This window comes from Malania oleifera, chromosome 12, assembly GCF_029873635.1.
Source record: "Malania oleifera isolate guangnan ecotype guangnan chromosome 12, ASM2987363v1, whole genome shotgun sequence".
Taxonomy (NCBI): Eukaryota; Viridiplantae; Streptophyta; class Magnoliopsida; order Santalales; family Ximeniaceae; genus Malania; species Malania oleifera.
The window spans coordinates 14,683,541-14,827,719 of record NC_080428.1 but is presented as its reverse complement, the minus strand read 5'-3'; the positions used below and the strand labels follow the sequence as shown (position 1 = coordinate 14,827,719).

Here is a 144,179-nt window from a genome sequence, read left to right as displayed (position 1 = left end):
ATTCTAAAACCATAATTTCCTGTATTATCCATGTTATTCCTAAAAATAACTATAAAAATGTCTTTCCTATAAATCTGACTTAACATAATACAATATACATGAAATAATATTCATGCCACACATATTTAATGAAATCATGAATTCTATTTCGAAATCACATTTCCTGACATTTTTACACTAAAAACATATTCCTGTGTAACAACAGTATTTTCCCAAATATACTCATACATAATACATGTTTCTTGAAAATTAATCTGCTATCAAATAATAATAATTTTCATGGAAGATTACTACTTTAGTTTACTCCCTTACCTGACTACTAGAAAGCCCCTAAAACGTCTAGTCCTGCACTTGCAAGGTTCCCCGCTCAACACCCTGAAAACAACATTGCCCCAAAGAAAACTTCAGTATTTCTCCAAATGCTACCTTTTCTATGATTGTAGGAATACCAAATACTCAATAAAAAGTCTTACCCTGAACTTGGGATGGAGTCCAAGTTAGTCCCACCAACGATCTACTCCAGCAGACTTGAAGAGAACTTCCCTAGGAGTAGCGTGGTGACTTCAAATCGTCGATCCGGCAAAGAACGGACCCAAAATCTTAGAGAGAAGGAAGAAGAACTGAAGAGAAGAGAGAGAGAGAGAGAGAGAGAGAGAGAGAGAGAGAGAGAGAGAGAGATGTTCTTTGCGTGAATTATGCGGTTAAAATTGAGTTTAGACTATTTATACACTTGCACTCATCGACGAGAGAGAGAGAGGTTCTTTGCGTGAATTATGCGGTTAAAATTGAGTTTAGACTATTTATACACTTGCACTCATCGACGAGACATGTCACCTCGTCAACGAGGCCATGAAGGGAGTTCATCGACGAAAATCAGAGCTGAAAATAGCTCCTCAGAAACTTCTCGTCAATGAGACGCGTGTCCACGTTGACGATCCCATCAAGTGTGTTTGTCAACGAATGCGCTGAGTTTGTCGACGAGACCCTGTTGAATTCCAATTTACAATTTCCTTTTCTCTCCTCCTCCTAGTATTTAATTAATATAATTCACCAGGTCTCTACAAGATATATCATTCTATCTATCTGGGAAAAGCATATTTTTCTAAAAAATATTATTAGATCTATTCTAGGGTTTTCTTAGTTCAACATTAGTATTCCCCCAAACTATACTAATCATATATATAAATTTATAAATTAAATAATATATATTCAATAATAAAATTTTGAAAATATCTGACTTAGTCTATCTTCTTACTTGATTTCTAAGAAGCCCGTTAAAATCCTAAACCACACTTATAGCGTCTAGAACTCCAAACCCTTAAATCGCATCAACCCCAATTTAATCAACTCAAACCTCAGTATATTGCCATCTAACACATTTCCTAGGTTCACATATCCCAAATAACCACAAAAATCCTAAAATAACTTACTTACCCTGATTTTAGGATGGTGCTCAAGAACCCCAATTCAACAATCCGCTCCAGCTATCTTGCAGAGAATCACCCGAGGATCATCATGGTAACTTATGATAATCCAAACGTGGTAAAACAGAGCCAAATTTGAAGAGAGAAGGAGGAAGGGCCGAAGGTAGAGAGAGAAAAAGAGAGAGGAAATGAAATTCTTGCTAAAAATCTGATTTTCAGCCATATATAGGCAGTTGTCCATGTGACTTTGTCGATGAGACACGTGAACTCGTCGTCGAACTGAAGAAGGAAGTTTGTTGATGAATGTTTTAGGGTCTAAAATATTTACCCTCTCGATATCCTTGTCTACGAGACACGTGTACTTCGTCGATGAGACTTAGAAGGATATTCGTCGACGAAGACGCTGGGTTTGTCGACAAATTCCTGCTGATGCCCCTTTTATAATTCTTTTTCTTTCTTTTCTTTATCTTTCTTTTCTTTTATTACTTCCATAAATTAAATTTTTCCAGGTCTCTACATCCTTCCCTCATAAAAATTTTAACGTTGAAATTTGCTATTTATATCATATATCAATCTCAGAGGAAAACCCACTGTAGTTTTATTAATTACCATTACTTATGGTGGAGGAATACCATGGTTACTTTTACGGTTCTGAGAGATTACAATAACCAAACAAAACTCTCCCAAAACCATGTAAAACTAAAAACTATACATACAATTGATTAACCTGCACATAAATTTACTTATTTATATGATTTCTTACTTGAACATTTCCTTCTTTTGACTGATGCTGAATTCCACTAAAACGGATGTGGGTACTTCTTACGCATTTCTTCCTCTAATTCCCATGACGTTTCCTCAACAGCGTGATTTCTCAAGAGCACTTTCACTAGTGGGATTTTCTTGGTGCCCAATTCCTGCTCTTTATAATCTAAGACCTGAATTGGTATCTCTTTATAAGATATGGTCTCACCAATCTCCTGTGTTTCATAATATATTATATGATATGAATCTGAGATGTATTTCTTCAACATGGACACGTGAAATACATTGTGAATTCTGGATAACACTAGGGGTAACGCTAACCTGTAAGCAACTCGGCCAACTCTTTCTAGTATCTCAAACGGCCAGATGTACCTAAGGCTAAGCTTACCCTTCTTCTTGAATCTCATTACTCCCTTCATCGAAACAATCTTTAAGAATACATTATCACCCATTTCAAATTCTAGCACGTTTCAACAGATATCTGCATAGCTTTTTTGTTGGCTCTGAGTTGTCTTAATCCTCTCCTAGATATGCTTTATTTTCTCAGAAGCCTGATGTACCATTTCTAGCCCCAATATAACAGAGATCGACACCTCCGTCCTTACAATGCCTCATATGGGGCCATCCCAATACTAGCCTGATAGCTGTTGTTGTAAGCAAATTCCATTAATGACAAGTATTGAATCTAGTTGCCTCCAAAATCTAGCACACAGACACGCAGCATATCCTCCAATATCTGAATAGTCCTCTTAGTTTGTCCATCAATCTAAGGATGAAAGGTCATGCTAAAAGCTAACTGGGACCCCAAAGCTCTTTGTAAACATTTTCAGAACTATGACATGAAATGTGGATCCTGGTAAAAAACGATGGACATAGGCACTCCATGCAGTTTGACTATCTCTTGTACATACAATTCTGCTAATCTACCCATGGAGTAATTAACTCGGATGGGAAGAAAATGGGCTGTCTTTGTCAGTCTATCAACGACCACCCAGATGGCATCTTGTCCATACTGTGCCGGCGGTAGCTCTAATACAAAATCCATAGAAATATGCTCCCACTTCCATTCAAGAATGTGAAGTGGTTGTGAAGGCCCTATTGATTTTTGATGCTCAGCTTTAACCTACTAGCATGTCAAACACTGTCCTGCATATTTTGCAATCTCTCTTTTCATATTACTCCACCAAAAGGATAACGTCAAATCCCTATACATTTTCATACTCCTTGGATGTACTGTATACTGGGAACGGTGTGCCACTTCCAGAATGGTTCTTTAAATTTTAGTATTTGCAGGAACACAGAGTCTAGTACGGGATCTCAAGGCTTCGTCATCTAAAATACTGAACTCTGCTTCCTGACCACTTTGCACTTCATCCACAATCTTCATTAACTCCACATCTTGAACCTGAGCAACTTTAATTCTCTCCAGCAATGTGGGCAACACCACCAGATTGGTGATAAACTCCTGATGATTACCATCTACAAGCTTTACCCCGAGTCTTTCCAAATCCATTTTGATCTGATGTGCAATTTTTATTGCTGATACAAACGTGCTCCTTAATTTACGGCTCAACGCATTAGCTACTCCATTAGCCTTTCCTAGATGGTAACTGATGATGCAATCATAGTCTTTAATCAGCTCAAGCCACCTCCTCTATCTCATATTCAATTTCTTCTATGTGAAGAAGTACTTTAAACTTTTATGATCAGAAAATATTTCGCATCTCCCTCCACACAGATAATGCCTCCAAATTTTCAATGCATAAACCACCGCTGCTAACTCCAGATCATGAGTAGGGTAATTCTTTTCATATTCTTTCAACCATCTAAAGGCATACACAACAACTCTCCCCTACTGCATTAGAAAACATTCGAGCCTTTTTAGAGACGCATCACTATAGATTAGATATTCACCCTCTCCAGATGGAATAGTCAATACTGGTGCAGTGACGAGGCGCTGCTTCAATTCTCGAAAGCTCTTCTCACAATCATCATTCCATTAAAACCTAGCATTTTCCTGATTAGTTATGTCAAAGGCCTTGACAGCCTTGAGAATCCCTCAACGAACCGACGGTAATATCCTGCTAGTTACCAAGAAACTTTGAATCTCTTAGATGTTTCTCGGCCTCGCCCAATTCACCACTACCTCTATCTTACTAGGATCTACTAAAATTCCATCCCTAGATATGACATGCCCTAGGAATGCATCTTTATCTAACAAGAATTCACACTTCTTGAATTTGGCATACAGTTTCCTTTCCCTAAGTATCTGAAGTACCAGCCTTAAATGTGTCTTATGCTCTTTGAAACTCCTTGAATAGACCAGTATATCATCAATGAAAACTACCACAAACTGGTCTAAGTACTGATGGAAAACTCTATTCATCAAGTCCATGAATACAGCAAGAGCATTCGTCAATCCGAATGGCATGACCAAAAACTCATAGTGGCCATACTGGGTTTGGAATGCTATCTTGGAGATATCCTCTACTTTGACCTTCACTTGATAGTACCTAGAGCGTAAATCAATCTTCACATAAACCCGTGTACCCTGGAGTTTATCAAACAAGTCATCTATATGGGGAAGAGGATACTTATTCTTAACAGTTACTTTACTTATTTCTTTATATTCTATACACATCCTCATCATCCCATCTTTCTTCTTCACGAATAGAACTAGAGCTCCCCATGGAGACACACTTGGTCTGATAAAACCTTTATCTAATAAATCATGAAAATGTTCTTTTAATTCTTTCAACTCTACTGGGGCCATTCTGTAAGGAGCTTTAGAAATTGGTGCCATCCCTAGAAGTAAATCAATGGCAAAATTAACCTCATGGTTGGGAGGCAATCTGAGTAGCTCCTCTAGAAAGACATATGAAAATTCCTTTACCACTAGGAAATGAGTAAACTTTAGTTCTTTCTCTAGCACTTCCTTTACATAGGCTATAAACCCCTAACTTCCGTCCATGAGTCGCCTCCTCGCTTGAATGGCTAACAATAACTGTGTCAAGGAATGCACACGTGACCCCACGAATTTGAACCCTGCTTCCCAGGAGGTCTGAATATCACCTCTTTCAGATGACAGTCAATGCTAGCATAATTAGTAACTAACCAATCCATTCCCAAAATCATATCGAATCTATGTATGTCTAACACTATTAGGTTAGTTGGTAATACTCTCCCCTGAATATCTACTAGATAGCCTCTGAGCATCCTTCGACACCTCACTACTGACCTTGTTGGTGTGGCTACTAACAACTCGATGTCTAATAGCTAAGTTTTAACCCCACATAATTTCATGCACCCCATGGACACAAACAAGTGTGTGGCCCCTGAGTCAAATAATACAATAAATTTAATTGAAAACATATTAATCGCACCTGTCACCACATTGCTAACTGTCTCAGCATCTCCCGACATCAATGTGTAAACTCGCACCTGCGCAATATTTCTCTATTGGCCTTCTTAGGGTGCCTGGATATTGCCCCAAAACTGTCTAGGAGCATGAGCAGTACTATACTGTGCACAACAGTCTTGTGCTAAATGTCTCGATATACCACAATGGTAACATACATTTCTCCCTGCTCGGCACTCTCCCATGTGTCTTTTACCACATGTCGGATAAATAAGATAGGTTTGCTCGCCCAAAACCTCACGACTCCTAGTCTCCTACCTCTGTCCCTTGTTATATCCACCTCTCCTCCATAGGCCCCAGCTAGAGCCCACTTGAAATCCCGGAGGTGTGGGTCTCTTCCTCTAGCCTTGCACCTCAACACCCCTCTGCCTACTCACCTCAGCCACAACTACCCTATCCACCTACTTGGCGAAATCTTGCACTTTCAACACTACCACTTTCTTGTAGATTTCTTGCCTCAAACCTCTCTCAAATTTTCTTGCGTTCTTTGCCTTATCCAGAACCATGTACGGGGTGAAGCGAGACAGTTCAATAAATTTTTCCGCATACTACTGAATTGTTTGTTGTCCCTGCGTCAGATTTAAGAACTCCTCCACTTTAGCTTCTTTGGTGGTGGCAGGGAAATATCTGTCAAAGAATATCTCTTTAAACTGGCTCCAAGTTAGAGCTACAGGGATCGACCTCTACTCCTCCAAAAGTCTCATAGCTGACCACCAATATTTAGCCTCCCCTGTTAATCTGAAGGTGGCAAATAAAACTCTCTGCTCATCAGTGCAGCATAGTACAATCTGTATCTTTTCCATTTTCTATACCCAATTCTCCACTGCAATTGGGTCCACACCCCCTAAAAATGTTGGAGGCTTCATTTTGGTGAACTATTCTATATTGCAACCTTGGCCTGCTAATGGGCCTCCTTGCTCCCTAGAGCTTCGTGCAATCTCAGCTATAACCTACTGAGCTACATTGCACAGAACTACATATGAATCACCACCGCCCATACTAGACGACCTTGCACAATCATCGCCACTAACGTGAGCACTGCTACCTCCAGGGTCCATCTTGAAAAAATAAAATAAACGTAATTTGAGGACCCTATCTTCATAACATACTAATATATTTTATCTAACTAAAATCTCATATCATCAATTATCCTCACATCCTTATTCTCAATTTAAGATTTAGTCCAGAAATTTAAAAACACAACCCGAAAATAGTTTACTACGGCTTTCCTGAAATTGTCACCCCAAGAAAGACACATAAACCACTACAGAATTCCTACTTCCAGACTGCAAAACGAAATCCTAAATTCTCATCTTAACTTCCCAATATTAACTCACTAAAATCTTGAAGATGTTCAAAAATACCAAGATGTTTGAAAACTTATCTCTTTAGAAAACATATTTGAGTTTAGGATTCATTTAACAAACTCTTTAAGTTTAACTTTGAAAGTCATGAAAGGTGAGTTTGTGTTTATGTCTTTAGTGCAATCCTATAAACTCATGTGTTCTAGTATGCTTATGCAATGGCTCAACTCTTACTCAGAAATCATTTAAGACACACACCACAAGAGTTACAATACGCACTTACTCGCACAACCCTTATTACAATTAATTTATACACAATAAAATTTCAAGATGTGCTTTGGTGCTTCCGAGTCAGCGTCATTCCGATCTTTTCTATTTGATGTCTACTCGATCCGATCTTTGCTTCTAATTTGGTACTTCTGTGTATCCGACACTTTGTACCTATACTAGATAAGATCTGTAAGGATGGAAAATACTAAGAATAACAAATAGGTTAATATCATCAAAACATATAAACCAAGATAATGTAGCTATCAGGGCTAACATTCTCCCCCTTTTTGATGATGTCTAACCTATTAAGAATCTACTTAATCTTTGCATTTGTATTTGTTCTTACTACGGCTTATTGTGCAAAGATAATCTTACTTAGAACCACTAATGGGTTGTTATCATCAAAACAAGACAATTAAACTTACGTAGCCTCTAAGGCTAACGTTCTCCCTCTTTTTGATGATGGCAAACCATTGGTGTTCTCTTATAGGGTGAAATTTAAAACTCCCCCTTAATTTATGCATATTCTAGAATGGTTCTAAAATATGGTCCCCCTTACTTTATGCATATAAGGTGTAAAAATATTTAACTATATTTTTCATATCTATTAGATCTTTAAACATGTCTGCCATAAAATAGAAAGTTCATGTAAGATAAAACAAGTAAGCAATTAGAACTTTTATATTATCTCTGAATTACCATATGCATATCCCACATGCATTTTACATGCATTTCACTTCTCCTCCACACATAACACCACACAACATTCTCTTAACAAACAGGACAGTAAAATATCTTCTCCCCCTTGATCATCATCAAAAAGAGAGAGGCACAATTTATTTTACCTAAAAATGATTTCTCCCCCTTAATCTAAGATTCCATGGTGGTGAGGTGAGTGTGTGCTAAACACATATACCAAAGTTTTGGGTGCTAAAACATAATATTAGAAAAGCCTAGATTGACTTCCTTCCAAACTCATGAATGATGATTCAGAAGTTAAACCATTTGTTGTAGATCAATCATTCAAGAATGGACATTTTCAAAATAAGCACAAAATATTCATGCTTGTAATTTAAGCATAGTAAATGTGTCCAAACAACTTGGTAAAGAGCATATGTATAATCTAGAGCATTCTAGAAAAATTCAAAGGATTATTGAAAATTTTGCATGTTTTTCAATATAGCATACAATGTTTGGGATTCAACATGCACCACTACCTATTCAATTATTCAGCATGCATTATAAAAAATTCATAAAGTTCAACTCACATGCAATGGATTTCAAGCCATGATCATTTAACATGCAAAGACTTATAATTACCAATGAATCTTCATGAAAATGATCTTTTTATCATGCATCATTTATAAATATGCATTAATGACAATGTGCATGAACCAGTCTAAGTGACCACTTAAGGTTAAAACACTAAGTTCAACTTGGTCACCATACTTATACTGCATAAGACTTTCAAAAGTATTTAGAATTTAAAAATAAGTCTTATGAAGTCATCATTTCAGTTGACTAGCTAGCATGTATGTCTAAAATAGATCAATGAATTCAATATGCAAGACCCTAGTCAACTACCAGCATGCAATGCACAAATCTGCATCAGCCAAGTAGATGACATTCAAATCAGGCACGCAGTTCAGTATATCCAATCATTATAAAATATTCATCAAATAATATAACATTTAGAAAGTAATGGATAGTAAGCATTCAGTTCACACGAAGCATCTAATATGAAAAAATAAGATATTTCTAAAATAAGCACAATACACTAAAGTATTTATTGAATGAACTTTAAATTTGATGCTTCCCCTCAATTATACAGCCCAAGCACAAAAATTTTATGATCTTTTGAATATATTAATCATTTAAGATTCAAGATGAGTTCAGGGCTATATGTGCAAAGTCTATAATTAATTCGCAAAAGCTCAATTTTGTATGATGGACAAAATATGCTATATTTTAAGATATTCATACAAAAACATATGTATATAGCATTTAAAAAATTATTTAACTAGTTAAGATCCTTTGTCCATTTAGGGGGTTTACTTAAGTATGCAATAACCAATACTATCATATAATAACCAATCATAATTATATATATATATATAAAGCGAAATAGATTGGATGTTTCACTAAAGTTCTCATATTGGCTTGATTTTCCTAAGGTTCTTAGTATAATAATAATGTATACTAAATTTTAAAATTTTAAGCACAAAACACTATTTAAGCATTTAAAACATTATTACCCTTATAACCTAACAAGAATCTTATGAGTAAAAAAAAAATTTCTTTTAAGATATCTCATAAGATAGCATGCAAATATAACCCATGATTTGTTAATGAATTTAACACAAGATGTAAATCATGAATTATGATATGAGATAAAGTAGGAGGAAGATATACCTTTCCAATTAACTTGCCTTTATTTGACAATGCTCTTAGAAAATAGGAGACATGTTCTCCTAATTTGCCACTAATGGGAAGGTATTCCTCAAACATATGATATCACAAACAAATGCTTCATTTTAGAATGTCACTTGTTGTTATGATTATTTTTACTAAAATTCAATTCATGAATGCTATGTTTAGATATTCTACTATGTATTCAAACAAGAGCATATATCATCAAAACAAATTATGTGACTAAGAAATACATCTCTTTTCCATAAGAGATAGATTTACCTATCATAGCATGCCTTTGAACTTAAATTCAAAACCTTAGTAACTTATATGAGAAAAACAAGGTATTTCCATTTAATAAGCTTAGAGTACATGTTATTTATCCCATAAACAATAGCTAGCATTTTCAAAAAGAAATCAATTGTTAATGACATACACAATTAAAGCATCACATTGTTTTTATAATTTGAACTCATCAATATTGACATGATTTTCAAAAGTTCCCAACAAAGTAATTTAAACAATTCAAAATTTGGGATTTTTCACTTTGAGCTCATCAAATACTTTTACCTAGGTGGGGTTTAAATCTACCTAAACCTAATCCCTAATCCTAGGTCTTAAGGAAACAATTCAAAGAGCTCATGTGTTTCGTTTCGGTACCCATTCCTCCTTGGGTCCCAAGGGGTTTGTTTTCTTTATAACCCATTCCATTTTTCTTTCTTTGCCTCTAGCTCCTCTAAATGGGCAAAAATATCTAATATGACCCTTTCTTTCACAATATAAACAAATCTTGTTTTCATGTGAGGGTCTTGACTTATTTGCATTATTTTTACTTGTTGAGGCATAACCTTGTGATTTATGAGAGGATTTTGAATTATTTTTTGAAACATTATTTTTCTTAACTCCCAAAGATTTCTTGGAGTTTTCTTTTCCTCTTATTACTTTTCCATAATCTTCATTTTTCTTTTTCAAGATAGTATTTTCCTTCAAAATATTTTCAATTTTATTTTTTAATTTTTTCACCTCAACTTGAAAAGATCCATGGTCTTTTTGAGCCTTTTCTATAAGTTCCTCATTTCCCCTTTTTAAAGAGCAATTTTCTTCTTTTAAGATAGAACAAAGACAAGGCTCCTTGTCTTTGGATTTTGACGATTTTCCTTCCAAATATTCTATATTTTTTTTAAAAGTTTCATGCTCTTTTTGAGAATTTAAAACAAATTCTTCATTTTTCCTTTTAAGGAATTCATTTTCTTCTTTCAAAAAAAATTCCATTTGTTTTGACAAAACAAGCTCTTTCTCAACATTTTTATTCTTCTTTTTAACTAAAAGTAATTCATCAAACAATTTAACACAACTATTCACAATTTCATCATACGAAAGTGCATAATCCTCCTCATCCGAACTTACTTCATCTTCTTGTTCGTTAGCCATGAAGCAATGATGTGCTTTTTTCTCATTTTCATTATCAATGGCTAATCCATCGATTTGATCCTAAGTAGCATCATTCATGGGATTATGATCTCCATTTAGACTATTTTCTTCATTTTTATTTAGGGGACAATTTATCATATCATGCCTAGAGTTAGTACAATCGCAACATTCAATGCATGACTCTTCTTTTTCTTTTTGTTGCATCCTTTTACTTAAAAGTTTCTTAACTTCTCTTGTGAAGAATGCAATATCATTATCTTCAATTATTTCTTGTTGATTAGCACAAGATGATTCTAAGACAAAACCATTTTCTATCTTAGGTTTTTCTAGATTTCTTACTTCTTCAATGGTCATAGATGACTTAGGTAAAGATTAGAGAATTTTTTGAATATAATTTTCTAATGAATAAATTCTACCAAATGCTTTCAAGTTGTTTATGAGGCGTGTTAATCGAGTGAGCATGGAAGAAATTTCTTCACCATCATTTAATTTAAATATTTCATAATCTCTAACTAGCATGCATATTTTTGATTGTTCATTTTGTGATGTGTTTCCATAGATGTTTTCAAGTACATCCTATATTTCTTTTGCGGTTTGACATTCACAAATAAGACTATATACATCATCATTTAAACCATAAAGAATAATATGTTTTGGTTTAAAATTTAGTTCAACTAACCTTTTTTCGCTTGGTGATTGTTCCAATAAAGTCTTTGGAATATCCTCATTTTTCTTTGTGATTGAGAAGTCTCCTTTGGAGATGATCTCCCATAAATCCAAGTCGTATGCTTGAATGAATACGGACATTTGATTTTTCCACACATGGTAGTTTGAACCATTGAATATCGGTGGTTGATAAATAGGTCGTCCATATGAAGAGCTGCTCACCGAATACTCCATTTGATCTTTTACACTCTGGATTTTACTCCGAAAATACAAGCGCCTCGCTCTGATACCACTTGTTGGAAGTCCCAGCTCAGAGTATATAGTCTAGAGGGGGGGTGAATAGACTCTTTTCGTGGAATACATATTTTTCTACAAAATAAAAACTCTTGGCAAGATACAAGAAATTATATCGCAATATAAATATAAATCATGCACAAGATATAAAATAAAGAGTATAAGGGAGAGAAAGAACAACACCGGTATTTTTACGTGGTTCGACACCAAGCCTACGTCCACGCCTTAGGACCAAGCCAAGGATTCCACAATCCACTAAAGATACTCCTTCACCGGCAGAGAAGCCTTACAACTTGAGAACAAATCCCTATACTCAGGAACAAATCCCTACCACGCTCACCAAGAGCCTTCACTTTGGTTCACAAAGAACCTTACAAGAGATTGGAAATACAATTTAATGCTCCTTAAATGAGCCAATATGAAATACAACCGAATCCTCAATCAATTCTCTGAAGGAATGAATCTTACAAGATAAGTGAGCAAGAGAGGATTGAGCACTTGTGAAGAATAACTAAAATGTAAAGTGTAAAGTGCTTAGATTTTGGATAAAATGATATTTTTCACAAATATGATCAACAATGCTCAAAACCATGTTAATACAAGTCTAATAGCTTGTATTTATAGCCCAAGAGCCTTAGGAACCATTAACTAGCCATTTGGGGGAAGAAAATATATTTTATTTGGTAAACTAGACATATTCCGCCCATTAGCGTCATTCTGCCCGTTGGACTCGTCGACTAGGCCCCTGCATTCGTCAACTAATCATATACTGCAACTCATCGACGAATCCCCTGTGTTCATTGATGAAGTCCCTGAATTAGAAAATGTCATCAACATGAAAGCTGTGGTATTTTGTCTTAACTTTCCAAAGACACAAAGATCATCCCATTTGGACTTTTCTAGCAAAAGTTATGCCCAAAATAACAAAAAGTGTTCAGGACTCAAGGTTGCACTATGGTAGTGACAATTGCTTTGTTTTTCTTTATCAAAAAGCGTTTAAATGACTCAAAACATTCTTGTACAAAAATATATGAAATATATTAAGTCTAATGAAGATTAAAACTTATCCAAATGAGTTTCCTTTGGAATATAAGATATCTTAATTAATAAAACACATTTGAAAACCCATTTTGATATCTTATATGCTTACTATGTCCTTGTATAAATATACTTGACTTTATTTAAACCTTTAGGACACAAGACTCATTTTAATAAAACCGGGACTAAGTATAAAAATGTTCAAAATACCAAGATGTTTGAAAACTTATCTCTTTAGAAAACATATTTGAGTTTAGGATTCATTTAACAAACTCTTTAAGTTTAACTTTGAAAGCCATGAAAGGTGAGTTTGTGTTTATGTCTTTAGTGCAATCCTATAAACTCATGTGTTCTAATATGCTTATGCAATGGCTCAACTCTTACTCAGACATCATGTAAGACATGCATCGCAAGAGTTAGAATACACACTCACTCATACAACCCTTATTACAATTAATTTATATACAATAAAAATTTCAGGATGTGCTTTGGTGCTTCCGAGTCAACGTCCTTCTGATCTTTTATATTTGATGTCTACTCGATCCGATCTTTGCTTCTGATTTGGTACCTCCGTGTATTTGACACTTTGTACTTGTACTAGATAAGATCTGCAAGGATGGAAAATACTAGGAACAAAAAATAGGTTAATATCATCAAAACATATAAACCAAGATAGTGTAGCTGTCAGGGCTAACACTAATAACTAAGGAAATTCTGAGCATAGCTTAACTTGCTTTTGACAAATCTGGTAAGACTGTTCCGCATAAAATATGAATAAATCATGTTTCAACATAATATACTGGGTCATACTAAATTTATATATATATATATATATATATATAAAACATCTGCTAAATTTCTATATATTATTGAGATTATACCCTAGATGGATAGCTAGCTGACGTCATGTATTACCCCCACCTGATTGGGTTGTGCGGCCCGTAGGCAAGACCTAGCAATGGTTGGCCTACCACGCTAAGCCAAAACTGATAAGTCTGTAAGTACGATTGGCCTGCCTAGCCTAGTATGGACTGCTCGAGGGGCACACTACTCTTCCCTGATGCTCAATTAACTATACAACTCCCATACTCTATCTAAGATGTGTGGTAGCACTACTTGAATTGATAGCTATGGTACCATGCTCGGAATCTAAATTAAGTCATCCGGGTTCTGCTATCATATAATATATACCATGATACAGTTATATAACTGTTTCATAATTTCGTATAACATCTATAATGATAATATTTCATGAATAACTATTTTAACATAAATATCACGGCATCTGCACTAGTTGAATATCACGGCATCTGCGCTGGCTGAATAATCATGGCATCTGCACTGGCTGAGTATCATAATATGCTAAAAATATACTTTATATACTGTTTATAGTTTTTTTTCTAAAATAATCTGTTATCAAATCCTACTTGTTCTATGGTATCATAAAATACTCTGATAAGCTATTAATGTTGTAAAATATATACTCATGCCACACAAGTGAGCGCTACTGTATATATCATGCTATATGTCTGGGAAAAGCATATTTTTCTAAAAAATATTATTAGATCTGTTATAGGGTTTTCTCAGTTCAACATCAGTATTCCTAAAAACTATACTAATCACATATATAAATTTCTAAATTAAATAATATATATTCAATAATAAATTTCTGAAAATATTTGACTTAGTCTATCCCCTTACTTGATTTCTAAGAAGCTTGTTAAAATCCTAAACCACGCTTACAGCGTCTAGAACTCCAAACCCTGAAATTGCATTAACCCAAGTTTAATCAACTCAAACCCTAATATATTACCATCTAACACATTTCCTGGGTTCACATATCCCAAATAACCACATAAACCCTAAGATAACTTACCCTGATTTTGGGATGGTGCCCAAGAACCCTAAATCAACAATCCGCTCCTGCTATCTTGTAGAGAATCACCACGGGATCATCGTTGTAACTTTCGATCATTGAAATGGGGTAAAATGGAGCCAGATTTAAAGAGAGAAGGAGGAAGGGCTGAACGTAGAGAGAGAAAAAGAGAGAGGAAATGAAATTCTCGCCAAAAATCTAATTATCAGCCATATATAGGCAACTGTCCACGTGGCTTCGTTGACGAGACACATGGAATCATCGACGAACTGAAGACGAAAGTTCGTTGACAAAACCAGTGAGTTTGTGAATGAACATTTTAGGGTCTAAAATTTTTCCCCTCTCGATATCTCCTCATCGACGAGACACATGTGCTTCATCGATGAGACTTAGAAGGACATTCATCGACGAAGGCTCTGGATTCATTAACGAATTCCTGTTGATGCCCCTTTTATAATTTTTTTCCTTCTTTTCTTTCTCTTTATTTTCTTTTATTACTTCTGTAAATTAAATTTTTTCTGTGTCTCTACAATTAGAATGAAACCTGCCTCTCGTATAAACACAAAGCTCAGAAGAGGGATTATTCTATAGCAATTCTCCCCCTGTTTGTGATTCCCTTATGCTTTGTACAAGCAGATTGAGACTTCTATTTTTTTCACTACTTAAAATTTTAGTTCCTTGAATGTTTTGTAGAGGGAAGTCAATGTCAAGGAAAACATTAGGCATTGGTATAGAAGTTTGCCAAACTAATCTTCACTATTCTCTTTCTCTCACTAAAGATAAGTTTGGTTAAAGTAAGACTGATTTTCAATAAAAATGACATCCATATTGATGTGAATTTTTTTGTTTTCAGAATCAAACATTTGTACCCTCTCTTATTGGGAGCATATCCAAGAAACACACATTTTTCAGCCCTAGGATCAAGTTTAGATATAAGATGAGCTGCAACATGAACAAAAAGTAGTGCATCCAAATACTGTTAGAGGCAAATAAGAAATTATCTTATTATTAGGAACGCATTTTTTTAGGCATGCCAAAGTAGTGATATACTGAAGCACATGTGTGGGCATTCTATTAATAAGGTAACAAGCAATTAGAATAGCATCCCCCCCACAAATATTTTGGAATATGCATTGAAAACATTATAGCCCATGCAACCTTAAGTAAATGACTTTTTTTCTTTCAACGATGTCATTTTGTTGTGGGGTGTCATGACAGGTGGATTGATGTTGAATCCCTCTTTCTTTCAAAATATTTCCCAAAACTTGGTTGAAATGTTTTGTACCATTATCCGTACGAAGTATGCTTATTTTTATGTGAAATTGATTTTCGATCATACTATAAAATTTTTTGAATAATATTTCAACTTTATATTTTCCATTCATCAAATATACCCAACAAATCCGAGTATGATCATCTATAAAAGTCACAAACCATTTTTTCAAATGTCACTATGAATCAAATAAAAAGGTTTTGATGCAAGGTAGCCTTTTGAATTATAAGGAGCTTTATGACTTTTTGATAAATGAAAATTTTCACAATGAAGAGAAGTACAATCCAAATTTTTAAACATAATAGGAAACAAATATTTTAATAAGAAAAACTAGGATGCCCTAATTTAAGATGCCACAACATTTTTTGATCGCACACAAGGATTGAACTAGTACTACCACTCAAGCCTTGAACTTGTTTATTGCTGAATAGGGTATCATCAAAATAATAAAGGTCATCGATCATCCTAGCACTGCTAATCATCACCCCCAAGTTTTGGTTCTAAAATTCACTGTGAGAATCAAAGAATATGATACGACAGTCAGAATCTAGGGATAATCTACTAATAGACAGAAGATGTTGACTTTTTAAGTCCGATCCCTATTTTGATGCTGACAAAGCACTAGTTTCTCGTGTGTGTGCCTAGTACTTGGACATGTTTATATTTTAGCTCCCACATAAGGACAAGGGAATGGAAGCTATATGGGACTTAAAGACCACCTCATTTTGGTGTATTCCATTGAAGATCAAATAGCAAAGAAAAAGACATGTTATTTTTATTTGTAATGCATTTAGTTATTTTATTTGGTATGTAATAATGCATGGCTTGCATGATATGATTAAAAACTTAAATGACCATAGACTAACCATAGGGGACCTAAACTTTTATCAAAAATCTTTTTCATAAAAGTTAAAATCAAACAAGGGTTTTTGAAATATCTTTAGGGTCAAAATCCAGGCTAATCTTAGGTGTTAAATGACCTTGGTCGACCGACCCTCACTAGTTAAAACTAGCTTAGTCGACCGACCATGCCTTAGGCCAAAAATCAAAGAAATACAAAGCTTGGTCTATCAACCAAATTAACACACGAAATCCCTAGTCAACTGACCAGTGTATCTTGGCCTGGTCTTGAACCCTCAGCCAACTAGCCATTTGAGTTCATAAAAGCCTTAGCCGACCGACACTCTTCACTCAGCTGACCGGTCATTTGGCCAGCCGGCTGAACCTACGAAGGGTGGAAAATCACCTAAGGTCAGCCGATCGTTGGTTCCCTTAATTGATCGAACCTTATTGACATTTTGAAAAATATAGCTTAGGTCAGCCGACCAACCCTCTCGGGTTGTCTAATTTTTCAGCACTAAAACGTGTTTAATTTTTAATCAAAAAAATTTTAAATGCCCTTCGTGTCCCCAAACGGTCATATTTTTAAAAAATCTATAAATACCCCTTTCATAACTCATTTTTAACCAATGCTTAGATTATAAATTCTCCTAAAAATACTTTTGTGCTTTAACTCTCATACTCTTATATTATTCCTTTGAAAAATCTTTTGAAAGAGCTGTTGATTTCTTATTTAACTACTTTCACTTGCTTTATCATTGCATTTGAGGGTTAATGAAAGAAGCTTTTATTTTGGGCATTTATTTCATTCAAAAGCTTTTACTCACTCATTTTAGTTTGAAAATCTCTCTTGAGAGTAAGCTTGAAAGTTTCTGCTATATATTTTCCTTGATAAATATTTTTGGGGAAACTTGTTGTAGCCTGTGAATCTTTGCACATCTATTGCAAAATTCCAAGAGCTCACTAATCTTTATTGCAAAAATCATTTTGAGCAAAAACCCTAGCTTCCTTTAAATATATTTTTTGAACATCTTTTTGGAAGAAATGATTTGTGGTTAATCTTTGAAACAAACAACGTATACATTTTATTCAAAGATTGCAAAAATTTATTGAGAAAATTTCCTTACTCTACTGAGCTTAAACTCATATCATATGAGAGTGCATTAAGCTTCATATTGTACGTCTTAGATTTTGTAGAAGAATTTTGTTTGTAGGAAATTGTATTGAATATCTTTGTATTTAAGGCATGGTTTGCAGAGGGAGACTTGCCTTATAAGGAGTCTCAATTTGGCTCGAACCCGGTTACATGAGCTAGGATTTACATCATCCTATAAAGTGTGCACAGTTTGGCTCAACCTGGTAATTGAGCTGAGCTGTCTCCACCTCGTAAGGAGAATTGGTTGTGACTCAACCCCGTAATTGAGCTAGGGAGTCTCCTTGCCTCGTAAGGAGAGTCTAAGTGGCATCGCTCCGCCTGGTTAAAGTGAGCACTTAGTGAATCCTTGGGCTGCTGGCTTAAGGTGGGGACGTAGGCAGGATTGGCAGAATCCCAATAACAAATTTTGTGTTGTGCTTTCTCTTTCCATGCACTATGTTGGCCTAACAAGGCTAATGAACCTTATTTTGATGATAACAAATCAAGGGAATTTAACATATTCGGTTAAGTGATTATGTTTTAGGATTCAAGTGTTTTTTGATAAAAGGTTCAAGATCACAAGTGCTTGTTGAAGTACATTAAAAGCTTGGACTTAAAGATAGAAGATCTGATAAAGTTAAAGTGTATTGAAGAAAAAGATCAAGATAAACTCAAAGAATGGAAGCAAAAGCATGAATACTTAGTGTTTAGAATGTATAAGGCTTAAGAAGTCTCATGTAAGTACATTATAAATTTCAATATAAACGCTTGAAGCTCTTAGGAACCATTATTGACTTAGAGACCAATTTTTGAAAACCCCAAAAAATATTTTTAAATAAGTCTCATTTAAGTTTTTCCAAGATCAAAGTGATAAAGTGTTGAAAATCAAAGAGTTTTTGGAAAGTTGTAAATTTAGGCGACTGACTTTGTTAGATTAGTTGACTGATATTTTCATGCTGAAATAATTAAGCAAATAGAATAGAATGAGGCGACTGACCTCATAAGCTCATGAGACTAACCCCATTCTGTGTTTGAAAACTTGCTAAATTATAAAGGATCAGGTGCCTAACCCTGTGAATCACAATCGACTGACCTTCATATTTTCAAATTTAGAACAGCGAGGGAAAGCTTCCAAAACAGATTACTTGGGCCCCAAACTTTGTGAAAACTTGGAAAACACTATAAGAAACTTAGGGAATATGAAAATTAACTTTTTATATCTATAAATACATAGTAAAACTAAAGATTAAACACACCTACAAGCAACAATCAATCTAAGTTCTTTCTACTCCTCAAAGCTATCTTGCAATTATTTTTGTTGAAGTACCTACTGTGTTCTTGCTGACAAAAGCTCACGCTTCATTGAACTTTCATTGAAATTTTAAATCTAAGAAAGAAATTCGATGATATTTACTCGAGCTTCATCTTTTTATATTGATTATTGATTGAAGTATATTGGTATTCAACTGTACTAATCTGCTTTTGTTGAGAGTTCTTCTTGTACACAAATTGTTTCTTGTTTCTCTTGTTATTTTTTGATGATTCATGGTTGTTGAATCATTGGCTAATGAGAAGGGGTATTCTTGTTAGATAGGGGTCTTCACCTAATACGGAGAGGTTGTAACTTTGCCTGGAAGAAAGTAAAAAATGGAAAATCCTCATAGTGGTTGCTTGAGGCAAGGACGTAGGCTGCTGGTCGAACCTTGTAAAAATACAGTGTTATTCTCCTTCTTCCCTAAATCTCTTTAAATTTTTGCAAACACATTAACTGTGTGGTTGTTTCAAATATTTACTAAAAGTTTGCTGGAAGTTGGGATATTATTGAAAACTGATTTGAATCAAGGAGTTTGATTACATTAAAATTTCAATTAAACCTCGGGAGCTGAAATTGTTGAATACACATTTGATTTAAATGTTGTGTGATTATCTCACCTATTTTACTAGAAATTTTAAATTGATTTATTGGAACTATTCATTAAAGTTATCATTGTTCATTGTTGAGAAGTAAAATTAATTTTGAAATTCTTATCCAATGAAGTACTGAAAATTGAATCTGTAAAATCATATTTACATTACAAAATTTATTGATTAATATAAATAAGGTGGTTGATAAGAGTTTGGTTGTTGGTTTAAAAAGTGAGATTATAATAAACTTAATTTTAAAAGGGTTATATCAAACTAAAGTTCCAAATAAAACTTTATAAACATGTTGACTCTACAAGTCCAATCCAATTTTGATAATGACATATCACTTGGTATTTGATCAGTGCATTGAGTTGGTGAACAGGACTTATATTAATCATGCACGGAAGGATAGCGTGTCATGGAAGCCTTAAAGTAAAGCTTACATATCTTGGCAAGATCCATTGAACTCAAAGAAGACGAGAATCAAGATACAAGTGGCAAAGTTCAAGCACATCTTGGGAATGGGTACTTAGACCTCATAAATTTACATTTTCGTATGATTTATTTTGAGGCTCAACGTATACCTTAGAATGATTTTAGGATTCATGCATTTCATGTATATCATTAGGGGACTTTCATGGACCTTGAAATACTTTTAAAAGCATGGAAAATATGTTTTATAAATGGACCTTGAAATACTTTTAAAAGTATGGAAAATATGTTTTATAAAAGAGCCAAGAAAGAAATTGAACTGGAAAGTAAATATGCAAAAATTGAGGACTTCGAATGACTAAAATTTAAGTTTCATTGACTGAAGAATTTCCTCAGACGTCTGAAGAATAAGTTCAAACATCTGAATATTTTTGGTTGAAAAATAGAAACTAGCAAAAGCACCTCAGATGACTAAACTTTGACCTCGGTCGTCTGAACTCAACACTTCGGTCGTCTGACCCTTGACCTCGGTCGTCTAATCCTGTGTCCAGACTATTTTTTTCAAAGGATAAAAATGACTTCGATCGTCTGGGCCCTTGGCCTCAGTCATCTAAACTTGCTGGAAGGATTAAAAATTTAATTTTTATTGTGTAAACACGCGAGCTATCTTTAGATCCAACGGTTGAGATCAATTCTAAGGGAAGACACTATAAATATTGATTATCTAAACCCTAGTACACAAGAAAAACACAAGAAGATCAACGTAAAGTGAAGAACACATCTTGTTGAAAAGAAAACTGAGATACTTGAGCTAATTGTTGTACGTTTCCTACATTCTAGTTTCTACACATTATCTTTGGGCAAATCACCTCATAAAATCTAAAGGGATCTCTATTATACATCTTGTGCTTCAACTTGGTTGAGGTTTGGTTATTACATTTAGTTTTGTTAGAGAATCTCATATCACCATCTATTTTGATATCTTTAGAGAAACTTGATATTGAGTTTTCACATTCATATAAAGATCGTTTTTGACAAACTCAGTACTTAAGAAAGTTTTGTATTTGACCATTGATTAAAGTTTCTTTATTCAAGTGTATTCTTAGTTTAAAGCTGATATTTTTGAATACATCGAAACTATTTGAATATACCTAAATCCTTAGAAGTGCATAACTATCTATATACATATTGAAGGATATTTTCTGAAAAACAAATATTAAGTTTGTTGATTTTTGGAATTATCATCTTAGAGATACATATATATAAATATTATCAAGATCACATTGAGTTTGAAATATTTAGAGAAATATTGTTTTTTTGACAAAGTGTGTTTGGCATCTTTGCAATATACAAAGCTATCTTTATATTCAAAGATCTAACCTAAGATCTCCAAAGCATTGTTTTATACAAACATTTTTTGGGAGACTTAATAAAAAGGGATTTGTGTGTTGAAGCATATCATACATAAATGATTGTATCGTTTCATACATTTTGAGTTTCAAGTTATATCATATGTTAATGTATTAGGAATTTGAATTGTACTCACGAGCTTTTGTTTGGAAGCATTTTTGAGTGTTTTTACAGATTCTATTGTATACACGGTTCGGTGTGTGAACCTGGGTTTGAGGAGAGAGTTGTATCTCTTGTAAGTAGTGGAGTAGGAGGGAGTTATGCCTCTTGTAAGCAGTGGATTGTAAGGGAAGCTCCTTCCCAATTTAAGGAGCAGGGATTTTAGTAAAATCCTTGAGTGGTTGCTTAAGGCGAGGACGTAGGTCGAGTTGGCTGAACCTCGTAAAAATCGCGTTTGTCTTCTCTCTTCCATTTACTCTTTACTTTTAGCACTACATTTAAATTGTTCGTCTTGCATGTGTAAGTTGAATAACATTGCACACAATTAATTGGGTAATAAGAACTCATTGCTAAATATACAAGTAGGGATTAAGTGGTAAATATATTCAATGTATTTTAAAATACCCAATTCACCCCCCCCCCCTCTTGGGATTACACCTAACTCAACAATTGGTATCAGAGCGGGTATAAATAGGCTTAATAGTTTATTTGTAAAAAGATCACATGGCACATATCGGTGTAACTCCATTTGGTGAGGGACACTCATCCACTAGACCACCAATTTTCTGTGGTGTAAACTACACCTATTGGAAACGTAGGATGAGCATATATCTATTGAACGTAGATTGGAAGGTTTGGAAAATAGTGACTAATGGGAAGAAGGTTTGGAAAATAGTGACTAAGGGAAATCACATTCCCATGAAAGTAATTGATAAGATTAATGTACCTAAAACTGAAGATGAGTATACATAGGAAGACTGGAAATCAGTACAAATCAATGCTAGTACCATGAACTTGCTTTTCTGTGCATTAGATGTCAATGAATTTAATAGGGTAATAGCATGTAACTTAGTTAAAGAAATTTGGGAAAAATGATAAGTTACATATGAAGGCACTAAGGAAGTCAAGGATAGTTGAATAGATATGCTCACTAGTGAATATGAAGCATTTAATATGACAGTTGATAAATCTATACAATCCATGTACACTAGATTCACACACATCATCAATTCTTTGAATGCACTTGGAAAGACTTACCCTTCTTATGAGTTGATCAGGAAAATACTTAGGGGATTACCTCCAGTGTGGGAAGCGAAAGCTACGGCAATAGCATAAGGGAGAAATCTCAAGGAGATGTCGGTGGACAAACTCATTGGATCGCTCATCACCTATGAGTTAGCAATAAATGAAAGGAAAAATGAGCAAAGCAAAGAAGGTCACTGCACTTAAGGCATCACCAAGCTACCCAAGTGAAGGAAGTGATTCCAAAACGGATGATGACATGGCCTTGCTAACAAAGAAGTTCAGGAAGTTCTTGAAGAAGAACAAGAAGTTCAACAAAAAATTTTGGAACTCTAAATCGAAAAGAGGAGAGCCTAGCAGGAAGAAAAATAAGGAGGATCCACCAACATGCTACAACTTCCGAGAAGTTGGACACATCAAGCCTAATTTCCCCAAGCTCGTGAAAGCCTCAAAGAAAAAGAAGAAGGCACTGAAAGTCGGTTGATACTCACAGCACTAGTGGTTCAGAATCTGAATCCAGCGGCGATGAGATTGTCAATCTGTGTCTAATGCCACATGATGACCTTGAGATATGCTTAAGATCAGCATCCTCAAAAGATAGATGGTATGTGGACAGTGGATGCTCACATCACATGACTGGAGATAAAGCGAAGTTCACATCCATCACACCCAAGGATGAAGGGTTTGTTACTTTTGGAGATAATGCTAAGGGAAAGATCACAGGTGTAGGTAAAGTCGATAATGATTCCTCACTCAATATAGATGATGTTTTATTAGTTGAAGGTTTAAAACACAACTTATTGAGCATAAGTCAACTATGTGATAAAGGTTACAAAGTGTCTTTTGAACATGACAAGTGCACAACACAAAATTGATAATAAGATATTGTTCACTGTTAAGCGTCATAAGAATGTATATACCACAAGCTTTGATAACTTAACTTCACAGAGCATGACATGTTTATCTGCTATGAATGAAATTAGCTTGATTTGGCATAGAAGATGAGGACACGCAAACATAGATTTAATCTCAAAACTTGTTAAGAAAGAATTAGTTAAGGGACTGCCTAAGACTAAATTTGTGAAAAATAAAATCTGTGATGCATGCCAGCTGGGAAAACAAGCAAGAACAAGCTTTAAGAAGAAGAAAGAAATCTTCACCACTAGGCCACTCCAAATGCTACACCTAGACTTATTTGGTCCAAACCCAATTCAGAGCTTATGAGGAAAATCATACGCCTTTGTCATAGTTGATGACTTTTCTAGATTCACATAGGTATTATTCTTAGGACACAAAGATGAAGCATGTGAAAAATTCATAAACCTGTGCAAGAAAATCCAAAATGAAAAGGGATATACAATCCCTAAAATTAGAAGTGATAGGGGTAGAGACTTTAAAAATCAAGGAATGGAAGACTATTGTAATTCATTAGGAATTGCCCATTATTTTTCAGCACCTAGAACACCACAACAGAATGGTGTAGTTGAACGAAAGAATAGGTCCATACAATAAATGGGCAGAACTATGCTTAACGAACATAAACTACCTAAGTATTTCTGGGCTGAGGCAGTGAATACCGCCTGCTATGTTCTAAACAGAGTGTTAATCAGACCATCACTTAATAAGACTCCTTATGAATTATGGAATGGCCATAGACCAAACATATCATATTTTCATGTTTTTGGCTGTAAATGTTTTGTTTTGTGCTTAGAGACAATGAACACCTAGGAAAGTTTGATGTGAAATCCGATGAAGGCATCTTTCTAGGTTATGCATTAGATAATAAAGCCTATAGAGTATATAACAAACGAACATTGACGGTCATAGAATCTATTCATGTAGTGTTTGATGAGTCAAATCCCTTCTCCAAAAGAACTGATGAAGAGGAAATTGAATTAAACAAGGAATTTGAAGAACTGTTAATTAAGAATGATTCAAAAAAGAAAAATGAACTTAAGGAACCATCCATTGAAATTAATCAAACTGAAAATGAGGTTAATGAACGACCTAGAGAAAGGAAATATATAAAGAATCATCCCATTGATCAAATAATGGGTGAACCATTACGTGAAGTAGCCACTTGATCCTCACTTAGGAATATGATCAGTCATTTCGCATTTCTATCTCAAGAAGAACCTAAGAATGTGAGTGATGCAATAGAGGATGAATCTTGGGTGTTGTCCACGCAAGAAGAGTTAAATCAATTTGAGAGGAATAAAGTATGGACACTAGTTCCCAGACCTGAGGATAAATCAATCATTGGAACCAAATGGATATATAAGAATAAGAAAGATGAACATAGAATAGTTGTGAGAAATAAGGCTAGATTAGTAGCTCAGGGATATAATCAAGAAGAAGGTATAGATTTTGAAGAAACATTTGCACTTGTAGCTAGAATGGAAGCCATTCGAATGCTTTTAGCATATGCAGCTTTTAAGGATTTCAAGTTATATTAAATGGACGTCAAAAGCGCATTTTTAAATGGCTACATAAATGAAGAAGTGTATATAGAACAACCCCCAGGCTTTGAAAACCATACGAATCCAGAACATGTGTATAGACTGACAAAAGCCTTGTACGGTTTAAAGTAAGCTCCTAGAGCTTGATATGAAAGGCCAAGCGGGTTTCTATTAGAAAATGGATTTATAAGAGGAAATATAGATACAACCCTGTTTATAAAGTCTAAGAAAGATGACATTCTCCTAGTTCAAGTATATGTAGATGACATCATATTTGGAGCCACAAATAACGAATTGTGTAATGAATTTGCCAATACAATGCAAAATGAATTTGAGATGAGCATGATGGGAGAATTAAATTTCTTCCTAGGACTTTAGATCAAACAAGAAAAATATGGAAAATTTATAAATCAATCAAAGTATATTAGAGACCTACTCAAAAAGTTTAATATGGATGACGAAAAAAATACTAGGTACACCTATGAGTGCTTCATTGAAATTAGACAAAGATTAACAAGGTATATCAATAGATGTCAAATTTTATCATGGAATGATTGGTAGATTATTATACCTGACTGCCAGTAGACCTGATATAATGTTTAGCGTATGTTTATGCGCAAGATTTCAGTATGCACCAAAAGAATCGCATTTGTTAGCCGTTAAATGAATACTTAGATACCTGATAGGAACCTTGGAAATTGGATTATGGTATTCTAAGTACACATCTTTTGAGATTCTCAACTATTCAGATGCTAATTTTGTGGGTAGCAAAGTGGATAGGAAGAGCACGAGTGGTACTTGTCATTTCTTTGGAAATTCCTTAGTCTCTTGGTTTTCCAAGAAGCAAAATTTAGTTTCTTTTTCCACAGCTAAGGCTGAATACATAGCGGCAGGTAGTTGTTGTGCTCAAACGCTTTACATGAAGCAACAACTGAAGGATTTTGGATTTAAGTTATGAAACAATCCCTATTAGATGCGATAATACGAGTGCGATAAATATTTCAAAGAATCCCATAGTACATTCACGAACTAAGCACATAGAAATACGACATCACTTTCTTCGTGACCATGTACAAAAAGGGGATGTGACACTAGAGTTTGTATGCACGAATGAACAATGGGCAGACATATTCACAAAACCACTTGCGGAGGATAGGTTTATCCAAATTAGGCATGAATTAGGTCTCATGCATAGTTGAGAGGTTGCCTAGAATTATGTTAGATGATATAATTCAGGGGGGAGCAACATCACTTACGATGTAATCACTTGGAATCATGCTAATCAAATTTTCGGCATTGCATTAATCCAAAATTGGTATCAAAAATTCCACATAACATTTAATCAACATTTGGTATCCTTATGTAATCTTTAAAATTTATACGTTAGCAAGGGGGATAGTTGATGTCAAAAAGCATGAGAAGGAATTTTTTTGCCTAATGGTTGAATATGTTTAAAACCTTAAGATTTCTAAGGGGAGAAGAACATAAAAGTACGTCTACTCATGTTTTATTATTTTACACCTTTTTGTTGATGTCAAATGGGGGAGAAAACTGAGAGCAAAAATAATAGAAATCAGGAGAAAGCATAAATAAGAGAAATCAAGAAAAAGGCTCAAAAACTGGTGGCAAAACTAATTGTGCAAAAAGGGGAGAAGTATAATAAAAAAAATTGTTGAAACATCATGAGCATATTGTCATTCATTGAATATTTGATGCATTAATTGAGGGGGAGCCTTATTTGGTGTAACCCATTATATATATTTTTGCTAGTGCATTTGTCATCATCAAAAAGGGGGAGATTGTTGACTCTACGAGTCCAATCTAGTTTTGATAATGACAAATCCCTTGGTGTTTGATCTGTGCATTGAGTTTGTGAACAGGACTTATATTAAGCATGCACATAAGGATAACAAGTCATGGAAGCCTTAAAGTAAAGTTTACATATCTTGGCAAGACCTATGGAACTCAAAGAATATGAGAATCAAGATACAAGCGGCAAAGTTCAAGCACATCTTGGGAATGGGTACTTAGACCTCATGTATTTACATTTTCGTATGATTTAATTTGAGGCTCAACATATACCTTAGAATGATTTTAGGATTCATGCATTTCATGTATATCATTAGGGGACTTTCATGGACCTTTAAATACTTTTAAAAGCATGGAAAATATGTTTTATAAATGGACCTTGAAATACTTTTAAAAGTATGGAAAATATTTTTTATAAAAGAGCAAAGAAAGAAAGAAAAACAGATGTTTGAACTGGAAAGTAAATATACAAAAATTGAGGACTTCGGTTGACTGAACTTTAAGTTTGGTTGACTGAAGAATTTCCTCAGACGTCTGAAGATTTTTGGGTGAAAAAGAGAAACTGGCAAAAGTACCTTAGATGATTGAACTTTGACCTCAGTCGTCTGAACTCGACACTTCGGTTGTATGACCCATGACCTCAGTCGTCTAACCTTGTGTCCAGGCTATTTTTTTCAAAGGATAAAAATGACTTTGGTAGTCTGGGCCCTTGGCCTCAGTCATCTGAACTTGCTAGAAAGATTAAAATTTTAATTTTTATTGTGTAAACACGCGAGCTATCTTTTGATCCAACGGTTGAGATCAATTCTAAGGGTAAGACACTATAAATACTGATTATCTAAACCCTAGTACGCAATAAAAACACAAGAAGATCAACGTAAAGCGAAGAACACATCTTTTTGAAAAGAAAACTGAGATACTTGAGCTTATTGTTGTACATTTTCCTATGCTCTAGTTTCTACACGTTATCTTTGGGCAAATCACCTCAGAAAATCTAAAGGGATCTCTGTTATACATCTTGTGCTTCAACTTGGTTGAGGTTTGTTTGTTACATTTAGTTTTGTTAGAGAATCTCATATCACGATCTATTTTGATATCTTTAGAGAAACTTGATATTGAGTTTTCACATTCATATAAAGATCGTTTTTGTCAAACTCAGTACTTGAGAAAGTTTTGTATTTGATCATTGATCAAAGTTTCTTTATTCAAGTGTATTCTTAGTTTAAAGCTGATACTTTTGAATACAACTAAACTATGTGAATATACCTAAATCCTTAGAAGTGCATAACTATCTATATACATATTGAAGGATATTTTCTGAAAATCAAATATTAAGTTTGTTGATCCTTGGCATTATCATCTTAAAGATACATATATATATATATACATACATTAAGTCAATATTATCAAGATCACATTGAGTTTGAAATATTTAGAGAAATATTGTTTTTTTGACAAAGTGTGTTTGGCATCTTTGCAATCTACAAAGCTATCTTTATATTCAAAGATCTAACCTAAGATCTCCAAAGCATTGTTTTATACAAACATTTTTTGGGAGAATTGATAAAAAGAGATTTGTGTGTTGAAGCATATCATACATAAACGATTGTATCGTTTCATATATTTTGAGCTTCAAGTTTTATCATATGTTAATGTATTAGGAATTTGAATTGTACTCACGGGATTTTGTTTGGAAGCATTTTTGAGTGTTTTTACATATTCTATTGTATACACGGTTCGGTGTGTGAACTGAGGTTTGAGGAGACAGCTGTATCTCTTGTAAGCAGCGAAGTAGGAGGGAGTTGTGCCTCTTGTAAGCAGTAGATTGTAAGGGAAGCTCCATTCCAATTTAAGGAGCAGGGATTTTAGTAAAATCCTTTAATGATTGCTCAAGGCAAGGATGTAGGTGGAGTTGGCTAAACCTCATAAAAACCACATTTGTCTTCTCTGTTCCCTTTACTCTTTACTTTCAGTACTACATTTAAATTGTTCATCTTGCATGTGTAGGTTGAATAACAATGCACACAATTAATTGGGTAATAAGAACTCATTGATAAATATACAAGTAGGGATTAAGTGGTAAATAGATTCAACGAATTTTAAAATACCCAATTCACCTCCCCCCCCCCCCCTCTTGGGATTACACTTAACTCAACAAAACCCAATTCACCCCACTCTTGGGAGTATACCTAGATTCTCAAACTATTTAATTTCCGCACTTGTATGCTAATATTTAACTTGTTGTGAATGTCATATACGTTCTTAAATATTTGCATATTTATTTATTCGGGGAAATTGGTAACTGCCTAGAAAAACCCTAGATTGCAAAATATTGTATGTAATTTGAATTTAACCTAGGAATATTTTTAATACCCAATTCACTCCCCTTTTAGGAATACACCATTACTCTCGATTGGTATCAGAACCTTGTTGCAAAAAGGTTAACCACTTATGTTAAAGATCACAATAGCTTAAACCTGTGTATCCCTATTCAGAGAGGGACAATCTCTTACCAGACCTCCATTATTTTGTAGTGTCGATTACACCACCTGGAAATTAAGGATGAGCATATTTATAAAATCTATGGATTGGAGGGCCTGGCAAGCTATTGTTAAAGCAATATGTATGCCAATAGATGAAAATGATATGCATGAAAATTCACATGCCATGGATTTATTATATTGTGCATAACAACTATTGAAACTGACGTGTCTACTGACTTCCGACTCAATGCATCAGCTACGACGTTAGCTTTCCCTAGGTGGTAACTAATGGTGTAGTCGTAGTCTTTAATCAGTTCAAGTCATTTGCGTTGTCTCATGTTCAACCCCTTCTGGGTGAAGAAGTATTTGAGGCTCTTGTGATCCATAAAGATCTCGGACCTTTCACTGTATCGGTAGTCTTTCCAGATATTTAGTGCAAAAATGACAACTGCTAGTTCTAAATCATGTGTAGGGTAATTCTTCTCATATTTTTTAAGTTGACGAGAAGCATAAGTAATAACCTTATCTCATTGCATCAAGACAGACCTAAGTCCCTTATAGGATGCGTCGCTGTAAATCACATAATCGTCGCCCCCTGATGGAATGGTTAGTACTGGAGCAATAACTAAATGTTGCTTCAGCTCCTGAAAACTCTGATCACATTCCTCAATCCACTCAAATCGGTTATTCTTCCTCATAAGTTGCGTTAGAGGACCTAACAGTTTAGAAAATCCCTCGACGAATCGACGATAATACTTGGCCAGACCTAAGAAACTACAAACCTCATGTACAATCCTCGGTCTCGCCTAGTCCACTACCACCTTTACTTTGCTAGGGTCCACTAATATCCCTTGCTACATGCCCTAAAAATGCAACATGTTCTAGCTAGAATTCGCATTTCTTCAATTTAACGAATAGCTTCTTCTCTCTGAGTACTTGCAGCACTAGCCTCAAATGCATCTCGTGTTCTACAGGACTCTTAGAATAAACTAGGATGTCATCTATGAATACCACAACAAACTGGTCTAAATATTTGTGAAACACCCTGTTCATCAAATCCATAAATTATGCAGGTGCATTCGTCAAACTGAATGGCATAACCAAAAATTCATAATGGTTATACCGAGTTCGGAAAACTATCTTTGGTATGTCCTCCACTTTCACCTTTAGCTGGTGATACCCAGATCACATATCAATCTTAGAGAAGATCTGCGTGCCCTGTAGCTGGTCAAACAGATCATCAATTCTGGGTAGCGGGTATCTATTCTTTACTATCACCTTGTTAATTTCTCTATAGTCGATGCACATCCTCATCGATCCATCCTTATTCTTTACAAACAGTATTGTGCTCTCCAGGGTGAAACACTTGATTGGATATATCCCTTATCTACTACCTCCTATAACTGCTCCTTCAACTCCCCCAATTTTGCTATAGCCATACGATACGAATAGCAAACTCCAACTCGCGATTTGGAAGTAATCCCAGCAAGTCCTCAGGAAACACATTTGGGAACTCGCTTACTATAAGAATCACCTCTAGCTTAAGTTCTTCTTTCAGAATTTCTTTCACACATGCCAAGCACCCCTAACATCCCTCTTGGAGTAATCTACTAGCCTGGATAGCTGAGAGGATTCATGGTGCAGAACGCACACACAACCCTACAAACTTGAATTCCTACTACCCGAGAAGCCTACATACTAGCTCTCTCCTGTGGCAATCAATACTGGCATAACTAGCTAATAGCCAGTCCATACCCAGATTGATATCAATGTCACGCATATCAAACATAATAAGGCTAATTGGTAAAACTCACCCCTAAATCTCTACTGGGAAATCCCGAATCACCTTATTACAAATGACAACTAACCCTGACGGTGTAGCCACTATTAAATCATCATCTAACTGCTGCACATCTAAGCCACATAGTTTGAAGAATCCCCAGGAAATAAAGGAATGTGTCGCTCCTGAATCAAATAATACGACAACTTTATTAGAAAGCATGTAAATAATATCTGTGACTACATCCCCGGCATTCTCTGCATCGTCCGGAGTTAGGGAATACACCCTTATCTAGGTTGTACCCTTCTAATAACCACCATGTTGCACCTAAGCACCTCCTCTATATGGCTGCTGTGGGGGTGCATTACAACCCAATGTGCTGTAATAGCGTGTCATATGTCCTAGTTTGCCACACCAATAGCAAACCCCTAAACCCAACAAACATTTCCCTGAATGAGGTTTGCCACAAGAAGGACAACCTGGTAAGGACGTGGTACCTTGAGATGTATCACCTCCGGTCTCTCGCTACTACCCTTCACGACCACCATATTTCTTCCAAGCACCCTACCTCGCGCTTGAATAAGAACTGGAAAGCGCTGGCCTCTTCTTTGGAATCTGGACCTATGTGTCCTTTTGCATGCTCTCCTCTGCTACAGTGGCTTTGTCTACCAGAGTAGCAAAGTTCTGCAACTACAAGATAGTTGTCTGCTTCTGGATCTCCTTCTTCAAACCCCTCTAAAACTTCCAGGCCTTCATTGCCTCATTTGATACCATTAATGGAGCAAATCGTTATAGCTCTTGAAATATGATAGCATACTGCTGAACTGTCAGTTGCCCCTGCATCAGACTCATAAATTCCTCCATTTTTCGCATTCCTGACCATGGCTGGGAAGTACCGCTCAAATAATATCTCTATGAAATGGCCCCATGTCATCGTCACTAGTATCAGTCAATGCTTCTCCGGCATCTTTAATGATTCCCACCATCTCTCCGCCTCACCTGTCAACTTGAACATTGCAAATGCCACTCTCTACTTCTCCGTGCTGTTCAAGACATCGAGGATCTTCTCGATCTCCCAAATCCAATTCTCTTCTCGAATCGAGAATGCATTTCCTACGAAGGCAGGAGTCTTTAGTCGGGTGAACTAATCGATGGAGCATCCCAGCTCACCCGTGGGACGGTCCTACCCCCTATTTGTTCACACCACCTTAGCTATAAGCTGCTGCACAAAGTCTCATAGTAAAACTGTGGAGTCACTGTCGACCTCATGGCTAGCTCCCTCACTACTACTACCTCCAACGTTGGTAGTATTATCCCTGGACTCCATCCTAAAGAAGCAATTAAGAAGATTGTTTAGAAACTTAATAACCTATATATCAACTAATACTACAATACGATAAAACTCTTTTCCCTAAATTAACATTCCTAATATTGACATACTCTGATAACTCAACATTCTCATTCTAACTCAAGTTTCGCCCCTCCACTTGGAAAAAAAACTGTCAATAGATTGCTGTGATTTTATGAACCTTCGACTGATTCAGAAAAAAATAGAATTCTGTCAATGGATTTCTGTCCCTAGGTCTACAAAGAAAAACTCGAAATCTTATCCTCATCCTATACTTTGGTAAAGTCTAGTTTGCAGAATCTAGTAACCTAAGCTTTGAACATTTCTATAGCCAGGTAGTGTGAATCTTATCACACTTCCGGCTGGCTATGGCTCTAATACCAATTGTAACACCCTGACCCTCTAAGTGGGCCCAGAGTGCTACTATTCATACATAACCTGCATATATCTGATAACATACATAAACTACCCACTCTAAATAGGGACATATGGGTGTATCAAACCGATCTGTATTCTCATGCTTAGCGGAAAACATAAACATTCATAAACATTCATATATCTTCTAGTAGACTTACCAAAGTTTCTAATTGTATCTTATATACTTCCATACATACTCAAAACATAATCTGTCCTTACATTCCCAATAGAGATTCTGAACCAAGTCCAGTACATATACAAAACTTACATAAACTAATGACAAACTACGCTCCAAGTCCCTCTAGAAGTCTAGGACCGGTTTCCTATAGAACCTGAAACAAAGGTTATGTGTTGGGGTGAGACATTTCTCAATAAGGTGGATAACATTAAATCAGTGTGCGATAACATGAGTTTATTTCAGTAGAAGAAGTTAAACATTTAAAACATTCTCAATCATGTGATATAAGATATATATATATATATATATATATATATATATAGATATATATAGATATATAATTCCTGCAATAGATAATTCAGCATCATTACAAACGAGAGTTCCAGAGGTTAGGGTAGGGTACAGGCCCATACACTGTACAGTCCCTCCGCTCGGTACTCAGCCCAGTGAGTTTGCCTATTTTAGTTTTTAAATCATGTATATGTATATAGAACTCAACCCAACTTTGAAACATGAAACTACGCCATTTACTTCCCCCATGGCACGGGTTGTGCATCATAAAGCTCTGATCTAGACCTGGTTATTATTGGCTCATCAGGCATCGTATTCTCTAGTTCGATTTGGAAATCACCACCCTGGTCCATGATCAACCAGTGGCCCTTCATACCAAACCGAATACTAGATAGCCACACTCAAATCTAGTATGTGGTTGCACTATATCTCTCTATTCTAGCAACGGTACCACACTTACTGATAATAAGCTTTTTAAGGCTCTTTGGAAATAATAAGCTTTTTAAGGCTCTCTGATAATAATAAGCTTTTTAAGGCTTTCTTAGTAACAAGTTGTATAAGGCGGTTCCAATATCATATATACAATTTATAATAAGAGCATATTAGCCTGTATTCATTTCATAAATCATCTATGCAATTCTAGTATCTTTCACAATCTCATTCATTCATTCATTCTTTCATACTTTCATTCTTTCATTCATTCTTTCTTTCATACATTCATTCTTTCTATGGTATAAAATGGCACGCATCCTCTCCGTTTAACCCTTACATACATAGTGCTTGATATCTAACCGGCATCTCTTTTCTGCATTTCCTGATAATCATTTGGAACTCCAGTTCCCATATTTCATAAACATACTTTTCAATTCAGTATAATATCATTTCATATCACATGCCACACTTATTTGGTCAAAATATGCTATACATAGTATATGGCTCGTAAAATATCATTTAATATGGAAAATAAGGATTTCAAGCATCTCCTACTTTAAGTTTAAAGCAAATAAAGAAGTTTTGAGAAGTTTGGAGATCATATGCCAAAACCCTAGTTTTTACCAAAATCGTAAAACTAATAATTTTACCTGGTAGAATTTTCCAAATGTACAATCATATCGTACATATAAACATAAGTTATAGTTCTGCCGATTTAGTTTTCTAAAATAACTGATGTAAATAGATTCCCTTACCTTTATCCTGACAACAACCCGAGAAGCTTGAAAATCCAACCCTAGCTTTTTCCCGAAATCTAGAATATGCTTCACCAGACTGGTAGATATTCACTCCCTGATCGTAGTGGTATCTTCCGATCGTTGAAATGGCCAATGAATGGTGAATGATCAAAAAGAGGGAGAGAGAGAGAGAGAGAGAGAGAGTTTACGCTGGTTCTAGAGAGAGAGAGAGAAAGAAAGAGAAATAGAATTTTTCTTTCTTAATGAAGAAGGAAAAAAAATATCCTATTTATAGACCCTTGACTCGGTCCAACTTGCCAACGAATTGGTCCTTCGTCGACGAACCACGTAAGGATCTTCGTCGATGAACCTCTTCCCTCATCAATGAACCTTAGTCTGATATTTTCTTTATGTCGGTCGGGATCTCTTCGTCAATGGGGCTTTGAATTTCATCAACGAAGCATAGAAGGGTCTTCATTGATAAGAACCTAGACTTCATTCACGAAGCCTCCAAAAATCCCCTTTTTACCCTTTTCTTATTTTACGGGTTCGGGTCTCTACAATCAAGTCATCCTTGAAAATAAAAATATTAAGAAGGTCTTGAAAATCTTTTTCTTGAAAAGAAAAATAAGGATTATTCTAAAATGATTTTCAAACCCACTAATGAAAAGGATAATTCAAAGAAACCCTTAAGAATGAAACGAAATAAGTCTTTCAAAAAGGGTTCATATTATAAGTCCCACTGTCACAAAAATGCTTCATTGAGTAAAAGCAGGATAAATAAGCATAATTTTTCATGTGCATATAAAACTTGCTTATACATTGGAAATAAAGGGCATGTCTAGGTTACTTGTCTATTTAGAAGTGCCAGAGGCATGGATAAGAAAATGGCAAGGATTGTCATGATGGCAAACCCCTTAGGACCAAAGGAAGATCAAGTTCTAATAAGAATTACATAAATGTTTAAATTCTTCCTTAGATCTTAGGATTACTGTTGACTTTTTAAGTTCGATCCCTGTTTTGATGCTAACAGAGCACTAGTATCTTATATGTGTACTTAGCATATGAATAGGTCTATAATTCAACACACATAAGGGAACGAAAATGGAAGCCATTAAAGGACTTAAAGACCCCTTCTACTTAGCGTATTCTACGAAGATTGAAGAGTAAAGAAGAAAGAAGACATATTTATTTCATTTGTAAATTGCATTTAGTTTAGGACTATCTGTAATAATGCATTTTATACATGATGTGGATGGATGCTCAAAATGACCATAGACTGACCATAGGGACTCAACCAAGACCATAAATTGACCTTAGGGAACCAACGTTTTCATAAAAAACCTTTCACATAATTTGCTAAACACTTACAAAGGTTTTTTTAATGAACTTTAAGGTCAAAATTTGGGCAAAATCTTAAGTTTTCAATGACCTCAGTCGACCGACCCTCACATGTTCAAATTGGCTCAGTCGATCGACCATGACTTAGGTCGTAAGTCAAATTTTTATTCAGCCTCGACTGACCGGCCAAATTTGTACTGAAAAGCCTCAGTCGACCGACCTGTGCATTTTGCCTGGTTTTAAAGCCTCAGTTGACTGGCCAAACTTATACAAAAAATGCTCATCCGACTGACCATTAGAGCCCAATCGACCGATCATTAGGACAGCCGACCAAGTATCGAAAGGTTGGGAAATCACCCTAGCTCAGTCGACCAGCCTCTTACTCAGACAATCGAACCCAAAGGAAAATTCAAATTTCGCCCTAACTCAGTTGACTGACCCTCTTAGGTTGCCCAATTTTTTCAGCTCTAGAACGTGTTTAATTTTAATTAAATAATTTTAAAAATACCCTCTATGTCCCTAATGATCATTTTTCTTCGAAAGTCTATATATACCCCTCTCATAAGCATAATTAGTAAGATGATTAGCTGAAAAACTCTCTTAATATTTTTTCTATATTTTCATCTTCAAAACTTATTTTTCATACTCACTTACTTTCATTCATTTCAAAATTATTTTTAAGAGAGCATTTGTTTGTTCTTTCACTCCCTTGGTTGCAAATCAGTTGTTTTTAAAGGATTATTGAAAGAAGTATTTATTAGGGCATATATTTTATATTCAAAGCATTTTACTCTCACTTAAGTTTTTATTTTTGAAAATCATTTTGAGAGTAATCTTTGAGTTTCTCCCATCTTATTTCTTTGATAAATATATTTTTGGGAGAACTTATTTTATAGCTTGTGGATCTTTGCGCATATATTACAAAGATTTCAAAAGCTTATATATTCTTTATGGCAAAAATCTTCTTGAGCATTAACCCTACCTTTCCTTGAAGTAAATATTTTGAAAATTATTTTGAGAAAATTTTTGGGTAAATCAAGAGAACCTTGAACATATATTCATATATAATATCTTTGCTTGAAAGGTTTCTCATAATTTTTTTTTTTGAGAAAAATTATTTTTCATACTCTCAATTTTAATTGAAAAATATTTTTGAGTGAAAAAATACCCATACTCACTTGAGCTTTAATTCATATCTTGTGTGAGTGCATTGTGCTTAAATTTGTACATCCATGCTTTCTAAAAATCAATTTTATTGTACGCAAATTTGAATATCTTTGTATTCAAGGCGTGGCCTGAAGAGAGAGACTCGCCCTATGAAGAGTCCCGATTTGGTTCGAACCCGATTAGGTGAGTTAGGATTTGTACCATCTTGAAAAGTGTGCACAGTTTGGCTCAGCCTGATAATTGAGCTGAGGTGTCTCCGCCTCACAAGGAGAATTGGTTGTAGGTCAGCCTTATAATTGAGTTGGGGAATCTCTGCCCCGTAAAGAGAGTGTAAGTGGCATCGTTCTGCACGTTTAAGAGAGCATTTAGTGAATCCTTAGGCTGCTGGTTCAAGGTGGGGACATAGGCTAGTTTGGCTGAACCTTAATAACAAATCCTATGTTCACTTTCTCTTCCCTATGCTTTATTTAATGATAATATGCTATCCACCTTTCCTTTTAAGAAGCCATTCTCTAGTAAGAATTTGCTCAATCTCTCATACTAAGCTCTAGGAGCTTATTTTAACCCATACAATGCTTTTGTTAATCTAAATACATGATCGGGATTGTTTATGTCCTCAAAACCAGGAGGTTGTTCCACATAAACTTCTTCATTTACAAAATCATTTAGAAAAGTAGTTTTTACATCTATTTGATATAATTTGAATGCTAACAACATTCTAATAGCTTCCATTCTTGCTACGGGAGCAAAAGTCTCATTGTAGTTTATTCCTTCTTCTTGATTGTATCCTTGTGCTACAAGTCTTACTTTATTTCTTACAGCTATGTCATTTTCATCCTTTTTATCCTAAATACCCATTTAGTTCCAATTATTAGTGGTCATCAGGTCTAGGAACTAATTTCCATACTTTATTTCTTTCGAATTGATTCAATTCTTCTTATATAGCTATTATCCAAGAATCATCACTTAAAGCTTCTTCTATGTTTTTAGGTTCTTCTTGTGATAGAAATGCATGGTGATTACATAAGTTCTTCAATGATGATTTGGTAGTTACTCCTCTAGTAGGTTCTCCTATGATTTGATCTTAAGGGTGATTTCTTACATATTTCCATTCCTTTGGCAACTCAGAATTTTCTATATGATCATCATTTGGAGTTTCTTCATTTTTCTCTTCTTTTTCTTCTTTGATTTCAGGATCTTTTAGTTTTTGTGAAGTATCATCTTTTTCTTCATTCTCAATTTCTTTTGTGAAAGGATTAGATTCATCAAAGGTTACATGGATTGATTCAATAATTGTTAGTGTTCTCTTATTATAGATTCTAAAACTTTTACTCTTTGTTGCATATCCTAGAAAGATACCCTCATCTGACTTAGAATCAAATTTCCCTAAGTCATCTTTGTCATTGAGTACAAAACACTTATATCCAAAAACATGAAAGTAAGCTATGTTAGGCTTTCTTCCTTTCCATAATTCATAGAGAGTTTTATTAAGGCTTGATCTAATGGATACTCTATTTATTACATAACATGCGGTGTTAACCGCTTCAGCCCAAAAGTACTTAGGTAGTTTGTTTTCATTTAACATTGTCCTAGCCATTTCTTGAAGGGTTCTATTCTTTCTTTCAACAACCCCATTTTGTTGTGGAGTTCTAGGTGCTAAGAAGTTATATCTAATTTCATGATCATTGCAAAATTTTTCAACCTCTTTATTATTAAATTCCCTTCCTTGATCACTTCTAATATTTAAGACACCATAGCCTTTTTCATTTTGAATTCTTTTACACAAGTTTATCAAGGTATTACATGCTTCATCTTTTGAGGCTAGGAAGAGGACCCAAGTAAACCTAGAGTAGTCATCTACAATGACGAAAGCATATTGCTTTCCTCCTATACTTTGAGTCCTAGTGGGACCAAATAAGTATAAGTGTATAAGCTCTAAGGGTTTGCTAGTGGAGATGTTTTTCTTCTTCTTAAAGTTGGTCTTAGTTTGTTTTCCTAATTGACAAGCGTCACAAATTTTATCTTTAACAAACTTTGTACTAGGCAGTCCTCTAACTAGGTTCTTCTTAACTATTTTTTATAGTAGATCCATACTAGCATGACTTAGCCTTCTATGTCATAACCAACTTGCCTCATTCATAGCTGCTAAGCATGTGATGTTTTGAGATTTTAACTTTTAAAAATTTATGCAATATACATTGTCGGTTCTACTAGCAGTGAATAGAATATTTTGTTTTTCTCTATTTTCAACAATACATTTGTCTTGCTTGAAAATTACATCAAATCCTATGTCACTCAATTGGCTTATACTTAATAGGTTATGTTTTAAACCAACTGCCATTAGCACATCATCAATGGTGAGGAAAGGTTCTTTACCTATCTTACCGATCCCAATGATTTTTCCTTTAGCATTGTCTCCGAATGTAACGTATCCACCATCTTTTAGCCTTAATGAGGTGAATTTGGGTTTATCTTTGATCATGTACTTAGAACACCCACTATCCAAGTACCATTTGTCTTTAAATGTGGTTGTCTTACGGCAAACCTACAAGAAGGGTTCAATAAGTTACTCTTAGGTGGCCAAACCTTCTTAGGTTTCTTATTTTCAGATTTGTTTTCTTTAATTCTCCAAACTTTCTTGATTCTCACATTCTTTCTTTTAAATGGACAATCAAATTGTATGTGTCCCTTTTTCTTACTTAACAAGCACGTAGTGTGTTGATAAATATTAGTTGAAGATGTGCTTGCATAATGCTTTGATTCTTTAACAAAGTGTCTTATGTAAAGATTCTTCTTCTTTTTGTTCTCAATTCCATTAAATCATATTCCTTCTTTATCTAATGACATTTTTTTTCCAAGTAATTTTTCAAAGTTCTCCTTTCCTTTAGTAAAATTGTAAATGATTTTCTCTTTGTCTTCAATTTTACTTTTAAGATTTTTATTTATAAGTCTTTCTTGCTTTCACCATTTACTTGTAATTTTACTAAGTCTTGAGATAGGTCATTTATTTTTCTTCATAAGCTCATCAATATGTGAGTCTTTTTCTTTTTCAACTGATTTTGATGTGTCTAGTTGATTTTTAAGTGATTCATTTTGTTCCTTCAAAGCAATGTTCCTTTTGGTTACTTTTATGAACCTATTGTGTAAGGCAAATAATTTAGCTTGAAGTTCTTTGTATGAGGACATACTATCACATGAATCACTACATGATTCATCACTTGATTCTTCGGAAGAACTATAATAGGAAGTTACCTCATCCTTATGAGCCATGAAGCATACGTTGGCCATTTCTTATTCACTTGGTTCGTTCTCCGATTCGCTTGAGCTTGTATCATCTCACGTAGCTTTCATTGCCTTCTTTTTTTTCTTCTTGTTTTTCTTCAGCTGTGGACAATCAAGTTTAATATGTCCAACCTTTTTGCAATTATAACAAGTAGGAGGTTCCTTTTGTATTCTTATTTTCCTTTTTACTTGTTTCTCCTTTTTCAGTTTTTGAACCTCTAAATTTTCTAAAAACTTCTTGTTTCTTTTAAATAATTTACCAAGTCTTTTAGTAATGAAGGCTAGTTCTTCATCATCTAATTCACTTACATCTTCCTCTTCTTCACTCGAGCTATCTTTGGCAGCCTTAAGGGCTATAGATTTTTTATTTTTGTTTTTAGCATTCCTTTCATTCATAGCCATCTCATAGGTGAGAAGGGATCCAATCAATTCATCTAGTGAGGTATTCTTAAGGTTTCTTCCTTCCGTTATAGCTGTGGCTTTGGGTTCCCAAACGAGTCGAAGACCTCTAAGGATTTTTCGGATCATCTCATAAGTAGAGTAAGTTTTCCCTAAAGCATTAAGGGAGTTTATGATACAAGTGAACCTAGTGTACATACTTGTAATAGACTCAACCAGATTCATCCTAAAAGCTTCATATAGTAAGCATGTCAATTCTATTATCTCTCACATCAATGGTACCTTCATGGGTTACCTGTAGTTTGTCCCATATTTCTTTTTCTGTTTTGTATGTCATGACCCTATTGAATTTGTTTATGTCAAGAGCCCAATATAAAGTATTTATAGCACTTGAGTTACTTGCAACATCTTATGGTCGTTTTCGGTCATGTCTTTTTCTTCTTTGGGAACTTCTTTTCCATCTACAAGTTTGGTAAGGATAAGATCACCATATGTGACAACCCTCCATGCTTTCTAGTCCATGGTTTGAAGGTAGATCCTCATTCTTTGTTTCCAAAAAGTATAGTTAAGACCACAAAAGATCGGATGTCTAGTTAAGGATTGACCCTCTCCAAAGGGAGCTACGCCTATGTGTGCCATTTAGATCTTTATATAGCTTCTAATTAAGATTTGCTATAACCTCGCTCTGATACCAATTCAAAACAAAGGTGTAGTCCCAAAAGGGGGTGAATTGGAATTTTTTTAAAAAAAAATTAAATAATTTTACAAATTCACTACCTTTTTTAAGTTTAGCAAACACACAAGAATTATTTTTAATGCTTAATTAAACCAACCACAATTCACACTCAATACAAATAAAAAAATTTTAACAGTATCAATCAATCACAATATACTTAACTAATTATATGAGTTGTCCTTGATTCAGCATTTGCAAAACTCAGCTTAGAGTTAAAATAAAGCCTTGTATATTTGAATAATTGTGCACTTCCTTTTAGCCAAGATTTTCACAAACGATTAATCATTGTACTCCCTTTAAGATTTCTGCAAAAGATCAATCAACGTACTTTCTTAAATTAAAAGTTTCTCAATCTCAAACTTTCAACTTCCTGCACTTAGATACACAACCACACAATCTATACATGCAAAAAAATTAAAGAGTAAGGGTAGAGAGTGAGACCGAGATTTTTATAAGGTTCAACTTATACCCAGCCTACGTCCTCGCCTTTGGCAAGACCACCTAAGGATTCCACTATAACGTTCCTTTGCTAGCAGAACAAACTATTACAATCCCTCCTTCAATTAGGGTGGAGCCGCCTCTCCAAGCGATACCCCACGTTTGGTTACAACGATCCAAAAACCCTGAACCATCAAAGAAAATAAGGAAACAAGAAAAGATTCTTATGTACAAAAGATGCTCTCAAATAGAGCTATTTAGTACAAATATAGCACGGCTAATACATCAAAGTAAATATCAAATAGAATTGAATTGAAGCTCAATAAAGTATGTCACTAGGATTCTTCTTTTGATTTGTATCAAATCTCAGAATATTTGCTTTCAGATTAATGATCAAAGACTCAGTTTATCTTAGAAAATTCTCAGCAAGAGTATGTGTGCAAGAGGGCTTTGAGAGAGAGTAAGCAAATATAGCTTGAAATCTAAATTGTAATTCTTGATTTTATTTTATTTGAACAAACATGTATTTATAGGCTCAAAGAGTGTTAAATTTGTGTTGCCCAAGTTACTTGGAGTGTTTCCCAAGTTGATACAAATTTTGGGGCACAAGCAACCCGATTTTTCAAATTTAAAACACTATTTTGAAAAGTAGTAGTTCAAGGGTTAGTCACTTGAGCCCTTAGGGGTCAGTCGCCTTATCCTTTTGAACATTGCAAAATTTCAATTTAAAATAGGGTCAGGCGCCTAAGGATTCAGGGGTCGGTTGCCTAAACCTTCACTGCTTGTTCAAAATTAGTTCAGGAAAATCTTCAGTCGCCTGAGGTCTAAAGCTTAGTCACCTGAACAATTATAAAAACTATTTTTGAGGTTTGTTTCCAAAATCCTTAGCCATCTTGCTTTGATACATTTAAAAATCATTTTCTAAGGTTTTCAAAGTAAGGTTTTTAAGTACATATCAACCCCTAATGAGCTTCAAAGCATTCAAAATTATATTTATAATGAAGTACTTTCATAAGACTTTATAAAGACTTTTAAAAACTCTCTAATCTTGAAGTCTTCATGTATTTCTTTGCTTTGAGTCATCTTTGCCTTGAGTTTGAGTATTATTTGAGCTTCCACATGTTTTGAACATCTTGGTTCTCTTGAGATTTTCTTTTGTTCACCTTGTTGATGAAGTTTAGCTTTATGGTACTTGTGAACTTGGACTTTCATTTCTTTGAAATTTTTTAACTTGTCATACTAGTATTCCTAAAATGTCATCACTTAAACCATACTTTGTTAAATTAACATTTATTTGTTATCATCAAAACAAGATTCAAAAGTCATGTAAGGCCAACAATATCTTCTCATCAAATGCAAATGAGACAAGCATTGATCTTGTTCAATGAGAGAAAGAGAAGATGTCTATCTTCCCAAAAAGTCTAGAAAATCCAAACACAAAGAGAAACATTGGAAATATCTGAGAAAGAAAAATCAAATGAAGGATCCAAAAGATCATCGATGTTACATCTACAATCAAAAGAGGAATTATGCTAAAAAATTTCCTCAAATGTGAAAAATAATCAAACTAATCCAAATTTTGCATAAAGTATCATATTAGGATTCAGATGATGACATCAAATTTGTTTTCTCAATGGATGATAAGCAAAATGAATAATCTATCCATGCCTTCCAGCAAAGAGAACAAATGGACCCATCACTCTTCAGACAAAAAAGATGAAGATTTCGAGAGTTATCAGGTCAATCCAAGCCTAGAATGTTCCAATATCCAACCCTTTAACAATTAATGTTGTCTAGTGGCATCAATAGAGGAAGAGATTCATAATTTTCTCTTAATTCAAGAATCATTGTCAGCACAGTTCAAGAAGGGTGCGATTATGTTTCACCCTCTAGTCCAGTATGGGTACTAGCTAATATGTACTCAAAGCCAATCAAGGTTAATGCATTTTTTAACACAAGAATAACATGCAACTTCTTAAAGCCCCTTCTAAACGACAAATGGAAGCCATGCAACTAAGGTTTCAGAGTAGCAAATGGGGAGCATTTTCAAGTCAAATTAAAGAGTGTGCCCATCTACATCAAGATTCATCTAGAATACTTAATCAAAGCCACATTCTTTGGCTTAAACCTTCCTAAAAAAGGTCTCCTCATTGGGTTCGATATAATCCAATACTTAAACAAGGTACAGTGGAAAAAACATGGACTAAATTTTAGGTCATATCTCTTGAAATAGACCAAGACTTCTAATCTCTTCCACATCACTTAATCCCTAGAAGAACTTAGGGCCGAATTAATCTAGACAACCTATACAAATGGTCACAGTGAATTTATAAAGAAATGCTCAAATCCATGGAAAAATCCAAAGTTCTTTATTAACCTTCCATTCAAGAAGAATGGAGATATCAACCATATAAAGGCAATCCATAAGGTAATGAATCCAAATCATTATTCATTGGCCCATAATAAGTTCTACCAGCTGCAAGAATAAGGACTAATTGAGCCCACTAAATCATAATGGGCTTGTGAGGCTTTCTATGTCAATATGAGAGCTGAACAAACACAAGAACAACTCAGACTTGTCATTAATTATCATCTTCTTAACCACTTCCTTGCATATGACAACTTCCAATTTCTAAATCGGGCCAGCGTACTTTTGCAATTATCAAAGGCCCAAATCTTCTCAAAGTCTAACTTGAAAGCGGGTTTTTGGAAACTGCACATCCATTTAGAAGATCAACCCAAGATGGCTTTCTGTATTCCCAATTTTCACTACCAATGGACCGTCATTCCATTTGGACTCAAGATAACCCCATCTATTTTCCAAAAGGTGATGATAAATATTTTCTAGTATATCCTCCATCATGCCCTGATCTACAGTGATGATATTCTCCTTTTCTTGAAATATATGACATCCCATGAAAAACTCCTATATCATTTTAAGGAGATAATTACGTATTATGGGATAGTTATGTCAAATAAGAAAATGATCATTGGTGTCGAAGCAATTGATTTCCTTAGGATGAATATAAGCCAAGGAAAGTATGAATTGTAGCAACATATTGCAATACAACTCAACACTTTCCCAGATAGTCAAATGACAACAAAGCAACTGCAACAATTTCTTAGTATTGTCAATTATATGGCAGATTTTTTCCCAAATTTTGCAATCTACACGGCACCACTACATTAAATTTTGAAGAAGAAATATGTGCCCCCTGGGAATCTAGACTTATAGAAGCAATAAGTTCGCTTAAAATAATGGTTATACAATTGCCACCTCTTCAGATTCCTGACAAAGGAAAAATAACCCTACAAACTAATGTAAGTGACCATTACTCCGAGGGCAGGCTCAGTTAAAGAAAAGGATGATGGGATTAAACACATTTATGGATACAAGAGTGGAGCATTCAAGGAATATAAATTACTTTATCACTCCATATTCAAGGAGATTTTGGTAGTAAAAAGAGGAATTGAGAATTTTGAGTTCCATCCTATCATATATACTTTTACGGTAAAGAATGACATGTCATCTTTTCCAAAAATGATACAATTCAAACAAAAGACCCTTCCGCAAGGATAAATTCTAAGATGGACTAACTAGTTCTTAAACTATAAATTTGAGGTTAAGCAGATCAAGGGAAAGCACAACAACCTTAGTGACTTTCTTTCAAGGCTAACCAATCTCCAAGTCCTCTTCGTTATAGCATCATCATTTTCTTCAAGCTTATCTAGTTTCACAAAGAGAATCCAAAGTCTTCCTAGTGAAATCCAGAACAACATTCTTTGTCACACCATCAAAAAAGAGAACACTAAAATGATTTAGGGACTCTAGTCAATTTTTATTTCCAAATATGGTTTGGTTGATGCCCAACTAAAGTATCTAGACTGCCACCCACTCTGTGCCTACCTCAATGGCCTCTAGATCCCATATTTTCCTACATAAATTTCCTAAAATAGGTCTTCCTTATTCTGTAGTATTTACACAGATCAATATCGTATTGGTATGATTTTGCACAAGCCATGGACATATGCCTTCATCACAAATTGAAAGCAAATGCCCCAATAGTATAGCTGGCTAAAAGATTGGTTCCTATTCTTCAAAAACTAAAGAATAATGGATCAATAAGCTCAATTTCATGACAGGGTTCCCATATCTACTGGTCATTTTCTATCTCAGGGGCGAGGTCCAAACTCAAGTAGAGAGATATATCAATATCTTCCCCATATGCAAAAGGATACAAAGTTTTAAAGAAAATCCATTTGCAAACCCTCACTTCTCAGCATCCCATTTGGTTGAAACAAAAAAAAAAAGCATGTGTTATAATGTTGAACTAGATAAGCTACCATAGGGCCTCTTTAACCTAGTGCCTTACGAGGATGATGAAAGAGCCAATAATACTCATTACTCAGTCTTATTCCCCTATTTCTATAAGACTTACATAACAAACAGGCTAGCATTGTACTATATAAACCAGACAAGTAATAATGAAACCATTGATGACCTAGAAGTCATTGTCCTTTATCTAGCAAAGGAAGAAGAAGAGTACAAAGAAAGATATGATCTTTAAATTTCCACAACAATACCAACTCTATTATTAGCTTTTTGTCTTTATCATTCTTAGCTTTTACTATGTGGTTATTGTAAGCTTTTATCGTATTTTCATTGTCATCATAAGCTTTATCAAAAGCCACTTTAGAAAAGTAGCTTTAGATAAAAAGTCACATGTTTTGTAAGGGGTAAGAAAAATAATATGCCTTAGCATATTCCTTTACTCTCCTCTATATAAGAAGTTTTGTAGTTTGAAGAGAGGTAAAGCAAATAAGAGTCTCTTGTAATAGTTCTATTGCCTTCCCCTCTAGTCTTGTATCTTGTTTGATTAATGAAATATCGCTTAGTTTGTTTCTTGCTCTATTCTTCCTTGTTTTACCAATTTTATTATCAACCCTACACTAAGTGCCCAATTGGTATTAGAACCATGGCAACTTAAAGACTCCTTCAGAGACTCCATCACTTCTTTATTAATCGATCTATTTGCCCACAGCAGAGGTTCTTGTTCTAACTAAGTATGCTTTGTAGTAGCCACATCTCATGCAGATCCTCTACATCAGAACTGTGATGAAAAAAACCAAACTATATGCTTCATTCTAAGTATCCCTTTCCATTGAAATTATCATATTGCAAGACCTAAGGTGCCCTTGACCTATTAAAAAGCCTCAAAAGGCTATGTTTTGGTCGGGCAGAGCTGGCTTCTCTAGTGATAGATAGCGAATAGGAATATGCTCATATTGGTTTAGTGCTTTTCTATTTTATAGGTTGGGCATGATCTAATCATTCATAGGTACTGAGAAAAGGTTTTGAATGTGCAATTTAAGAAACCATGTCTTCTAAAGCCATGATCACTTCGTCCCCATCCTTTAACTTTTCTTCTTCCAGATCTTCATTTGTGTTTATCTTATATCATCTTAATTATATGTAGGAAGTATATTATGTTCCAAAAGATGGTCTTGTTCCTCAAACCAAAAATCTTCAAATCACAAACCCATACTATTTCCATGACAAGACCAAGTATCCTTTAAATCTCCTGAATAAAATCACTGGCAAGACAATCATGCCAAGAGGCGTCAAAGAGGTTGTCGAAGCAACACCCTTTGTGTAATAACCCCAAAAAGGTATATAAAAGATTAGTGGAGGGATTCCTAAAATAATAATAATAATAATAATAATAATAATAATAATAATAATAATAATAATAATAATAATAAATAAATAAATAAATAAATAAATAAATAAAAATAATAATTAACAAATTAATTAATTAATTGGATTTACAAAAAAATAATTATTAAAATTTATTTTATTTTTATTAATAAAATATATTATTATTATTATTAATTAAATATTATTATAATATATTATTATTATTATTATCCATCCTTCAAGAAGAATCCTGATGGATGGAACAGAAGAAGGAAACAAAAAAAATAGAGAGAGAGGCTTGCGCAGGAAGCCCCCCTCCCCTTCAGTTTTTCTCTCTCTCTCTCCTCATTTTCTCTGCCTCTCTCCTCAGTTACATGGTGGATTCTCGGCCGATCGAGAATCAGAAGATATTGTTGAGCTCCATTCTCCGCTGCCGTTATTTCTACCGGAGCGGATCAATGGTGGGAGCAGCGTAGACATATCTCCTGGGGTAAGCCAATTTCCCCTTTTTCTTTCATTTCTCGCAAATTATAAGCCCGATTGACGAAGGGATACCACCACGAGAATCTAGGGATAATTCTCTACAAGTCTAGCGGGACGAAATTCTCGTGGGATCGTCGTGGGCAAAATCCCAAATTTGAGGTACGAGGGTTATTAAGGGGCTTATTTTTTAATTAATTAGGATTAATTTAGAAATGCTAAAATATTGAGCATTTGGAATTGAAGTGGAATTTTTAGAATTTAGGGCCTGGGTGAGTGTCGTAAGTGTAATTTTAGGACCCGTAGGCAAATTTCAGAAAATTAAGTGGGGGTGTCAAATATTGGTTTAAATGTTAATTTGGAGTACATGGGGCCTAGGGAAGGCTAGATGGGTAGTATTTTGGGGAAATGAATTAATTAATCTAGGAAAAATGCAAATTGCAGGAGTTGAATTTTGGGCACCAAGGGCGTAGGATTTGGGTCCTAACGAGGCTCTTAGTAAGCCAGGTAAGGGGAATAAATTATAACAGTATTTTTAGAATTACTGTGTGAATTAATATGTGAAAATGAGCATATGGTATTTTGCCTGAAAGTTATTATGATATAAATATTAGATAAATTGTGTAGCATTTGAGTAATATTAAATTGTGATGCTTTGCAGTGTGAAATTAACATATTATGAGTATTAGATGAAAATTGTGTGGCACAAGACATGTGTTGAAAAATGTGAAATATAATGATGTGTATTTTCTGAGAAAATATTGAAATGAGAATGATTGATGTGATATTTATACGTGAGTAGAAATTATTTGCATAAAAAATGAGTTCGTACAAATTACTGATATGAGTATTTTGGGGAATGTGGAAGTATGTGAAAGATGATATATTTTATTATGTGATGATGAAATGTGCATAGAAAATGATGAGAATATTTATATTAAATTGAATTCAGATATACTGAAATATGATTGATGATATGCCAATACCGCACAATAATTGCGGGTGGGTGGTATTCCTTTCCTACTGATGTTGTTGGGGAGGTATGCTCAGTATGGAGACTGCGTGTGTGTGTGTGAAGTTCCTACTGATGTCGTTGGGCAAATATGCTCAGTATGGAGACTGTCTGTGTGTGTGTATGAAGTTCCTACTAATGCCGTTGGGGAGGTATGCTCAGTATGGAGACTGCGTGTGTGTGTGAAGTTCCTACTAATGTCGTTGGGGAGGTATGCTCAGTATGGAGACTGTGTGCGTGTGTGAAGTTCCTACTGATGTCGTTGGGCAGGTATGCTCAGTATGGAAATTGTGTTGTGAGATTCCTACTGATATCGTTGGGGAGGTATGCTCAATATAGAAATCGGGAATGTATTGAGAAGTGGAATTATGTGATCTAATGTATGATGTAAAGTATGTAAATGTGAATTTATGTATACATAAATATGTAATGTGTAATAACTCAAGAAAAAAAATTAATTAATTAAAATTATTAATCAATTAATTAGTTAAACATTATTAAATTAATGTATTAAATAAAAAAAATAAAGGAAATAGAAAAAAAGAATTAAATTAAATTAAAATTATTTATTAGTAACTAATTAATTAGTTAAATATTATTAAATTGAATTAATTAAATTAAGTAAAATGGTGGTTGTATATATATATATAAGTTAAGTAAAAGTAAGTAAAAAAAAAAACGAAAGGAAGGATAAAAAAAGATTAAAGAAGCTTACCTGAAGTCCAGCAGTCTCTGCCGTCTCCTTCTCTCTCTGCATCTCTTCAGCAGTTTTCGTACACTCTCCGTCTCTGCCTCTCTCTCTTCCCTCATTTCTTGACGAATATTTGATCGATCAAGAAACAGAAGGTGTCGTCGGATTTCTACCTCCGCCACCGAAATTTCTACTGAAGTGGATTTGTCATAGAAGCGACGTAGGCACCATTCCTGGGATAAGACAACTTTCCCTTAATTTCTCAATTTCTTGTTAAATATGTCATTAAATCGACGATCAGGCACAACCACGAGGTCCTAGTCGTGATCGTCGTCATTTTGACATAAGTAAAGTTTCAATTGGGGCTTTCTAGGCCCCACTCCAAAGCGATAGTGGGATTTGCCAAATTTGATAATTTGGCTACATTTAAGAATATATTTATTTATTTAGAATTTATGACCCTAGGAAATATTAAAATAATATTTTATTCAAGATTAATTACATGGAACTAGAATTTTTAATTTCAGGGTTCGGGTGAGCGCCACAGGCATCTTTTGGGGTCCCTGTTGGCGTAGTTCAAGAAACCAGGTAAGGGGGAAAATATATATTAAACCAGAATTTTTATGAATTTAATGGAAAAATAAATTGTGTTATATACATGTGTATATGTTTCGATATGTGTAAAATGTCAACTGTTTAAATTATATTTTTTTCAAGTTTAGGGTTGTTTATTAGATATGTATATGGGAAAATGAACTAATGAAAGTGGGAAATATTTTCAGGATAATTATGTAAGAAATGAAAGGTATTTTCAGTATATAAACATTAAATGTTGGTTGGCTTATTTTACAAGCAATGTATAAATTTTATTGCTAAACTGTGTGGCATGAGATTCTGTGCAAATATATGTTAAATGTATGAGATGCAGGTTAAGTAAGTAATGCATTGTGAATAAAACATAATATGGACTATGCTGCTTGTGTGTGTTAATGCAACCATATAAATGGCTGAAAAATGCTGGGTAAACAGTTGAAAACTGCTGGGTAAAGTAGCTAAAAGATGCTGAGTAAAGGTATGACAATTGAAAAATGTTGGGTAAAACAGCTGAAAGATGTTGGGTAAAACAGTTGAAAGATGCTGGGTATGAAATGAAATGAAATGAAAAGGGAAATGAATGGAATGGAAATGAAATGTGAAATGTGAACAATGTAAAATGGGAAAGAGTCACTTAAAGTGAAATGAAATGCAATGTTTAAGCTATGAACATGAACGGATGTGTATGATTGAATAATGACAGAAAAGAATAATGTATTATGATATTAGAAGTATTTATATATGTAGAACTTGTTACGTTTGGGCGGGCGCACTCTTCTCCTGAGGGCTTGCTGAGTAAGGCGAGTGCACTAGTAGCTTCAGATGTGGCAGTAGCTGCATAACGTATTAGGGCAGAGGGAACCTACTTGTATCGGTGGGTAGATTTCCCTATCCTTAAGGCCTTTGCCGATAAGCTATTGTTGAACGGTGTGAGTACGAGATCAATCTAACACTTGAGGGCTTACTAAGTAAGGTGAGTGCTCTGGTATGATTTATTAGTGACCTTAGGGTTGCCTAAATATCATAGCAAAGGGGTGCTACTTGTATGGGTGGGTAATCACCCCTATCCTCGGGTAATCTCGTGGGTTAAATCTTTTGCATGTACTTGATTAGGATTAGAGAATGATTTCAAAAATTGTGTTAACGATTTGTTAAATATTATATTATTATATAAATTCATGTTAGTCACACACTATTTTAATATATCGTTACTTCCCCTACTGAGATGTGTCTCACCTGAATATGAATTTATCTTTTTCAGGATTTCCTCAAGATCGAGCTTTGAGAGCTCGAGGTTTTTATAGCATTATTGGAAAATAGAAAAGGAAAATGGTATATTTCTATATTAATTTTGGGGAATGTAAATATTTATATTTTATTTCTTTATGTTTTAAGGCTGTTAAGTAAGGAATGATTGTGAAAATACTGAAATGTTTTGAGAGTTATATAGATTTATGGAAATGCAGGTGATGGATGATTTATTATGAATTATAATTAGAATTAGTAAACTCTGGTATTATGTTATATCGAGATTATGTTTATGTTTTCCGCTGCGTATATTATGGATTGTGGATTATCAAGATTTTATTAGGTATAGTGCGTTAGACCTGGGTTTAAGGGTTCGAGGCATTACTGACTCACTCGAAAAATGAGCAGCTCGAAAGCTATCCCAAGTATAGGAGTTCTATCGTGTAATATTAAGCCCAAGGGCTAGATCGTCTCCTCAGGGAATGTGTTTTAATCTCAGATTTTACTTTCTTCCAATCAAAATTAAAAAGGTACTGAACTCAGTTCAGATTTGGGTTTTCAAGATTGTGGAGACTTAAATGAAAACACAAATTAAAGTCCTAAAACTATCACGCACGGAATTAAATAACAATAATGAAAACCCTAGTCTACTTAAGGAAACACTAGATCATACTAACTAAAAATGTAAACTTTAAACATGGAATTAAAATAACAATAATGAAAACCCTAGTCTACTTAAGGAAACACTGGGACACGCATTAATTAAAAATGGCAACTTCAAACAAGGAAATAGAGTATGCAATGGAAATTCAATCAAATACGCACACACGCGCAATAAAAATTGGACCTTTAACACGAACACCGAACTCGAATTAAAATTAGACCATCAATCAACCTAAACAATAACATGACACAATAACTAAAAAAAAAAACACGAACTTTGTATTTTATTTTAGTTTTCTATTTTTTTTTTATTTTTATCTTTGACTTCATTAATTGAACACATAATATCAATAAACTTAAATACTAAAAAGAACTATAATTAAAAGAGCATCTAAATAAATGTTAAAGAAAGAAGAATATAGAATAATAAAAAAAACAAAGCCTTTAATAAAATTCAATGAGTAAAGAAAAAATAACAATTAACATAAAATAAATAAATAAATAAAAACAAGAAGAAGAAGGAGATGAGAGAGAGAGAGTAAGAGAAAACAGAGCATGGCCGAGAGGAGCTTGGATAGCTGTTGCAGCAGGGAGCTAGCTGGTCTTGCAAAGGCTGTTGCGGCTGTGCTCAGGTTGAAGAAGCTGCAGGGGTAGCTGGCCGAGGCTTCGGGTGTGTGGAGGTTGCAGCAGCAAATCATGGAGCTGGGGCTGTTGCTGCTGTGTGTTGGATGCTCACGGGTTGCTGGTTTTGGACGAGAAGGCTGCTGCTGTGTTGCTGTGGACAGCAACTTTCTTCGAGTTGCAGGGTAGCTCGGAACTGGAACTGCTGAAGATGGCTGCAACTGGGGGAACAAGGGATTGAGGGAGAAGGAGAATATAGAGAAGAGACTAGGAAGGAAGACTGAGATAGAGAGAGGCCCGAAAGACAGAGAGAATGAAAGAGAGAGAACTGAAAAGAAAAGACAAGACAAAGAAAAATTAAAGAAGAAGAAGAAGGAGGAGAAGAAGAGAGGAGAGTTTGAGGGAGAGAAAAAGGGTGCCGAAGGCACACCCTGTGCAGGGGAGAAAAAGGAATTAAATAGGATGGAGGAAAGAAGCTGCCCTAGGACCCGGATCCAACCAACTTGACCCGGCAACTAGACCCGAATTGTTGTATTTTTTTATTCTCTGTTCATTGCAAATTCTACTCTTCTGGAGCCCGTATCTCACAAAACTCAAAACACAAAAGTTGTAGATAATCATTTCCTCTTTCTTTAGAAATTTTAATCGTCTCGATCAGAGCTTGGATGGAAAAGTTATGTATAAAATACAAATAGGTGTTGGTTTTGGTTCCCGGGAATTTTTCCTGCGACAAAAAATTACCAAAACTTCATAAATAGTGCAATAAAGTTAAAGAATGATAATTTTGGCACTTTATTAAAATATTAGATAATTTTAGATATTAAATTAAAAATATAAACCGTAAAGACCGGGTTAAACATCCAATTACGTAGTTTCGGCGCGTAATCAATTACATTATGGTATCAGAGCAATGTCCAGCCGGAAGTATGATTCATTTCACATCGTTTGGTTATGGAAATATTAGAATATTAGGTTAGGGATGATTTATACCAGAGTATAGGATTAAGTTGCGATAAGGATAGGAATATGTAGATTAAGATACCGTTAGGAATTCTGAGTTGTGTTTCGTAAGTTTGGGGCACAAATCCCTTGATGGTCTTCTGTGTTTTTCTGAAGAAATAGCTAGTTTCAGAAAATCATGGTAAATCCATCGATGGTGATGTTTCCGAGCAAAGAAATTAGAACTCAGGATTTGAACTCGATCATTAGGTTAGTTGATTTCACAGGTTAAGGAAATGATTGATTAGCTAGCAAAATTTCGAGGACGAAATTTCTTAAAGGAAGGAAGAATGTAATAACCAGAGAAAAAAATAATTAATTAAAATTATTAATCAATTAATTAGTTAAACATTATTAAATTAATGTATTAAATAAACAAATAAAGGAAATAGAAAAAAAAAAGAATTAAATTAAATTAAAATTATTTATTAGTAATTAATTAGTTAAATATTATTAAATTGAATTAATTAAATTAAGTAAAATGGTGGTTGTATATATATATATAAGTTAAGTTAAAGTAAGTAAAAAAAAAAAAGGAAGGATAAAAGAAGTTTAAAGAAGCTTACCTGAAGTCCAGCTATCTCCATCGTCTCCTTCTCTCTCTGCATCTCTTTAGCAGTTTTTGTACACTCTCCATCTCCGCCTCTCTCTCTCTTCCCTCATTTCTCGACGGATATTCGATCAATCCTAGCTCTGCCACCGACATTTCTACTGGAGCAGATTTGTCGTAAGAGCGGCGTAGGCACCATTCCTAGGGTAAGGTAACTTTCCCCTAATTTCTCAATTTCTTGTTAAATCTGTCATTAAATTGACGATCAGGCACCACCATAGGGTCCTAGTCGTGATCGTCATCATTTTGACATAAGTAAAGTTCCAATTAAGGTTTTATAGGCCCCACTCCAAAATGAGAGTAGAATTTTTGAAATTTGGTAATTTGGCTATATTTAAGGGTATATTTATTTATTTAGAATTTATGACCCTAGGAAATATTAAAATAATATTTTATTTAGAATTAATTATATGGAACTAGAATTTTTAATTTCAGGGTCCAGGTGAGCGCCACAGGCATCTTTTTGGGGTCCCTATTGGCGTAGTTCAAGAAATCAGGTAAGGAAAAAATATATATATTAAACCAGATTTTTTATGAATTTAATGAAAAAATAAATTGTGTTTTATATATATATATATATATATATATATGTGTGTGTGTGTGTGTGTGTGTGTGTGTGTGTGTGTATATGTTTCGGTATGGGTAAAATGCCAACTGTTTAAATTATATTTTTTCGAGTTTAGGGTTGTTTATTATATATATATGTATATGCCTAAATGAACTGATGAAAGTGGGAAATATTTTCAGGATAATTATGTAAGAAATGAAAGGTATTTTCAGTATATAAACATTAAATGTTGGTTGACTTATTTTACAGGCAATGTATGAATTTTATTGTTAAACTGTGTGGCATGAGATTCTGTGCAAATATATGTTAAATATATGAGATGCAAGTTAAGTAAGTAATGCATTATGAATAAAACATGATATGGACTATGCTACTTGTGTGTGTTAATGCAACCATGTAAACAACAGAAAAATGCTAGGTAAATAGTTGAAAAATGCTGGGTAAAACAGCTGAAAGATGCTGGGTAAATGTATAACAGCTGAAAAATGTTGGGTAAAACAGCTAAAAGATGCTGGGTAAAGGTATGACAGCTGAAAAATGCTAGGTAAAACAGCTGAAATATGCTGGGTAAAACAGCTGAAAGATGCTGAGTATGAAATGAAATGAAATGGGAAATGTGAACAATGTAAAATGGGAAAAAGTCACTTAAAGTGAAATGAAATGCAATGTTTAAGCTATGAACAAGAATGGATGTGTCTGATTGAATAATGACAGAAAAGAATAATGTATTATGATATTAGAAGTATTTATGTATGTAGAACATATTACGTTTGGGCGGGGTGCACTCTTCCCCTGAGGGCTTGCTGAGTAAGGCAAGTGCACTAGTAGCTTCAGATGTGGCAGTAGCTGCATAACGTACTAGGGCAGAGGGAACCTACTTGTATCAGCGGGTAGATTTTCCTATCCTTAGTGCCTTTGCCGATAAGCTATTGTTGAACGGTGTGAGTACGAGATCAATCTAACACTTGAGGGCTTACTAAGTAAGGTCAGTGCCCTGGTATGCTTTATTAGTGACCTTAGGGTTGCCTAAATATCAGAGCAAAGGGGTGCTACTGTATGGGTGGGTAATCACCCCTATCCTCGGGTAATCTCATGGGTTAAATCTTTTACATGTATTTGATTAGGATTAGAGAATGATTTCAAAAATTGTGTTAACGATTTTCAAATGTTAAATATTATATTATTATATAAACTCATGTTAGTCACACACTGTTTTAATATATCGTTACTTCCTTTACTGAGATGTGTCTCACCCGAATATGAATTTATCTTTTTCAAGATTTCCTCGAGATCGAGCTTTAAGAGCTCAAGGTTTTTATAGCATTATTGGGAAATAGAAAAGGAAAATGGTATATTTCTATATTAATTTTGGGGAATGTAAATATTTATATTTTATTTCTTTATATTTTAAGGTTGTTGAGTAAGGAATGATTATGAAAATACTGAAATTTTTTGGGAGTTATGTAGATTTATGAAAATGCAGGTGATGGATGATTTATTATGGATTATAGTTAGAATTAGTAAACTCTGGTATTATATTATATAGAGATTATGTTTATATTTTCCGCTGTGTATATTATGGATTATGGATTATCAAGATTTTATTAGGTATAATGCGCCAGACCTAGGATTAAGGGTTCGGGGCATTACATAATGAGTTAAAATTGGAAATGATTATGAAAAATGAAAGAGTGTGTGTTTTATAAAATAAATAATTGAGGCGAAGTAAAACTATCCACTTGAGGGCTTACTGAGTAAGGTGAGTGCCCTGATAGGTATCAGATGTGGCCATTCCTGGTAGCATAAGATTTTAGGGCAAAAGGAAGCTACTTGTATAGGCGGGCAATCTTCCCTATTTTCAAGAACTTCGCGGGTAATTATGTGTGTTGGAAATCATTGAATTTGAGAAATGGTTTAAAGCTTATAAAAGCTTGTGTTGTATATCTATATGATTATGAGAATGTTAATATCAGTGTATTTTCTCAGATGAAATGTTGTTTTGAGAAATAAAGCATGTTATAACTGAACTCATATGACCACATACTGTAAATAAAGCATATTATTGACGTGGCCAATTAATGGATGTGGTTGATGATGAGTGATTATGATTTATTATTGAGAAAAAAAATTGTACAAAAATCGGGGGGTCACTGTTTGGTATCAGAGCCTAGCTTGCTAGGTTCTGTAGACTTTAGTAAACAACGGAGTACAATATTAGAGTATAGGAGTGGATTTTGTGGGAATTAGGAGATGGGTAGATTGAAATGTGAGTTAGTGGTGGTTAGAGGATGTGGTGAGAATTTAGGATTCTATCTTGTGGCCTAGAGACAGGAGTACCGAGGTTGTTTCTATGTTTTTTTTGGGGTGACGATTTCAGGAAAACCATGGATACTATCGCTGGGTCTAGTTTCTGAGTGGTAGGATTGAATCTTAAATGGGGATTAAGGATGTGGAGATAAATTGTCATAGAAGAGTAATTTATGAGTTATAGTGTGTATAGGTTGTGTGATAGTAATTGTATGCTAAGATTAGTTGCTCCCTTTGCAAGATGGATCTGGGAAACAGCAACACGAATGCGGGAGGTGATGGAGACCCTGACGCAGTGTTGCGTAGCGTCACTCAGCAGGTGATGGCTAAGATGGCCAAGAGCTAGAGGGAGTGGAGCTATACGATCGAGCAGTTCACGCGTATGCAACCCCGTCTTTTGCTGGAGGAGCGAATCCACTAGTAGCAGAGAACTGGGTTCAGGACAAAGAGGACATACTGGCAGTCCTCTCATATACAGATGAATAGAGGGTGTTATTTGTGACATTTAAATTAACCGCGGAAGCAAAGCGTTGGTGGATGTCAGCGAGATTACTTGAGGAGCAGAGGCTTGACCCTGTAGCGATGACGTGGAGTCGCTTTAGGGAGATTTTCTTCAAGCGGTATTTTCTCACTACGGTCAAGAGCACAAAGGCATCGGAGTTTCTATATCTGACATAGGGATCTATGACAGTGTAGCAGTACGCAGCAAGGTTTGTTAAGCTGTGCCGATTTGCCCTGTATATGGTGCCAGATGAAGAGAGGAAGTTTGAATAGGGCTTGAGGCAGAATATGTATAAACAGGTGGTAGGTTTTCGAGCTCAGACCTTCTTAGAGATAGTGGACAGGGCTGCGGTGATTGAGTGCAGCATACAAAGAGGCGCAGCAGCACAGAGCCAAAGGAAGAGGCCCGCGCCTTTTGATTATCAGGCAGGGCCCATTCGAGGGCCATGGAGGAGATATGATGGCAGAGGAGGACGATGATAGGGAGGAGGAGATCAAGCAGTACAGGGCAGAAAGATGCTCCCTCCTTGTCCCAGATGTTTGAGGAGGCACCTAGGAGAGTGCTAAGCGAGGGAGGTTGTCTGCTATCAGTGCCACCAGCCTAGGCATTTTTCGAGGAACTGTCAGGCACTGCCAGCGATAGCGGCTGCTCCTCGACCATATAAAGGAGGCTATCAGGCACCTCGAGGTGGACAGCAGAGGAATACTGCTCCAGCATGAGTGTATGCACTGACGCTAGGAGATGCTGAGGCGACAGAAGATGTGGTGACAAGTACTTTTCAATACTGTCATTTAAAGCTACTGTCCTTTTTGATTCTGGGGCAACGCATTCTTTTATCGCACAAGAATATGTGAAGTTGTGTGGATTTGAACCTCAGTAGTTAGATATTAGTTTGCATGTTGCTATGCCGACTGGGGCTATAGGGATATGTAGAAAGGTACTCAGAGACTGTCCAATGGGTATTCAGGGGAGGTCTTTGTTAGCTAATCTGGTGGTTTTAGACATGCATAGGTTTGAGGTAATCTTGGGTATGGACTGGCTAGATGCCCACTATGCTAGCATTGATTGCCATCAGAGAGAGGTAGTATTCAGACCTCCACATGGACAGGAGTACATATTCGTGGGATCACATACATGTACCCCACCTCAGTTATTATCTGCTATTCAGGCCCATAGATTGCTATCAAAAGGCTGTCAGGGATATTTAGCCTATGTGAAGGCAGTATCAGAAGGGGAACTGAGGGTGGAGGATATCCCAGTGGTGAGGGATTATCCTAATGTATTCCTCGATGATTTGCCGGGACTACCTCCTGATCGTGAGGTAGAGTTTGTGATTGATCTGGTTCCGAGGATAGCGCCGATTTCGAAGGCGCCGTATAGAATGACACCGGCAGAGCTGAAAAAATTAAAAAAGCAATTGCAAGAACTATTAGAAAAGGGGTTTATTCAGCCCAATGTGTCGCCTTGGGGAGCACCAGTTTTATTCGTGAGGAAGAAGGATGGCTCGATGAGGTTGTGCATCGACTATCGAGAAATAATAAAAGCAACTATCAAGAATAAATACCTGCTCTCGCGTATCAATGATTTGTTTGACCAGTTACAGGAGACACGAATCTTTTCAAAGATAAACTTACGCTCTGGGTACCATCAGGTGAAAGTCAGGGTGGAAGATGTTTCGAAGATGGTATTTAGAACACGGTATGGCCATTATGAATTTCTAGTTATGCCGTTTGGTTTGACAATTGCTCCTGCAGTGTTTATGAATTTGATGAATAAGGTCTTTCACCAATACTTGGACCAGTTTGTGGTAGTATTTATTGATGAATAACTGGTGTATTCGTAGAGCCCAAAGGAGCATGAGGAGCATCTGAGTATAGTGCTGCAGGTGTTGCAAGAGAAGAAGCTATATGCGAAGCTTAAGAAGTGTGATTTCTAGCCGGAACAGGTTACCTTCCTTGGACACGTTATATCCAGTGGTGGTATTTCTGTTGATCCGAGTAAGATTGAGGCGGTAGTAGACTGGGTATGACCAAAGAATGTGCACGAGATCAGGAGTTTCCTGGGATTGGCTGGATACTACCGCAGGTTTGTTGAGGGCTTTTTTAGACTATCAAGCCCACTGACCAGATTGACCAGGAAAGGAGTGAAGTTTGAGTGGTCTAATGAATGTGAATAAAGCTTCTAGGAATTGACGCAACGACTCATCACTGCGCCTGTGTTGACCATTCCTTCAGGAGAAGAGGGGTTTGTGATTTACAGTGATGCGTCCCATAAAGGGCTCGGATGCGTGTTGATGCAGCAAGGGAGAGTGATAGCCTATGTCTCACGACAATTGGAAGAATATGAGAAGAACTACCCTTCCCATGACCTGGAATTGGCGGTGGTTATTTATGCGCTGAAGATTTGGAGGTACTATCTATGTGGGGGTGGGTGTGAGATATTTATTGACCATAAGAGTTTAAAATATTTCTTCACACAGAAGGAATTAAATATGAGGCAGCAGAGATGGCTAGAGCTAATAAAGGATTACGACTGCACTATCAGCTACCACCCAGGAAAGGCTAATGTGGTTGCTGATGCTTTGAGCCAGAAATCAGTGGATTCATCTATGTCTGTAGTGGAGATTCAGCATTTGATCCAGATGGATCTAGAGAGGCTCGGTGTGAAGCTGGTGGAGGGCGATCACCAGGCGTGTATTGCTGACTTGGTTTTGCAGCCGACCCTATATGAGAGAATTAAAGCAACTCAGAGAAATGATGTAAAACTAGTAGAGCTTATGAGAAAGGTACAACATGATCAGGAATCAGAGTTCAGCATTTCAGATGATGGAGCCTTGAAGTTCTATACCAGGTTATGCATTCCTGCCGACCCTGAGATCAATAGGGTTATTCAAGAGGAAGGGTAAGATGAGCCCTAGGTATATTGGACCATTCGAGATTCTTAAGAGAGTGGATCCAGTTGCCTATCGTTTGGCATTACCACCGGTCTTATCTAGGATTCATGATGTATTCCACGTTTCTATGCTGAGAAAATACATCTCAGACCCCTCCCATGTGATCAAATACGAAGCACTGGCGTTGGGTGATACTTTAGCTTATGGGGAAGTGCTAGTGCAGATTCTTTACTGGAAGGTACAGAAGCTACGCACGAAGAAGACTCCACTGGCAAAAGTTTTGTGGCGTAACCATGCCATTGAGGAAGCTTCCTAGGAACTAGAGGATCAGATGCGTCAGAAATATCCACACTTATTCAGTGGAGCTTAGAGTTGAGCCAGTCAGAAATAAGACTGTGTATTTTTATATGTATAGTGTAACGTAGGATAGATAGAGTTTCAAGTTTTGGGACATAAATGGTTTTTGGTGAATTTTGAATAGTTGTAATCTCCCATAACCCTCTTTGTAACCACAATATTCCTCCGCCATAAGTGAGGGTAATTAATAAAATTGGGTTTTTCTCTTTAAGAATGGGAAAAAAACGAATAGCAAATTTCGAGAACGAAATTTTGATGAGGGGAGAATGCAATAACCCCAAAAAGGGATATAGAATATTAGTGGAGTGATTCCTAAAAAAAATAAATAAATAATAATAATAATAATAATAATAATAATAATAATAATAAAAAATAATAATAATTAATTAATTAGTTAATTAATTAATTAGTTAATTAATTAATCGGATTTATTAAAAAAATAATTAAAATATATTTTATTTTTATTAATAAAATATATTATTATTATTATTATTATTATTATTATTATTATTATTATTATTATTATTATCAATCCTTCATGAAGAATCTTGAAGGATGGAATAGAAGAAGGAAACAAAAAAAAAGGCCTGCGCAGGAAGCCCCCCTCCCCTTCAGCCTTTCTCTCTCTCTCTCTCTCCTCATTCTCTCTCCCTCTCTCCTCAGTTACATGGCGGATTCTCACCCGATCGAGAATCAGAAGATATCGTTGAGCTCCATTCTCCACTGCCGTCATTTCTACCGGAGCGGATCGGTGGTGGGAGCGGCATTGACGTATCTCCTGAGGTAAGCCAATTTCCCTTTTTTCTTTAATTTCTCGTAAATTATAAGCTCAATTGACGAACGGATACCACCACGAGAATCTAGGGATGATTCTCTACAAGTCTAGCAGAATGAAATTCTCGTGGGGTCGTCGTGGGCAAAACCCCAAATGTGGGGTACAGGGGTTATAAAGGGGCTTATTTTTTATTAATTAGGATTAATTTAGAAATGCTAAAATGTTGAGCATTTGGAATTGAAATGGAATTTTTAGAATTTAGGGCCCGGGTGAGTGCCGCTGGTGTAATTTTGGGACTCGCAGGAAAAATTCATAGAATTAAGTGGGGGTGTCAAATATTGGTTTAAATGTTAATTTGGAGTACATGGGGCCTAGGAAAGGCTAGATGGGTAGCATTTTGGGGAAATGAATTAATTAATCTGGCAAAAATGCAAATTGCAAGAGTTGAATTTTGGGCGCCAAGGGCATAGGATTTGGGTCCTAACAAGGCTCTCAGTAAGCCAGGTAAGGGGAATAAATTATAACAGTATTTTTAGAATCACTGTGTGAATTAATATGTGAAAATGAGCATATGGTATTTTACCTTAAAGTTATTATTATATAAATATTAGATAAATTGTGTAGCATTTGAGTAATATTAAATTGTGATGCTTTGTAGTGTGAAATTAACATATTATGAGTATTAGATGAAAATTGTGTGGCACATGACATGTGTTGAAAAATGTGAAATATAATAATGTATATTTTCTAAAAAAATATTGAAATGAGAATGATTGATGTGATATTTATACGTGAGTAGAAATTATTTGCATAAAATATGAGTTTGTACAAATTACTGATATGAGTATTTTGGGGAATGTGGAAATATGTGAAAGATGATATATATTATTATATGATGATGAAATGTGCATAGAAAATGATGAGAATATTTATATTAAATTGAATTGAGATATACTGAAATATGATTGATGATATGCCAATACCGCACAATAATTGCGGGTGGGTGGTATTCCTTTCCTACTGATGTTGTTGGGGAGGTATGCTCAGTATGGAGACTGCGTGTGTGTGTGAAGTTCCTACTGATATCGTTGGGGAGGTATGCTCAGTATGGAGACTGTGTGTGTGTGTGTGTAGGTGTGTGAAGTTCCTACTGATGTCGTTGGGGAGGTAAGCTCAATATGGAGACTACGTGTGTGTGTGAAGTACCTCCTGATGTCGTTGGGGAGGTATGCTCAGTATGGAGGTTGTGTGCATGTGTGAAGTTCCTACTGATGTCGTTGGGGAGGTATGCTCAGAATGAAAATTGTGTTGTGAAGTTCCTACTGATGTCATTGGGGAGATTAGCTCAGTATGGAAATTGTATTGTGAGATTCCTACTGATGTCGTTGGGAAGGTATGCTCAGTATGGAAATCGTGAATGTACTGAGAAGTGGAATTATGTGATCTAATGTATGATGTAAAGTACATAAATGTGAATTTATGCATACATAGATATGTAATGAGTTAAAATGGGAAATGATTATGAAAAATGAAAGAGTGTGTGTTTTATAAAATAAATAATTGAGGCGAAGTAAAACTCTCCGCCTGAGGGTTTACTGAGTAAGGTGAGTGCCCTGATAGGTATCAGATGTGACCATTCCTGGCAGCATAAAGTGTTAGGGCAGAGGGAAGCTACCTGTATAGGCGGGCAATCTTCCCTATTCTCAGGAACTTCGCGGGTAATTATGTGTGTGGGAAATCATTGAATTTTAGAAATGGTTTTAAAGCTTATAAAAGCTTGTATTGTATATCTATATGATTATGAGAATGTGAATATCAGTGTATTTTCTCAGATGAAATGTTGTTTTTAAAAATAAAGTGTAACAACCCAAAAAAAAAAAAAAAAAAACTTAGTTGTTAAGCTTTCTGGAGAAAACAGAGAGTAGAAGGAAAATAAATAAATAAAAATAAAAAAAATAAATTATTATTATTAATTATTTATTTATTATTAATAAAATTAATTAAATTAAGAAATTTGAGGATTGTGGATATATATATATATATATATATATGTATATTTAATTTTATATATATATATATGGTATATATGTAAGTCATATATATAAGTATATATATATATATATATATATATATGTGTGTGTGTGTGTGTGTGTGTGTGTGTGTGTGTGTGATAAGGTTAAAGTAGGATAAAGGAAAGAAAAAAAAAAAGGAAAAAGGAAACTTAAAAGCTAAGTTTCTGGAGAAGCTGGAAGAGGAGAAGAAAGAAGAAAAAAAAAAGATTCATGCGCTGAACCAGACAGAGAACGAATGAAAAAAAATATATATATATATATATATATATATATATATATATATATATATATATATATATTCTCTCATGCTCTCCACTCCTCTTCTTTCTACGATTTCACGACAGATTCTCGCCCAATTGGAAATCCAAAGATACCACCGAACTCCATTCTCCGCCACCGACATATCTACCAAAGTGGATTTGTCGTAGGAGTAACGTGGGCATATCTCCTGGGATAAGCCAAATTCTCATTTTTATCTCAAATTTTCTTAAATTTTAAGCCCAATGGGCGATCGGACACCACCATGAGAATCTATGGATGTTTCTCTACAAATCTAGCGGAGCAAAATTCTCGTGGGATCGTTGTAAAAATAGCCCAAACTTAGGATAAACGGGTTATTTAGAAATTAATTGCTATTTAATTATTATAAATTAGGAAAGGTTAAAATAATATTTTATTGGGGTTGATTTGATTGAATTAGGGTTTGGGTGAGCGTCGTGGGTATAAGTTTGGGAGCCCTGCAAGCGTAATTCAGGGAATCAGGTAAGGGGGAATAAAATTATATCAGTATTTTATTAAAGTGAACCAGTTATTTACAAGCATACGAAATTTATTATTTATTTATATGATTTTCAGAATAGCCTAATTATTGGAAAAATGATGATTTTGGTTTAAGGTTATATTTTGGGATAATTGCTTATGATATTAAAATTGTGTGGCACAAGAACAATTTTTCCTAATAAATTGAATGAATTACTGTGATATTTGGGTTTGCATATGGGGATGTTTGGAATGATTATGACATGATAAATAAATTGTTATGTTTGACTCCTATGTGGAAATGTATTGATCTGTTGGGATACTGTGTGGGAAATGAATTGATCTGTTGGATTCCTGTGTGGAAATGCATTGATGCATCTGTGTGAACTAACTGGTGTGATTATTCGTACGCATCTCAATATAACGTTGGCATGAGGTGGTTGTTATATTGCCTAGATATAAATCATGATGTGACGTTGGCAGGTCGAGGAGCTCATCGTATTGTTATTTATATGGGGTAGGACATTGGCAGGTCGAGGAGCTTATTTTACTGATGTACGACAGGTAGGTCATGGGGATCAGATACTGGTGAACAATGATGCCTGTGTGGGCCACGTTATATCTTGTGTGGATAATGATGCCTGTGTGGGCCACGTTATATCTTGTGTGGATAATGGCGCCTGTGTGGGCCATATTATAGACCCTGTGTGGGTAGTGGTGCTTGTGTGGGCCACGTGTAGATAAGAAGTACGTAGGTGTCTGTGTGGCCCACGTACTGACATGTACGCAGTTGCTCTGTGTGGGCCATGTACTGAGGACATTAGAAGATGAAGTATGAGATGCATGATTCTTGTGTGGATGTGTTGTGCGCATGTGAATTTAATTATAGCGTAAAAAAATGGTATAGCATATTGTGAATGCATGTGTGTGCATGCGACGAGGTAAACATACCATCGGAGGCTTGCTAAGAAAGGCGAGTGCTCTGCTAGGTAGTTTCTTGGTATCAGTGCAAAGGGATGCTACTTGTATGGACGGGTAGACATCCCGATCCTCGGAAACCTTCGTCTTTAAAATAATAATTATCTGTGGACTAGCGGCGAGGTAATACTTCACCTGAGAGCTTACTGAGTAAGGTGAGTGCTCTAGTAGGTAGTTTTTAGTACCAAAGCAGAGGGAAGCTACTTGTATGGGCGGGTAATCTTCCCTATCCTTGGGGACTTTCGCCTGCATAAAAATTATGTACTTGTGCATATTGGATGTGTGTATGATATTAGATGTTGGGGATGTTATTAATGGTACATTTTCTCGATTGTTATTGATATTATATGAGAAGCAATTTATTTTGATATGTAAATATTAAAACTCAGTTGTCACACACTGTTATAATTTATTCCACCCTTACTAAGAAGTGTCTCAACATAGTGGATTAACAATTTTTCAGGTTCTTCTGGAAACCGGGTTTGAAGGCCTGGGCTGGGACTGTTTTTGCTGGTTTCTTTTTGGGGTATTTTGAGATATTGATATATGTATAGATATATTTGTACGAGATTATGTTTTAAATACTGGTTGTGGATATAGATATCTGGATGTTGTAGTGTTTGTTTTTAGGTTGTTATATAGAACTCAGGTATTTATTTGAGGTTATTTATTATGTTCCACTGCGTGCATGATAATTATGGTATCAGATGCAGGTGATTGGAACACGTGGCACTCGGGCCCCACTTGGCGGGTCGGGGTGTCACATAAAGCATGGTAAAACTGAACTCATATGGCCACACACTGTAAATAATTTATTCCTTTTTACTGAGATGTGTTTCACCCAAATTATCTAAATTTTTTCGGGAACAGAGACCAACCGAGTGATAGAGCTTCGTGATAGTAGGGAGCTGGAACCTTGATATACAGGGTGAGTTTTGACTAGAGAGGTGTGATTCCCTAAGGTTGTATCATTTTTGGGTATGAGATGGTATTGTGTAAATATGTATGTTAGTACTCTGGGTATTGTATTCTGGATGATATAAATATACAGTCTTTCGCTGTTAGGTTTTCTAAATAAAATGACTTTTTACCTAGTTCCCAATGCGGTTCGGGTCGTATAGATGGTAGTAGGGTTGTTGACGTGGCCGATTAATAGATGTGGTTGATGATGAGTGATTGTGATTTTTTATTGTGAAAAAAAATTGTACAAAAATCAGGGCGTCACACTTTGGTTCTCTCCAACTCTTGGTAACTAAAGCAGAACAATTCATCACCCTAGATTTCTCCCCAAATCTTCCATAAAAATATTTCAACAAAGGATAAACTTATATTCACATTGGTGCGGTCATGTTGTACCCTCCCTTCCATGGGAGGAAAGGTCTTCTTGTTTGCTCTAAGATTGCACTCCTTAATTCAAAGTTTTGTAAGTACAAGCATGCTTGCTTTGCCATTATAAAAAAAATACCAAATGCATGAACTGTTAGCTAGACAATATTCCCCAACTTCTGTATGCACATATCAAACCCAAATATAAAGACTGTTCACAAGGTCCAAATCCAAATTGTTGGAGCCCCGTAGATCTCTAATTATATGGCAATCACTCTTCATCATCAGATGGTCTACAAACTTCTGAATCATTCTTTTGATATGGAAACTCCTTGAGAAAACCAAGAAACTTTATTTCTCAATTACGACACCACTCTCGTCCTAAGACATGTTCATATCCCAAGGCAATTACCCAGAGAAAAGCTACTCAAGCTCCTCCCAGAGTCTTGGGTCACCAAGTATAAGCAATTGCATCATATCCCCAAGCCAGTCACTCTTCACAATCTCATCTACAAAACCATGCAGAACAGTGACATCTGCATCTCCTTCCTTAAGAACCAGGAATCCCTGTCAAGCTCAACTTCACAACAAGTATTTCCTACTATGATGATCCAATCTCATCAAAAGTCATCAACAGCTCCAATAGATCAGAAGGTTATGATCAACCCATCAGCCACTAAAATCGACTTGACTGACCCAGCATCTCTAGGGTCTCAAGTCCTAATCCCATATTTAAAGGAAGATGGCTTTCTGGTCTATAAACATATAACTAGAAGTGTCCACAAGTGGTTCTACATTGACTTCACATGTGATGAATGTCTTGAGAATCCCATATATGATACTAATGAATAAGAAGTTAGAGGAAGGCAAAAAAATAATAACAAAGCCCAACCAAAGCTCAAGAAGAGGTACGAAGATCAGGATCCAACAGTTGGCTTATTAGGAGAGCCATTAGGGAAATTTGACTATTGTGTCAAATATGGAGAAAAGAAGAGAAATAATGGTGATGATCTTCCCCAAATAAACATGTTAAGACCCTCAAACTATAATTATGATTTCCCACCATTAGAGTATGAGTATACTAGGTCATGAACCAAACATTCCTCGAAAATCAAAGATATAATTGTCGATAACCCAAATGGATCTACTAAGAAAGTCTCTCCAATTAAAGCGACTTTCAACTGGTAATCAAAACATGCCCTTGCACAGAACATGATGCTACAACAAATTGCTAATAATCAAAGGGACCTTGCCAAAAAAAAACAAATTCGACATCACAGCCATCCTCTTTGATAAATGCCAAAACGACATCCAAAGACTTCATGAAGAGCTTATGTAGATGATCCACCACATGTCAGAATTCTCACCTACTTTCAAAAAAAATGAAGCTGAGATGTAGCACCTTAAAGCTTAGGTGAACTTTCTTAAGTAGAGCCATCAATAGCAACACAAACGGGCGAGAATAGATCCTTTATTTCCGCCATCCACTTTGGCATTTAGCTCTCCTTAACCAACGTACCAGCCTATATCAATGTAGGCATCCTTTAGAAGCAGCAATTCCTTTCTTTATCGAAAAAAAGAAAAAAAGGCACGATACTTTGCAGAAAACCTAAACCCCGAAGGTTGAAACAACTATAGCTAGCCTCCACAGTGCTGAAAAAGGATTTAAAAAAAAAAAAAAAAAGGTTGGAGAGTCAAGCATCCTAGATCGTGAGCGACATATCGAAGTTTTTAGGAAATAAAAATCAATATCCAAACTACAAGAAGAAATGGCTAGTCCCTCGTAGCAGTATCCTAAAGAAGCACCCAAAATAAGAAACTCCACAATCCACACTTCACATCATAACATATATGTGTATGGGCTTGTGGGTTTGATAATTGCATACAAAAATTAAGGAAGACTATAAGGCTAGCAGTTACCACATTCAACGTTGTTTGCATAGTGGCAATGCAAGCATGCTTGTACTTACAGATCTTTGAATCAAGGAGCACAATCCTGGAGCAAATAGGAAGACATTTCCTCCCATGGAAAGTAAGGTACGACTATGTGAATATGATGTATCCCCTGTTGCGATATTTTCCTAGAAGATCTTGGGAGAACTCTAGGGTGACATTGGTGAAAATCAAAGGGTGATGCTTCAATAACCTCTTTGACACCTCTCGACATGGTTGTCTTGCTAATGATTCTCTTCAAGAGATTTAAAGGATACTTGGTCTTGTCATAGACATAGTACGGGTTTGTGATTTAAGGATTTTTTTTTTTTTTTAAGGAACAAGACCATATTTTGGAACATAATCTACTTTATACATATAATCAAGACAATCTAAAGTAAACACAAATGAAGATCTAGGAGAAGAAGAGTTAAAGGAGGAAGATGGGATGATCATGGCTCTAGAAGACATGGTTTCTTAATTGGAACATTTAGAACCTCTTCTTTCTACCTATAAATGATTAGATCTCATTACCAACCTATGAAATAAAGAAGCACTGAATCAATATGAGTATTCATATTCCCTATCTCTCACTAGAGAAGCCAGTTCTACCTTATCAAAACACAGCCTTCCACTGCCTTTCAATTGGTCAAGGGCACCTTAGGTTTTACTCTATAATAACTTCAGTGGAAAGGGATGCTTAGAATGAAGCATTCAATCTAGCTCTATTCATCATTGTTCTAATGTAGAAGATCTACATAAGGCGTGGCAACTACAGAGCATATTTAATTAGAACAAAAACCTCTACTGTGGGCAAACAGATCCACCACTCAAGGAGTGATGGAGGCTCTGAAAAAGTCTTTAAGCTACTACGGCTCTGATACCAATTAGGCACTCAATGTAGGATTGATGATAAGAAAGAGTAAAACAAGGAAGCATAGAGCAAGAAACACACTTTACGAAGTCGATATGGTTTTTGCTCTTTATCATAGGTACATGGGATGCTAGAGTTTAAGATAATGTTTGTTTGGCTAATGGCAATTAATAGAGTTAACATCAACAATTTACTGTAGAGTAAAAGCTTTATAAAGTTTTGTCTCACTTTATGTTTCTTGTGTATGAAATAATTTGAAGGATGCATCTTATTTGTTTTAGACTTTTCATTTGCATGGGGCTAGTGCGATACACTGTTAGGACTTCTTCTTCTTTTATTTTATTTTTTTTATTACATCGGGTGTTTTGAGATCATCAAATGCCACCCCCTCCTTTAGACTATTTCCACGCCTGCACGCACGGTGCCCTCCAGACGTGCAAGAATAAATCGCGAATATGCACTCAACAGGTAGGGTTTGAACCCCCGTTCCACTGTTGGTAAAGTGTGGATTTGTTCAAAGCTAGTGGTGGGGCTTTTTGACTAATTCATTTGCTATTTTTCATAAAGGTGAGGATGTCAAAAGGTTGTGGAGGTGTTCTTTTCGTGCTATGTTATGGGTTATTTGGCTCAAAAGGAAGGGTAGAATTTTTTCTAGAAAGAAATTACCGACGGGGCTTCTTTGAATAGGGTGTGGTATTAGCTTTTCTTTGGGCTCATAGTGTAGGTATTTTTAGGGGCTACAATTTGCAAGAGGTCAACCAAGACTGTTTTAGGGTGTGAATATTAATTTTCTTTTGGGAAAATTACATAAATCCTTTTGTGGTTTAACCAAAAAGTAATAAGTCACCTTGTGATTTTATTATGATCATTAAGTCCCTCCTATAATTTTCAAAATTATGAAAGCTATAATTCCATTAGGTTATATTAACTAATAAATAACTCATGTAATTAATTAAATGGAAAATAAGTGAGTACATTAGAATCTTTAATAACCAACACCAAGAGTTTTAGCAACAATCTCATTGCCAACACCATAAATGTGTTATATATGTGTGTTCGTAATTACAAAATTATACATAATTATATAAACATGTATGTAAATAAATATATGTGGCTATATAAATATATATATATATATATATATATATATATTAATAAATAGAGATATACACATTCGTTTGTTGATGTCCTCAAAAAATTTATGTAAGTATATATATATATAAATATGTATATACATAATTAATATGTTAATTAACTATTCAGTTATACTATTAATTAATTTTTATTTATATAGAAATATGACTATCTAGGATGCTACAATTGAATTACAGTGAATCCTTTATAATTTGGGTTGAAAGATAAGATTTATTTGCCAAAAATAATATTTGAAAAATCCAGAAAATAACCTTTCACTATGCATGTAAATATATAGATCATATATACACATGTAATTAATTACTTAATTGTGTGATTAAGTAACTATATGTAAGTGTATGCAATTCCAAGTGCATAATTTTGATATATCATTTATAGTTGGTCAAATTAGAATTCACTCCAAACTATTTTAAAATTTTAACATATAATTTACATAAAATTGTAATGTATGTTTCTTTAGAGATTTCTTAAAATATATATATATATATATATATATATATATATATATATATTATAATTTAAGGGCATTTCTATCCATGAAATAGCATTTATATTTAACATTTTGATTTCCATCAAGACTAACGTTATGAATCTGATGCAACAATATGAATAAGTGTATAGCTATGAAATTCAAGTCATCACTCTTAACAGAAGCTACAAACAACAAAGTACATGCATATATTTGCAAGCTGAAAAGGAAGACGGCTGAACAAGAACTTTAACTGTTCTCAAACACTACTTATACCACATATATTCACAAGATGAAAACACTATTTATATTGGCATAAGCACTTATTTAAATACTTTTCATAAATACTTATTTTTTAAGACATTGCATACAAGAGCTGAATTAATTTTGTCTGACAATTCCCTCTTCAAACTGTTGACTTTTTGAATCCGATCTATGTTTTAATGCTGACAAAACACTCGTATCTCATGTGTACATTTAGTGTTTGAACAAGTTTATATCTCAATACACACGTGAAGTAAAGGAGAAATAGAAGCCCGAAGGACTTAAAGAACAAATTATCTAGCGTATTCCATGCAAACTGAAGAGCAGAAAAAGAAGACGACATTTGTTTTATTTTGTAATGCATTTTAATTTTTATTATTTGGTCTATAATAATGTACATCTCTGCATGATATGACCTAATGCTCAGGACGAACCATAGACTGACCATAGGGACCCAGCCTTTCACGAAAAACCATTTTCTAAAATATTAAAATCATACAGGGTTTTTTAAAAATTAAATAAGGGCAAAAACTGAGGAATTCACTTACCTCGATCGACCGACCAACTAGAATTATAATCAGCTTAGTCGACCAAACTTAGGCAAAGTCAAAGTTTGACTTAGCTAGATCGACTGACCATTTTTGAACTTAGCTTCCATAGTCGACTGACCGCTAAACTTGACTTTTCTACCTTCCTCACTTGACCGGCCATTTGGCCAGCCAACCGAACTTACGAAGAAAGGAAAATCACCCTACGTCAGCCAACTAGCCCTTTGCTCGGCCAACCAAACCCCTTCAGATATTCAAAATTATTGTGTGAAGTCAGCCGACCAACGCTAGGGTTAGTCGACCGAACCTCTCAAGTTTCGGTTATTTTCCAGCACTAATCATGCTTAATTTTTAATTAAACAATTTGGAAAATTCCGAGCATATCCCTAAACGGTCAATTTTTTTATAAATCTATAAATACCCCTTCATAAGCTTAATCAAAGTTCCCCTATACAACATTTCATTCCAAAATTTTCTTTTAGGGCAAAATCTTTCACTCTCTCCAATTCTCTTTCATTCATACTTTGAAAATTTATTTTACAAGCGAGTATTTTATTTGGGCATTCATATCATCAAAAGTATTTTACTCTCATTAATTCTTTCATTGTTTTAAAATCATTCTTGATAGTAAATCTTGGTTCTCTCCACATGTTTTCTTAATAAATGTTTATTGGAGAAACCATCTTCGTGATTGTGAATCTTTTGCACTTCCATTGAAAGATTCATAAGCTCATCTTGCTTTATTGTACAAATTCATTTTTGAGCTAAAATTCTAAAATTTCCTATACTTTGTTTTGAAAATATTTTTTGAAGATTTCATTTGAGGATTTGAAGATCTTTGAGGTACTTCATTTTTTAATCAAAGATCATATTTGTGCAAAATACCTTTAAAAGCAAACCCTAGTTTCTCTCGATTTTTATTTAAAAATATTTTTGGAGAAATTTTTATTATGCCAAAATCTTTAAGTATTTATTATATACATCATCTTTCAAAGATTGAAAATATGATTTTGAAAAAAGCACCCTTACTCTACTGAACATATTTCATATCATATTTGGGAGTGTATTGAGCTTTAAAGTTGTACATCAGTCTACTTGTATTTAAAAGCATTTTAAATGTACAAAAATGGTTTTATGTACTGGTTGGATTTAGTTCGTAAATTGAACTAGGAGACTCTGTCTTGTAAGGGAGTCCAATTTGGTTCAACCCGATAAATTGAGCTGGGGAGTGTCCGCCCCATAAGGCAAGCCAATTGAGCTCAACCTGGTAATTGAGTTGGGATATTTCTAGTCCCATAAGGAGAGGCTATATGGTTGTAACTCTACCATGTAATTGATCTGGAGTTTATCTCGCCGCGTAAGAAGAGGTTGTAACTACTTCTACTCCGTCCGTGTAAGTGAGTAGGGACAATGGAATCCTTAGAGAGTATACCCAAGGCAAAGATGTAGGCTGATTTGGCAAAATCTTGATAACAAATCGTGTCTCTCTCTCTATTTCATTTAAATTCTCGCACTTTATTTTTCACGTGTATGCTTATTTATTTATTATTATAATTATTTGCATACACATTTAATTTAAATGGGATGTGTTCCACGTGTATATTTATTTTCATCGTTTAATTATTTACATACATGCTTATATTTTGAATGGGATATGATGTGTTTGTTGCATGCAAATATTTAATTTGTAGAGAATGTCATATATGTTTTAATATTTGCATACCTGATTTATTGGGAAAATTGAGACTACTTAGAAAGACTCCAAGTTGAGAAATACTGTTCATGATTTGAATTGAACCAAAAAAAAATTTTTTAATACCCAATTCACCCCCCCCCCCCCCCCCCCCCCCCCCCCCCCCCGCGCCGCCCCTCTCCTCCTCTTAGGATCACACCAATTACATGACAAACATCTCATAAGAATATTTTTTTTTTTTTTTTTTTTTAGCTGCAAGAGCAAAGACACTTAAAACAAAAACAAAAAACTCACCATCAATATTTAAATCCACAAAGTTAATTCTGCACGTTGTGCTTTAAGGGTTTGCAAAAATTTCTACATATAGCTATGTAATTCACGTCAACAAAAACTCTTAAAAGAAGCTACAAACAACAAGCACATGTATATATTTACAAGCTGAAGAGGCACAGAGCTGCACAAGTCAAATTAAACTGTCTAAGGGCTTTATTCCTGCAACGCCACTGAGTTCAGGCCTCAAGTATTTCTCATATATGACTTTCAACAGTCCTGCTCTAGCAACCTTATGAAATCTCAAGATCATCTTCGCACAATTCCTGTAATGACCAAGTAGACAAAATTATTATGCTCTAGTGCAAAAAAATAAGAAGTTAAAACTGCAGAATAGAAATGAATCTCAGGAAAAGAAAAAAAAAGTTTGCCTGATCTGGGATTCATCATAGCGTGCATGTCTACCAAGTAATGGGGTCCATGCTGGAGTCATTTGGAGAGTACATCGTGCAACATAGATAGCTGATGCACACAGCAGCGACGGCTTGAACTTCAAAGCTTCATATTCCATCAAGCTGAGTTCAACCAGGTAGAATGCTAGATGTTCAAACTGGCAGCATAATTCACAATCCAACTTTTGAGTGTAAGCATATTAAAACTGATCTAGTCAAATATAAACCCAACTGCATGCCCAAAAATGAGTTCAGAATATTTCATTTCTAGTCCAAGTTCGCACTCAAATACCCAGATTGATATCATACAATCCATATCAAAAGGGAAATATACGTTTCATTGCCTTCAATTTTCAGAAGGAATGAATGATAATCCCAACATTTTGAAGGCTTAAATTCAAACAGACTGCTGAAAATTATAATGCTGTTATTCCATACCTTTGTGTCCGACTGAGCTGCCTTTAGAAATCTTGACATAAAAACATATGGCGTTGGTGAATTTAGACGGAATTTCAATTTATTGAGCATAAGCTTCTCCTGAAAAGATAGTTAAAGCCCTGTCAACGACATGAAAAAGACCAACTAAAATGGCAAGTTGAACCAGGGCCAAAAATGTGTCAATATTGGTCATGGGTTCAAGTCTAAGGAAACAGCTTCTCCGCATAAAAGTAGGGGTAAGGCTGCATACACTGTGACAAACCTCCCCTTACCCTCGTAAAGGGCGCCTTATGGCCTAAGGACACTATATTTTATGGAACTCAATAATATATGATTGTTGCATTGATTTTCAAATAAATAATGAATAATAATGACAATAAGTATAAAGAAAATTTTAGGAGGTAGAAAAAGAAAAAAAAAAAATTCCATCTCAGACCACCAGTTTATATATATATATATATATGGCCTAAGCCAATGCTCATGCTAACCCCCTATCCCTGTCTTTTTGCAAACGAAAAAAATTTCCTATACATTGGTGCACACTCAACTACTGGGGGAATTCCTGGTACTTCAAATGTTTATGCATACCATTCCAAGCACATGGTCTCTTGTATAGGACTCTGCTGAGATGCTAATCAGATCTCTGACCTGCATTGAAAGACTCGCCCAAAAAAGAAAATTAAATGAATGCATGATTTGTTGAGACTTAACAATAAAATTTACACAAGGCCTCACAGGAAACCATGAAAACAGAACCCAAAAAACAAAATACAACATTTACCCTAGGATGCCAAAAGTCCTCATATTTTGAAGCCAGCAGGAGTGCAGTAAGACCAACCAACTGCATTTCATTCTTCTTAATTGCAACCAGGGAGAGATATTGGTCTAACAGTGTGACTGTGAGATAAAGTGTTTCTGGCATCAAATCAAATTTGAAGTGCACCTGTAATGAGGATAAAACAACTTAGAACAGAAAAAGAAAGGGGTGACCTGAGGAACAACTGCACAAAAATACAATGAAATCAGCATGAGATCCATGGGGACACATCCAAAGACATGTCATGCACCTCAATCAACCAGTTGATCAGTATGCTACGCATTTGAGGTGTAATTTCTGTCTGAAGCTTCATGTAATCAGTCAGACATGGAGCCTGTGCCTGCATATATAAGGTGCTTCAGTAAAAGGAAAAAATTGTCAAACTGTTCACGTTCAAGATGCAACATAAGAAGAAACTAGGAGTTCCCTGTAAGTTTAAAACTGAACAGAAAAACAAGTATTAATAAACAGAAGTTAACAGGCCTTAAGAAGAGCACAGAATCCAAGGTAGAAACAATGCAATGAGAGCCTACTGCCTAGGGCCGCATGCTTACATACTCAATTTCCAACAGAAAAATTGTATCAATTAAAATAGTCACTCAGCTTCATAATGGCATTATTTGAAATCATTTAACACAGCCAACACAGCCCAACTAATACAACCTATTCCTATTGCTGATGCATTCAAATGGCACTTTGTGCAGAATTTCAGGGAGATTTGAAATGAGACCTCTCTAAAAATTTAAAGAGTGAATTGGAACCAGCCCATCAATCTATTTTATCAGAATCTAGACTATAGCCATATTCAATTTTTTTTAACTGAAAATTTCTCATTGAATATCCAAACATTTCTCGATTCCTCATAACTCTCTGTAATGGATATAAAACCCACAATTCAACTGTATATGCATGTTCAGCCGTGAGACATATGTTCTTTGGTTATGTTGTACAAGATAACTGTGCTTCATTGCACCAAGGTATCTTAAGATGCCAACAAATTTGGCATCATCAGAGCCTGCTGTCAACCATTATAATTTTCCATATATTCCTAGGTCAACAGCATAAGCTAAAGGATCTTTACAAACTCATCATGAAAAAACCCTACTTTCATAACTACAAATATAGTTGTCCTAACATCAATCTGCAGCACAACTAAGCAATTTGGTTAGAAATGCCCTCAACCTCCTGATATTTATCTTCTCTGATCTTAAAAATGATCTTCCTCCTTAAACCAAATCTCAACCAAAATCCATAACTACCTAAACTGGAATTCTTTTTATACTATTTTTTTTTTTTTTGGGATAACAAAATGAATCTATTAATGAAAAGAATATTTACAATGAATGGAGGATAAGAAATCCTTTCGGTAGAACAGAGAACTTTTTTATAGGATTCTAAACTGGGATTCTTATTAGCACCATGAAGCAACACTGAATGAAGAAAAAGAAAAGGGCGACTCTAGAGTGCCAAAATTCACTAATAAAATTTACTTGGGATCTAATGAGACATTTACAATAATTGTATTTCTTAATGGGCCACAAACTTGTGTCACCTCCTTTTATGCCCAAAGATGAGCCCAATCACTTTCATAGATTCATTAAATTTTCGTAACAATAGATGACGCCAAAAAAATTTTGATGCATGCGATAGCTCTTGCAACATTAATAAAGAGATGGGAAAGCAGTTTCACCTTAAGCTGGGGGAAGAGTACAACCTATTCAAGAACAGGGGGAGGGGGGGAACAAGAAATATCTGCCAAACTGCCAAATTTTTGGAAGATAACTCGACCAATTAGGATAAAGCCTAATAGCATGGAAATATTATCAACAGTATGACTTATCATCTACAAATTCATCAATTTTTCTCCACACAATTTCTAAAGAAATTACAAAAGATAGAAGACTGCAAGCAACCCCTCCCCCCTCCCCCTCCAAGAGTGAGGATTAAACATTCATACTAATTATTACACAACTTACAAGTTAGAGAAGACGAAGCAAATAATGCAATGGCATTCAGTTAAATCATTGTGTTCACAATTGATTCTCAAGAAAGCAAAATATGCACTGCTGATCTTGAGTAAGTCTACAATGTCACTGATAGTTTTATCAGTCCAAATCTATCTACAAGCGCATTCAATTCTTTTTTTTTACAGCAAAAGAAATAAATTAAGAAACAGAAGAGAGAAAATAACAACCTAAGAGAGAATGGGAGAGTTTGAAATGGAAATCAAGAAATAGAATTCATTACAGGACCTAGTGTATCTTGTTTATTTTAGAAGATGATTCTTTACTTAATAACCAAGCCTATATGGTGGACCTTTCTACTCTTCATCTTTACAATTGAAATGCTTAATAAATCACAGCACTAAGAATAGAATCTCTAAATCAGTTGCCTGTTTTGTCATTGGGGACAGCTAGTACTAGTAACCAAATGCTGCTTATCACTATTCCTTTTTGGTCCTCATCCCAGGAGGTCCAGTATCATATTCAAGATATATTGACTAAATATGCATCAGATGGAAAAACTATCAAACCCACTACAAGTATACAATGAACATATTAACATGGGAACACCAGCACAGAAATATAGTGAATCACCTCTGTAAACCAATAATACTGATAAATCTCATCAACATATTCAGCAACTTCAAGGTGATTGCAATTATCATCTATACTTGGTAGATTTTCTTGCTTCGTAATTTCTGCCTGCTCCTCTAGTAGCTGTATTTTGACAGCACGTGCAATTAAGATTCAAAAGAAATCAGTAAAGGCATTAGAAGAAATATTGTGGGCCACTACCTTTGATCCTGTCACAAGTAAAGATGTAAAAGAACTCCTACGATTGGACTTTCTCCTGGCAATAACATATGATGCTTTTGTGCTTGTATCATTGTTTCCATTCGATGGAAGCTCTCCTTGAGTTGGTTCATGAGGAACCACTGAGACAGCATTCTCAGGAAGAGTAGAAGTCACTGCCTCCCTTTTCTTTGAGGATATTGCAGCAACAGATAACAATTTGTTTGAACCTGATGTGGAATTGGATTTTGAAGTCCTTTGGAAACTGGAAGTTGAAAGTGAGCTTTTGGCAAGAGGCTGTATTAAAAATAAAACCAAAAAAACAAAAAAACAAAAAAATCAATTTCCCAATATAGGCTAAAATAACAAGATAATACACATACAAATGCATAAGCGCGTGTGCATGTGCACACACAGCAAAATATAGAAGTACATATCTGCAAACTTTTGCAGCTCCCTAACATAACAAGAGAATAAATTAGCAACATAAAGACATTGAAAAAAAAATACAATATTTAGTTAAAACTAGAAGTACAAGTCTGCAGGCAATCGAACGTGACTCCCACAGCAAGAGAATAAACAAGCAACAGAAAGATATTAAAAAAATCCAAAAAATTAGTTAAAAACTTATAGTGCAAGTATGCAGGCGCACGTAACTATAAAGCAATTAGAACAGCAATTAGATCTGTTGGAAGTCATATTCGCACGACCATATAATTTTTTTGTTGGCCAATCTACTCATGCTCACTTGTAATTGTGGCTTGAAAATGAGCCAATCATTTTACTTGAGAAGACAAGGTTCAAAAAACCAACTGGTAGATCCAAGATGAGCACAAACTGAAAATTAGACAGCTTAACAGAACCAATCAAAGCCCCAAAACATAAAGTAAGCACTAGGCAGCCTATGTATGAGCCAAAAAATGCCTCTTTCAATAATGTAACAGAACTAAGGGCCACATTTCAGATGCATAAACAGCAACATCTCCTCACATTGAGGGGATCCATATCAAGCAAACAAAATGTAGATCTATGAAGCATGGATGTGGGACATGGGAGCAAAACAACATGGCACAAAGACATAGAAAAGCCTAAAAGTGACATTACATTAACAAGATAGTCAACAAAAAAATCCAACACTTGTCCAAAAAAAAAAATTGTTGGTATGGCATTTCTCCCCTCAAGCATTTCAAGTTGCATTTGGTGAAAGATTGAAGTATTTCATTTTGTATTCCAGCATCAGGATGAAAAACTAGTGATGTTTAGAATATCATGTGATCATGCAAAATAAATTGAGAAAGAAAAGGGATTTCAAACTGAAATACCCACCTGTACAGACCCCATTTTAGCCCCATTTTATATAAGGCATATTTTGTTTGTTGCATGAATTTGAACCCTCCAAAATTCCTTTTTCAATAATCTATTATCTTTCTCAAGGGTGTGATGTAAAATGAGAATCAGATAGTTGGATGGATCACTTTTACCCAATTTTGAGATCAAATTCAAAGAGTAGGGTCAAGGGATTGTTGGGTCCTAAACCTAAATGTGTTTAGTTAATTCGTAATCATTAAGGTTTTTCCCTTTACTGACACAACATGGTCAACTGCATTTGTTAGAGCAGTTTCTGTTGAGTCTCTGCACCTATCCTTTAATTATTTTATATTTATTTGTATTTCTTTTAATTTCTTTGATTCACACTTTCTAAACCATTGCTTGCTTTTGGAAAACAAGATTGGGCATGTGTGCTTCATTCAGTTTGTAGTTTGGCTTATGTATATGTGGGATTTGTTTGTAATAGATATGCCTTTTTAGGGGTTTATTTGTAGTTTCTTCTAATTTAGATTTTCTAATAAAAAAGGTGTAAGAGTCATGTAACAGGCCGTTTTATGAATTTGAATGGAGAATTTATGTGTATTTTTCCCATCTTCTTCTTCTTCTCATCTTCCATCTTCCTTCCCTTCCCTCCTGTCCCTCCTTTCTCTCCCTAGTTTCTCTCTTCACCAAAATTTTCATTGCTGTTCTGCATCATTTGATATCAAAGCAGAGTCAATTCAATTCCATAAGCTCCACAGTTGTAACTTTCCACATTCCATATTACCCCTTCAATCCAACTCCATTTCTATCCAGTTCCACAATCTCCATTCCCCTGAAATAATTGTTGCACATCTTTTCAAATAAAGAAAGTTACAGCCATTTCAGAAATCACAGTATCACTGCAACCATTTTCATCACCAGAGCAGCTTGGGAATACAACCCACAGCCCCCATTTTGCACACCACGTTGCAAAATTCATTTCAAAAAATCAATATCATTGGGAATCACCACTCAGCCTCTCTGGAAAACTCCACTGTCATTCAACATGGCGTGTGGTCCCACATACCAGCAAAAGATTCCCCAACCATCAACCCTTCAAAATCCCAATTTCCTGCCTTTTTCTCTACACACCAGCACCGCCACTGAAATCCCCGGCCCCTAATCGATCTTTACTCCAAGATTCATCACCAGAAAATTGTCACTGGTGGCTCATGCACCCACAACACATGTAGGAAAATTCACCCCTCTTCTGCAACTTCCATAAATTTGAGAAACTTGCTTCCAGACAATATTTTGATTTCCTGCAAATTCCTGAATCAGTTTCATAGAAGGTTGATTCTTTGTGTTTGGCACACAATTCGAGGGATCCTCAATACAGCCAGCATTAAGAATCAGACCATATTACAGCAATATGCGAGTTGTTTATGGGAGTTGGTAGGGGTGAGCAAACGGTCGGTTCGGCCATATTCGGTTAATTAACCGAATTAACCGAAAATTTCGGTTAAAGAATACTGTTAACCGAACCGACCGAACCGTTTGGCCTCACCGAACCAAACCCAACCGAATTTCTTTTTCGGGTAATTCGGTTAACCGAATTTAACCGAGAAGTGAGGGAAGTGGGGAAGCCGTGAGGCGTGAAGGTGTATCCGAGAAGTGAGGGAAGGGGGGAAGCCGGGAAGGTGTATTTTACTATCCAAATTCTGGACTGATGCGGAGGAGAGGTGGTTAGGGAGACGATTGGGCTCGAGCGAGCTTGACGCCGATGAGGAGTCATCGGGGGTGGTTCTCACTTCTCAGTGAACTGGTATGTGCGCGAGAGAAGAGAAATGAGAATGAGAGGGAGCTTGTGTGCTGGTGACGTCGTGACGATGGACGGCGACGGCGATGGCGGTGCGGAGCAGTGAGTTCGGATGAGCGAGAGAGAGGCAGTGACTCAATGATGGCCTTCCGATTTCAGAGAGCAGTGACTGTGTACTGTGTAGTCTGTGTTGGTGACGATGGCCGGCGATGGCTACAGCGATGGACACAGACGAAAAGATGATGGCATCGCATGAAGATGGAGTCTGGTGGTGTGGACTACGGAGGACAGAGCTCAGGTGAGCGAGAGAGAGGCAGATTGGCAATGACTCACTGCTAGTGAAGGAGGGCCTTCTATGTCTGGCTTCCGAGAGCAGTGAGAACTGAGAGTGTCTGAGTGTGAGACTGAGTGAGAGTCCGAGAGAAAACCAAAATAATAATAACCAAAATTTAATTTACTAATTTATATTTAAATTTTAATTAATTATTAATTCGGTTAATCGGTTAACCGAATTAACATTCTTCATTCACCGAACCGAAACCCGATTCACCGAAATGTTGGAAAGCATAACCGAACCGACCGAACTGAATTTTTTAACCGAACCGAACCGACCAATTTCGGTCGGTTAATTCGGTTTTCCCCGAATTATGCTCACCCCTAGGAGTTGGTTTGATTTCTGCGGGAACTCTAATGTAGAGGGACAATTGGAAACAATTTTTGAGAATTTGAAGTTCGAAAAAAATTGCATAAAAAAATTGATATTGTTGGCAAGTTGTGTTAAGGGTCTTGGTGATGTACAGTTGCAGTATACCAAAAAAAAAAATCAGCAACATGATGACTAATGCCGAGATGTCTGCAGAAGTGCGGTTGTGGTCTAGTAGGGTGTAATGCATCGAGAATGCTCTGGAGACTTACTACACTTCGAAGGCCAACAACTGAACTTGTAACCTTGAGAAAGAGGCCAATTGATTTTCCTACCAAGCAAGAAAGTGGCACAACTACAGCTGTTCCACGCACTATTGAATTGCAGAAAGACCAAAATAACCATTTGAATAGGAGAATTAAATTGGAAGTTTCTGATTCTTATGGAAATGGTTCTCCCAAAGAATTTGATGATATCATTTATAAAATTATTATTTGTTGTATGAGATGAGTAAGGCTCAAAAGTTGCATTCATCCACATCGAAATTGAAGGTAACTGCTCGCAATTTGTGGATTAAACATTGGAAGGAAATATGGTGAGATCAAAACATGGGATAAAATGAAGTGAGCCAAGTAAGAACAACTTGTACGTCCTAAATCCTATTACGAGCAGTCTCTTCATATCCAACTCTTTGATTTGAAGCAAGAAGACAAGGCAATGGCAGGTTATACTAGTCGGTTATATCATTTAACTACCCATGTCAACATAGAATGGAAATCCAATCTTGTTGCATGTAATCAAAATACAGCTGGGATAACATGCAAGCTTCAAGTAGGTGGATATACAATGTAATACTCCTAGGGCTACATTGACCCTTTGGTTTGCGAAGACTACTAGTGGAGTTGTGCACAAGAAGTCAATTGAGCAATTGGATAAAGGAGTTAAGGCTACTAGCCTTTGGAAGATTCTAGAGCACCCCAGAGCAACCTCTAAGGTCCAACCAGCAATCAAGTACTTCAAATGTCATGGTTTTGGGCATTAAGATGCGCAATGTCCTAAAAAAGTCATGGAAATTGCATAAAAGAAGATGATGGTGATGCCAAACTAAGTCCCAAGTGATTTAGAAGAAGATGACAACATGATGCAATCCTGCAATCTTAATTTGATTTTCCATTATGTCAAGTGTTGTTATTTATGGGTGCTAGGGGAATTTTTGTACTTTCAGATTTTGGGGTTTATTTTAGTCAAATTAGCTTTGGGGGTTCATTTAGTAATGTCCAGCAGTATTTTTGCGATGGGAGTTATTTTTGGTGGAGCTTTAGAAAAGTGGTTTCCAGAGGGGGTTATTTGCAAAATAGGAGTTGGCTTCTCTTAGAAGCCTTAGACCTAGTATAAATAGGAGTCTTCAACCACTTTTCCAGGAACTTTTTGACATTTATCTTTGAGAAGATTTCTGTCCAAAACTCAGCTTCATACCAGCTAGGGTGGTGAAGATTTGGAAGCTAGGGTTTTGAGGATTCAACCCCATGGTGCCAAACAGTCCCTCCATCGCAGCTAAAGGCACGAGAGGCTAGCAGAGAAAGCCGCTGCCACCATTCTGAAACAGTGCCGAAACAAGTACTGATTTGAGGATTAAGATGCTATTGTGCTTAGAAATTATCTTATTTGCTGAAATGAAATTCACAGCAGTCATCTCTTTACTATATACAGATTTAGTATTTATTTGATTCAAAGAAGGTTGCTAAAACACTATTCTGAAATCTCAGCCTTTATTTCTGAATTTTTCTTATATTCCTGCACCTATTTGCATCACAACATGGAAGATTGTTAGTACTTCAATCTATCCTCCCTTCCCAGTTCCCACAAGGTAAAGAAAATGAAGACTCAAGATGAACCAGCATTTTTAAACTCGAGTGATTTGTCATAAGCAGATTTGTACTTTGGTTGTTGATCCTAGTAATCGTATAAATGTAATTTACGAAGAAGCTCTTAGTTGAATTTGAAGGATGAGCCACTCATGAACCCATACCAAATTGTTTGGGTGAGGAATACCAACTTGAAGGTCCATGATCATGGCTTGTTTGCCTTCAAGAGTAGTTTGATTACTGAGACTGCAATATGATATCTTTTCATGCAGGACAGTGTCAAGGATCTTCTGCCAAAGGAGAATTTAGACGAAATTGAGGAGAAAAGGGAAGGGAAAGAAGAAGAAGATAGGGGGAAGAAGGAGATACACTTTTTGTTTTTTTTTTTTGGGGGGGGGGGGGGGGGGGGGGGGGAGGGAGGGGAACATGTGTTAATCACAATTCAAATTCAACAAATAACCACATCCTACATGGCTTTCATGCACTATTTTTAAAGAAATCCTCTAACACAGGAAATTACATATATACCCCCAAAACTACATGAGATTTTGAGAATACAAAGACATCCCCGAAATACATAAATATTAGGAACAAACCCCCCAAAACACATAATCCTATTACATGCAAACTAAACACACAAAATAAACAAATAATTAACTAAGCACATTCGAGTTTAGGACCCAGTAATCCATTGACCCTATTTCTTTGACAGGCCTCCAAATTGTGTCAAAATGAACCATCCGAACAGCCTCTTCTCATCCAACAGAAATTCCCTCCTTCTGAAAAGAATTTGATGGACCATTGAGTCCACCATAGATACAAGTATCTCACTTTATAAGTAACCAGTGGTACGTTCATATCTATCATGAGAGGAAGGATATCACACTGCACCATCTGCACAATTGAACCAATCTTGAAGGAAAGCGAGCAACGGTTATAGACCTTCAAGTTGGTATTGTTCACCCAAGCATTTTTGTATGGATCAAGATGGAGTTCGACTTCCAAATTAACTTCTTAACAATGTCTTCAGAAACTATATCAGTACAACTACCAGGATCAACAACCAAAGCTGCCTCTGATCTTTTTCATCAACCTTTTTGGGAAGAGAGCATATTTCGGAGTACTAAACAAATCTTCACATTGCCATCATCAAGTCTTTCAGCTTTAGCTACTTGAACGCCATCATCGTCATCATCTTCTTTTTCTGCAACAGCCATGACTTGGTCAAGACATTCTGCAGCTTGATGCCCAAAACCTTGATATTTGAAGCAATTGATTCATGGTTGGACCTTAGAGGTTGTTTCGTAATGCTCAGGAATCTTCCAAACAGTATTAGTCCCAACTCCTTTACCCAATTGCTGAACTGACCTCTCTTGCACAACTGCACTAGTACTCTTCTCAAACTGAAAGGTTGATGTGGCTCTAGGAGGACGGTTTTGCAAATCGACCTAAGTAACAACCTATGCTGCATCCCCAGCTGTAATGAAATGAAATGCAGCAAGCTTGGAGGCAATGGCAGACCCTTCAGCCCTTTCCTGTGCAAATCTATCATCACGTCCCCATTCATTCCATGCCAGCATGAGTAGCCAAACGATAGACACTGCTAGTGTACTCTGTCACTGTCACTGTCTTTTCCTCTTGTTTCAAATCAAAAAATTTGATATGATCATGCTGCTGCTAATGGGAAGGCACAAATTGCTTCTGCATGGCGTGTTTCATCTCATCTCCTATTATAACCTCATCAAATCTCCTTCTTCTAGATATCTCCTATTGCTAAATCCACCAAATTCGCGCAGTCCACTTCAATTTTGATTCAGCCAAATACAAATTTTCTAGCTTCATCATGTCCTACCACTGGAAATCGTACTCCAAAGAATACACCCAATCATCAAATTCATCAAGAAAGCCATCACCACTAAAACCTAAAACTTCTAGTTTAATTCCCTTACTCAAATGATCATTTCAGCCTTCACACAACTTGAAAGTATGAGGGACAGCAGCTATGCCTCTTTATTGTTTGGTAGGAAAATCCATTGGGCTCTTACCTAAGGCTGCAACTTCAATTAGCCCATTCAAAGCATTAGTAATAGTCTCCAAGGCATTCTCCATGTTTTGTACCCTACATCCCTACCGAACAACAATTCCACTTTTGCAGACAACTTAACATTAGACACCATGTTGCAATCATCTATCACAATGAACCCTTAAACAATTTGCTAACAATCCTCAATCTACTCGTGCAAACCACAAACTTGACTCTGACTTTCTCAAGAACAATCTTCAAGTAAAACAAACCCTGATAAACAACATACAATTGAAGAAACTTGGTCTGATTCTTGATGCTGGCAGTCAAATTTCTAGCTTTTTGCATCAAATAATGACGCTTGCAAAATATCATGTCCAAAATCAAAATATGCTCTGCAGACAAAAATACCATGGAAAACCCCAAAATCTTGCAGCTGGAACAATTTCTTGCAAACTAGAAAATACAGAAGAGATTGGCAGTTTCCTCACATGCATCACCAGTGTGTGGGGCGCATGTGATGCCAGCGTGTGCCCTCCAGCAATGAAATTTTGGGTGGTGGTAGATCAAGGGTGCTTAGTCCAGTGGTGGTGGCAGTGTGCAGAAATAACTCCAAGAACTTAGGGATTTTGAAGGGGAAACAGCTGGGAAACTTTTCTCCAGCATGTTGGGCCACATGGCTGGCTGGCAGGTGACAAAAAAATTTGGATGGAGGGCCTTTCGAGGGTTTGAAATTGTTTGGTGATGGTGTCGTGAAATGACACTTGGAAAGTGGTGTTCAGAATTTGAGAGCAGCATCTGTAGTTTCAGGGGTTTTTTGGAAATGAACAGTGCTGCTGTGATAAAATTTCTGATATGCAGCAAAGAGTATGGATAAATAGAGAGAGGTATAGAAGGAAGAAGAATATAGAAGAATGGAGACGAGAAGGGAGCAAGACAGAAGTTATGAACAATAACATAGTAGAACAGCAGTATATTTACAGCCTAGGGTGAAATTTGGAGAGAAATAGAAAGAATAAAAGGGAAGGAGCAAGAGGAGGAAAGGAAGAAGAGTTCTCTTGAGGATTCTGCAAGAATAAGAAATAGTGAGAGAAAAAGAATTAAGGGAGAGAATCAGAAAGAAGAAGAGAAGAGAGAGGGAAAATGGGGAACTGAAATGGATGAACAGGGATCAACTTTGGGCTCTGATACCAAATGATGCAGCACAGCGTAAAGGATCCGCTGCCAAGGGAGAATATAGAAGAAAATGAGGAGAGAAGGGGAGGGGAAGAAGAGAGGGGGAAGGAGATACTCTTTGGCCGGGGGGGGGGGGGGGGGGGGTTGGAAGAACACATTTTAATCTCAATTCAAACTCAACAAATAACCACCTACAACATGGCTTTCACACACTATTAATAAGAAAGATTCTAATACAAGAAATTACACATATAACCCGAAAACTACATCAAGTTACGAACACATCCCTAAAATATAAAAATATAACAAACAAGCCCCCAAAACACATAATCCTGCTACAAGCAAACTAAACACACATGATAAACAACTAATTAACCAAGCACATTTGGGGACCTAATAATCAATTGGCCTAAATCTTTCATTTCTTTGACACGGGCCTCCAAATTGGGTCAAAACAATCCATACAAATACCCACTTCTTGTTCTACAACATCCTTCCTCTTAATATTAACAACATTCCTTCAGGGTGTTCCATAGTTGTTTGATAAAAGGGCTAAACATAATGCCCATGAAAATTTTTATAGCTTCCCCATCCACAAGAAGAAGCAAAAGTTGATGCCATATTGAGCTCTAGCACTACCAAAATTTAACTCTGCATGTGACGCACTTAATGTACTAATCTTTTTATGCACAGCTAATCCCAAGCCCGGGTAAAGGAGGAAGGTTGCATTAGGTAGCTAACAGCTAGCGTAAAACTTAACAAGTCACTATGATTTGAATCCTTTCTGATTATTCGTTGGGGTGTCCACTACAAGTAACGCATTGCACTTATACCACCAGAGTGTGGCAAAAAATGGACGAGGGTGAGCTAGGTTATCACCCCGAAGTGACACACTATGTTAGCGCTCAACTACTGTGGCAAATATGCGAGGGTTCCCACATTATCATGGACGTGGGCTAGTAAAGAAGTTAGTTCAGTAGACTAGGATTAGATTAGCAACTTGGAATATAAGGACACTTACAGGTAAAAGCTTGGAAATTATGGATACAATGATTAGAAGAAAAATTAATCTAATCTGTCTTCAAGAAACTAAGTGGATGGGGGAGAAAAACTAGAGAAATTGAAAGATTGGGAGTTAAACCTTGGTACACTGGAAAAGAAAAACATAATGGGTAGGAATTAATGTAGACAAAAACTTACAAGATAGCGTGATAAATGTCAAAAGAGTTGAGGATGGAATTATAAAAATTAAGATGGTCTTAGGCCAAGAGATAATAAATGTCATTAGTGCTTATGCTCCTCGGGTAGGCTTAGCAAAAAACCTTAAGAGGCAATTTTGGGAAGATATGGATAGTATTATACAAGGCATATCAGGGGCTAAGAAAATATTCATAGGAGCATATCTAAATGGACACGTTGGAACGGATAATAAAGCTTATGAGAGGATACATGGAGGATATGGATATGGAGACAAAAATGAGCCTAGGGAGATGATCTTAGACTTCGTCATGTCATATGATTTTATTACAACGAATACTTGCTTTAAGAAGAGAGAACACTTAATAACCTTCAACAATGGACAAAATAAAAGTCAAATAGATTTTTTCTTAGCTAAGAGGTAGATCATTTATCGTGTAAGGACTATAAAGTTATCCCAAGTGAAACCTTAATCACACAACATAGAGTTTTGGTGTAAATATATGTATTAAAAAATGGAAGAGAAAGGATAAAATAAACCAGTGTAATAAAACTAGGAGGTGGAACCTAAAGGGAGAAAATATAATAAAATTTAAAAATAAAATGATCAAAGATGACAATTGGACAATAGAGAATGGTGTAGACACAAACACTCTATGGAGCAATATAGCTACCTCTATTGAAAAGATAGCAAAAGAGATTTTAGATGAATCAAGAGGAAGATTCTCAAATAGCAAATAAAGTTGGCGGTGGGACAATGTAGAAACATGGAAAACTTTGAAAAGTATAAAGAGCTAAGAAAAAACGTAAAAAAGTCTGTTAGTGAAGCCAAACATAGATCATTAATAATTTGTATGCTAGACTAGATACAAAATAAAGGGAAAGAGACATATTTAAACTTTCTAGAGCTAGAGAAAGAAAAAGTAAGGACTTGGGTAATGTAAAATGTATAAAAAGTGAGGATGATATTGTCTTGGTTAAGGAAGAAGACATAAAATAAATATAGCGATGTTACTTTAGTAAGCTATTTATTGAAAACCAAATAAAAAGCTTAAAACTTAGAATTGATAAAAGAGGAAAAGACCAAAAAAAATGAGATTTTTTCGCAAATTAGAGTTATTAAAGTTAAGTTTGCACTAAAAAATATGAAAAATGAAAAAGCTATAGGACCAGATAGCATCCTAATTTCAGTTTGGAAATTCTTAGGTGATAACAGAATTATATGGTTAACTAATTTATTTAACAAAATTATAAAAACTAAGAAAATGTTAGATGAATGGAGGAAAATCACTTTAATACGTATATACAAAAAATAAATAGATATTCAAAATTGTAATAACTATCGTGGAATTAAACTAATGAGTCATACTATGAAACTATGGGAAAGGGTAGTTGAACAAAGATTAAGGCTAGAAATGAAGGTCTCAAAAAATCAATTTGGTATTATGCCTAGGAGATCTACTGCAAAAACTATATATCTTTTAAGAAGATTAATGGAGAAGTTTAGGAAAAAAGAAAAGGGACTTGCATATGGTATTTATTAACTTCGAGAAAGTGTGTGATAGGGTACCTAGGGAAGTTTTGTGGTGGCTTTTAGAAAATAAATAAATAAATAATAAAGATAAAAATAAAATAAAATAAGTGTATGTAGTAGGGGTTGTCATTAAATATGTGTACCATGGAGTAATGACTATTATTAGACTATAAGTCAAGAGACTAGAGAAATTCTAATCACAATACGTGTACATCAAGGATCTGCTTTAAGCCCTTATCTTTTTGCTTTAGTGAAGGATGAATAGGAGTATCCAAATAAGTTTACATGGTCTATGTTGTTTGCAGATGATATTGTCTTGATTGATGAAACTAGGGGTAGAGTAAAATCTAAGCTACAATTATGGAGACAAGCTTTAGAATCTAGAGGCTTTAGGATAAGTAGAAATAAGAATAGAATATATGAAAATAATTTCAGTAATAGGAGGAGGAATATTGGAGACAAAGTTAAACTTAATGATGAAGAAATCAATAGCACTAGTAAATTTCGATACCTTGGATCTATTATGCAAGTTAAAGGAGAAATTGAAGAAGATGTAACACATAAAGCTAAAGCAGGTTGGGTAAAATGGAAAAGCTTTTCAAGTGTGCTTTGTGATCGTAGAATACCCTTAAAATTAAAAGGGAATTTTTATAGAACTGCTGTCAGACCAGCTATGCTATAAAGATCACAAAGTTGGGCGACTAAGAAGCAATATATCTAAAAAGTAAAAGTTGTTAAGATGAGAATGCTTAAATGGATGAGTGGTATATCGCTAAAAGATAACTTAAGAAGTGAACATATTCGTGATAAGTTAGGCATAGCTCCTATAGAAAAAAAGGGGGGGACAACTCAAATGGTTTGGACACTTGCAATGTAGGCCACATAGTGCGCTAGTGAGGAAGAGTAGTTTAGTTCATGTGAGGGGCAGTAGAAGCGTAGGGGTAGACCTAAAATAACTTGAAATGAGATAGTAAGGATTTAATAACCCTAAATTTGTCGAAGGAAATTATCCATGATCGCATAAATTGGTGAAAAAGGATTCATGTAGTCAACCCCACCTAGTGGGACTTAAGGCTTCGTTTGTTTTTGCTGTTGTTGTTGTCGTTGTACCATTGGTTCCTTATGAAAAAAGATGATTCATTTCATGACTCCTTGGTGGTTTCTCCAACACAACAAAATCAAGTTCTTTTTTAAAGGAGGGAACTGATGTAGGATGGAAATCAAGTTATTGAATCAATCACTTGAACCCAATTTGAAAACCAATTCCAAAGAATAAGGTCTGACCTTTTTAGTGGCATTTTTGTAGCTCTTTGGAGAACTGAAAAATTAAAGATGAAAATTGTTTCCACAACTAAACAAGCCCTTGGATAAACCATGCATCTCATTCAAACTTTGTATGCTTTGGGGAAAGATGCTTTTATGTGCCATGAGAAACTAAAGAAAAAAAAATACTTTGACCTTTTAAAATTGAGAGTGGTTAATGTCTTTTGGAGAAAGTTAGATATAGTGTTTTTGAATCATACAGCCTAAGAAAGCTTCTAAATAATTCAATATTAAAGGAAAGGCAAGAAAATCCAATTCCAACAAGGCCAGCTCCAGATCTTTCTCCTATTTAATGACCTCATTTTGACTCCACAACCGTCACTTCAGTTTCTAACCCTTAATTCCAAGGGACAAAAACTAAATATGGAAGCGGACTGGGTAAATTATTGTTAAATAAATCATATAGTAAACAGTTAGACATGTAGTTAGGTCTGCCAATAGCAGTGGAGAAAACAAAAACTTCACCCCCATTATTCATCAATGTTATTCACAAGCACTTAAAATGGAAAAAACTGTCAAAAACCAAAATTAAATCATGGCAAACATTTATGGAATATAGCACATACCCTGATAGATTTTCTTGATAATCCACGAGAATCAACGTTAGTCTGGCCCCTTGGAGCCCTATGCCATGCAAATTAAGAAAATAATTACTTTAAGTTTACGAGATTCAAAAACACAAAAAAAGTAATTCAAATACTATGGGAGTGGATAAATTATACTACAAGACTACAGCCCTTCTCAATTTTATTCAGCTTTCTATTTTGTCAAGGAAAATTATTACATGTTTATCAACTTTGGAGACCAATGAAGTAAAATTTTACAAAAATGCTCAACTATAAATGAGGCACAACAAAGAACAACAGCTATACAATGTGCCAACCAATAAACAATTAGTTAAGAGCATAAGGTACCCACATAAGCTGCATTTCCAGTGTTAGTGGATAAGAACAATTAGGAAGTTCATTGAACAAACACTTGGCTGGATGGAAAACAGTCAAAAACTGAGCTCATTGATTCTCTTACCGTATTATGAAGTCGTCACTTCCTCGATTTCTAGAAAAAATTTTCTCTTGGCCTACTTGGACCATCACTTTCTCACCAACTCTTGCCTTCACTGAAGCCAACAAAAGTATAAGAAACATTGCAAGCACGTCAGCATAATTGTATAACATGCACATGTGAAGACATTATAAGACAGTGACATATCGCACCAGAAAAATATTTTCCTCCAACCTCTGAAGTTTTATCTTTTTCCTGCAAATAGCAAACAAGATAAATATTTTAAAAGTAAAAATACAACCAGGTTCTGTACTAAAAAATGAAAAGAATAGTGTGATCAACAGGAGAACTATATCTGTAAAAAACCAAAGAAAAAGAACCTTTATATTTGATATATTTATCGTTAAAAACAAAAAACAAAAAAAAAAAAAAAGTAGCTGCACTAGGCCCAATGGCCTCCTAATGGGGTTAAAAAAAAAGGGGGAAATGAGACACTAACAATTTTCATTTTTGTCTTTCTTTTTTCTAAAAATAAAAATAAATAAATATATATATATATATATATATATATAAGACTTGAGAAATCGTAACCTTTGCAGCAGTTGCATCCACCTTGTTAACTCTCTTTAACACTGGGGGTAAAGAATTCCTTCAAACATTAAGGGAAAAAAAAATTAATCAGTGGCATAATCAAATATGCTTTATAGAACCCACAAGATGCTGCAAACAGACCAACCTTATCTGTCCAGAATGATTCCTTGCAGCTGGTCTGAAAAAGGTAATCAAGAAGCAAAATTTTGAATGATAATAAATCTTTAAAATTATAATTTTTGCGAATGTTTGAATGATAATAAACTAAGTTACGGGTACTGAGGTACCTGCCAATATTGACAGACTTTTGGTCTTGATCCTTGGCCCTCCGGCCACCAGAAGAAACCTTTGCATCTTTGGCACCTACCCCTGTCCAGAACAAACAAATGCATAAGGCAACCTTAATAAATAAATTATTTAAACTGAAATCTCTGAAAAATAGCATGTTACCTCGCTTCAAAGATTGATAGTCAGAAACACCTTCGCAGAGATTTGTTCTCACTTTCCCCTGTTGTAAAACAATGCTGATTTCAGATCTTCAAAATTAAAAACAACAAGGATGAGATGGAAATGCTTATATGTTCTTACTTTCAGCACCACTGCTGCAAAGAATGGTATACTGTTGCAAAATTGACAACCCAATAGCAAACAAAAGTATCGTGATGCAAATGTGCAAACATGCTATCTTAAAAACATTTTTTTTTCAGTAAGGCACATCAATGATACCTAGAATGTGGAACATTTGGTTCGTAGAATGGGAACAGGATTTCGGTATGACAACATGCTCTAAAATGTGGAATACACGGGATACACTTAATAAAAATTGGTGAAAAAAGTGTACTGGCACTTGCATATTTTGGAGAGGATGTTGAGCCATTTCTAACTCTAGAAGAGATTTTTAGTTGTGGAATGACAGAAATAGAAATAAAATGTGATGATTCCCCACATTTTACCTAAAAATATTGAATTAAAAATTTCAATCGTCAGATTTTGTGTTCCAGAACAAAAATGTATCACATTTTGGAATGTTAGTACCACTACGTGGTTCACAAGGGTGTTACTGTTTTCTGGTAACTATGAAGCACATATTCAAGCATGCCCATAAGTGCCTGAAATATCAAGGTTCTCTCTGCATTGTTTCCTTTAAAAATGAACAATAAAATGGTTCTGGCAAAAAGAGTTTATCCCTAATTTAAATCTTAAAACATTCTTCCTTGTACACAATGACAACAAAAGAGCATGGGTAGTTCAGCTGCAAATTAGGTGGCTTGAGCAGAAAAGCAAACAAACTGGGTTGTCTTTTCCAGGTATCCCTAACAGGGCACTTGGACAGAAATTTTAAAAAAAAAATTTTAAATTAAAAAATGAAAGAATGAAAGAATGAAAGAATGAAAGAAAGACAGAAAGACAAACTATAGAAGCACAATATAACAAAATCAGAAAGGACAGAAAACTAGTAATAAAAAATTTGTGTTTTGGTTTGCACACCGTGATAGATTTCCTTGATGATGCGTTCACAGTTCTCATGCCTGGACCAACTGAAACCCTACACATAATATGCAGATTACACATCAATCACCAAACATTTGATTGTGCAAATGAAAGTTCAAAGAAAATATAAGTTAAATCTTCACCTTGATAATTAAAAGGTTAATAATCTGAAAAGGCATTGGAGAAGCAACAACTCTGAAGCACAAATCTATTAGCAGCTGTGCTCCCCAAAGAAACAGAGGGTCTGATTGGCATCATTTCAATTTTCTATTTTCTATTTTCTGCTCTCATTGAAATACAGTAAGAAAACACATGGATATAATGTGGTTGTGTGCTATGCTGATTTGCTGGTTTTCTTGTGGGTTGTTAATTGTTGTGGCAACAAAAAACTTGATCTTCTGATCTTCAGTTGTTATCACAGTACCTTAATATCCAAAACTTACTTCCTGGATTAAATCATTATGTGCACAATTTTTAAAAAATTAAAATTAAAATAATTTCCATGTGAAAAAATTAAAACAAAAATATCCTTCAAGTGTGAAAACTTTAAAAAAAAACCCCCAAAAATTATTTCATCATTTTCCAACTGTAGTGTACAAGAGGCTTGTTCTTGGAGTAAAAGAGTTTATCTAAAAGCATACCTATTATGCAATCTCTAGTCTTTTAGTATATTTTAATTTAGATTCGTTTGCAATTTTAAGTAACCTAATCAAAGTTTAATGTTTTAATCGTACCATAAAATTTCTTAAAACTTTAAAATGGACAATTTTATGGTGATTTCAGGGTCGCACAATAGTTAATTGTAGTAATAATTATCCATTTAATTAGGTATTGAGCGCCATTTTCAGTTTGAGGAACATAACCAAACTGGTTGCTAATTTTGGTTTTCAATTTCTAATTTCATACTATTTAATTCTGTTTCTGATTTTTTGTTTGCAGAATTTTTAACCATGATATCCAAATTTTTTCTTTTCCCTGGCTTTTCCCTCTTTAAGCAGTGTGGGGAGTTGGCCATTCCATCTAATTGCTAATTACTGATTATGCTCGCTTTAGCTTAACTTAGAAACTTTAATTTAGCTGCAAATACACGCACACAAAGCAGCTTAATGCATCCTCCAGCACACACATTGCTGGTGCACATTATTTCTTGGGATGAAATAGTTTGCACCAACAAAATGTTTTTTTTTTCCTACATTAAAATATATATATATATATATATATATATATATATATATCTTACTTCAAAACAAATCAACACATCTGAATTGGCAAACAAAAATTTCACCCAGAATTATTTTTGAAAGAAATTTTCTACCACCTAGTGCCTCATGTGGAACATGCAGACAAGAACTGTTTCCAAGTACTGAAACCATAACACAAACACAGTGTAAATAAAATCTTCATTAGAATTTTCAATAAAACAAAAGGGCATTGTTATGTGCTGAAACAATATGCAATAGTCCCATGCATGCCACACTGCACACATGTTTACAAGAGCACAAACATAGAAAACATTCAGAAATTTACTTTTCAAACTTTTTTTCTAAAATCGGTGACCAAAATAATAATTCAATGATTTAATAGAAAATTTCTGTCATTCCAACCAGATCATGAACTGGGAACATATAATTCAAACTAGCTCATCAGATACAAATATAATGACTGTGATATTAATATGAACTAAATGCACGCACCGTTGTAAAGATGGACATCTCTCACTTTTACCCTTCCTGCATTGCAACAGAACATGTAACTATAGAATTTGACTCTGCAAAAAGAAAATGCTATAGAACACCTCATATGAATCCTTTTTATTTTGTACATCTAAAAATAGAGCGAAATGTCATAACAGCCTTGTCTGTTTCAAAGATGGAACATGACAACTTATAAACCAGTCATAAAACTCATTACAGGTCCAATACTTTATGTTTCTTCTATTCAAAAACAAGTCTCGCCCAGAAAGACAAATTTATCTTTAAAATCTTACTGTTAGCTAGATGTTTCAGTGTTTTACTCACCCTGGTTTGGAGCCATCAAGCACTTCTTTTCTTGAAATGTTGCCCTGGAGATTGCTAACATCGGCCAACACTTTTCTTCCAACATTTATTTTGACTAATAAAAGCAGATATCAGTTTGTCAAAAGGATTCTCATAATGCACAAAACTAAATTCAAATCACCAACCCACCATTCCTGAGCCTTACCAGAACAACCATGCTTGTCCTTGCTCTTCTCCACAATTTTGGAACTCATCTTTACATTAAACTGCAAAGAAATATGATCCAAGTATATTATTAATACACACCACATAGTAAAACCTCTCCATCCACCACAAACAATAAAAAGGACCAAAAAAATGTTAGTATGACATTGACCTTTGCATCATTTGCACTGGTTTGAGTAGTTCCTTTGTTGATTGGCCCTTTCTTTCTGCAGAACAAAATGTTAACATATTATCATTTTTAAAATTTGACCAGTCAATATGCATATGCCAAATAACACATACACACATCACCTCTCCCAAGGGAGTCAAAACCCTGACCACCAAGTGTGAAGGGACCAGGAGATGGACCATCATGCCACAATCCTAGACTCAATATCAGATAAAACATGAAATGATTTCCGTTCCTAGCCAATCATCCGCCAAGAAAACTAAAGCGAAAAAAGTAATTGTCAGGTTCTAATACTACGAAATAATTTGCATGTCCAAATAATCGGTTATACGTGATTGCCGTTTATCAGTCTCAACATCCTCATTCACCTCAATCATTTTTTTATTTTTTTTGCAATTACTCAACATTTTAAAATTTTTCTTTCAACTTAATTTGCATTCTACAATCACATAATACTCCAAAAGCACATTCCCCCTTTGATTAGCACGAAATTACCATTTTGCCCCAGATTATGAAATTGGCCCAAATTGAGCTTGCATGCACACAATTACGGATTAATTGTTTACTATCTTGCAAGAAGTCAAAGAGGCAATGTGTGCCTCCCCCAGTGATTGATTGTGGAGACACATGCATGCTCTACAAATCAATTTTGAATGTTCTAAAGTGTCTTGGCTTCGTGAGCTCCAGTTAAGTTAATTAAGGGGAGTCCCAAAACCCCTTAGCCTTTTCCTAGGTACTTAAGTGTCTCATGTGTTGTTTATGACATGCATCCCTCGGTCATATTTCACTACTTCATTGGGCCAGCAATTTATCTCTTTTTTTCTCATTATTTGAGATCTAATGCTGCATTCTCTTATTCAGATGACAACCCACATGTTTAACTCTCCACCTTAATACCCCTAACGGGCCTAACCATGCTCTAGTTAGGTCTTTTCACAGTTGAGCAATCGAGCTCCGTCTCATGGTTTTAAATAGCAGTTGTAACCATTGTCTAACATCATTAGTTCATTACGTAATGGATTGTTGGGGTCTTGATACCCTTATACACTGCTAACAGCCACAGCGACTACTACAGGACTGCTACCATCACTACTAGATTGCTATGGTGAATAATTAACTTACAAATATTTTTTTATCACTTTCTCTCAATTTTCCTGTCGTGAATCAATCTTTTTTTGCTATGTGAAGAAGGGAAGAAGAAGATTATAATGAGGATGATAGTGAAAAAAATCATTTAATTTTTTGTAGTGTTAACAAGAGATGCATCACTAAATAATTCAATATGACCAATGCTTTGTTAAAAATATTTTATTTTGATGACAAAAAATTGATATTTCTTTTCTATGTTGTTCAACTTCAACCTTCTTTTCTTTCTAGTCGATGTCTTGTTCTAGTTGTTGATAATTTTTCCAAATGACAAATTTTACGGTTGTAATATCCAGTGTTTTAAAAGGCAAAGCCATAAGGCGAGGCATTTTACCCCTGATAAGGCGAGGCATAAGCCTTTTGAGAAGTTAATTTTTATTTTAAAATATATGGAAAATAAATTATATATACTAAAATTTATGAGTTTATTAGATAATTAAAATAGAACATGTTCATTAAACTTTACCCCTAAAACATAGCCTAGAGAGTCTTGGGGTACTTGCCCATGAATTATAGGGCCTGTGCCACGTGCTCATCATTCAACTTATATATTTTACTCCAAGTCTCCACCCATTGCCTTTCCTAGTTAAAAAGAGTGTCAACTCACTTAGTCTTTCTCTCACAGATAACTCCCAAATGGAATTAAAGAGAGATCATCTCTTAGTTGTTGTTGGGCCTTGCAACTTGCCATAGTGAGAGAAGTCTCAACAAAATAGAGAGGATTGCAGGGAAGAGGTCGCCTGAGAGGATAAACATGGATTTGGAGAAGATTGCTCAATTATCTAAAGAGTTGTTGAGGATGGAGGTAACAAGTGAGGGAGAAAGACAAAAAGAACGGCCAATCGGAAATTCTAGTCGTCCAGTTAGAGGAGCTCTCCATATAGAAACAAACAATTGGTTCTCTAACAAAACTTGTCAAACAAAGGGAGAGGGTCTTCATTCATCAAAGGGAAGCCAACACAGTTTTAAATAACGGTTGCGACCATTAAGTAAAGTCATTAAATAATGGCTTTTTGGGTCCTCAATACCATTATACACCACTAAATTGGTAGGAAGAATATGAAACAAATTCACAGCCATTACAACTGGTTCCCATCATGTAACATCCTCTACAACCGATTTCTACTACAGTTGTTATGCATTATCGCCTCTCTCTCTCTCTCTCTCTGAAATTGCCATAACTTTTGGAGTCCCTCCAACTCCAAGAGAGCCCCCTGCCATCATTCGCAATTGAGCTTCTCAAGGATTTCTCAACTTTCCTCTTTGGGACCTTTTTGGAACATCCACTACTTGCGCACGACATAGGCTCTCCTCCTTTTTCAAAAAATCCCTCTGCAACCGTTTTGTCATTATTCTAATTTCTATGTGTAATATCCTCCTCAATTTCTTAACGTTAAACAACAACTAATTCTAATTAACATAACTAATCTTTCTCAAATATGTATTTAACAATGTTATCTATTCCATTATTCATTCTCCTATTATATCTATATTCACATTATCCTTAAGCCTTTAACATCTAGAATTTAATCCAAACTTCTAGTTTAGAATTTATCATTATTGATTCAAGAACATCTACATCCAAAATGAAGACGAAACAACTTAGTATTCAACCTCTATTTTTGGGACTACTTAATAAACAAGTACTTATTGCAAAAAGTACTTAAAATAAGTACTTGGGCCGCTTGGTTTTCTCTCTATTCACCTGGTCTCTAACAACCCATTTCTTGACTAAGCCCCCCAAACCTCTAACATTCCACGCTAAAATCTTTTTTTGTAACGCTACCAACCCCCAAGCAACTACCCCCTTTCTCATAGTTCACTAAGGTCGCTCCCCTAACTAATTCTTTAATCAACTTACTAGCTTTTCTCCCCTCCCCTATCCCCTCCTTCTTAAGTCTAACCAAATCCCCAAAGGGAGTTGTCAAGGAAAAACCCAAATCATCAAGAAATTCTTGGGCCACTTGGTTTTCTCTCTCATCTCCTTACAAATCAACAATATTTTAGTTTCTCTTAAATTCTAATTGCTTATGGCATTTCAATATTTCAGTAAAGCTCCTCTTGCTCGTTCCTAGATCATTGCTTCTCAAATCCTTGTGTGGTGAATTGACATTTAGAATGGGAGTAGAAGGTTCGTATTTTTTGAAAGAATGAGAATATATGGAAGCAATGAATAGGTTTATTCCTTTTAAGTTTTTAGCAATATCCAAACCTTGAGCTCTCAAACCCAAACCAAGGCAATGATCTGCTAAAGAAGGAGACCCTAAACTTAAGCCTATGTCAACTTCTCCATCCTCCCAAAAATTCTTAGCATCCACCTTGTCTCTTTCTTCAACTTCTCTCCTCAATCCTCAACTTATCAATTAACAATTCATCAGCTTCAAGAGCAAAAAAGGAAATTGACTCCTCACCATCTTCCATGAACTCGGACAAGTTGTCCTTCTAATTCCATGAGTCAATAACCTGGTTTCCTTTTACCTTTACATGAAAACCTTCCTCCCCCATCTTTGTCTTCACCTGTTCGTATGCATTTTTGACAATATTTCCACGACTATTGACCATTTCTCAGACACAATCAGAGCCTCTTCCATCTCGCTATCAAGCACCTATTTTGTTGCAACTCTAGTTATCCCTCTTGCCACTTGTTCTCCTTTTTCTTCTTCGTCATTTTTTAATTCTTTCAACTAAACCATGATCTATTTTCCTTCTCATTTTTACAAGCCCAAAAGTAATGTTTATGTGAAGAGAGGGCTCCTATCTACTTAAGTGTAATGCCCAAATGCCTCCCAACCCAACAAAACTATGATCAGTGTTAATTTCCATGTAGGCCTTAACAAAGTCCACTTCTTCTATCCTCGTTTTCAACACTTGGCAGTAGGTTGCACCTCCATTGTTGGGCCTAGTTTTTTTTTAGGCACACTAAAAATATTCACTTTAGATCAATTAAAGTTAGATCTGCCATAATTATTCTCGTTGGTTATAATACCTTCACCTCTTCTAATCATACCAAACTTTACCCAAAAAGATCTTCCTTTGTCATTACGCTCATTATAGTGATGATATTCAGAATTTCAGCACTAAAAAACCTTACCTTGAAATACGCATGTTATTCTGACGAAACCCAGAATTCCAGCCATGAGATCTCTCAATTTTCCTTCTATTCAAAGTATATCAATATTTTCCAAAATAGATTCATTCTTTTCTTTCCTATTTCGATTACCGTCACTACAATCCCTCTCCATTGACCTTCACCGAAAATCGCCTCTCCTTTCTAGTTTGTAGCCCCTCTAAACCTCTACTCCTATCGAACTGCTTGTTCATGCTAAACCTTTGATTTGTGTGCCCAACCTTTGGTCACATATTTGTTGAGCCACAGTCCATACAACACAATATTGACCCCTCACAATCCGAACTTACAATTTGTTTTTTTCTTTCAGAACTTTGATTATATTGAAAAACCTTATCCATCCCCCTACCTCCCTCCGTTGTGGTATGCAAACCATCTGTATCACTCCTCCATTTGAGATCCTTCCCAAGGATAAGAAGCAACTGAAACTATTACTCTCAACTGAAACATGAAAAAATGATTTGGTGGTATGAACGTCTTGACCCAAGGATCCTTTGCTTTTTTTAAATAAGAAATTATGTACCTATTCAAAAAGGATCCTTTTCTTTTTTAAATAATAAATTATGTACTTGTTCAAAATTCCTTTCCTCTCTTGTTAAGAAGATATGAAAATTCTAACACCATTCTTCTCCGAAATTTTGAACAGCTCACCATTGTCCGCAAGCAAGAACAGCTTCTTGCCTAACAAGTAGTTGATCTCCCCCGTTCTTCTATAAAGACAAATATTCGTCTCAACGGCAAAAGAAAGGATTTTTGCTAAAGAATCAGAATCAAAAAATAACTGTAGTGAACCAGAGTCACAAAAGCAGATTTGATAGGGAATTAGGCTCGCACAACAAGTTCGATGACTTAGAACCACAAAACAAAGTTGAGTGGTTTTCAACTCAATTAAAGTTTAGGACTTAATCAAGTGTCTTCCAAAAACAGTAAATTGATTGACAAGTAGACTGAAAGATACGTTGAAGTTAATCGCTTTAAGGAATTGATTAATCTCTAGAGGCCAAGGATGATTTACCAAAAGGAAGTTTGAGTGTCTGATAAGAGAGATTTCCAATGGGCAATAAAGTTTTTGGCAATAAGTAAAAGAATAGGATGGTTTATTAGTGTTTTGGTTCGATTTCTTGGTTAGGGTATCAATGGAAGAAAGTATCAAGTAATAGGGTTCAAAAGAAAAGGGAGAGAATAAATCATCCATCCTCACAGATTCAAAGGAAGATGTTGAGGGCGATATCGTGCAAAGAGAGCATCGTGACTTTTATACTTTGAGCATTATCGAGGGTGATGTCATGTAGAGGCTTTGAGCATTTTCCAATTCAGTGTATATTATCAAAACCTTTTCAATTCAAAAAAGTAATTTTTCATAAGTGGTTCTAAATGATCCTTACTGTGTGCATTATTGCCTTAAGGTGCTTTTCATGATGTTGTAGCAATTCATTCTATTTAGAGGCTTTTACATCCTTGAATCTTTTATTTGAAGTTATTATATCGTAGTATTACGTATTTAAAAAATGAAGGCTGAGATTTAAAATATCTTTCAAGAGAGATTAAGAGTTGAGAATGTTACATTTCTGCAGGGAGGCACTTGTGGTTGTTTTCTCACAAACTCTAGAAAGCCCTTAGCCTTGTTCCATCTTCAATCTCAAACAGCGATTTATAAAAAAAAAAAAAAAGGTGGACTTACAGCTGTCCTTTTTGTAAACTGTGGGAAACAATTGGCTCTCCTACAAATCTTCAATTGTTCACAAAGCACAACCCAGACAATATTACAAGTGTTTGATTGTATCTATAGTTATACCCTTCCCTCAAACCTATCAATTATATTTCTAGGGATTTCATCATATGCATTCTCTAGGTCAGTAAAATCATATGCAAAAATATAACTTTTTTCTTCTCCACATCTGTCCATTAGTTGCTTAATTAAATATTCATAGAAGATGATTTGCTTGAAACAAACCCTGGCTGATTGTCCAATATTCTTGTCATGCAGGACAAAAAGCAAGGCAACGGATTCACCCTCATTAGAGGCTCATTAAGGAGAATTGGATTAAGGAATTATTGGCTTTCAATACAATAAATTTAGGATAATTAATTAGACTTATGCTTGCTGGGGGTGGGTTTGTAATGTTTGTGAATTTTTGGGTTTCTTTAATAATTTCATGTATTTTTAGGGGTATATCAAATATGTGCAATTTCTTCTATTTTATGCTTTCTTATATATAGGGTGTGAAAGCCACGTAAGAGTTAGGTTTTTGACAAATTTGAATTAAAGTGAGCATGTGATCTCGTACCTCCTTCCTTCTCTTCCTTCTTCCTTCTTCCTTCTTCTTCCCCTCTTTCCTCTATCTCTCCCAAATTATGTGTAGGTTGTACTTCCATGGTGCTGTCCTGCATGAAGAAATGGGTTGGGGAAAACCATGTTAACGGAGGACGATAATCCCGAAGGTTCCTCCAGTTTTTGAGAAAGTTTGAAGATTAACTTAGAGTGGTTGATATATGCTCAAGAATGGAGGGTTCTATTTTCTTTTTCGTAGAATCCAAGACTTTTGAATTCTCAATTGAGGAAGGTGGTTCTTATTTCATGTTATGCATTTTTTAGGGAAATCGATACTCTCTCCGATCAGTTTGCATGGGCAAAGAGAATGCAAAACGTTTGCTAGCTATTGTGGAGGAGCTAATGTCCAATGTAATTCCTGGTAATTTTGCATGAACATTCAGAGATGGTGAGAAAGTATTTATTTTGCAGTTGGGATCCAATGCACATGGTTGTTTTTTAATGATCTCGAAACTTATACATGGCCGTCGGAAAGGATTTCTGGTGGTGCCAAAAGGAAAACTGGGCAGAGGGTGGAGAGGGTTTGAATTTCATCTATGGAAAGCCATTGCTTCTGAGACGTTAGCCAGCAAACAAACATCCTAATCTACACTTACTCACACAGGAGAATTCCAAAACTGTTCTGTTGGCAACGGTGGAGTGGGGTCGGAGAGATGATGGTGGTAGCAAGAATGGAAAGCAATTAATGTCATATTCTCAAAATTCAAAATTGAGAAATCATAGCCACGATATACGTGGTTTGGGTACTGGGAAGGAACAAGCAAAATCAAAGGCTAATGTTTCGGTGGAAATTACTGAGAACGTTAGTGGTAACTCAAACTCTTATGTATCTCTGAATATAAGACTCCAATTGCATAGTGTGCTGGATGGAGAATGGGAGGTAATATGGTCCAAAGTTACTCAAGCTCAGGAAGTGGGTTGTACAGAGAAGATCAAGGAAAACAATAAAAGTTTTAAGCCGAAAGCTCCCTTCAAGCCAAAGCCCATACCTAATCCTATGCCCATCTTAGTCTGGCGACCCAAACCAACACAAGCCCTTCAAACCAATAAGACCCAGAATCCAGAATCGTCATCTTCAACCTTAGGGAGTTCAGTGAGAAGGGGTGATGTTGTGGTTCTTGATTCGTAGCAATCTGAAGTTGATCACTGAAGCGCGTCGATGCTAGCCCAGTCGATGAAATCTTTTGATGACACCGGGACTAACAGTATCGGCACCGATGAGACCGATATTGAGCTCTTAGGCTCCGACAAGATCGATACGGAGCACTTAGGCTATGATGAGGCCAATAAAGAGTGCCTCGACACCGGTGAGTCAGCAAACACATCCGATGGTGAGGAAAACTTGTAGTGAGACATCCAATTGATTCTTTAAGAACATTCCGACAATATTTTTAGGAAGTGAGGAAATTCTGAGCAGTGGGTGCTTGAGCTGGGAGATGGAAGAAGAGTTGCGGTTCCAATTTAGATTTCTTTGCCACCCGGTGAAGTCACAGAGGGTTTGAAAGAGCAAAACCAATTGTCCTTGGTTCCGTTGAAGCCTTCAAATATTTTGGAGGTGTTACCAGCTCAGTTTGATGGGAATGATGCACTTGTGGAGGATTAGGCCTCGGACAACGATACAGAGGTTGCTAAGCTACCTAACGAGAGGAGTTTGTCACCTTTAGCAGTGGAACCACTAGCCTATTCTTTACCCTTGACTATGGAAGGACGGAAAGTTGTGGATGTGGAGGGTCCAGTGAGGGAAGTACCTTATTCTGAGTGGTTCCAAAGAAGATTTAAAGGGTTTGACAAATTTCTGGGCACATCCTTACAAGGTTTGGAAAATCAAGTAACCACTTTTTTGCTGGCTGTTGAGGCTGAATTACACCGTAGGGCTACTTTGGAAAAAAAAATGCACGTGACTTGAAGAGTACTGGTGCGAAAGGTTTAAGAGAACTGAAAGGTTTATTCAGATCAATTAATTATGGTTCTACTTCATCTAGGCGCAGTGGTATTAATAGGGAGCAGGCTCTCTCTGTTTCTAAATGAATTTGAAGATACTTTCATGAAATGTTAGAGGATTGAATGAGGTTGAGAAGAGGCTTCAAATTCGTAATTTATTGCGTACATGGAAACCTGATATTGTATGTTTACAAGAGACTAAACTTGAATGGATTACTAGAGGAACTGTCCAAAGTATATGGAGTTGTCCATATGTAGACTAGTTGTACTAGGGTTCAGAAGGTGCTTCTCGAGGATTTGTCCTAATGTGGGATCGTAGGGTAGTAAAAAAGGTGGAGAAAGCAGTGGGGTATTTTTCTGTTTCATGCAAATTTAAAAATGTCAGTGATCAATTTGAGTGGGCTTTCACAGGTGTTTATGGGCCAAATTTGAACAAGAGGCGTAGGAAAATGTGGGAGGAGCTTACAGGGCTGATTAGTTGGTGGGATTCGCCACGGTGCCGAGGAGGTGATTTTAATATAATCTGCTTCCCATCAGAAAGACTAGGGGCGGTAAGTTATACTCGAGCTATGCATGAATTTTTGGATTTTATCTCTTTTCATGGGCTGATGGATATATCTATGGAAGGAGGCCTTTACACCTGGTCCAATTCTTCCTCCACTTCTAGAATAGATTGGTTTCTTTTCTCTTCGTTCTTGGCGGATCACTTCACTTAATTTTCACAGAGAAGGCTGTCCAAAATACTTTCTGATCACTACCCAATTCTGTTGGAGGGGGAGTCATCGGAGAGGTAGAATTCCTTTTCGCTTTGAAAATATGTGGTTGAGGGTGGAGAACTTTGTTGATCAAGTGAAGAAGTGGTGGGCATCCTATTCGTTCCAAGGAAATCCTAGTTTCATACTAGCTAAGAAATTGGCAGCATTGAAGTTGGATTTAAAAAAGTGGAACGAGGCGGAATTTGGGAATGCCACTGTTCAAATACAGCAACTTTGGAACAAATTGAATGACTTGGACGTTAGAGAGGAAACTCATCCTTTAACAGTTGAGGAAAAGTTAGAACAAGCTACTCTCCTCACCAATATTGAAAAGCTCACTCTTTTAGAAGAGATTAGTTGGAGGCAGAAGTCTAGGGTGCTACATTTGAAGGAGGGGGATGCAAATACCAAATTTTTCCATAGAATGGCTAATTCTAATAGAAGAAATAATGGTATTGAGAGCCTAGTGGTTGATGGTGCCTTGTCTTCCGATCAAGGTATGATTGTTGATTACATCACTCAATTTTTCATGAAATTATACTCTGAGCAACAAGTTAGTCGATCATTCCCAAGAGTCTTCGTATTTCCAAGAATATCCGGTGATAATACAGATTGGCTAGATAGACCATTTAAGGAGGCGGAAATTTTTGATGTCATACAAAATTTTAATGGTGATAAATCGCCTCGACCAAATGGATTTACAATGGCTTTCTTCCAAGCTTGCTGGGGGATTCTCAAACCTAATCTTATGGCTGTGTTCCATCATTTTTTTGCTAAAGGCCAGTTTGAGAAAAGCCTGAATGCTACTTTCATCACTCTCATTCCTAAAAAAAATGAAGCAATTGAAGTAAAGGATTTTCGCCCTATTAGTCTTGTTGGGGGTTTTATAAGATCATTGCTAAGGTCTTAGCCACTAGACTTCGCACGGTTATGGAAGATATAATTTCAACTTCACAAAATGCTTTTGTGAGGAACAGGCATATACTTGACCCTGTACTTATTGCCAATGAATGCCTTGATAGTAGATTGAAAACTGGGGTGCCAGGGCTACTTTGCAAATTAGATGTTGAGAAGGCTTTTGATCATGTAAATTGGGGTTTTCTTATGCAGTTACTAGAACGGGATGGGTTCTCTGCCAAATGGAGGCAATTTATTTTCTTTTGTATATCTACAGTTTGTTTCTCCATTATGATAAATGGCACTCCCTATGGATTTTTTGAGAGCTCTAGGGGGTTGAGACAAGGTGACCCATTGTCTCCTTTGTTGTTTGTCTTGGTTATGGAAGCCTTGGGGAGAATGTTGGATAAAGCCATCCATGATGCTCATATGTCAAGCTTTGGTGTGGGGCGTATAGAAGGAAGAGCTTTGGTGGTGTCTCATCTTCTCTTTGCAGACGATACTCTAATTTTTTGTGATGCTGATCTGGATCAGATTTTGTTTCTTCGTGTGATACTTATGTGGTTTGAGGCGGTCTCTGGTTTAAAGATAAATTTGGGCAAGTCAAAGTTGGATCCTATTGGTACGGTGTTTAATTTTGACTTATTCTTGCACGTCCTTGGCAGTAAACAAGGAAATCTTCCTATGAAATATTTGGGTCTTCCTTTGGGAGCCAAATTCAAGGATAAGACAATATGGAACCTAATTTTGGAGAAGATGGAACGAAGGTTAGCAAGGTGGAAACATTTGTGCTTATCTAAGGGAGGTCGAGTCACATTAATTAAAAGCACTTTATCTAATTTACCCACTTACTTTCTATCTTTATTTCCTATTCCTGCTGCTGTGGCTAACCATATTGAAAAACTTCAAAGGAATTTTTTATGGGGTGGCATTGGTGATGAACCAAAATTCCATTTGGTTAAATGGGATACTGTTTGCTCTCCCATTTCTTCGGGTGGTTTGGGGAGAAGGAAGGTAAGACAGCATAATGAAGCTTTGCTTGGGAAGTGGCTATGGAGATTTGGGATGGAGAAGGCTGCTTTTTGGAGGTAAGTGATAGAGGTGAAATACGGCTATGAATGGGGTGGTTGGTGTACTAGGCCTGTTAATGGTCCATATGGTGTTGGCTTGTGGAAAAATATTAGTCGGGGATGGCCTTCTTTTCTTGCCATGTTCTATATGATATTGGAATGGGACTAAGGTGAAATTTTGGCAAGACCATTGGTGTGGTGAGACATCTCTTGCAGTCAGCTATCCTGATTTGTATAGATTTTGCCGAGATAAAGAAGCTACCATGGCTGAGCTTATGAAGTTTGATAATGGAGTCTTGTTTTGGGATGTAAATTTCTTTAGGGGTATGCATCTTTGGGAATTAGAGGCCTTGACTGGCTTTATGGATACCATATATGGTGCATTGGTGAAGGGGTTCGGTGAAGATAAGATGTGCTAGAAATCTGATAAAGAGAAGGGCTCCTTGGTTAAAGGTTATTATGGTATTTTAATGGGCTCCAAAGATTGTGGCTTTCCTTGGAAAAGTATTTGGAAATAGAAAATTCCATCTAGAGTAGCTTTTTTCGTTTGGACTACTACTTTAGGGAAATGCTTAACGATTGACAATTTATGAAAAAGAAAGGTTTGGATATTGGATTGGTGCTACATGTGCAAGTGTAGTAATGAGATGGTTGATCATCTTTTTATTCATTGTCCGGTTGCAATGGACTTGTGGGTTATGGTGTTGGGTTTGTTTGGAGTGAGCTGGATTATGCTGCAATCTGTAGTGGACTTCTAGCATGCTGGCAAGGCAGATTTGGTTGTTATCGAAATGGGTTTATTTGGTTGATAGTTCCTCATTGTTTATTGTGGTGTCTTTGGAGGGAAAGAAATAGTAGCTGTTTTGAAGATAAGGAAAGATCCATTTCAGACTTGAAGCTATTTTTCTTTACAACTTTGATGGATTGGTGAGCTGCTTTGTGAAACCAATCAATTTCTTCTGTTTTTGATTTACTAGATTCTTGTAATTTCTGTTTTTGATTTGTTTACCCCATGTACACTCCTTGAGTACTTGGTGTTCATTTTTTATATCAATAAACTTATTACTTATCAAAAAAAAATGATTTGGTATCAGATTCCAACCACAATCACACTTTTCTTCCATTTTCAATCACCCATTTTCCCCTACCACTCTTCTCCTCTTTTCTTCTTCTCGTCCTCTTCTTCTCTTCTTCATTCCCTCTCCTATCTCTAATCTTTCTCTCTCTACTCTTTTTCTATTTGTCTATTCTTCCTCCTTCCTTCCTTTTTCTTCCTCCTGTTCTTCCTCCTTCCTTCTACAATTTTCTTCTTCCTCCTCCCATCTCTGTTCTATTCTATCCTACCTAGTTTCTCTGTTCTAACTCTTCCCTGCCTTCTAATTTATATTCTGTAATTCTGATTCGGTGTTTCTTTTCCTCTCCTTCTGTATTTCTATAATTCTCCGCCTCTTTTGTGCTGCCTGCACTGTCTGATCTCTCTTCTTCTCCCTTCTTCTCTCTTCTTCTTCCCTCCTCCTCTCTGTTTCTCTCCCTCAATTCCCATCTGTTTTCCCATTTTGCAATCAATTTTTCTATCCTCAAGTGTTGCAAACTTTCTTCTCTCTTCTTATTTCATTCTCTCCATTAATCAATTTCCCTTTCTGTCAATCTCTCATCTCATCCACAAATATTCCATTTCCAGTCCCAAATTTCAAAAAAAAAAAAAAAACCCCTACAACTTCCAACCAAATTCAGTCATGCCCTCGAATTAAAACCTTAATTTCCCGTCAACATTTCACAACACCACCCATGCCATTAAAAACAGAACCCCCTGAAAGCCCATCCCCTACAATTTCATCATTTTCCATCAGCGGTGAAGCCCTATGCACCAGTCCAACATTTTCCAGCCGTAGCCCCTTCAAAATCCCCAACTTCCATAAACCTTTTGCCTGCCACAACCGCTGGACTAACAAGCCCTCAATCTTCAACCGCCCAAAATTTCATTGCTAGAGGACCCTCATCGGCAGCACACACAGCCCACAAGCTGGCTATGCGCAGGTGGAAAAGTCTCCTGAAACTGTTGCAACTTCCAAATGGAATAAGTTAATTCCATCCACGAGAATTTGGTGTTTTCCCCTGATATTTTGATTCTACACGTGACATTTGCAAGCAATTGCAACATTTTGATATGAAAAGCTAGAAATTGGATTACTAGTGTTCCATCAGTGCTTTAGAGCATCAATTTGTCACTGTTAACAACAAGAATCAGATGTTTCTACATTTTATGAGTTTTCTAAGTGATTGATCCTCCAACATTTCAAAATTCAAGGGCGAATTTTTTTCTGACTGGGGGGACATTTGACATAGGACAAGAAGCAGAGGCAATGGATGGACCCTCATGAGGCTGATTGAGGAGGATTAGATAGAGGAATTATTGGACTTTAGCCGAATAGATTTAGGATAATTAATTATGATTATGTTTATTTGGGGTTTTGTTTGTGGCATTTGTGTATTTTAGGGGTTCTTTTGTAATTTCATGTATCCCTAAGGGTACATATGTAATTTCTTGTATTTTAGGATTTCTTATAAATAGGGTGTGAGAGCCATGTAAGAGTTAGGTTTTTGATGAATTTGAATTGAAGTGAACATGTGATTCACCCCTTGTATCTCCTTCCTTCTCTTCCTTCTTCCTTCTTCTTTTACTTCTCTCTCCTAAATCATGTGTTGGCTGTAATTCCATAATGCCATCCTGCATCATCTTGTTTTACTACTCCATCTTTGCTCAATCCCTTCATCCTAAAGTGTGATTAAAACTTTTAATCCAAGATGATTTGTTCAATAGATTTCTCCATTGTTCTTGCATATATAGGTTTAAGCTTCTCCTTTACTTAATAAACACAAAAGTTTTCTGACAATCACTTGGCATTAATGATTTTGGTAAATATTTTAGCTTGCCATAGTGTCTACGTCTCTCCCAAGCACTTCCAAATCTAAAGGAGTCGTCAAATGACATGTAACTCACAACCCAAAATTTCAGTTTCATTTCCTTTTCATCCATTTTCTAATTGACTTGGAAGTGACAAATATCAGAGAAGTCGACAACATCATATTCCCTGCAGGCGATATGTTTCAACTAAATACTGCAAGCTAAAATTAAACTAGACTTACATGCAATCAGCAGCTACCGAAGTATGGCCATGAAATTTAACATTTTCATTTTCCGTAGAAATCTTGAAACTTCGTACACCAACTGCTACAACAATAATATAACAGGTAAAATTCATTACTGAAAGAGAATTAAATAGCAAATGTAACAATAAAAGTAGAAATAACTAACGCTGTACCAGTCTTGCGAATGGAGTGATCTTCTGCAACTCGATTTGAGCGCACGCATAATTTTTCCTAAGTTCACCAGAAAACATGTTTCGTTATTACAGTAGTCAGAAAATGAAAAATCAAACAACAAACATTTACAAGAACCTAGTTTTTGGAGTACCTTGACAGCCACCATGTTGTGTTTTCGCTGATTCTGCTTGATGCTCTGCTGTTCAATGAATGCTGGCAGAACTGCGTAGAGTTCTAATGCTGGCAGAACTGTGTAGACTTTTTCGAGATCCCTCGCCCATGTATTTAATCCTACATATTTAATAAAAATCGAAAAAAAAATTAGGGTTTCGAAAAACAAGAGGGGAGAGAGAGAGAGAGAGAGAGAGAGAGGTGAACGTGTCACAAGATATAATATCAAACAAGACATCTTGGTTTACAAAAAGAAAAATCTAAGCCTTGTTGAAAGTAAAGAAACACGAATGAATTGAAGGGAAACCGGATGTTAGGGTTTCGAAATACCATTTTGGTTTCTTTCTCGGGATGAAGCTCTGAGAGGAAAGAGATCGGAGGAAGATGGCTTCACGCCTTCACTGTAAACTTTGATTTGGGCATGTTGAAACTGCAAAGACCGCCTCTTTGCTAGTTTAAAAGAACGGCGTTTTTACATAATTGTCCTCTAAGGATTTCCAATTCGCTTTGATGTCCCAATTAATTTTAATTAAACCTAATTCAATCCCCTCTTAAGTTGTCATTTGAAATAACACTTTACCCTTAGTTTTAGTTTAGAGATCATTTAATTGGTAGTAATAAGGTCACCACACCACATTTATGCATGTCCTTCGTGGCTATTGAGTAATAATTATTTATTATATTATATTTAATAAATAAATAAATTGATATTTTTTAAAAATAAAATTGATAATAAAATACTATTAAGTAAAAGAAAAACATTATTTTAAAATAGTTATCAGTAATTATTGGGCATTTTTAAAATATTTATGAGCATAGGATAATTATAGATAAGGTTGGCCTAACCATAAGGCCATTAAGCAACTTGCTTAGGGTCCCAAAATTTTTGGGGCCTCCAATTTTTTTTTTTAATATTAACATTATTTATGATATTATCTCTTTTCATACATTGATTTTCCCACTATCTCAAAAGTAGGGACCCCTAATTTTTTTTTAATGTTAATATCATTTATGATGTCATCTCTTCATATTCATTGACTTTTCCACTATTTTAAAAGTAAATAAAATTATATTTTGAAAAGTAAAATAACTGTAATTTAATTCTTTCTTTTTCAAGTTTCAATGTAATTTTGAATATAAAATTTTAATTAGTGATTTTGCATCTCAAAAAACTAAAAAAAAATTAATTTTAAATAAAAATAAAAATTTAAAAAAATATTAAGACCCCTAATTAAATCATTCGTTTAGGATCTCATATTGTGAAGAGTCGGCCCTGATTATAGAATATTTATAAGAAGTCATAAGGATATTTTGGGGGTCTCAAAAACTAAATCAAGAAAGGGGGAATACCCTTTCTAATAATAAAGATAAACATAAAGAAAAAGATAATAGATTTATGACGACTTCATGGAAAATTACATAAATCTATTTCTCACCCTCTCCAGTTTATATATATATATATATATGATTGTCGTTGACACCAATTTCAAGTTGAGATGCCAATAGGAACAATTTGCATGGCAATTCCAAAAGAAAAGAAAAGAACAATTTGCCCAAATTTATTTATATACAAAACATGGAATCGTTACTCTATTTTAAATAAAAAAAGATATTTAAAAACCTAAAATTTTAATAAAATCAAATCTTTGAGTTCGAGGTTACATTTGTGCGAGCAGAAAGTGATTGGTTAACCATCTAGATGATGATTAACCTATCAATATCCCTAACGACATTCATTCCTAAAATAGTTATGACAATTACTTGCGTGTATCTCCCTTCTTATTTTATAGAATAAAGTCATTTTGTTTTATTTTTTAAAAATATTTTTTTAAAACTCAACTTATTTTTTAGGAACTTGCTGCATACCCAAAATTGGGATCAAGTTTTACATAATTCAAAAAAAAAATTTTGTTTCTTTGAAAATAATCCTTAAAGGTGGGACTCCCAAGATTTTTGGGAAACCAAAGGAATAATTTTCATTTAAAAAATATTTTCTAGATTTTTTAGTTTTTTGGAAAATAATCTTTGAAGATGGGAATGAAGATTTTAGAAACCAAAGAGGATAATTTCAATTTTAGAAAACGCATTTTTTAGTTTTTTTTTCTTTTGAAAATAATATTTGAGGGTGGGACTACCAAGATTTTGGAAAACCATAAGGATTATTTCATTTTAGAAAACATTTTCTAAATTTTTAATTAAGGCCTAAAAGTATTTTACACCACTAGTTGATCACACATGCTAGCAAATATACATACATGCACATTTAACCATAACTACATGGAGACGCCTATATGCATGCTATCTATATAAGAAACTAAATACGTACATGCATTAGTCCACATCTACTGACATGTTGTTTACATGAAAGCCTACATATAAGGCGTGTAGATATCCATACGCACATGTATACTTACATGCAATTTACATGAAAATATGTACATATCCATACATGCACATGTATTTAAACACATCTTCATACATAGAATCATGCACATACATCATACATGCCCATACAAATATTCATACATGTAAGCATACCCATCCTACACTACATGCATGCATGAACATGCAAACATACACTCCATTCCATGCAAACACACACATCCTACACCACATGCACACATGTATATGCACCTACATACTATCATGCATGAAAACATACTCATCCGATAGTACATGCATGCATAAACATGCAAATTAGCACGTACTACCATGCATGCAAACTCACAAACATCCTATACCACACGCATGCATGAACATGGAAATATACATTATGATGCATGAAAATATACTCATCATATACTACATACATGCATGAACATTCAAACATGTACTGTCATGTATGCAAACACACGCATCCTGCACTTCACATATGCATGAACATGCAAACATACACTACCATGCATGCAAACACACACATCCTAGACTACATGCATGCATGAACATGCAAATATATACTAACATGCATGAAAACATGCATACTACACTAGATATGCATGTTAACACATGCATGCACACATTCATGCATAAACATTATCCACATACATATCCTATATATAAACACACATATGCATGCATAAACTTATTCACATACATGTTCTACATGTGAATACACACACACATAAACATATATGCATGATGAACTTATTCACATGCATACTCTATATGTAAACACATGCATGCATGTATGCATGTATAAATATTATAATCTCATGCAAAAACCATGCATACACATAAAAACCACACACCCATGCACTCACTAAATCATATTTAAATAATACATATTCCATGTAATAAAAGATAAGAGAGAAAGATTAACATGAGCTTTGATATGGATTAGGCGGTCGATTGGGGTTGGCAGTTGGTTGACTAGATTGAAAGAAAAGAAGAGTGTAGAGAGATAAAATAAGAGAGATTAGGGAGAGTTGGTTGGCAAAGAAGAGGAAGAAAGAGGACGAGAGAGAGAGAGAGAGAGAGAGAGAGAGAGAGAGAGAGAGAGTATGTGTGTGTGTGTGTGTGTGTGTTTTCTATATGAGCCCACTCCCTCCTAGATAATCCCTTTGTAGGTTTTTTATAAAGAGAGTAAGAAGATAAAAAGAGAAAGAAGAAAGAGGTAAAACATAAAATAAAATGATAAACATGTGCAAGATGTGCTATTTGGGTGATTAATGGTTGGAAAAAGATGTGGGAAACAGGTTAGGAGGATCTTGGGGGCGCGCGCGTGGGGAGGGGGGGGGTGGGTGGGGATGAAGGACACATGGAAAAGGTGGTTGGGGAGGAGTTTGTTGGAAAAAATGGAGTTTGGAGGTGTTTCGATTGGCCATGCACACGAGGAAAGAGAGAAAGAAAATAAGAGAGCCAAAAAAATATATGTATTTTATTTTATTATTTTATTTTAAAAGAAACTCCTTAAAACATCGTCATACCATTTAAATGGGTGGGGTGCATGCACACACATGCCTATGCATGGACACCACATGCAAGCCCTTTTTATTTTAAAATCCATTTCGAAGGCCACATCATTTTGGAGACATATGCCTACAAGCGCACGCATGAGAGTGGCCACCCACCAATATAATATTTTATTTTATTTTCATTAATTATTATTTTAATTTTTGAGCTTTTTTTAATTTACCAGAGTGAAGAAAACAAACAAATGAGGCCTTGAAAAATACACACAAAATTCTAGAAATTCCAAAAAGGGTAGAAAATTGCAAAAAAAAAAAATTAAAAGATAAGAATTTTCTTGATTTTTGTGAAAAAAGTTTAAAACTTAATGAAACTATTTCTAACTATTTCCGACCATTCTAGATGACTTGCATGATGATTCTAGCGCTATTTGTTTATTTAAAAATCTAAGTATCATTTAAGAACAAAGCAAATTGATATAAGGCATCATTTTTTTAATAAATCATATTGAAAATGGAAATATTTCTTTACAATTTGTAACATTAAAAAACAACTAGTGGATGTTTTCACTAAATCTCTACCTGAAGAGAGGTTTGCTAAGTGCTATGAATTGAGAATTTGAAATATTAATTAAAGATGAAAATGCAAAGTGTTAGTAGTTACTAAGTAGTTCTCTAAATAAAAATTTATTACTCTTTTATCTCTCTCAAATCTTAGTAGCTCAAACTTTATCTCTCCCAACCTCCTTTTTTTAACTTCCTTTCTTGCATTTCAAAATGGCTCCAAATATTTGAGGTGAAAAAACCTATGGTTTTCAGAGTAGGATTCCTATATAAAGTTCATCCAAAAAAGAAAAAACTATGACTTTGGAAGTGTTAAATGATCCAAGGTCATCCTCCTAATCATTCCACTAGTCATACTTGTAACGATCCAAAAAAAAATTATTAATTAAAAAAAATATCATTAATTAATTAATTATTATTAAGAAAATTAATTAAATTAAAAAATTTAAGGATTTTGGATATATATATATATATATATATATAATTATATATATAAGTATATAATAAAGTAAAGTTTAAAGGATAAAGGAAAGTTAATGGATAAAGGAAAAAAAAAAAGGAAAACTTAGTGTTTAAGTTTCGTGGAGAAGTAGGAAGAGAATAGAAGGAGAAAAAAAAAAAACCTCCTTCACACGCCGCATAACAAAGGAAGGGAATGAAAGGAGAAAAAATAAAAAAATTCTCTCAACTCACATTCTCCACTCCTCTTCTTTCTATGATTTCGTGGTGGATTCTCGCCCAATTGAAAATTCGAAAATACCACTAGACTCAATTATTCGCCATCGACATATCTACCGAAGTGGATTTATCGTATGAGTAACGTGGGCATATCTCCTAGGGTAAGTCAAATTCTTATTCTTGCCTCAATTTTTCTTAAATTTTAATTTAAATGGATGATTGGACACCACCACAAGAATCTAAGGATGATTCTCTACAAATCTAGCAGAGCCAATTTCTCGTGGGGTCGTTGTAGGAATAGCTCCAAAACTAGGATAAATGGGTTATTTAGAAATTAATTGATATTTAATTATTGTAAATTAGGAAATGTTAAAATAATATTTTATTGGGGTTGATATGATTGAATCAGGGTTCGGGTGAGCGCCACAAGTATAAGTTTGGGAGCCCTGCAGGCATGATTCAGGGAATCAGGTAAAGGGGAATAAAATTATATCAGTATTTTATTAAGGTGAACCGGTTATTTACGAGCGTACGAAATTTATTATTTATCTATATGATTTTTTAGAATCGTCTGAGTACTAGAAAATGATGATTTTGTTTAAGATTTATATTTGGGATAATTGCATATGATATTAAATTCGTGTGACATGGGAACAATTTTTCCTGATAAATTGAATATGAATTACTGTGGTATTTGGGTTTGCATGTGGGGGTGCTTGGAATGATGATGACATTATGAATGAATTGTTATGTTTTACTCCTATGTGGAAATGTATTGATTAGTTAGATACTGTGTGGGAAATGAATTGATTTGTTGGATTCCTGTGTGGAAATGTATTGATGCGTCTATGTGAACTAACTAGTTTGGTTATTCGTATGCATCTCAATATAACGTTGGCATGAGGAGGTTGTTATATTGCCTAGATATAAATCATGATATAACGTTAGCAGGTCGAGGAGCTTGTCATATTGTCATTTATATGGGGTAGGATATTGGCAAGTCGAGGAGCTTATTCTACTGATATATGACGGGGAGGTCATAGGAATTGGATACTGGTGAATAATGGTGCCTGTGTGGGCCACGTTATATCTTGTGTGGAAAATGGCACCTATGTGGGCCATGTTATGTACCCTGTGTGGGTAGTGGTGCCTGTGTGGGCCATATATAGATAAGAAGTACGTAGGTGCCTGTGTGGGCCACGTACTGACATGTACGCAGTTGCTCTATGTGGGCCACGTACTGAGGACATTGGAAGATGAAGTATGAGACGCATGATTCCTATGTGGATGTGTTGTGTGCATGTGAATTTAATTATAGCATAAAAATAATGGTCTAGAACATTGTGAATGCATGTGTGTGCACGCGGCGAGGTAAACATACCACCGGGAGTTTGCTGAGAAAGATGAGTGCTCTGCTAGGTAGTTTCTTGGTATCAGTGCAATGAGATGCTACTTGTATGGGCGGGTAGACATCCCGATCCTCAGAAACCTTTACCTTTAAAATAATAAAGATGTGTGTACTTGCGGCGAAGTAATACTTCACCTGAGGGCTTACTGAGTAAGGTGAGTGCTATGGTAGGTTGTTTTTAGTACCAGAGCAGAGGAAAGCTACTTGTATGGGCAGGTAATCTTTCCTATCCTTGGGGACTTTCACCTGCATAAAAATTATGTACTTATGCATATTAGATGTGTGTATGACATTAGATGTCAGGAATGTTATTAATGGTATATTTTCTCAGTTGTTATTGATATTATGTGAGAAACAGTTTATTTTAATATGTTAAAATTAAAACTCATTTGTCACACACTGTTATAATTTATGCCACCCTTACTAAGAAGTGTCTCGCCCTAGTAGATTAACAATTTTTCAGGTTCTTCTGGAGACCGAGTTTGAAGGCCTAGGCTGGGACTGTTTTTGCTGGTTTCTTTTTAGGGTATTGTGAGATAATGATATATGTATAGATCTATTTGTATGAGATTATGTTTTAAATACTGATTATGAATATATAGATCTGGATGTTGTAGTGTTTGTTTTTGGGTTGTTATATAGAACTCTGGTATTTATTTGAGGTTATTTATTTATGTTCCGCTGCGTGCATAATAATTTTGGCATCAGATGTAGGTGATTGGAACACGTGGCACCCGGGTCCCACTTGGCAGGTTTCGGGGCGTCACAATACTCCTAAACCTTTTATCGTATCTTGAGCTTAAACAAAAGCTTAAAAAGAAACATTTTAAAAGTGGCTACCCAAGAATTAGAAAAAATGGGTGAAAGTTTTCCATCTTCAATTTTGGAAGGTTTTGATGTTGATAAACCTAGTTCTAAGCATAGATATGTTGAAAATTTCTATAAAAAGGATTTGATAGCCCCTAGGAAGATTTATTTTTATTTCTTTGAAAATAAATAGGTTTTCTATTAAAGAGTTGTTTAAGGAAAAATATTGGCTTAAGTTTTGTTAGTTCTTTCACGATGTTCGTGCTAGCAATGTGTGTCAAACTCTTAGTTCCCCTATTATTTGGTCCTATGTGTTCGAAGTCCATATGGATATTGATGTTTAGGATATTGTGAAAAATTTTGAACTCCCATTTGAAAGAATTTGATTTATGTGGGATTTTAAGAAGAAGCAAGCAATGAAAGTGTTTTTTTTTTCATCTAAAGCTAAGCAAGATGCTTCATTTCTAATTATAAAGAGAAGGATCATTCATTATGTTATTGCAAACTTGTTGCTTCCTAGGAGAGGTTCTATGACTGAGGTAACTAATGCAAACTTGATATTTATTTGGGGAATCATTAAGAAGATATTGAGAAGGTTTGAAAACTACCACACTTGTAAAGTGGTGAGTATTGTTTATTTATATTAAATTAAGGATTGTATGTAATAATTACATTTCAATTACATATCAATTATATATTAATTAGCGGACAAATAAATGGAAAGTATATACATAATATTCTCATAGAATTAAGGCAGGGGATCCTCAGCATGATCCTTAACGCCCCCCGCAAGCTGAGCGTCAGATTTGAATAGATGTCAAGCTTAGATCGGAAGAATTCAAAGAGAGGTCTTGACACACTTTTGGTGAAGATGTCGTCAACTTGCAAATGAGTGGGCACATACTAGGTGCAAAGCTTGCCGATGAGAACAAGTTCATGAAGAAAATAATAGTCTAGCTCAACATGCTTGGACTGCTTGTGAGAAACGAGATTGGAACTCAAGAATATTGAACTTTTGTTGTCACAAAGTAGAATAGGCCAATGCAGAAGAGGGACTTTGAGATCATGAAGGAGATGTGTGAGCTAAATAATTTCAGCAACAATGAGAGCCAAGGCATGATACTCAGATTCACAATCGGAGTAAGAATAGTAGGTTATTTCGTTGCACTGCAAGACACCAAATTGTCGCCAAGGTAAATACAATAACCAAAGGTAGAACGACGAGTATCAACGCATCCTGCCCAGTCTACATTGGAGTAAGCGACTAAAGCACTAGGACTAACAGATGGATGAAAAGTGAGGCCAAAATGTAGTGTGCCCTTAATATAGTGAAGAATATGTTTGGCCGTGAGGAAATGGTCTTCAGAAGGAAAATAGAGAAATTGATTGACAGAGCTGATAGCATAAGCAATATCAAGACGTGTAATAGTCAGATATTGAAGAGCACCAACGAAAGATCTGTAAAGCGTGGGATCCAAAAACGGAGGACCATCAGCGGACAGGTGCTGGGAAACAACCATTGGGGTGTGGACTGGTTTGCTGTCAAGTAACTAATATGTGTGAGAATGTCTCGTGCATATTTTAGCTGACTGACAAGAAGACCATCAGTGGTGGAGGTAATTTCAAGACCAAGGAAGTAACCAAGAGAACCCAAATCCATGGTAGCGAACTCAGAATTGAGCTTGTAAGTAAAATTGTCAAGAAGCTTGGAGTTGTTTCCTGTAATAGTGATGTCAACATAAAGAAGCAAATATATCATGTTAGACTACTTATAAAATACAAAGAGTGATGTGTCTGCACGACTGCAATAAAAACCAAGGTGAGTGAGAAAGGAGTTGAAATGTTGAAAATAGGCGCGAGGGGCTTGCTTTAGGCCATAGAGAGCTTTCTTCAACTGACAAACATGATTGAGGATGTGAGGGTTAATATACCCAGGGGTTGTTTCATATAAATATGTTCAGTGAGAAGGTCGTTGGCGAAGAGGCCATTTTTTTGTCACAACAAGAGAAAGAACAACACGTATAGTGGTGGCCTTGATGACAGGACTAAAGGTGTCAGTGTAGTCAAGATTAGGTACCTGTGTGTAGCCCTTGGCAACAAGACGGGCTTTAAGACACTCGATAGATCTCTCAAGTAAGTATTTGGTCTGAAACACCCATTTGGAACCCATAATGTTTGTGCTTGCGGGTCGAGGAACCAAAATCCAAGTACAATTATTTTACAGGGCTTGAACTTTTTCATCCATGGCAACAAGCCAAGTAGGATTCTTAGCAGCTGATTTGAATCCTTTTTGCTCAGCTGAGATGCGTAGGGTGGTGAGTCTTAAAAATACCAGCTTTGGCTCGCGTGAGCATAAGATAGGAGCCCAATGGGGCAACTTGTAGTAACCTGAACTCGAAAAATACAAGGAAATAAATATAAAAGAGAGAAATAAAGGAAAATCAAAGGAAAATGAAGGAGTTGGTTTGGCAAGGCCCAAACCGTTGATGGTTTCATAAAGAGTGAGAAAAATTGTTGACGGTTTTCAGTCAACTGGGCGAGTCAACTGCCAAACCGTCGACAGTTTTGTCAACCTCAGAAAAACCGTAGGAAAACCGTTGACGGTTTTCTCCCCGACCTACTTGCTTATAAATAGAGGAAGGCTCATTTTTTTTTAGAAAATTCAAAACTCCCTCTCTTCTCTCTACTAGGGTTTCGAATTTTAAGGGTTCTCTCAGGTTTCTCTCGCTCTCCTAAGGCTACTCGGAGTACATGCATATGCTCTTGGCACGGTTCTTTCGTTTCAACTCATAGGAGCTCGTTTTTGGCCGGTTCGGGAAAAGCTAGGGTTTTGGTTTTCAAGCATCTCAAGTCCTTTTTCAGGAAACAGAAAAGTGGATTATATTATGTCAGCTAATCTTATGAGTTCTACCGGATTGAAAATTTAGAATATGTTATATGTATATAGTTACGGCTTTTTTAGGGTTTCCGAGCCTAGTGTTCGGTTAACCGATGCTATTTTCAAAACCAACCGATGAAATTTGATTATGATATTTTTGGATTAAAGTATTGGGTTTTATAAACGTTTTCATCGATTGGAATTTGTGATTTCAAACCTTAGGTATGTTTTAATACAAACCAAAGGCAGTAGGGTTGATTGTTTCTGTTTTTCCTTTACTTACCTACGTATCTAAATTTTTAGTAAAATAACCACTTGGAGATACTTATACCCCTATTTTCAGTACAATATTTATTCTCTCAAGCAGTTGTGTATTTATGAATTACCTGATGAAAAATTGTGTGGCATGAGTACAGTTTTTAATTGAAAAAAATAAGCAAGTTTTGCGTAATACTGATATGATACGACGGCTATATGTCGATATGTAATATTACGGTTAGATGTCGAGTTCATGATATGCCGGTGTTTACCGAAATAGTTTATGACAGATATGATATGCCGATTTTTACCGAGACAGTATACAACAAATATTTGATAGAACTGCGAACAACTATTGTTTTATGTTGTTTCACGAAAATGAATTATGATTTCAGTTTTATACAATGTAAATTGCCATATATGACTGTAAAACCATGTTGATATGATGTTATGTTATGAGCATGGTACCGTAGCTATATATATATATATATATATATATATATATTGTAGGGGTGCAACCACACGTCTGAGATAGAGTGTGGATATGGGAAAGGCAACTAGTGGCCTGGGTAAAGTACTCCCTAATGCAAAAATTTCGAGGCTCCATTCGATGCAGTAATTCCGGATGACTCTGCCTTCGGACATAGGGTAGGCAACATCGTACTACTTTATGTTTGACTTAGCTATAGTCAGCAGACTATATGCTAGGTCTAGCCTTCAGGTCACACAACCTGTCATGGGGGGAAGCATGTCGTATGTTATGATTAGCGTGACAACACTAAGTCAATAGTACAGGTTGTATCTTCTAGGCATATATAGGCATATTTACTATAGAATGGGCTATATTAAGCGAGCAGTATATTACTCAAAAAGTATGTATGTTCATATATATAGTTTAGTACAGTTTTAAAATGCCAGTTAAATGTATTTAAATGTTATTAGTAATATATTTACACGAAATCTCATGCTAGTCACACACTGATAATAATATGATCCATCTTACTAAGAGGTGTCTCACCCTATCATACAAATCATGTTTCAGGTCCTTCGAGGGATCGAGTCTAGTGTACCATAGGGCTGGTGATAGACAATTGTTAGATATTGTCAAAGCTGGTGAGACATAGGTAGCAGTTGTTATGTTTTTTGGGGTTTGTAATATTATGATATGGATTTGGTATGTAGTTGAGAATAGTTAGAAACTTTGGTATGTGTTTGATGTATAAAAAATTTTTTCGTTGTGTATGTATATGATGTTCAGGATGGAACACCTGTTTTCCCTTGTTAGGGCGGGTTGCATTTATTTATGGTATCAGATAAATATGTATGTTACGCATGTAAAGTAGCACCCTGGGCCCACGTGGGGGATTGGGTCGTTACACAGCTGCAATAGGAGTGCAAGCAATGATAGGCAACTCAGTGTTAGGCTCGGGAGAAGCCTGGTGGAGAACCAAATGCGGCAAAGATGTACCTGCATAAGAATTAGCTACTTGCAAATACTTATCCACTGGATCAGAACAAATAATACATGGGCTGGATCTGAATTGAGGAATGTGTCAAGAAGGCGGTGCAGGAGAAGGTAGGCGTATGCCTGTATGTGGAAGACTAGGTTCCATAAATTTGGAGATGTGGAAGGAGGAGATCGGTTGGTCCTAGGAAGAATGTTGGAAGGGAAAATGGTTCTCATCAAATTGGACATGTCGAGTGATATAAACTCTAGAGGTGGTGGGGTCAAGACAACGAAACCCTTTGTAAGATGAATTGTAACCCATAAAAATGCAAGGAAGACTACAGGGGAAAAAATTATTAGTTATGTAATCACGTAAGGAAGGATAAACACGACAACCAAAGGTAAGAAATTTTTTATAATCAGGAGAGTAACCATATAGAAGCTCAAAAGGGGACTTGCCTCCGAGAAGCGTGTGGGCAGATGGTTGATGATGTAAGCAGTAGTGCTAAAAGTGTCAACCCAGAAGTGAGTAGGAGTGTGAGTGTGGAAAAGGAGGGCCATGCCTATCTCACTCACATGACCATGTTTTCTTTTGACGCTACTGTTTTAGGCAAGTGTATATGGACAAGAGAGTTGATGATGAATGCTAGAGGTATGAAGGTGTGCTTTAAAGTAGTTGCTAGTGAATTCTATACCACCATCACTTTGAAAAAAAAATTATATGAGCAAAGTGTTGATTTTCCACAAATTTTTGAAATTGAAGAAAAGTATTATAGAAGTCAGATTTTAATTTCAATGGGTAAAGCCAAGTGAAACGAGAAAAATCATCAACAAATAAAACATAGTATGCAAAACCCAAATGTGACTTTACAGGAGAAGGACCCCATTTATCATAATGAATAAGATCTAACACTTTAGATGATCGATGTTCATTACGAGTATAAGGCAATTGACGATTCTTCGCAATTTGATATGTACTACATAATAAAGGAGATGACAATAAAGAGGTAAGATAAAGCTGTCCTTTTTTATTCAAAAGAGAGACAACAGAATAATTCACATGTCCAAGGCGAGCATGCCATAAATCATATGAAGCATGAAGGGATTTATTTTGGAAGGCAAAAACAAAGGCGGAATTTCTGCGTTCTAGCACATATAAGTTGCCATCTCATTTACCAGTTGCCACCACCCTTCCCGTTTAATGATTATGAACATTAAAAATGTTATTAGTAAATATAATGGATAATGGAAAATAAGACATTAATTTACTAATGGACAACAAATTTTTAGCGAGGTGAGGGTCAACTAAAACATCTAACAATTGAAATTTATAGGAAAGGAAAATTTTAATAGTGTGGGTGATGGGTAGGGACACCATTTCCAATAATAACACAATCTAAGCACCTGTATCTAAGTACTAATCTGAGGCCTCATATTTGGAGATGGAACACGATGACGTGAGGGCTTCAGCAAGTTGAGCTTCAAAGGCATGACCATGGCGATCATATTGTTTGCTGCACCGACCTACATAGTGACCATCCATATGACATATTTGGCAATGTAGGGAATGTCAACCAGAGGAGAAGCGCCCCTGTCCACGTCCAGAGTTACTAGTTCGGCCTTGTTGATTTAGGGAGAAAGTGGACCTCTGCTTCATCTTCGGAGGGTGGCGATGGGTAGCAGTGAATGCCACTGTGGGCAAGGCAGCAGGTTCTAATAATTTTTGAAAAATCTCAAAGTTCTTGGCTTTGCACACCAAGTCGGCAAAACTGGGTAAGGGGGTGAGAGCCATTTGTGCCATCGAAAAACTCGAGAATTTAAAGTCAAGACCTCTGAGGAACCAGTGTACCTTGTTTGTGTTATCAATAGGTCGTCCAATTGCATGAAGTTGGGCACAAAGACCCTTGAAGACTTGGGTGTACTTTGAAATAGGCCTGGTGCTGCGTTTCATTAGTTACAAATCATCCTTGAGACAGATTTCACAGGCCTTCGAGCGATGGCTGAAGGTGTTCCCCAAGGTAACCCAAACCTCGCGTGAAGTGGAGAGACCCACGACTTCAGCCATGGCTTCCTCAGTGAGGGAGGAAAAGAGAAGGCTAAGGATATGTTTGTCTATATTTTTCCATGTCACATGTTTGATGTTTTGTGTCTTAGAATTTGCAAGATCAAAGTGGGGTGGGGGTGCAAGAGTTCCATCCACATGATCAATCAATTCTTAGCTCTCTAAAAGAGGAAGCAATTGACTCTTCCATAGGAGATAGTTGGAAGAGGAGATTTTGATTGTAACCATATGGATGAGTGTATTTAAAGGAAGGAGGATGGATTTGGAAGCCATAGGTGGTGACGATGCTGGTTTGCTAGTTCAGGGAGATGGTATACAATGATGGAGATTTAGCAACAACAGTGGGTATTGACAGTGAGTGCGTCGTGGACGCAGCGTTAACGGAGATTCAGCAATGTCAGTGGGCATTGACAGCCCTGGTTTTTGGAGTGTTGTGATGGTTCGCTAGTTCAAGGAGTGCAACGCTGGTTAAGGGAGTGCATCGTTGGTGGCAGAGTGAGACACCTCTCAGTATGACATAATAGATTATTATCAGTGTGTGGCAACATGAGTTTTAATGTTTCAAATACACTTTCATTGTCTATCTTTTCTTACTCTGTGAACTCATATAGAACTATATACATGCCCATAAAAATACTTTTCATATTATATACCTTTCTTTCAAATCGTGCTATGAATAAAATAGTATCTCAAATCATACTCTGTATAAACTAGTATCTCAAATCATATTCTATATAAAAATCTATATCTTAATTCATACTCTGTATATAGCAAGTGTCTCAATTCATACTCTGTATAAAATAAGCATCTCTGTACAAGTAAATGTGCATATATGTATAGAAGAACTGCCCTGGATGGATAATATTGTAACATCATGAATTAACCCTGCATGATTCGGGTTGTGTGGCCCAAAGGCTAGACCTAGTTATGTTTGGCCTAAACAAACTATATCATCTATGACTGTATCTGTAACTATGAGTACGATTCTCCTACCCAACTGGTTCGGACTCTAGGGATAACTCTACACTTCAATGGCAGAATCAACTATGCCCCCAACACTGTTGACTTTTTGAGTCTGATCCCTGGTTTTGATAATGGCAAAGTGCAAGTTACTTATGTGTGCACTCACTGCTTAAACAGGGCTCTAATTCAAACACACACATAAGGCAAGGAAATGGAAGCCAGAATGGACGTAAAGCACATATATTTCGTGGCATTTTCTATGAAGCTTCAGAAAGCAAAGAAAAAGAAGACTCATTTTTGTTTTGTATAATGCATTTTGTTTCATTATTTGGTTCGTAATATTATGGTCTGTAATATTTGCATCTGCATGCATGATATGAATGAGCTCAAATGACTAGAAAAGACTTGGTCGACTGACGCTAGGTTTTTCAGGCGAAATTAAAAAGCCTTGGCCTTAGATAGACCCTAGGTCCCCGCACGTAACTTTTGCTCAAAAATAGGAACTAATCTTAAGTTTGAAAGGGTTTCGGGTGACCAAACCTTGTATGTTTAAAATTCCTCAGTCGACCAAACAGTTGAAAAGTCAAACTGTTGACTATGGCTCAAACGACTGAACAAATTTGAACTAAACATCCAAGGTCGACCGAACCCAGGTCTTGGATTTTTCCAATGTCCCCGGGCACCCGAACTTTAAGTTCATTTTAACCTTGGGCGACCAAATCCTAAAGTTTGGTAGACCAAACTGAGAATCGGGTGACCGAACCTCGAGTAGTTTGGAAAATCGCCTTAGTTCAGCTAGCCGACCCTTCTCTCGGGCACACGAACTTGAAAAATATTTTTTCATCTGTGTCTGTTTAGGCGACTGACCCTAAGGATCGGGCGACCGAAATTCTTGGGTTGCCAAAAAATAACTGCGGTAATTAGGAACAATTTTGAATTAAATATTTCCAAAAATCCCTAATATGTCCATATCGCTCAGATTTTCTAAGGAGTCTATATATACCCCCTTATTACAAAAATTTAATCATGAGATTAGATCAGAAAAATCCTCCCAAAATTTTTGTGTTTTAAATTTTTCTTACTCTCTCATACTAATCATTTTTCATAAATTTTTTCTAGAGAGCATTCATTATTGGCCATTGATATTTTAAAATCAAAAAGCATCTATACTCTCATATATTGTTTATTTCAAAAATACTTTGAGAGTTGATCTTTTGTTTTCTCCCATTACTATTCTTGAAAATTTATTTTGGAGAAAACTTGTCTTGCTTGGGAATCTTGCACACACATTGCAAAAGTTCATAAGCTCACTTGTTATTCATTGCATGAATTGATTTAAGTGTAAAACCCTAGATTCTCCTCTACTTGAAAAATATTTTTGGGAGAAAATCATTTTTATTAGGGTTTGAATCTTTGAAGTGCATTATCATACACATCATTTTCAAAAATCACAAAATCTTTTTAAGAAACACACATACTCACTTGAGCTTATATTTCATATCATGTGTAAGTGTATTTGAGCTTCATAGTGGTACATATCTGCTTGTGTAAGAAGCATTTGCTTTTAAATAAATTTGTATATCTATTGTATTCCTGACGTGTGGTTGGAGGAGGGAGACTAGTCTTGTGAATAGTCCCAAACTTGCTCAGACCCGATTAGGAGAGCACCGGACTAGTTCAGACCCAATTAAGAGAACTAGGTGCTCCATCTTGTAAGGTATTGTATTAGGTTTCGTTCCACCTGTTAAGCGAGTCATAGTGGAATCCTTTTGCTTGTTAGCTTGAGGCAGAGACATAGGTTGTATTGGCCAAACCCCGATAACATATCTAGTGTTAGTTTTATTTTCCGCAATTTACTATCTACACCTGTATGTTTATGTTTATTGTTTAAATATTTGATTGGGTTTGCGATTACATAGAAATACCCTAGGTTGTGTGTTACTGCTGCTGGCTAATTTGACTTAGGAAGAAATTTTTTAAATACTCAATTCACCCCCCCCCACCCTCTTGGGAATACCAATTCCAACAAACACCCTATCAAAGAAGTGTCGCCGCACTGGCAATTATAGGGCTACGGTATCGTGCCTAGCTATGGTTCATCAAGGTTCTTAAACCATATAATGCGATTTCCAAAACAATAACATAACATGATTTCATATACGCATTTCTACATAAAACTGTTATACTGTAAAATTATATTTCAAATCACTGTAATACTGTAACTCTATATAAAATACTATACTGTAGTTCCATAAGGAATGTTGTATCTCTGTATAAAATATTTGTGTTGTAGTTCCACTTAGGGAACGCTATAGTTCCATAAGGAACGTTGTAGTTCCACTTAGGGAACAGTGTATCTCTATATAAATATTTGTACTGTAGTTCCTTAAGGAACACTATAGTTCTATATAGAACGCTATATTACTATATAAAAATCATATCTCTGTTTATATATATATACTTTTCCATAAACTGTTAAAATTATATATGTATAATATTCAACTTATGCCACACATTTTCTCTGATAATTTGTATTTTAATATACTGCTAAAAATATTGATATAATTATCTCTAGGGTTTTACTCAACCCAACCCCCCTTACACAAAGTCTATATCATTTCAAAACTCCCATCTCATATTTCTGTGTACCCAGGAAAACTCAGATATCTTTTCCGAAATCATATACTATAATTCTAGTAGTTAACTTTGTAAAAACGTCTGACATAATATGTTGACTTTACGAGTCCAATCTTGTTTTGATAATGACAAATCACTTGATATTTGATCTGTGCTTTGAGTTTGTGAACAGGACTTACACTAAGCATGGACGGAAAGTTAACAAATTTTGGCAAGATCCATGGAACTTAAAGAGTACGGGAATCAAGATGCAAGTGGCAAAGTTTAAGAATATCTTGGGAAAGGGTATTTAGAACTTATGTACTTACATTTTTGTATGATCATTATAACTTAAAATGGTTTTGGGATTCATGCATTTCATGTACATCATTAGGAAACTCTCATGGACCTTGAAATGTTTTCAAAATCATGAAAAATATGTTTTATGAAAGACTCAAGAAAAGGAGCCAAGCAGCTTTTTAATTAGAAATAAAAATTTGAGAAAATGGGGACTTCGGTCGCCTGAACTCAAACCTCAGGCACTTGAAGAATTTCTTCGGTTGCCTGAAGATTAAGTTCAGTAGCCTGAAGAATTAAATGGAGAAGACAGAACCTGGCCAAGGCTCTTCGGTCGCCTGACCTTGGAACCTCAAGCGCCTAAAGTAACTTTAGGAGCCTGAAGTCACCACTTTGGTCGCCTGACCCTGTATTCCAACGTGATTTTTCAAGGCTTAAGGAACTTCGGTCGCCTGGACCTTTACCCTCAGGCGCCTGAAGTCGCAGGGCTGCTAAAAACCAGATTTTTATTAAGTGAACTCGCAAGCCATATGATTGATCCAACAGCTGAGATCAATCCTAAGGGTCATTTACTATATATACTAAATGTCTAAACCCTAGAAGAAAGCTAAGACACACAACAAGAAAAATATACATCTAATTGTAAGACTTGAACCCTAGAGCTGATTTTCTGCACTCCTTCCATCTTCATTGGACAAATATTTTCAAAAAATCAAAGGGGTTTCATTATCTCTTTCAACTGTACCTCAATCGTCTAGTGAGGTTTAATCTTTCAAGTTTTTATTTTTCAAGAACCTCTCATCTCATTACGTGTTTATCATTAGAAAGAGGTTTTGATCTTGAGTGCGTATACACATATAAAAATTGATTTTTGAAAAGATCATGTCTTGAGAAAAATTTGTTAGCTTGGTTGATTGATTTGTGATTCGAGAGTATATAAACACACATATATATTGTTCATAGGGCTTCTTATTGAAAAACCTATTTTGATTAAAATATTGAAACTTGAAGGAAAACTTTGTGATTTTTATTAAGTTGTATTCAAGTCAAATTTTTGTTAAATAGCTCACTTCAAACATACTTGTGTATCTTTACAAAGTGAATCAAGAACCCTAGTTGACTCCAAAACATTCCAAATATATTTTCACTTGGAAGTTTTGATTAAATAGGGATTTGTGTGTTCAAGCATATCATACATAAAATGAGTTTATCGTTTTCATACATTCACAAGCTTCAAGTTATATCATATGTTAATGTGCTAGGAAATTGAATTGTACTCACAAGATTTTGTTAGAAGCATTGTTTTGAGTGTTATTTTCAGATTTCATTGTAAACACGGTTCGGGTTGTGAACCGGGTGTGAGGAGGAAGTTGTACCTCTTGTGAGCAGGAAATAAGGAGGGAACTGTACCTCTTGTAAGTAGTGGTTTGTAAGGGAAGCTCTGTCCCACTTTAAGGAGCAGGGTTTTAGTGAATCCTTGAGTGGTTGCTTAAGGCGAGGACGTAGGCCAAGTCGGCTGAACCTCGTAAAATCGCATTTGTCTCTCTTACCTCTACTCTTTATTTTCCGCTTTGTATTTGAATTGAGTATATTGCATGCATAGATAGGATTGCCACACACATACATAATTGAGCAACAAGAAGTAGTTGGTAAATTTATAAGAAGTGTGTAAAAGGAAATTAAGTGGCTTGAATTTTTTTTAATATCCAATTCACCCTCCCCCCCTCTTGGGATTACACCTGATTCAACATAATATATTCTCCTTACCCATTTCTTGAAGAAATGCCTGCAGGGATCCTATAATAGTGGCTGCGGCGTTTGCACAGAACCACTGTATTCATAAACCCTAGTTTAATCAGCTAAACCCTAGAATAATAATTATTTTAACATTTCCTAGGCCCATGTACTACAATTAACCGGTTAGATTCTGAAATAACAACCAACCTGATATCCATATACCCATATTATCCAATTTAATCGATTAATTTTTAAAACAACAGACATAATTTGTACTCCTCACCTTAGCCTTGGAGTGGTGCCTAGGATCCCCAAATCAAAAAACTACTCTGATTAAAATGACAAGGATCGAAGCCGGGACCTCGTGGGGGTGTCTAATCGTCGATTCAGCTGAAGATTGGGAAGAAATTAAAGAGAGAGAAAGAGAGTGAGGGCATGAGGAAAGAGAGAGGGAGAGAGAGAGAGAGAGAGAGAGAGAGAGAGAGAGAGAGAGAGAGAGAGAGAGAGAGTAACTTACGGCCAAAGGAGAGAAAAAGGGGGGGCAAGTTCAAGAAGAAGAAGACTTGAATTAAATTTCCAATTGCAATTTGTCCTTAGATTGCATTTAATGCACTCCAATATTATAATCATATTATATTAATCTTATATATATATATATATATATATATATATATATATCTTAGTTCCAATTAGTTTCTCTTTTTTTTAATTATTATAATACTATTCATTTTATTTGTTTATCTATTTAATTAATTTAACATAATATTAATTTTTTTTATTTTTTTTACATTCCCAAGCATATCATTTTCTGGGGCGTTGCATTCTCCCCTCCTTATAAATATTTCATCCTCGAAATTTGCTAATAATCACTTATCACAATCTCCTCTAGGTATTACTGAAATATTTATCCGACTCTTGGAAGAGCCGACGGCCACCCACATAGCGGCCCCGTCCCAAATTTATTAATAACTCTCACTTGTGGCGAAGGAATACCGTGGTTACATATGTAGGCTCTGGGAGATTACAAATAAACAAAGAAAACTCTCCCAAAACCACTTTGACAATTTAAAGACAACTAAGCCACAACCAACAATTTTAATTACATATTCATATAAACTATCATACTGAACTAAACAACATGTGCTTACCTGAACTATCATCTTTATTTGAACTGTAACACTGACTTGAACTGTTATATTGTTCCGTCTAGTGCTGGGACTCGCTAAATAGCTGTGGGTACCTCTAGCACATCTCCTCTTCTAATTCCTATGATACTTCCTCAACTGCGTGATTACGCTAGAGTACCTTAAGTAATGGGATTTTCTTAGTACACAATTCCTACTCTTTCTGGTCTAAGATCTGTATGGGCACCTCATCATATGATAGAGTATCTTTGAGTTCCAATGCCTCATAATTTATCATATGTGATGGATCTAGGACGTATTTCTTCAACATGGACACATAAAATATGTCGTGGATTCTAAATAGTGCTGGGGGAAACGCTAACCTGTAGGCAACTGGACCAATTCTTTCTAATACGTCAAATGACTCAATATACCTAGGGCTTAGCTTATCCTTCTTACCAAATCTCATCACTCCTTTCATTGGTGCAATTTTCAAAAACACATGATCTCCTACTCCAAACTCTAGCTCCTTCCGATGAGTGTCTGCAAAACTTTTCTATCTACTCTGAGCTATTTTAATTCTCTCATGGATAAACTTAATTTTCTCAGAGGTATGTTGTATAATTTTCGGCCCTAGAATCTGTATTTCATTCATCCCAATATAGTGAAGTTTGACACCTCCTACCATATAGTGCTTCATATGGTGCCATTTCAATACTAGCCTAGTAGCTATTATTATAAGCAAACTCCACTTGTGGCAAGTATTGAATCCAACTGCACCCAAAATCTAACACACAAGCCTGAAGCATTTCTTCTAATATTTGGAGAGTCCTCTCTGTCTGTCCATTAGGTTGGGGGTAAAAAGTCGTGCTAAAAGTCAATTAGGACCCCAAAGCTCTCAGTAAACTTTTCCAGAACTGGGATGTAAATAGTGGGTCCTAGTCTGAAATGATAGACACTGGTACTCTATGAAGTCTAACTATCTCTTGGATATATATTTCTATCAATCTACTCATGGAGTAGTTAGCCCTGACTGGAAGAAAATGGGCAGTCTTTGTCAAATGGTCCATGACCGCCCATATGGCGTTTTACCCATACAATGCCGGAGGTAATCCTGTAACAAAATCCATCGAAATATGCTCCTACTTCCATTCGTGGATGTGAAGTGGTTGCAATGATCTCGTCGGTCTCTAATGCTCAGTTTTCACCTGTTGGCATGTCAAACACTACTCTACATATTCAACAATTTCTTTCTTCATATTATCCCACCAAAAAGATTCCCATAGATCCCTGTATATTTTAGTACTTCTAGGGTGCACTGTATAAAGGAATCGATGTGCTTCCTCTAGGATAATTCTTTTAATTTCAGCATGAGTAGGCACACAAAATCTGGAATGAAACCTGAAAGCTCTATCATCTGAGATATTAAAATATGCTCCCAGACCATTCTGCACTTTTTCCCATAATTTTCATTAATTCCACATCTTTCATTTGAGCAGCTTTAATTCTTTCCTCTAAGGTGGGTTGAAGTACCAGATTAGCAATGAGTGCCTGGTGATTTCCCTCTACCAATTCCACACCAAGCCTTTCTAGATCCATCTAGATTGGATGCTGAGTCACTACTGCTGATACTATTAATCGTAATGATTTTCGACTCAAAGCATCAGCTACCACATTTGCTTTTCCTAGGTGGTAACTGATGGTGCAGTTATAATCTTTAATCAGCTCTAACCACCTTCTTTACCTCATATTTAATTCCTTTTATGTGAAAAAGTGCTTCAAACTTTTGTGGTCTGTGAAGATCTCGTACCTACCCCTTTACAAATAATGTCTCCAAATTTTCAAAGCATAAACCACCGCTGCTAACTCCAAATCATGGGTAGGGTAATTTTTTTCATATTCTTTGAGCTTCCGTGAAGCATAAGTTACAACTCTCCCCTGCTACATCTGAACACACTCGAGCCCTTTGTGTGACGCATCACTATAAAGTACAAAACCCTCTTCTCCCGAAAGAATCATCAAAACCGGTGCAATGATGAGTCGTTGCTTTAATTCCTAGAAGCTCTATTCACACTCATCGATCCATTCAAAATTCACACTCTTCCTGGTCAATTTTTTCAATGGGCCTAACAATTTAGAGAACCCCTCTACAAACTAGCGATAGTATCCGGCCAATCCCAAGAAATTCTTGACTTCTTGCACATTTTTCAATTTTTCTCAGTTCACTACAGCCTCAATCTTGCTTAGATCCATATAAATGCCACCCCTGAATATCACATGTCCAAGGAAGGTGATTTGGTTCAACCAGAATTCACACTTGTTGAATTTTGCATACAATCTTCTTTCTCTCAACACCTGAAGAACTATTCTCAAATGTTCCTCATGTTCCTCGGGGCTCTTTGAATATACCAAAATGTCATCAATAAAAACTACAACAAACTGATCCAGGTTCTAACGGAAGACTCTATTCATACAGTCCATAAATATAGCAGGAGCATTCGTCAGTCTGAATGACATAACCAGGAACTCATAATGGCCATACCAAGTTCAAAATGCTGTTTTTGGAACATCCTCTACCTTGACCTTCACTTGATGGTACCCGGATCTAAGATCAATCTTGGAGAAAGTCTGTGTCCCCTGAAACTAATCAAACAAGTCATCAATGTGGGGAAGCGGGTATTCATTCTTAATTGTCACTTTATTTATCTCTTTGTAGTCGATGCACATTCTTATCGATCCATCTTTCTTTTTCACAAACAATACTGGCGCTCCCCAGGGTGACATGCTAGGCCTGATAAACCCATTGTTTAACAATTCCTGTAGTTGTTCTTTCAATTTTTTTAATTCTACCGGCACCATTTTGTACGAAGCTTTAGAAATCGGCGTTGTTCCTAGAGATAAGTCAATAGCAAACTCTACCTCACGATCAGGAGGTAGTCCCTACAAATCCTTCAAAAACACAAAAGGAAAATCTCTCACTATCGGGATATCCTCCTACTTTAATTCCCTTTCTGGAACTTCTTTTACACAGGCGAAGTACCCCTGGAATCCCCCCCTAAGCAACCTCCTCGCCTGCATAGCTGATAATATCTGTGGTGGGGTGCACACAAATGACCCCACAAATCTGTACTTATGCTCTCATGAAGGTCTCAATATTACCTTTTTTTTATTGCAATCAATACTGGCGTAGTGGGCAGTTAGCCACTCCATTCCTAGAATTACCTCGAAACCATGCATGTCTAGAACTACCAAGTTAGTTGGCAAAGACCTCTCCCTGAATACTGATCAGATAATCTTTGAGTACCTTTCTACAAAACACTATGGTCTCGATTGGAGTAGCCACTGATAAACTGACATCTAGTGGCTGAGCTTCTATATCATATAACTTGATGAATTCTCGGGCTATGAAGGAATGAGTTGCCTCTGTATCAAATAAAACAATGGCTCTATATGAAAAAATTAAAATCATATCTGTCACTACATCACCGGCCGCCTTTGAGTCTCCTAGTGTCGGTGCATAGACCTGCGCTAGGGCAGTGTTCCTCTGTTGATTTCCTCGGGGTGCTTGATGGTTCCCTCGAAATGGTCTAGGAACGAGTGAATTAGCTGGCTACGCTCTCTCGCAATATGCTTGGGCCAACCATACTAGTAGTAGGTATTCATCCTAAGTCGGCACTCCCTCCAATGCCTCCAATCACACCTAGCACAAACAGGGGGTGTTGGATTACCCTGAAGGACTCGGGGTCCTGCCACCTGCCATTGACCCACATTGTGCCTCCTCCACTGACTTTGAGTGGTGCTCGCTTGGAACCCAGGAGGTGTAGGCCTCTTCCTTTGACTTTGTATCCCAGCACCTCTCTGCAAGCTAGTCTTTATCACTGTAGTTTTGTCCTATAATTCTGAAAAAGTCTGGACCTGGAATACCACCACTTGTTTTTAAATACTCTGCTTCAGGCCACTCTTAAATTTTATTGCCTTCTTTTCCTCGTCTGGCACCATGTATGAAGCAAAATGGGATAGCTCAATGAATTTCGCGGCATACTGTTGTACCGTCAGGTGTCCTTGGGTCAAATTCAAGAATTTCGCTGCTTTTGCATTTCTAGTAGTAACAAGGAAATACCACTTGAAGAATAATTCCCTGAAGAGGCTCCAAGTCATGGCTATAGGCACATGCCTCTGCTCCTTCATCAGTCTCACTAATCTCCACCAGCGTTTAGTCTCTCCTATCAACTTAAACGTAGCAAATAGGACTTTCTACTCATCTATACAAGGGGGAACTGCCAACATCTCCTCAATCTCTTGGACCCAGTCCTCAGCCACGAATGGGTCGACCCCTCCGAAAAATGACAGGGGATTCATATGTGTAAACTACTTAATCGTGCAGCCTCGTTCCCTTAAATTTCTGGCTATTTCTGCCATCACTTGCTGGGTGACGCTGCGTAGCACCGCATCTGAATCTCCACCACCCAAATTAGAAGACCATGCATCATCACCTTTAGTATGTGCATTGCTACTTCCAAGGTCCATCTTGAAAATGGAACAAATAGTCATATAATTCCACTATCTTAATACGGTCAATGCAGTCATTGAACTATATAAAATAGACTATATCCTTGCACGACCTACCAACTTAACATCCTTACTCCCAATTTAAGATTCAGTCTTACCACTCAGAAACAAGAACCGGTGATAGTTTACTATGACTTACCTGAAATCGTCACCCCAGGAAAATCATAGAAACCACCACGAAATTTTCTACCTCTAGACTGCGAGACAGAATCCTAAATACCAAGCTTAACCCCCAACAATGACTTACTATAATCACAGTCTACTCATCTCTTATCCTCATCAAAATTCATTCCTATACTCTAGTATTGTCATCCGCTATTTACTGAAGTTTACAGAACCTAGAAACCTAGGCTCTGATACCAAACTGTAACGTCCTAATTTTCTACCACTTTTTTTCCGTTTGTATATATATTAATAAAATAAACCTACTCTGATACAAGAATAATACTGTCATCATGACAACTTTGATACCATACTGTAATAACCTGTGTAAAATTCAATACATAATTCTAGTAGCAAATGCACTATAGTAACTTGTGTTGCCTAAAGTGGCACCAGGTACAACAATCATCAACCAGTTATAAACTCAGCGAAAGCATCTATATACATACACATCTAATAGCAATACCAAATTTCTATTCATCACCATAACTATACATAATTTCCCAACGTCTGTCCATCCATAACTATTTCAAAAATACACAATACTTTCCTATACAACATGGTGCCTCACTGTTACTTACTCTGAACAATATTCTTTATCTCTACTTTCAAGAACTCTAGTCCTATCTAAGTGGGTTTCCTAAAATGATGAAATTATAAGAGTGAGAAACCTCTTAGTAAGACATAATAGATTATTATCAGTGTGTGGTAACATGAGTTTTAATGTTTCAAATACACTTTCATAGTCTATCTTTTTCTGACTATGTGAACTCATATAGAATTATATACATGCCCATAAAAATACGTTTCATATTACATACCTTTCTTTCAAATCGTGCTATGAATAAAATAGTATCTCAAATCATACTCTATATAAACAAGTATCTCAAATCATATTCTGTATAAAATTATGTATCTTAATTCATACTTTGTATATAGCAAGTGTCTTAGTTCATACTCTGTATAAAATAAGCATCTCTATACAAGTCAATGCGAATATATGTATAGAAGAACTGCCTTGGACAGATAATACTGTAACGTTATGAATTAACAATGCATGATCCGGGATGTGCGGCCCGAAGGCTGAACCTAGCCATGTTTAGCCTAATTAGACTAGATCAACTATGACTGTATCTGTAACTATATCTGTAACTATGTGTATGATTCTCCTACCCAACTGGTCTGGACTCCAGGGGTAACTCTACACTTCAATGGTAGAATCGACTATGCCACCAACACCCTATCAAAGAAGTGTGGCTGCATTGGCAACTATGGGGCTATGGTACCGTGCCTAGCTATGGTCCATCAGGGTTCTTAAACCATATAATGTGATTTCCAAAACAATAACATAACATGACTTCATATACGCATTTCTACATAAAACTGTTATATTGTAAAACTGTATTTCAAATCACTGTAATATTGTAACTCTATATAAAATACTATACTATAGTTCCATAAGGAATGCTCTATCTCTGTCTAAAATATCTGTGTTGTAGTTCCACTTAGGGAACACTATAGTTCCACTTAAGGAACGATGTATCTCTGTATAAATATATGTACTGTAGTTCCTTAAGGAACACTATAGTTCTATATAGAACACTATATTACTGTATAAAAATCATATCTCTATCTATATATATACTTTTCCATAAATGGTTAAGATTATTTATGCATAATATTCAACTCATGTCACATATTTTCTCTGATAATATGTATTTTAATATACTGCTGAAAATATTGATATAATTATCTCTAGGGTTTTACTCAACCCAACCCCCCTTACACAAAGTGTAGATTATTTCAAAACTCCCATCTCATATGTTTGTGTACCCAGGAAAACTCAGATATCATTTTTGAAATCATATACTATAATTTTAGCAGTTAACTTTGTAAAAACGCTCGACATAATATATTCTCCTTACCTGTTTCTTAAAGAAATGCCTGTAGGGATCCTATAACAGTGCCTACGGTGTCCGCACAAAACCCTGTATTTGCAAACCCTACTTTAATCAGTTCAATCCCAGAATAATATTTATTTTAACATTTCCTAGGTCTACTTACTCCAATTAACCGGTTAGATTCTAAAATAACATCCAACCTGATATCCATATACCCATATTTTCCAATTTAATAGGTTAATTTTTAAAACAACTGACATAATTTGTACTCTTGACCTTAGCCTTGGAGTGGTGCCTAGTATCCCAAATCAAAAATATGCTCTGATTAAAATGACAAGGATCAAAGTCGGGACCTCGTGGTGGTGTCTGATCGTCGATTCGACTGAAGATTGGGAAGAAATTGAAGAGAGAGATAGAGAGTGAGGGCGTAAGGAGAGAGAGAGAGAGAGAGAGAGAGAGAGAGAGAGTGAGAGAGTAACACATGGCCAAAGAAGAGAAAAAAGGGGGGGGGGCGCGAATTCCAGAAGAAGAAGACTTGAATTGGATTTCCAATAATCTGTCTTTAGATTGCATTTAATGCACTCCAATATTATCATCATATTATATTAATCTTTTATATATATATATATATATATATATATCTTAATTCTAATTAGTTTCTTTTTTTTAATTATTATAATACTATTCATTTTATCTATTTAATTAATTAATTTAATATAATATTAATTATTTTTTTTAATATTCCCATGCATATAATTTTTTGGGGTGTTATAGTGTGATTGTGTTTGCATTGTGTGTGTGTGTGTGTGTGTGTGACATTATGTGTGTGTGTGTCTGTGTGTGTGATAGTGTGTGTGAGTGTGTGTGCGTTGTGTACCATGGACTGGGATTGTGTATCAATTGCTATTGTAGATTCAATTGATGGGTGTGTATCAATTTTCTGTGCTAGGTTTACTTCAATGATTCTGTTCAATGATTTTGTAATTTGTTTTTTAAAATTGATATTATAGTTGAGTTAATATTTTATTAATAATCTCTATTTATGTTTGAATTAATAATTTTAGTTCATTAATAATTGATTATATTTTTTTCTAATTGAAATTTGTAATTTGATTTTCGATTGTATAGCACACCACTCTGCTTGTGAAATTGTGTTTGAGAGTATGGGTTTGTAGTTTTAGATTGTAATTTGTATAGGTTTTGGACGAAATTCAGTATAAGTTTATATGCATTTTATCCAAACCTGCACAAATCCAAATTCCAAGCTTGTAAACACAAGATAAAGGAATGCTTATGAAGTGACCTTCTAACACCAACCTAGTAGCTGAGTGTTGGGCCATTGCGTAGAAAGGCTCACTCTGTTGGATTTTAAAAAGAATTTTTAATAATTTATCAAATTTTTAATTTGATTTATAGTTGCTAGTAGTATTTGAATTACTATTTAATTAACTACTAATTGACATTAATTGCATAATTCAAATATAACATGAACTTAAAATTTGACATCATCCATTTTATATTTCAAACATTTAAATTCAACTATAATACAAAAATATTATAAACGTTGAAATGTATTATATTAACATATAAGAGTTGTTTTACATATAAGAATACCAACTATTATGTTTTTTTATCAAATTGGTAGTCACCAAAGTGAATATTACTGTGCAAGCTTCTGCATGCTGGATGTAGATTTTTTTTTCTTTGCTTATTGATATTGTTGAACAACTTCTGCATGCTTGATGCAGACATTGTGAATTACATGTTGGTTAGATGAATAGGTTGTTGCATGCTGGTTGAGTCGATAGTGGAGTGGAGGATAGTGCCTTTGTGTCAGGGTCCCACATCGGGTGTGTAGTACAGAGATCTTTAGAGTATAAGAATAGTTTGAGTTCCAAATAAATGAGGCGTCTTTTAGAACACCTAATTAATTGCTGTCATTTCATTGTTTTCTTTAGTCATTCATTATACGCATGTGTATTGGCTTTTTGAGTCCGATCTCTGGTTTTGATAATGACAAACTACAATATATGTGCTATCAAGTGCGTGAATAGGTATATTTCAGGTCGCACATAAAATCAAGAGAACATTGAAGCCAATGCTGGTCTAAAAGCTCAAATCTAGCGTATTCTGTGGAGTCAAAGAGCAAAAGAGAAGAAGAAGACATGTTTTGTGTTGTAATTGCATTTGATTTTAATTTGGTTTGTAATAACTGCATTCATCCTGCATGATATGAATGTAAGCTCAGACAGAACCATAGACAGACCTTAGGGCGGTTGACCAACGCCAGGTTTTTAGGGTAAATTAAAATGCCTAGACCTTAGATTGACCCTAAGTTCTTGCACATAATTTTTATAAAAATCATGACAAAATCGTAAGTGTGAAAGGGCTTTGAGCGACCAAACTGTGTGCATTGAAAATGCCTTTGTCGACCGAATGGTTGACTAGTCAACAAATATGACTTGGTTTGGGTGACCGAACCAAATTGAACTGAGCATCCCTTGGCGACCGAACCTTTGAGTGGTCACTTTTCACCTTCTCTGGGTGCCTAAACTTGATGTTCAAATCCACCTCGAGCAACCAAACATATAAGTTCGGTAAACGAAACTTTAGACTGGGCGACCGAACCACAGTCTTTTGAAATCACCTTCGGTTCAGCTACCCGAACATATTTTTAGGCACCCGAACCTCAAAAGCTCGATTTTTCTTTTGTTTCTATTCGGGCGATCGAACTCAGGTTCAGTCGATCAAAACTCTCGGGTTGCTCATTTTTAACTGCAGTAATTAAGGTTAAAACTTAATTAAACTTTTCTGAAAATTCCAAATAGGTCCCTAACAGTCATAATTTTTAGAAAAACTATAAATACCCCTTCATTATTCAAAATTAGTAACTTTGATTAGCCAATTTTTCTTTCTAATTTTCTCCTAATCAAAGTTCCCTCAAAACATGTTTTTAGTGCAAAAATCTTTTATGGGGTAAATCTTATACTCTCCAACTCTCTCTATTATTCTATGAAATATTTTTTTAAAGAGAGTATTTTAGTTGGGCATTTGTTTTTTAAGTGTGTTTTCATTGTAAAAATCTTTTGGGCTAAAAACCCTAGTTTTCCATGAACTTATTTTTAACATCTTTACTTGGGAAAATATCTTTAGGGTTTAAAGATCTTTGAAAAATACTTATTGCATATTTCATTTTTTGAAATCAAGGATCATATAAATCTTTGATGTGCTTTTCATATAAATCATTTTCAAAGATTGCAAACTTTATTTGAAAAACACCCTTACTCTACTGAGCATACATTTCATATCATACTAGAGTGTTTGCATTTGAACTTAAATGTGTACATTTTTGCTTGTATTTTGAAGCATTGTATTATGTACAAAAATGGTTTTTATTGTACTAGTTGGGTTCAGCCCATTAATTGAACTGGGGAGTCTCAGCCCCGTAAATGAGACTAGTTCGGTTCATCCCAAAAATTGAACTGGGGAGTCTCAACCCCGTAAGTGAGACTAGTTCGGCTCAGCCTAATAATTGAGCTGGGGTTTTCCTCGCCCCATAAGAAGAGGATGTAAACGGCATCTGCTCCGCCCTATTTAAGTGAGTAGGTATAGTGTAATCATTTGGGGGGGGGGGGGAGGGTATGCCCAAGGCGGGGACGTAGGCTGGTTTGGCTGAACCTCGATAACAAATCTTGTGTCTCTCTCTCGCTATCTCATTTAAATTACTGCACTTTAAATTCAATATGTGTATGCCTATTTATTTATTGTCATATTTAGTCGCATGCACACATTTACTTTGAATGAGATATGTATGTATGCATGAACCAAATATCTTAATCTTTTTACATACACAGGTTTAATATTGAATGGGATATGATATGTGGTGAATCGGTGAAACATTTAAATTTGCCAAAATTTTTTTAAATCTCCAATTCACTCCCTTCTTGGGATCACACCATTTCCAACAATGTGTTCATTGAAGCTTAGACTCATTCAAGAATGGTTACTATACATTCATGTCTCATCGTACATGTGAGACAAATCAATTATTAATATTCAATTGATTATTAGTCATGTTATGTAGACTAATAATCAATTGAACATGTTAATTATTTGTTTCATTTACGATTAGTGATGTTTGTATTTCAACCATTCTTGAATTGTCCAATGTGGACAATTTAGGAAGTTGTATTTACATTATTGTCATCGCTCATGCTTTGTTCATTGTCATTACATATTTCGAGTGCCTCTCTATTTGTGTTCTCTGGGTGCATAGTGGTGTGTCATTACAAATTTTTTAGTGATGGAAAACTAGCAACAAGTTTACTTCCTCCATCTCATGTACTTAGAGAGCCATGGGGATATGCTACTGAAATTTATAATGACCATAATGAAGGAATTTGAGTGATTGATTGTAATGTAAATGCAACATTCTTGAATGGGATAGGATCCGTACCCTTTAG

The 144,179-nt window shown here is 35.7% G+C and overlaps 2 protein-coding genes across 5 annotated transcripts; both read right to left on the bottom strand.

The window, feature by feature from the left end:
- Positions 1–74,757: 74,757 nt before the first annotated feature.
- LOC131144416 (putative cyclin-B3-1) lies at positions 74,758–112,763 on the bottom strand. Of its 4 annotated transcripts, none has more exons than XM_058093051.1 (24): positions 112,668–112,763; positions 112,318–112,457; positions 112,166–112,223; positions 111,990–112,071; positions 97,557–97,611; positions 97,386–97,446; positions 97,202–97,295; positions 96,878–96,913; positions 95,181–95,238; positions 94,143–94,200; positions 93,980–94,061; positions 93,838–93,870; positions 93,693–93,750; positions 93,314–93,356; positions 93,126–93,216; positions 92,666–92,723; positions 79,233–79,526; positions 79,032–79,154; positions 76,685–76,774; positions 76,399–76,560; positions 76,206–76,265; positions 75,618–75,716; positions 75,159–75,337; positions 74,758–75,053 (listed from the first exon to the last, which is right to left on the bottom strand). In XM_058093051.1, the coding sequence occupies exons 2-24, from the start codon at positions 112,330–112,332 to the stop codon at positions 74,921–74,923; spliced, it is 2,022 nt and encodes a 673-aa protein (XP_057949034.1). In that variant the 5' UTR covers positions 112,333–112,457; positions 112,668–112,763; the 3' UTR covers positions 74,758–74,920. The 4 variants fall into 4 exon arrangements, with proteins under 4 accessions (XP_057949034.1, XP_057949036.1, XP_057949033.1 ...); XM_058093053.1 differs by having other exon boundaries at positions 112,159–112,223; positions 112,668–112,757; XM_058093050.1 differs by having other exon boundaries at positions 111,990–112,074; positions 112,668–112,752.
- Positions 112,764–120,856: 8,093 nt separating this feature from the next.
- Positions 120,857–125,782, bottom strand: LOC131143833 (uncharacterized mitochondrial protein AtMg00810-like). Its single transcript, XM_058092203.1, has 3 exons — positions 125,704–125,782; positions 121,297–121,421; positions 120,857–121,207 (listed from the first exon to the last, which is right to left on the bottom strand). Exons 1-3 carry the CDS (start codon positions 125,780–125,782, stop codon positions 120,857–120,859), a joined length of 555 nt encoding a protein of 184 aa, XP_057948186.1.
- Positions 125,783–144,179: the final 18,397 nt, after the last annotated feature.

What these genes read in the sequence shown, in the direction of transcription:
- LOC131144416 (XM_058093050.1), bottom strand. An exon ending in TCGGTAGCTGCTGATTGCAT is followed by an intron (nt 97,612 to 111,989) that starts GTAAGTCTAGTT and finishes TTTGTTCTGCAG; the next exon opens with AAAGAAAGGGCCAATCAACA. An exon ending in TGGAGGAAAATATTTTTCTG is followed by an intron (nt 93,217 to 93,313) that starts GTGCGATATGTC and finishes TGTTGGCTTCAG; the next exon opens with TGAAGGCAAGAGTTGGTGAG.
- LOC131143833 (XM_058092203.1), bottom strand. Translation starts at nt 125,782, where the DNA reads ATGGTCATGCCTTTGAAGCTCAACTTGCTGAAGCCCTCACGTCATCGT. An exon ending in AAATATGAGGCCTCAGATTA is followed by an intron (nt 121,422 to 125,703) that starts GTACTTAGATAC and finishes TCACTATTACAG; the next exon opens with GAAACAACTCCAAGCTTCTT. An exon ending in CCACCACTGATGGTCTTCTT is followed by an intron (nt 121,208 to 121,296) that starts GTCAGTCAGCTA and finishes GTTGTTTCCCAG; the next exon opens with CACCTGTCCGCTGATGGTCC.